The sequence below is a fragment of the Eschscholzia californica genome, unplaced genomic scaffold, assembly GCF_041429995.1.
Source record: "Eschscholzia californica isolate CP2 unplaced genomic scaffold, dmEscCali1.0.p SCAF_2, whole genome shotgun sequence".
Lineage (NCBI taxonomy): Eukaryota > Viridiplantae > Streptophyta > Magnoliopsida > Ranunculales > Papaveraceae > Eschscholzia > Eschscholzia californica.
The window spans coordinates 46,522,061-46,639,711 of NW_028238309.1; the positions used below are offsets into that span (position 1 = coordinate 46,522,061).

Genomic DNA, 117,651 nt, shown 5'->3' on the forward strand with positions numbered 1-117,651 from the left:
GTGTAATGACTATATATTTTGTCTTTGTAGGCAAATACCGTATATGGTGCCTTACGTGGATTAGAGGTATGTTTATGTACATAGACACACTCATATATATGTATAATAGTCAACATGCTATGGTTTTATATCCAATCAGGATTTAAGAAGGTTGATCTTGTTTGCTCAAATTTCGATTTAAAAGAAGTTTTGGGTTTTTTCTCTAATATGGTCTTGAACTCTTGATACTCAGCTAGTCAACTATGTAACATTTGATATGAAAGATTACAAACATTTAATTGGTTTAGTAGTTTGGATGATTAGTTTACTACTTCAACATGTAAGAAGTGAAGAATTGCTACCCAGTTGAATGACCAACAAATATAATAGGTAAGTTTATGCTTTGTAGTTTGTGCAGAATGAAGTTTTGGCAAATATTCACAACCCAAGTTATTTTTTGGTGGTGTCTATTTTAGTGTTGCCGTATTTGAGGTATGGTTTCTTCAGAAAATTAGGCCACTTCAAATAAATGACCAGTCTACTTAATGTTTTTTCTGTAATGCGGAAGTATCAGGATCTTAGGATGCAATGGTGAATAAATACAACATAACCACGAAGCAAATAAAGAATAATGACACGCAAGATTAATAGAGGTTCGGTGCAAGTCTTACGTCCTCTATGAGCCGCACTAACATCCATTATGAATATGAATTTTACAACTTTCCCGAGTTAACGTACAGAAAGTCTAATGCACTCCTCGATTACAAAGCCTCACTACAACTCTCTCACCCTCAAACTTACAAACTCTCTCTTGATCTCTATATATTTTTCTTATAGTTGTACAAAGGGAAAGTTAGAAGATGAGATGATAAATTCTGATCAATGAGGAAGGCTATTTATAGCACTCCATCTCCCAGATGAGATCAAGAGAATTTAATTGATTACCAATTTTTGTGCATCCACCTTACCTTCATAAATGCATGGCTGCATTTTTCTTCCTCAAAACAAGGAGCGGATGGTGATGCTTGCTTTCGTAAAAAACATGATTCTTTGAAATTCAAAGCCATAGGCTACATACTTATTGAATTTGAACAAACCCCTTCAATTTGACCCCACCAGTTAACAATCTCCCACTTACGGTCTAATAACACATGCGACCTGGAGTTGTAGAATATCAAATTTTCACTTTCGACTTGGTATGGTGCTACCACAACCTTCTTGATGCGGCTATCCGCCTCTCTCCACTGAAGCCTTGCTGAGCTCCAACCTTTCAATTTTGACCCCTCTGATTAACATGTCTGCTGGATTCTTTGAACCAATAATTTTTTCTAGTAGTAGCTCACCATCTTCCAGAAGTGATCAAATGAAAGGGTAGCGAATACCTATATGCTTTGTCCTTGCATATACACTGAGTTCTTGACAAGATGAATAACACTCTGACTATCACTGTATAAAATACTTTTTTCCCTCTGATGCTCCAACTTTGCTAATAAAACTTTCAACCATATCATTTCCTTTCTTGCTTCTGTCACTACTTTATACTCTGTTTCTGTTGTTGACAAAGTCACCAACTTCTGTAACCGTGAGTTCCAACCCACTGTAGTTGATCCCAAGGTATAAACATAGCCTGTCGTGCTTCGCCTTTTATCAAGGTCATGTGCGAAATCTGCATCTACATATCCACTCAAAACAAAAGTCATAGTTACAAAAGCTGGTGACTTTGTCAACACAGAAGCAGAGTATGTAGTAGTGACAAAAACAAGAAAGAAAATGATATGGTTGAAAGTTTTATTAGCAAAGTTGGAGCATCATAAGGAAAAAAGTATTTTGTACAATGATAGTCAGAGTGTTATTCATCTTGTCAAGGACTCAACCAATCATGCAAGGACAAAGCATATAGATGTTCATTCGATAGCTTCTGGACGATGGTGAGCTACTATTGGAAAAGATTCTTGGTTCAAAGAATCCAACAAACATGTTAAATAAGGAGTCACAATTGAAGAGTTGAAGCTCTGTAAGGCTTCAGTGGGTCTATCATACTGAGAGAGACGGATAACTGCATAAAAAAGGTTGTGTTAGCACCGATCCAAGTTGAAAGATAAAGGTGGATATTTTACAACTTTAAGTCACATAACCCCAAGTGGGAGATTGTTATATGGTGGGGTCATGTTGAAGGGATTTGAAGGCAAGACCTTTGAGTTTCAAGCAAGATCTTTTCACCCTTTACTGATGGAAGCAAGAAAGTCTTTGATTTCATATATTCCCTTGATTTGAGGAAGACAAATGAAACCATGCATTAATGAAGGTAAAGTGTACGGAAAAAATGGTGGCCAAACATTTTTTATTTATATTAATCTTACGGGTGAATGAAGGCTATAAATAGCCATGCTCATTCACAATGCTTAATCTTCCCATTCTGAAGTTCTCCTCTGTATAGGTGAGAGAGAAAGAAAAAGTATGAGATCAAGAGAGTTCTGTAAGTTTGAGGGTAATAGAGTTGTAGTGAAATTTTTTAACCGGGGAGTGCACTAGACTTTGTGTACAGTAAGTCGGGAAAGTTGTAACTTCATATTCATAGTGACTAGCTTGGTGCTGGTCAAAGAAGTTTTGGGGTTTCTCTCTAATATGGTCTTGATACTCAACTAGGCAAATATGTACTGTTTGATATGAAAGATTACAGATATTTAATTGGTTTAGTAGTTTGGAAGATTATAATCTACTACTTCAAATGGATAAGAACATTGCTAACCAGTTGAATGACCAACAAATAGAATAGGTAAGTTTATGCCTGGTACGCAATGAATTTTTGGCAAATATTCATGACACAAATTATTTTTTGGTGGTGCCTATTTTGGTGTTGCCATACTTGAGGGTATGATCTTGGGCCTTCCTTGCCCTCAAGTGGTCGTGCGCTTCTCTCACCCCTAAAGCTAGCTCAAGAAATGTTGCTTTCCCTCACACTTACAAAGTGGCCACCACCTCCTCCACAACCTATGTGGGACTAACTGTAACAATATTGTCTATGTTATAGTCTAAATAAGTTTTGCAAAAAGGACTGAATGTTTGTAACTTTTGAAGTGGTTGCAAATTTTCGCACTTCTTTTGTCAATGGGCCAAGTACAAACTGGTTTATATAATCACACCTGGATAGACGACAACAAATCAAAATTTAAACAGAAATTTGCCCTGAATATTTGGAAAACTTAGTACGCCAAGTGGAGTCAGAGTGCTTATGGCATTTGAAAAATTTAAATGCACCGAAAGACCATCTTGTTGGAGAAAATAGATGTGATAAAAATTTCTTGTAGGAAGCATGTTATTGGACTTTCATGTCTATTCGTACTTTCATGCTCTAACTATGTGCATTGTCCGCTCACATTGAATTTATATAAAATAGATATTATCACTGTCTTACACTTGGTATACCTTTCTTATGTGGGTTGAACTATGTTCAATTTTCACTGAAATCTGCAGACCCCTTTTCACTATATACTTTTGTATCTCTTGTAGACATTCAGCCAATTATGTGCTTTTAACTATGGAACTAAAACTGTCCAAGTGTACAAGGCACCATGGTATATTGAGGATGAGCCAAGATTTCAATTTCGCGGGCTTCTGCTTGGTACGGAAGAATTATATTAAGAATAATTATAATTTTGTTCTCTCTCTCGTTTTCCTTACTAGTGATTATGGAGTTTAAATACTCTAACATTCGTATGCAGATACCTCGCGTCACTATCTACCAGTTAAAGTGATTAAGCAAGTAATTGAGTCAATGTCTTATGCTAAACTTGTAAGAACTTGTCTTTATCCATTTTATGTTCTTCCTTTTCGCTAACAGTATCTGGACAGATGATACCTCTTAATCTTCCCATCCATTTATTTCTCTAATTTTTGTTCATTCCCTTCTAATATTGACAATTTCATTCAGTAGAATGTTCTTCATTGGCACATCATAGACGAGCAGTCATTTCCTTTGGAAGTACCATCATATCCAAATTTGTGGAGGGGTTCATATACGAAGTGGGAGCGTTACACAGTTGAGGATGCTTACGACGTGGTTGAGTAAGATATATGGCGTATTTTTCCATTGCGATATGAGAGTTTCTCTATATAATTGTTTGATATCACGTTCTAGTACAGTTGAGCTTTGTCCTATTATTGGTTGCATTTTGCTGAAAACCTATAAATTTTCTAATAGTGTTAAAAATGAGAGGGTCCGTTATTGTGGAAACTAAAGCATTTCTCTATATGATTCTAACTCCAGTATCTATAGAAATCAACTTGTCCCAAAATTGGAAGCTTTTAATTGATAGTTTGCAACGTTATCAGTTTGCAGATATTGGCATGTGTTAGATTTGTAGTGAAATAAGGCAATCAGACATTTCTTAATGTAAGCATTTTATTCATATAGCAGCTATAAGATATTTCATAATGAGGTGTACACACAATACAATTTTACGGTTTCCCTCTAAATTATACACACTTCTGACATGAAATTCTTTCATGTGAGCAATTTAAGCATAAAGAACATGAACTGTTGTTTTTCAATCTTCCGTCAAAATTTTGTGGCTCCATACTGAAATGCCTACCAGAGGGTCTCTATTTTAACTGTACTGTTTTTTCCTGCATCTAATATACTTCTTTGGTCTTTTGAAAAAATCGTATTGCGATGCTATTGTTGGCTGAAACCGGGTCTGTATCGATTGTGTCCAATTGAACTTCTTCCTGAAATGTATCTAGATAGATATCAATGTGATAGGATCTATAATTTCTCTTCTCCGCCATTTTCTGTTACTTTGTTTTCATGCTAATAGTTGGTTTTCTGCTTCATGTCTCCTCAATGAAATCTCACATTGTGAAGCTTCGCCAAAATGAGAGGTATGTTTCCATCTATTCCTATCTGTAAAATTGTCGAAGTGAACTTTTTTTTCTAATTATGTTCTCTTTCTTACCTTGGTTTGGAAAACAATGTTTCTTGAGTATTGTAATGTTCCAATTGAAGAATCAGAGTAACATAAATAGATCAGTAAACTCATACTGATCTTGATTGGGTTTGAATAATTATCGTGTTGCATTTCATTCTTGATACTTTTTGTTCACTTATTGCAGGCATCAATGTAATGGCAGAAATAGATGTTCCAGGTCATGCTGAATCATGGTAAACATTTTTGTTGATCTCTTCTAATTCTTTTAAATGATTAACTTTTGGTAGGAAAATTTTATTTATTTTATGTACTTTTGCAGGGGGATTGGGTATCCTGAACTTTGGCCTTCTGAGGCCTGTAGGGAACCTCTTGATGTGTCAAAGAACTTCACTTTTGATGTGATTTCAGGCATTTTGACAGGTAATTCCGCAAAACCTTATTGTACATAAATTCAGTTGAACTTTAAGACTGAAGGATTGATTATCTTAGGACAATTTGGTCCATTTTCTTTTATTCAATCTTTCTGTGTTTGCCATGTGGTTGTATAAGGTTAAGCTGACAAGGCCCTTTTGATGTTAATAAAAGGTTTCTGTCTAATAGTATTCTTGATAAACATTAATACCATGCTTTTTGGATTTTGCAGATATGAGGAAAATTTTTCCATTTGATCTTTTTCACCTAGGAGGCGATGAGGTTAATACTGGTTAGTTAAATTACTTAATTCATCTGTATGCTTTTCTTTTTCTACAGCGAGATTTATATGTCCTATATATAGTATAAGGTCATAAAGCAGTAGGTTTATATGCCAATCTTAGTACATGAGATAATTAGTTATTTTCCTTTTCAAGCATGTTGATTTTTCAATTATCAGAACTCTGCCAGAATCGTAACTGGTATTTTCACTTTTTAGGCTTATGATTGTAAAAGCTGTACCTTCTTTTTCGCAGATTGCTGGGTCTCAAATCCCCAAGTGAATCAATGGTATGTAGTTGCCTTTTCACATAAGTCTTCTAGTTATCACATTTTCACGCCATTTTCGTCATCTTTTTAACCCAAATACATATATGTATATATAATTATATATATCCTTAAAGTATATGAGAAATTACTAAATAATGTTGAAAATTTTATGAGGTTTATGTTTTAGCAGATGTGATCATCAACTGAAAAAGTCATTTTGTTAATAAGAAGAATCAGTTGACTTAAACATATTTAGAGTGATCAATAAGAGCCATTTCTTTTGGATGACTTGATTACTTATCTTCCTTTTATCTCAATAAATGAACTGGGTTTTGACGAAAAAGAGAAAATCCTGTCAAAGCCTTCTGTTCACCTAGTAATGGTGTATTTGCGTCTACCAACATTCTTTTTCGTCGAGTACTCGAGTTAATGACCAGCCTCAATTTCGAAAACTGTGAACTTTGGTGTTGTCCTTAAGACATAAGTATGGGACTCGGACTCACATTTAATTCAGAGGCATAGCTTTCCTTACCAGTATTTTGTAAATGCAAATTATCTGGAGTTCCGCATATCCTAGTATAGGCTTTCATGTCCCTGATAACTATCACAGTGAACAAGTCAAAAACACATTCTATGTGAATGCGATATGCCACTGACAAATGTGTGGACTAATTCCAGGCTTGAAGAACGCAACATGACTGGGAAAGATGCATATCAGTATTTCGTTCTGAAAGCTCAAGAGCTAGCAGTTGGAAACGGTTGGATCCCTGTCAACTGGTACGTGCCTTTAGTGTTACTAACACATATCTTTAATTTAGGATTTTAGTCTTTGCTCTTTAATTGTTTCTGACATATTTTCAGAATCAATTCGTTTTAACTTATATAAAGAAGATCAATTGATCTTACTCCTTCGTTAGCCCTGAGACATGAAAAATCCACCATATATGTAACCAGCAGTATTTCTGAAAAAAATGTCTAATATTTATAATATAATCGGGCAATTGTTCGTTTTTGACATATCTCAGGGAAGAAACATTCAACTCATTCGAGGGAGACCTTAACCCACAAACAGTAGTACACAACTGGTGATTTCCTCTACTTCTGTTAATCATTACACTCCGGTACCATTTCACTGCTATAGGTCCCGTAATATATCAGCATACTATCTATGCTGCAGGTTGGGACCAGGAGTTTGTCCACGGGCAGTTGCAAAAGGTTTCAGATGTATTTATAGCAACCAAGGTGTATGGTACCTTGATCATATAGATGTCCCTTGGGAGAATTTCTATACGACCGACCCTGCAGAAGGAATAAATGGTGTTGAAGAGCAAAAGCTTGTGCTTGGTGGTGAAGTTTGCATGTGGGGTGAGAGAATCGATACCTCAGATGTCCTACAAACTATTTGGCCTCGTGCTGCAGCTGCAGCAGGTATGTGATCAAAGCGAATAATAACCCCTTGTGTCCATTCAAAAGGTTTATCTATATTACCCTCTGAATTGCTAACTGGTACCGATAATCCATTTTAAGATTTTCACCTGACCTTGAATCTTGTGGGAAATAGTGAAATAACTATGTATCCAGTTCTGTTAAGTATCAATTCCTTTTCAATCTCTTATAGTTCTTTTTTATTCTGGTTCGCGTTCTTTTCATATTGATGGCTTTTTTGCTTCGGTTTATTTTCGTTTTTCTGTTATGTTCAACAAATCCTAAACGGTCTAACTCGTTTCATCCACATTCCAAATTCTCTTTTACTTGTAGAGCGATTGTGGAGCAGGAGAGACATGACTTCTGCGAAAAATACAAACTTAACAGTACTGCCAAGGTTGGAATACTTCAGATGCTTGTTGAACCGACGAGGAGTGGCAGCAGCTCCTGTGAAGAATCCGTACGCCCGAATGCCTCCAATCGGTCCTGGATCATGCTATGAACAATAAATTTAGAGTTCCTCGCAATGTGAGTTTGTAATTTACACGCTTTCCTTCATGTTTAATAAGTTATTTTTACCTCTGTTTGCCCCTCCGTCAATAATGTGTGTTTGTCATACTCGTCAATAATATGTTTTATAATTTATTGTTTGATCATATCCCATATTTGCCTCATTATTAGGTCATTCCGATTCCTTTTGGAATCAGTTTGTGTTTACTACATAAATACGACAAAATGAGATAAAATTCTCTAGTGTTAAACCTAACAACAAATTGTCATATATCTAGGCTAGCTACACTTATGTCGGCGAATAAATTGTGATCTTTGTGGTAGGACAAAACAACATCGCCTAGGTTCATAATTGCTAGCACCGTCAACTTGTAAACTCAAGTGTAGGTAGCGAAATAGTGAACTTGATAACACCCATGTCGATCTACGAAGCTTGAGTTGTGTAAAACTAAAACATGAAAAGAAAGTAATTAAGCTAACACAAAGTTGATACGATAAAGAAATCATTCCTGAACACTTTTAACAGACATATCGGAGAAGCCTTTGGAATGTTGCGGAGACGTTACATAGGCTAAGGGACATGTATAAATAGTCTCTTCGTATCCTCTAAATCAATCTCAACCTGATTATAATCCGAGTATCAGTCTAGGAAACAATGGAATTATTGTCCGACGAGTCTCTCTAAAATCCGATCTCTTAAAGGTGAAGGGGATTGATGAATCCTAGTCACTGAATTAAGTCTCTATAGTCGATACAAACTCTCCTTACCCGTAACTTTCCTACTCGGGACTAAGTCAGTATCTTCACATTCACTAAAGCGATTTCAGATTATTTTTTTTGTATTACGTCGGTCAGGCTCACCCAGCAAATATCAAAAACGAGGTAAATGATGTCAATCTAAAGTAGTTTGAGAACCCTGCTGTCACTATATCAAGTAGATTTGGCTTTTTCTTCTAAATGGATTTTTTGAGTGCAAATGCCATGATTGATTCTTTTCAGTCTGTTATAATCCCATATTTGTTCTCTGAGGACTTTTAAGAAGTTACATTCTTCTGATTCATTCAATGATTTGTGATAAGATAATAACAAAAATGCTTGTTTTTAACCTAAATATGCCTATTTCAACTCACTAGGTGAAGGTTTCTAAGTCAAGTTTCAAAAACTCTTCAAACAAAAAAAGTTTCAAAAACTCTATTGATGATGGCTGTAGTATAGTCTCATTGATTAGAAATAACTCAAAGCTAAACTTCCACATGTCATTATCTAATACAGGACTCGAATCTAAGAATGAATTAAGCGCTAAAAGATTAATATTGGTAGGCAAATAGATGAAATAGCAGAGAAATATAGGGGGGAAATGAAGGAGAAAAAAGAAGGACGACACAAGAAGAGTTGAAGAGCAAATTTAAAGAAATACATTGAAAAAATGGATTAGTATTTAGTGTACTTTGTTGCTTTGGATAAGGCAAAACCCTTAAAGTAATAACTCATACATCATTCATAAGAATCGTTTATTGAATTTTTTTTGATATTCAGAGGAATCAAATCCATTAATCATCTACAAAATGTAGGAATATACAACTAATTGGAAGCGAAAGAGAATCAATATGATTATGTTAATTGTTGATCATGCAAATGGGAATGTCATCTTATACGTGTGATTACCTACATTAATTTTTTATGAGTGAACATGTAATAGATATAGTAGTGTGATAATATATGACTACAATTGTTGCATAGCTTTATCAATAAATACCTGACATTGTAATAGTTTAAATAGGGGTTATCATTAAATATAATTTGGTTGAATACAAGTACTTCTATGAAATAATGGTAAAAAAAAGTGAGATGATTTCAAACATTCAAGTAAAGGGCTCATGCAACAATAAACCTTTCTTACAAGTCTTATGTCATGTTGAGATATTGAACTTCAACAAATAAAAACGTTGAGATATTGAAGTAAACTAACTTTTATTTGGATCCAAGGGTAAAAACTATTATAAATGATTCATGTTAGAGCAAAACCCATAATGACTTTGTGATAAGTACAACTTAAGATCCACTGCAGCTAGCTTATTCAATGCATTATTTGAATAAGCAAGTACAACGGTCTAATGCATTCGGCTAGTATCGTATATTATTTTGTTTATCTTTTAATTATTCTGACTTTTGTGAATAAAATTATTTATCGCATTATGTACGAATATATATAACCCGTGCCTCGTGCACAAACACTTCAATTGAGCACCTTCCGCGTGTAAATACAAGTATGCCGGTGATAAAATAGTTAAAATACATAAGAAAAAAATGAGATAATATTGTCAAAGAAAACGAAAGAAAATAAATTGATTATTTGTTCAATACTTGATTCACAATCGAAGGAAGAACATGAGATAATATATGCATTAATTTTTCTACGAACATGTCAGATTTAAAAATGTTGGTGAACCCTACATTGAACTCCATGAACCCATCCTTTTGTGATTTTTTTTGTTTTATTTTGTTAAATGAACTCCATGTTTTTCAGGAACAAAATCTATTCGTGTGACTTCAATAGTTCCAAATGTTTGCAAGGTCTTTAACAATGTCAAGCTTAAATTTTGTAAATTATATATATATATATATATATATATTTTGTTGAACTAAAATATATATATATATATATATATATATATATTTTATTTAATTTCAGAATAGATCCATTCAAAACATGCTTTTCTTGTGAGCCATTAGTTAAACAATAAAGTTGACCCAGGAAAAACCGACTCAGTTAAGAAATTGGAACTCTTACAAAAATATAACACTGTACTTGAAATGTACTATCCAAATTTGATTCACAAAATGATGGGTGCAATGAAATGAAACCAAGACATCATAGTTGAGACTTACAAAGAACCAGTGAAAAGAAAAACACCATTATATTACTGGCAATTGATTTGAAATATCTCATATTAATACGATTTGTAAGACCGAACGTGTTATTAACAAATGTGTTTGTATAGACAAATCAGAAAGACGTCATGTCCACATATACAACACTAACTGTTTTAGCATAAAAAATCACAAAGCCATAATAAAAATTAGTGAAGTTTACACTTTACACAAGCGGCGATCCCTTTTAATCGAAGAGAGAGTTTTGACATCAAAGATTCTAACTTGCAAAATAAGCAATAAGCATCAACAAACACCCTATACCCATTAAAAGTAAGCAGGAGTGAATGATACTTTGATGAGCATAAATCACTTAATCATCAAAGAGATTTGTATGTAATTGGGACAAAAATTGTTATAGCTCCTGAATCACTATTCCAAGAACTGAGACAAATAACAACTTAGATATTGCTTCTGAATCTGTTACTGCTGGCGGAAAATTTGTTTTCTCACAGAGTCACTAATCGATGAAGAGTTGAAAAACTGTTGTCAAGTATATTGGAGTTTTATATTTGATGAGATTAGTGAAGTTTAATGACAACTGTATGGTGAATGGATTAGTATTAATTAGTGTGTTGCTTTGGATAAGGCAAACATCATATTTAAGAAGCATTTACTGAAATTTTTTAAACTCAAATCCGTCAATCATCTAAAAAGTTTAGGAATTCAACCTAATTGGCAGTTTCCAATCCTTGAATTACCAGTACTCTAACTCAATCTATGGCAGAATGTTTGAATTGGGTAGCAGCAAAACAGAATCATTATGCATGATTATGTTAATGGTTGATCATGCAAATATAAAGTTCTTCGTCATCGTATATGTGTGACTATCGACATTAAATTTTTATGAGTGAACGTGTATAGGAAGGAGCATGATAATATATATATATATATATTTATATATATATAATTTGTTGCATAGCTTTGTCAATAAATACATCGCGTTGTACTTTTTTCATTCCAAGTTTCTATTATTTGAATTAGAAAATACACCTCGTGTAATAAAACTATATTAATTCTCTTGTTCTAAACTAATAGTTTTAATACATGAGTCATCCTGATTGTGAATAAATATCTTTGGGTTGAATACTCTTATTTCTATGAAATAATGGTAATAAAAAGTGAGACGATTGCAAACTGAGTAAAAGACTCATGCAATAATAGTCATTCTTCTCAGTTTTGTATCATGTTGAGATATTGAAGTAAACTAAATTTTTTTGTGGAGACCAAGGGAGGCTCAGTTATGCTTCCGAGTCAAAGCCAAGGTTCGAATGAGATGCAGAGCTGAGTTATGTTTCAGAATCAAAATCAAAGTTCAAATAAAATCCATTGTTGAGTTATGTTTCCGCGTAAAAACCAAGGAAGCTGCCCCAATAGTTTCTTCTTCCTACATTCACCAAAGACACGAAGTTGCCCCAATAGTTTCTTCTTCGTACATTCACCAAAGACATTCTTTAGGTAATGGTAGACGTAGTATTCGTCTTTCAATTCCCACTTTCCGTAGTCTCGTTGAATTGTACTTATACTAATATGTCTATTAAATGCTACCCTTCATAGTATTTAAATCGACATGCTCTTAAAATTAATGCCTTAATGGTTATATTATCCTACGTTCTTCCTTCATTTGTCAATTAAGTATGAAACATATAATCTATTTATTATCTTTCATTTTTTTTGACGATATTATCTCATCATTTTCTTAAGTTTTATGTATTTTTTCTATTTATTACCTGCATACTTGTATTTAGTCACATAAAGCGTTCAATTGAAGTGTTTGTACACGAGGCACATGTTATATAAAGTCGATAATAATGTGATAAATGAGTTCATTCACAAAAATTAGAATAATCTAGAAATGAACAAAATAATATACAAATGGAGAAATAACTCATTCGAATTAAGTTGAAGCTGAGGTAAAAAAAGAGTATGTCAATGTTTTTAAAAGAATGAAAAACATTTTTCGTCTTGATGTTGAAATTTCTAAACAATCACGAGTTCAATTCTATCCATTTTAATTCACAGTAGTTAAATCACAGTTACCTTTGTCTCATAAGCGGCAGAATTGTGAGCATTTGGACTCATATTTAGACTTTAAACTTTGGGACTTCAATTGGAAGACGTAAGTCAATAATGTGACTCGTTCTTCATTTCTTTGCAATCTTTGGGCCTAGTAACCATATATCCTTCTGGAAAACCTGCTTACCTTGGACCAACCGATTCTATATTTACATAATTATGATTTACAAGTTGCAGCTGAGAATATTTTATACTCATTTCTTTGATCAACCAAGTTCTAATTAAACCCTACATCTTGAATAACAAGATTCCTCCTCCTTAGCTAGAAGATCGCATAAAGGCCTAGACACCTTACGAAAGTCCTAGATAAACTTCCTGTGGAATCCTACATGTCCTAGAAATGACCGAATCTCCTTAACACTTTTGCGAATAGACAAGTGAGAAATCAAATTAATTTTAGCACGGTCAACTTCAAGGTTTAGAAGATACAACATGACCCAAGAACTTTAGCATTGAAATATAAGGAGAAAATAAAAAAAAAATGGAAAAGAAAAAAGAGGATGACACGGGAAGAATTGAAGAACAAATTTAAAGAAAAACATAGAAAAAAAAATTAAAAGAACCAATTCCCTTCTACTCTGTCTCTCTCTCTCTTATAAGGAATTAATTAAAGCAAAAAAGTCATTAATCTACTGTTCCAAGAACTGAGCTATAACAACCTAGATATAGCTACTGAATCTGTTATTGGTCACCCAAAATTTGTTTGCAAACAGAGTTACTTATTGGTGAAGAATTCAAAAATTGTTGTCAAGTATAATAGAGTTCTATTTAGTGAAGTTAAATGAGAACACGATGGTGAATGGATTATTATTTAGTGTACTTTGTTGTTTTCGACAAGGCAAAAGTACTTACATCATTCTTAAGAATCGTTTATTGAATTTTTTTTATATTCAAAGGAGCCAAAGCCATTAATCATCTAGAAAATGTAAGAAGGAATTCAACTAATTGGAAGCAAAAGAGAATCAGTATGATTATGTTAATTGTTGATCACGCAAATGGGAAGGTCATCGTATATGTATGGTTATCGACATTAATTTTTTTATGAGTGAACATGTAATAGATAGTTGCATGATAACATATATATGACTATAATTGTTGATTAGCTTTGTCAATAAATACCTTACATTGTAAAAAAAATCATCGATTTCCTATTATTTTGTTGAATAATTGGTGTAATAAAACTATATTAATTATCTTGTTCTCGACTAATAGTTTGAAATAAAGGTTATCCTTAAATATAATTTGGTTCAATACAAGTAATTCTATGAAATAATGGTAATAAAAGGTGAGATGATTTCAAACATTCAAGTAAAGGTCTCATGCACTTTCTTACAGTCTTATGTCATGTTGAGATATTGAAGTAAACTAACTTTTTTTTGGGATCCTGATAGTATAGAGCATAAGGAGAAGACAGTGTACACAAGGTGTAAACATTTAAGAAAATCCAAAGATGGAATGTGGGTGCCTAATTATATTAGAAGGTGCCTAGAAAGAATAACTTACAAGGTTGTTAGGAGTTAGTTAGAGAATAATTTGTTACTCTAACTAACTTTCTTTCTCTCACTAAAACTCTATAAATAGAGCTTGATACTTGTGTTTCAGTTAATCGATTTCAATCAATAAAATCGTTTTTTACTTTCTCTCTCTATCTCTCTCTGATTATCATCATTGTCTTCATCACTTGATCTTCAACATCATGGTAGCAGAGCCATTATCACCGTTTCTACTAATCTCAACATGGTGGCAGAGCCATTGAAACGATATATTCATCTTCAAACATAAAGAAATCTAAGTTCTAATTTCAATTTCCATCTTTTCTGTCAATACATATTTGATGGAATCTTCAAACTCTTCTTCTTCTAATTTGAATTCGAGCACAAATGTGTCAATTTCAAACATATCTAGCTTTATATCTGAAAAGTTACATGGATCAAATTATTTACTGTGGAAAGATCAATTCGAAACTATCATTTTAAGTACTGATCTTATAGGCTATACAGATGGATCTATTACATCTCCAAGCAAATACACTACTGAAAATGGTTTAGAGGTTCTAAATCCATCATTTATTAACTGGAGAAAGACAGATAGCTTCACGTTAAAGCTTGTATGAAGGCTACATTTACTAAAACTATATCATCTGATGTATTAGGACTTGATTCAACCAGAGAAATTTAGAAATTTCTTGAAATGATGTACATAAAGGAGTATGAAGCAAAGATTGCTTCACTAAGAGAACAACTTCAAAATGTTAAGAAATGAGATCTTTCTGTAAGCAATTATCTGAGAAAAAACAAGAATATAGCTGATTCACTGATTGTTGTAAATGACAAAGTGTCTGAATATGAGCTATGTCGATTAGCTCTAAAAGGATTGGGAAAAGAATATAAGCGATTTGTTATTGCTACACATCAGAGAGAATCGAAATTATCATTTCCTGAATTGAGAACTCAAATTATCCATCATGAACAATGGTTAAGTACTCAAGAGAATGAAGAGATAAATGAATCTGCTTACTTAATAAGAAGAACGCAATTCAGACAACAAGCAGAAAACAAATCAAATGAATCAAAATCGCTCTAGGAGTTTACAACCTCAACAACAAAGATACTATACAAATCAAGAACAACATAGCATTTCAAATAGCAATTACAACAACAATCAAAATAGCAATCATAATAGCAGTCAAAAAGCAAATACCAGCAATCAAAAGAACTTTCAATCAGGAGAAAGAGCAACTGATTTTGATTTTTCCAGCATTCCTTGTGGAATATGCAGAAAATGGGGGCATGCTGTCTCAAAGTGTAGGTACATGTATGCTCCTGATGATTCTCATAAACTCTATAGTAACAATAATACAAATAATCATAATAGCACAGTTAAGAATTCCTATAGCAAAGAAGGACCAAATTTTGATGGTCTTCATTTATATGAAAAAGGAGAAACTTCAAATATGAATAAAGAGGACAAATTAAGTGATGAGGAGGCTTATGATGCTCAATTTGGCTTCGTCCAAGACACTAATGAGTATGAAGAGGCATTAATGGTCTCAGTTATTGAACCAAAGGAATCATCTTCACAAACATGGCTAGTTGATACTGGTGCAACAAGCCATATGACTTATGATGCCAATGTTATTCAAAATGAGAGAACTTACTCAGACTCCAACTCGGTTACGGTTGGAAGTGGAAATTGTATTTCTATCTCAAGCCCAGTTGACACCAAACTAACTATTGATCTTCATATCTTTGACCTCAAAAATGTGTTAGGTGTTCCTAATATCAAGAGAAACTTACTTTCTATTTCAATATTCACAAGAGATAACGAGTGTTTGGTGCAGTCTCTCCATGGGGCTATAAGGTCATGGACATTTGGTCTGATCAGATATTCAATGAAGGACCTATGATAAATGACTTATATCCTATAGATTTTCAAATTCAGAAGCCACATGAAGCTCATGTTGGGTTTTACCGTCTACTAATGTTGTTAGCGGAATCTCAGACATCATATATCTAACATTAGTATCCCCAGGATCACATGCATAAGCTAATAGTGATAACTAAGTAAAACTAGTTCGATGATTACCTTAATCGCTAGTTTTTCCCTCGAACCTTTCCAATCGCTTTTGAGAAGACCAAGAACTCCAATCGTAGCACCTCTACTTGGGACACCGAGTAATCAACTTGATCTCCCACCTTGTTGTTAGCTAGAACACCAATGGTAGTTGGATGAAGAACTCTTTCTTCTTTGACTAGATAGATAGTTGGGAATTAGCTCACTTTCTCTTCTCTACTTGATGTGGTAGAGTAAGAAAGCTAAGAGAGAAATTCCACACCTTATTCTCTGCCCTAAGAGTCTTTATATAGAACCCTAATAAGAGTGCACCTCTAATTTGGTTTCCTAAAAGACCCTTTAGAATAAGATTAAGGAAATTGCCGAAAATAGCAACTAGTTGATATTTTCTCAATTCCTTGAGGAGGTGACGTCCAAACCCAGCCAAAATTGGCAAATTTGATGTTCCTTATTAGAGGAACCGACCCTCCGAAAATCAGTCCAATCCGAGCCCAAAAAGTCCCTTTTTAGCTCTAGGCCCAAAACCCTTTTTTGGGCCTTTTGTACTATCTTTGCCTAAACTTTCTTTAGGTCTATGAGACATGTTTATGTGACACTCCAATAATTATTATCTCATCCCTCTAGTCATATCTTCCGATCAAAATGACACTCTTTGACACATGCTCAAGGCATGTGAGACGTCTGGGCGAGTGCAGATCATGGCGTACATGAATGATCCTATTGCTGAAGCATAAGGAATATTTTTCATGTGTGCTAGCTCATCATGACTCTTAGGACAGTAATTATTGCTAAGCACAATGTCATGTGACATGGGAAGGAATCCTCTTTTAGAGTTTTTCATTTCGAACCTTTGAAGAATCTTATCTATATAAGTTTCTTGACTGAGTCCGATCATTCTCCTCGATCCATCTCTATAGATCTTGATTCCCAATATGTATTTTGCCTCCCCTAGGTCCTTCACGGAAAAACATTTCCGAAGCCAGTCTTTGACTGATTACAACATTGGAATGTCGTCTCCCCTAGGACCAAGAAAACTAAGTTGCTCCCACTAACCTTATTATAAACACAAGACTCTTCTGCATTCTTAAGGAAACCAAACCCTTTGATTGCCTCGTCGAATCGAAGATTCCAACTCCTGCTTGCTTGCTTAAGTCCATAAATGGATCTCTTAAGCTTGCAAACTTTTCCAGCATTATTAGAATCTACAAAACCTTCAGGTTGTGTCATGTACACATCCTCTTCCAGATTTCCGTTCAGGAAGGCGGGTTTGACATCTATTTGCCAAATCTCATAATCATAATGAGCTGCAATTGCTAGAATAATCCAAATGGATTCAAGCATTACGACAGGGGAAAAGGTTTCATTATAGTCTATACCATGAATCTGTTTGTATCCTTTTGCCACGAGTCTAGCTTTGAAATGCTAACGTTTCCATCCGTGACAGTTTTCACTTTGAAACCCCATTTGCATCCGATTGGTTTTGCTCCATCGGGCAAATCGATCAAGTCCCATACTTGATTTTCTGACATGGAATCCATTTCCGATCTCATGGCCTTTAGCCATTTTCGGAGTCGGGGTTCGTCATAGCTTGATTGTGGGTACTCGGCTCATTATCTTCTAACAGTAGGACATTTGTTTTCTGAGATAATTCCTTGAGCCTTTGAGACCTACGAGGGGCTTGAGCAGCTTTTGGAGTGTTCTCAACTACTTGAGATGTCTTCTGCGAATTAGGTTCAATTTGTGCCGGAGGTTCCACGAGTTTTCTGACACGACCTCATTATCCTTTTCCATATTTTGTGGATAGATCGGAGCCGCTAAACCTTTTGATATCTCCATATCTTCGTTTATTTGTTGCTCATATCGAATTTCGTCGATATCTACATTTCTCCCACTTGTCTTCTTGGAAATAAATTCCTTTTCAAGGAAGACACCATCACGAGCAACAAACACTTTGTTGTCTGATTCGTGATAGAAGTAGTAACCCCTTGTTTCTTTTGGATAACCCACGAAGAGACATTTGTCTGATTTGGGTGCGAGTTTATCTCCTTGTAAACACTTTACATAAACTTCACATCCCCAGACTTTGAGAAAAGACAACTTTGGAACCTTTCCAAACCATAACTCATATGGCGTCTTTTCTACAGCTTTTGACGGAGCTCGGTTAAGTGTGAAAGCAGTCGTTTCCAGAGCATATTCCCAGAACGTATTTGGAAGATTGGCTAAACTCATCATAGATCGAACCATGTCTGACAAGATGCAATTTCTCCTTTCAGAAACACCATTCATCTGGGGTGTTCCAGGCGGAGTGAGTTGAAATATTATTCCACAACTCCTAAGATGAGCATCAAATTCTTGACTCAAATATTCACCACCTCGATTGGATCGGATGGTTTTATTTCTTGTCAAGTTGATTCTCTACTTCGTTCTGAAATTGTTTGAACATTTCAAACGATTCAGATTTATGCGTCATCAAGTATATGTAACCATAACGAGTGAAGTCATCCGTGAACGTGATGAAGTAGCTAAGATTACCTCTCGCCGGAGTACTCATTGATCCACACACATCCGTATGTATGAGTTGTAGTGGTTCTTTGGCTCGATCTCCCTTTCCTTTAAAAGAAGATCTCGTCATTTTACCCATTAAACATGATTCGCACGTGTCGTATGATTCCAAGTCATATGATCCTAGAAGTCCATGCTTATGATGCTTCTCCATGTGTTTCAAATTAATGTGACCCAAACGACAATGCCAAAGGTAACTTGGATTTGAATCATCTGATCGTAGCTTCTTGGTTTCTATGTTAAAGACTTTGTTCTCAATATTCGTCATATAGAGACCGTTGTATAACATAGCACTGGTATAAAACATTTCACCTTTATATAAAGAACAACGTTGGTTTTTTTATTAATAGGTGATATCCCTTTTTGTCCAATACTGAGACAGAGATAATGTTTCTAGAAAGAGAAGGTACATAATAACAATTATGAAGTTCTAAAACTAGACCAGTTTCTAAAGGTAGACTATAGGTCCCTACAGCTTTCGTAGCAACTTTTGCTCTATTCGCTACTCGTAGTACCCGCTCCCCTTTGGACAAATATCTGACTCCCTTAAGCTCCTGCACATCCGAGATGATATGAGCGCCACATCCGGCATCAAATACCCATGAGGAGGAATCATCTATATTTGTTAAGTTAACTTCGATAACATAGATACCTTGGTTGGAATCGTGAATTCCTTCCTTCTTCCCTTTGTTCTTCTGAATCAGTTGAAGTTCTTGCTTTGATTCAGACATTCCAATGCCTTTCTGGATTGCCTTGGAAGTCCCGTACTTCCTCAACCGTGACTTGTTTTAGGACATGTCCCTTAACCGTTAGATGATTGTGTGCGCATCCATTTTCCTAAATCTCTTTTGAAGATTAGGTTCCATGGTGGCCAACATAAGGCAAGTTACTAAAACAGATTTCATCCGGATACTCTTGGCCTGCTTTTGTTCGTCAACCTTTGAGGTCACAGTTACCCTTGGAATAGGGGTATCTAGTACGCTTTCTTTGCTCGTAGATCCGAGAACACTTTTGTTCCTCCGTTAAGTTGAATGTTCTGTTAGGTCAGGTTAAACCCTATAGGTTGAATCTGCTTCCAGCTCTGGTTCTCATGCTCCTCGCTCCTCGCTCCTTGCTTCTTGCTCCTGCTCTTGCTTATTGCTCCTGTTCGTCTGTTCCCTAGGGGAAAAACGTGCAAAGGGTTTGAAAACCGTCCGACGCTCAAGCCAGTCAGGGTAAACTTTGCAGTAAAAGAATGAATATTGATCGATCCTTTTGGGGCGAGTTATGGGAACTCAGAGTTAATTTTGATCTTTTAGGGTTTAGAGATCGTGTCTTTTGAAGGACGATTTGGGGTCTTTTATAGGCTTAAGAGGCGGCGATGATTGCCTTGGAGGGAAGTTTTCCCTTTGTGTTTATCTCGTATCCAGGATAGATGAAAGTTCCTAAGTTTAAGGATCTTTCGTAAATATCCTGCCGATGTGATAGATCATTGGGGAGAAGTTTCCTCCCTTGGACGCGTGAAGTCCAAACTTGCTTAAACACCTTTTTTTTTATGAAGAGAACTTGCTTAAACACTTAGAGATCTGTAACCGACTGAGATCTCTGTGAAGATTCTGGGATTAAGTCGGTAGGTTGCTTGGTGCGCTTTGCCTTCCCAGTTCTGGGCGTAAGGCATCGACCGAACCTACGTGGACCCCCCCATTCCTTTTAGAAACCCCAGGGTTGATCCTTTCATGCCAAGGGCGTTACAGGGCTGGGTTCCTCTAGCCGACCTCCCAGTTAGGGGAGTACGTGACGGATCGTCGAGGGTTCAGCTACTGCTACCTTAAGCCGGGTTGACCCAGTGGACTTCAGGTCTGATCTTGACTTTTCAGACGTTAGTCAATGTCTGGACATTTTATGCATCATCACTAACCAATAGAGCTTCTGAGAATTCCAAAAAAACGTTAAAAAGACAAACACGGGGTTACCTTCAAATTTTACTAAGGGAAGTTTTATAGGGACCCCATTCTTGTTAAAGGAGTCCCTTCTTGTGAATTTGGTACGAGTCCACCAAATTCAAAAGAGAAGATTTGGTACGCACCGAATTTACAAGAGATCATTCGGTACAAGTCTACCCCAGTATTTCATTTTTGTGAATTCGGTAAACTTGTACCGAATCGTGAATTCTATGTACTTGTACCGAATCACAAGAGGGACCCTTTAACAAGAATTGGGGCCCTATAAAATTTCAGAGAATGGGACAATGCCCGACCACAATCCCCGCTGCCACATACCGTGGGCGGGATTATGAGGGGTATTCCATGAGGGCAATAAAACTTCCCTTTTAGTAATACATCTGGTCCACGTAAAACTTTAAGGTTGTGTTTGATATCACTTATTTCCATGGAAATAAAAAGATATTCATGGAAATAAGTATTTCGACCGTTTTATACGAAGTACAATTTCATGGTTTTAATTCCCTAAAGAATCTATTTCCACGAAATAATCTACTTTTAATTCCTTGCTCCCCCTAGAAATTAGTTTCCGTGGAAAGTCAAAAATCAAAATAAAAATATTTTAATATATTCATATACTTGAAACCTAATATTTATCTCTATATATATGTTCAAAATGACAATTTTACCCATAAAGTTTAGCAAAATACACTTTTATGGAAAAATGACATTTTTGTCATTCTTATTAAATAACATGTTTACCAAGTTGTCAAAGTGACATTTTGCCTTTATGTAACCAAAATTACATTTTTACCCTTTTATAATATAAAATTGACAATGTACGTTTATGTTGTCAGAATGACATTTTTATCCTCTTATATCAAAATGACATTTTTACCCTTATGTGGTTTGAATGACATTCTTAACTTTATTTTGTAAAATGCTATGCCTACACTTTCATATTGAAATGATAATTTTACTCATTTATATTAGTAAAATCTCCATTTTTCCATACGTTGTCAAATTTACATTTTAATCTTGTTCTATTAATAGCGTGACATTCTTACTCTTAAGTTAACATAGTGACACAAGGCTAAATAAGTTTATAACATATTGACAAAGACATAATGTTGACAACATATGGGTAAAAATATAATTTGGACAGCATAAGAATGAAAATGTAATTTTGACAACATAAGGGTAAAAATGACATTTTGACTACACAAAGATTAAATAAATTTTTTTAATTTAAATGTTATATGCGTAAAAGTCAGTTATCAACCAAATAACATATTTCATAATTTCATGAAATAATAAATGATTATCAAAAGAAAGAACTTTTATTTCAACTTTTATTTCCACGGAATAAATTCCGTGGAAGATTTTCCATGGAACTCTTTTATTTCCATGGTATTATTTATCCGATATCAAACACAACCTAAACTTTTTTGCTTTCCACTCTATCTGTTCTGATTGGATAACCTTCTTTCTTCTTCATCCACTTTTTAATGCTTCAATCTTGTCCTGTTTCGATCACTAGCATCAATAAATTTTCATTTCCAACTCTAAGGTCATACCCATTTCTTCAATTCCAAAACCCTTTTTTAGAGAGAAAAAGATTTAAAGTTTAATCATCAGTTACATGGACTGCTTTTTGCTCAATCAACCCTTGTTTCATCATAAATTCATCACTTCCACAAGGTACTCTGTAATCTCTCTCTCCCCCTTCCTATTTATATATATATATATATATATATATAGCAAATTTGGGATTAATTCTTGTACTTTTCTTAGTAATTGATGGGTTTGATTTCAGTTTCAGCTATAATGGTTACTTTGGTGCTACTCAGAATCTGGTATCCATTAGTTCAAGTTCTGGGTGCAGAGCAATTGGGACTAATGGGAACATGTTTGATGAAAGTCCTGTGAGAGAAAATCAAAATGAATCTCTTGTGGTTTCATTTAAAGAATCAAATTTAGTACCTTTTGAGACTCTAAATGCAGAGATTACTCAAGAAACTGATGATTTCTTTGTTAGTGAAGCAGAGGGTGATCCTGATTGTCCATCAGATGGCTTCTCTTCCATTGAGCACGCACTAACTGCTTTACGCCAAGGAAAGGTTAGAACTTTAGAATTTTATGCATAACTAAAGGATTCTGTAATTAGGGTAAGTGAGTTTGATCAACTTCATACATTTCAGTCAAGCCATGGACATTTTTCTGGTCTAGTTTGTGATTGAGTTGATGATGAAATTAATGAATTTGCATATGACTTTTGATCAATTTTATCTTGAGTTTTGACCCATTTGTTCATTTTTTGTGTATTTTAGTTTGTGATAGCTGTAGATGATGAAAATGATGAAGTTGAAGGAGATCTTATCATGGTAGCAGCTCTAGCAAATCCTCAGTCAATGGCATTTATGATTAAACATGGATCAGGAATTATATCTGTAGGCATGAAACATGAAGACCTTGAGAGGCTAGAGCTACCTCTAATGTCACCTTTCAGCAAAGATGAGGATTCATCTGCCCCGAGTTATACAATCACAGTGGTAAGCAAGCAAATAGGATATTTGATGTCGATGAATTCCTTAGAATCAGCTGGCAATATATTTTTCTTGTACTGGAGATAAAATAGTTAGAATTTGGACAAGTTTGCGGCTCATCAAACTCTGTTGGGTGTATTTTATGTTTTTCGACATCCAACTCAAAACTGATTGACAATTTCTAGACAGGCCCTAAATCTTATTATTGGTCACGACACATCCCTTTTGTCCATGTGGGATTATTCTAACATGGCCCCACACGTGTGGCATTCTTTGAGCCTGATACGTGTCCTTTGTTCGTTTAGTTATTTGTAGTAAGTGTGACCATTGGACTTAGCTTTGATACCATATTATGTTTGCCCACGTCCAACTCCAAACTGATTGGTAATAGTGGAGAGGCCATAGACATTATATTGTTGGTTATGAAACTTCCTTTTGTCCATGCTGGATTGTTCTCATTGTTTACTTTCTCAGGACGCCAAAGTTGGTGTATCTACGGGCGTTTCAGCCCTGGACAGGACGAAAACTGTACTTGCCCTTTCTTCTCCTAGTTCTAGGGCTGAAGATTTCCGAAAGCCAGGACATGTATTTCCACTAAAGTACAGAGATGGTGGGGTTTTAAGTAGAGCAGGTCATACCGAAGCTTCGGTTGATTTAGTTGGTCTGGCTGGGTTTCATCCTGTATCTGTTCTCTCTGCCATTATTGATGCTGAAGATGGTTCAATAGCTCGTTTGCCATATTTAAGAAAATTGGCCTCGGAACATGACTTACCAATCATATCTATCACTGACCTAATTCGGTACGTTTAGAGTTGCAAAGTTGAGCTATTAATTTATCATTGTTATTTCTCTAAATCAATCATTAACTAAAATACTTGTATCAGTTCTAAAAGCACTGAATGTCAAATTGAATCTTCCTCTATCCCATTGTATCTTCGTACTATTATGAAACTGAAAAAGAAGAGATTTGGCTGACTTATACTTCTATCTTATACATTTGCAGTTATAGAAGAAAGAGGGAAAAGTTGGTAGTCAGAACTGGTGTTTCACGTTTGCCGACAAAATGGGGTATTTTCGAGGCTTACTCTTATCGATCAAAGTTGGATGGAACAGAACATGTAGCGATTGTTAAGGTAAATTTCCATTTTCAGTACATTTCATTAGACAACTTAAATGTAACTATTAGAACTCCTGTTCTTGGATTCTCTGAATTTTCTCAGTGCACAAGCACTCTTATTTATCTGTATGATTATATATATATAGGACTTGGGTATATATTTCCGTAATCTTCTTTCAGGGGAGTATTGGAGATGGACAAGATACTCTCGTTAGGGTTCATTCAGAGTGTTTAACTGGGGATATATTTGGGTCGGCTCGGTGCGATTGCGGTACCCAGTTAGCAATGGCAATGCAAATTATTGAGCAGGCTGGTCGAGGAGTCGTAGTTTATCTTCGTGGACATGAAGGAAGAGGAATTGGTTTAGGACATAAACTACAAGCCTATAATTTGCAAGATCAAGGGCATGACACTGTTGAAGCTAACCTAGAACTTGGGTTCGCAGCTGATGCTCGTGAATACGGTATCGGAGCTCAGGTTAGAGTCACTGCTACCATTTAATTGCATCTTTCCCCATCAAAATACTTCAAACTCGACCGGAAACCAGATATTTTCCTTCTGCTGAAAATCCACTTCGTATTTGGAATTTGAAGAAAAACAGAGTCTGAAATATATTACTTGTTTTTGTTGCTAACAGATTCTAAGGGACATTGGGGTTCGGACGATGCGTTTGATGACCAATAATCCTGCCAAATTCATCGGTCTGAAGGGCTATGGTTTGGCAGTTGTGGGACGGGTTCCTGTTATGTCGCCGATAACCGAAGAAAACAAGAGGTACTTGGAAACTAAGCGAACCAAGATGGGCCATGTTTATGGATCTGATTTACCTGGATCATTAGGTGATTTCTTTGGCCCCGAGGTGAACAGTCAAAATTATATGATGTAAGGAAAATCAGGTATAAACTATATACATATCAACTCCATAAAGTGATACAGTACTTGAAATTTCGAAAGACTGTAATTACATATTTATTTCAATCATTTTGTACTTAAAACAAAATTTATATCACTTATGTAATGGTCGAACTATAGTGTAACTTGTAATTTTTGTATGTAATAAAGTTGAGTTTATTGTGATACGTAAAATTCGATATAAGTTTAGAAACTATATTTTCTGTCGTTTTTGAAGTTCAAATTGTCATACTCATTTCTATAGTAGTTGATTCTGTTTGCCCTTTTTTTGGTAGTGCAAGGAAAATCACTAGCACAAAATCATATCTTTTGAAGTGCATAAGCTTCTATATCGATGAAATTTAGTCAAAACCTTCCTTTAAACTTTTGATTTGGCGAAAAATGATCGCTCAATTTTGTTTAGTCTTCCACTGGTTAGGTATTTTCGTAATTTGCAACAACTTGCAATAGGTTTCTCACCGCTTTGTAACAACTTGCAATATCTTTGTAGCAACGTGCAGGAGGGTTGCAAAATTTTTTAGATTTTTAACTCAAACATAATATAAATTTGAGTTATTTCTTTTTTTGGCCCTCTAGTTTGACCAACTTCTTTTCTGGTTTCCTGTTTTCCGTAAATTTAAAATGGGTTATTTCCCAAATAACCCCCAACTTTGAGACCAGCTTCCTGCATAGCCCCCTATTTTACAAAAATATCCAGATGTCCCCCTTTTTGAGTTGTCGTTATAACTGAGTTAACTAGTCATCACCTCTCTCTCCTCCACCTCATCGCCTCTCTTTGCCACCGCATCTTCTCGCCACCTCATCGCCTTCACCGGCGAAAGTCATCGACCGGTGATCTTCGAACATAAAAAAAAACTTTTTTCTCTTTCTTCTTCTTTCTCTCTAATCTCTCTCTCTAACTGGTATATATTATTATTATTATAAAACCCCCACACCAGAACAAACTCCATCCCCATTAAAGAAGAAGAAAAAAAACATCCAAATCAAACAAAATCAACTACTCAAAAATCTCATTATAAAGAACCCAACACAAACTACACAACAATCTCTTTTTCCATTTCATCTTCCCTTTCTTCCTTCTCTATCATTAATTCCAATACAAATTGCGCACGAGAAAGCCGGAAATGCTTACAGAAAAGCTTCTAAGGTATCATGGGTACTCCACCATTAGCCATTATTTTGTGTTTTGTTTGATGGGTAAGTGAAATTTTGGAATCTGATTTTTTTTCGTATCTGATTAAAAAAACCTAACTGTTCTTAATATCTGTTCAATCTGCTTGAGACAATAGTTTAAGAAGTTTTGGAATCTGAATTGTTTTTCTTGCATTCTTGAAAGGAAAAAAACCATCGGCTCTAGTGAAGATCAGGATCCGATCGTGACAGTTTTTGGAGTCTTATCACCAACCAGATCTCATATTATATTACTTCCTGTAGCATCTCCCAGAAACGTCTAAACCCCATTCCTGGAAGCATCTTCATAGTTATCAACCTCATGTTCACGGGAAATGTGATCCTCCAGCTTTAATTCCTCTTCTAATGAATGAGATTTTGATGGAGATTGTGTTATGAAAATAGTATTAAAAACAGAATTGTAAAAGAAAATTTTCAATGAGCAATAAACAGTAAATTAAATAAGTGACTTATCTTTTTGCAGAGCTGAAATCAAGTATTAATCGAACCAACCAGAAAGAATGAACCTGCAATAAACCGTAGTAGAATAAAGGTGGAACAGAGGCACAAGTTTAACTCGCTTTCTTGAAGACTTTAAACGCCCCTGCTACCGTAGAATTAGGTATTGCTTTGCAGTATGTGAACGTAGTCCCCTAGGATTCAACTATTCCTTATCAAAATTGAAGAAGCAAACTTCAATTTTGATCTCCTGATCTTGACAGAATTTCAAAACAGAGAGAAGTAAACAGAGAACTGAGAGAGAGAGATGGAAGACGAAATATTTTTTGTGTTTTCCTTCTGGGAGTTTATCCCTATTTATAGAGTACGAAACCAGATCATAAGACCCTGGATTGTTTTGATCCAACGATGGAGAAAAAGAAGCCAGTAGAGGTCTGAGAAAATTAAGGAAGTGGACTCTTTCCACTAGCCAGTAGTGGAAAAAAAAGTCTGAGAAACTTAAAGCAGTGGACTCTTTCCACTAGCCAGTAGGGGAGGAAAAGGTCAGAGAAAAATTAGGGCATTTCTCTGGTAGACCGAGACCGAGACCGAGACCGAGACCGAGACCGAGACCTAGACCTAGACCGAGTCCGAGTCCGATTCCGGGTTCCGGGTCGGGTCGGTGACCCGACCCGCGAGGGTGTGAAAGGTATAAATATAAGTGTGCCTAAGGTAAGGGTGCCTCTAAAAAGTGATCAGTCTCTCCTCCAGAGAGCACTATTGTAACCCCAAGGGCCACACCCCTTTACACCCAACTTTATCCTTATAAACACAAGTTTGTTTTTCTCTTTGAGAGATGTGGGACTAAAGTAATCTGTGTTGTGAAAGTCTCTTTAGCTCAATAGAAGTAGTTATTAGATTTTATTCAAATCCTACTACTAACAATCCCCCACATGAATAAAATTAGAAGAGCTGATTAGAAGAGAAGAGTGCGAGGCTTTGTGTATCAGCGAAGGTGTCGTTATGACTTGAACCTTTGCTTTGTGATGGTTCGTTGGGACTACCAGTCGTTCAGTGAACATAATGTTCTTGAACTGAACTTCTGTTTTGTAGACTCGGTCAAAAAACCTCACACACAAGTCCTCTGATTTCTGTCAAGATCATTTGTTTGTGCTCGTTATCGGCCATGAGCATATCGTAGTATTCATGAGCGCTCTAGAGAATAGCCCAATTCTCATAGGAAGCGGCCCCACTTCCACACTCATATAGGTGAGTCCATCAAGGGTGTCCTGTTCCACCCCACTTGGCATACCCAAGCTATAGATCTCATCCCCCACATTGAACAGGTACACTCGCTTTGTCATAGGGATGGGTAGGAGATTTCTCCCTTGAGTGTTTACAAGCTCTCATCTACAACTTAGTTGTCCCATTGAACCAAGGTCATGGGATCTCCAATTTCAAGGTTGGGTATCCGTCATAGATGATTTACTCTGATATGGGCTTTAGCCCCATCCCCCTCGACGTTAAATTTACAACATCTCTTGATAATCCTTTCGTCAAAGGATCTGCCAAGTTTTCCTTAGATCTCACAAAATCTATGGAAATTACTCCATTAGCCAATAGTTGCTTAATCGAGTTATGCCTACGACGAATATGTCTAGACTTTCCGTTGTAGATGTTGTTTTTAGCTTTAGCAATTGCAGGCGTGGAGTCACAGTGAATCAGAATTGAAGGCATTGGTTTAGGCCAAATTGGAATATCATCCAACAAGCTTCGTATCCATTCAGCTTCTTCAGCGGCTTTATCAAGTGCGATGAATTCTGATTCCATAGTTGACCTTGCTATGCAGGTTTGCTTGGATGATTTCCAATCAACTGCAGCTCCTGCTAATGTAAAAACAAACCCACTCGTGGATTTGGATTCTTCATAGTCTGAAATCCAGTTTGCATCTGTGTATCCTTCTAGAACCGCAGGATACCGTGAGTAATGTAAACTGTGTGATAATGTGTATTTAAGGTATCTTAGTACCTTAATTAGTGCATCCCAGTGGGTCTGTCTGATGTGACACGAAAATGTCACATTTGGAGAGCCTAACTTAGACTAATTAGTCATTTTCGAGTGTTATCAATAATATTTTATGTGTTTTTCTTGTTTAAGTACCATATTTGGAGCTAAACATGGAATTCGGAATAAAGGGGGCGAATTATCACTATCATTTCATGTGCCCAAAATGAGAGAAAAATACTTCAAGCAAATCATATGAGAAGAGGAGTCAAAGACGAGCCCAACGGTGAAAACGAAAGTCAATTCCGAGTTCAGACGGGGAAGTTGTGAAAGAAAGAAGTCGAGGTTCGGTCTTAAAACAAGGATTTTATGAAGGCACCCTCCTTTGGTTATAATTCTAGAAGGCACCCTCTTGATTCCAAGTGAAATCTAAAACCCAAGCTCAAAGAAGATGAAAGAAGGAAGAGATTTTAGAGGCTACAACTTAGGGATCTGGAAGCTTGGGGCAAGAGGTAAGAGAGAAAAAGGGGCTAAAGGTGTTCTAGGGTTCTTGAGTTTGAAAGTTTGAAGAGAGGGAAAGAGAGAGGAGGTGCCGGCCAAGCTAGGCCGGCCAACACTAAGGACGGCCAAAGCTTAGCCGGCTCGGGCAGGAACAAGCACGGGAGCAGCTGCGAACCAGCACCACTCGGACGGCCATGGAAGCTGCTCGGGACAGCTTCATCAGCAACTCCGGACGCGACAAGCAGCAGCTGTGGACGCGACCAGCAGCTGCTGGTGACGCGACCAGCAGCTGCTGGTGACGCGACCAGCAGCACGGACGGACGGCAGCAAGGGATGCAAGCTCGGACGCGACCTGCTGCTCGGAACAGCAGCCCGAGCTGCTCCAAGGACGCAGCTGTTGCACACTCGGGCCTTCAAGGCATAGCTCGGTTGGCTTGGAAACGTGCTCGGGTTGCTCGGACATCGCATGGAAGGGGTCGACAGTGTGCACATGGCCGGATCTAGGGTTGGCCGGAACTAGGGTTTCTTTGACCGGATTTTTCGAGGGTTTCCGACAACTTTCTTGATTCGAAACCATAGGGCTTTTACTCCCCATGTCTTGATCTATCTTCCCATGTAGTTTGATTTGATTTTGGGTAAGAAATCTTTAGAGAGAGAAAGCTTGATGAAGCTTTAATGGAGTTTGTGTTCTAAATGGAGAAGATGATGGTGGTCGCTATGGGGAAATCTGATTTTTGCTCGGGGACACCCAAAGTGCACTATTAAAGGGAAATCCAGAAAAACGCTACGGGGAGATCGACTACACTTAGAGACTCATTTTTCTCGACGAACCTAGCCTCGAGCCACATCGAAAAAGGGGGATTTCTCATCATCTTCTTTTCATTTATTACTTATTCACCATGTTAGCTAACTTTAGTGTGTCGATTATATGAGATGAAATGTGATGAATTTGTGATTATGTTTAATATGATTTGATGTTTTGATTATGAATTGATGTTCATTTGATTCGATTATCGTTTTGATCGTATTTTCATGTGTCTTGTCAAGCACTTCGCATAGTTAATAGACGAAACGAAGTATTCGATATCGATCGTAGTCTAAGTCATAATTTCATGTGTCTTGTCATGCACTTCACATAGTTAGGCGACTAGACGACACTTTCGATGACTCGGGATTAACCGATTTAGACGTTTGTTTGACTAAGTATGATCTCCGGATATACGTAGTACTTAGAGACATCTACTTTAGGAGTCGAACATCGATTGTACTTCGACACATTAAATCGGACTACACATAGTCGTAGGTTTATCATTATGGATTCCCGGACTTCGACATCTCTCTCGCTTATATGTTGCCCGAATCGAGTCTTACCGTCTCCCGACTCTTGTTCCTCCGAACTCTTGTCTCGAATCTCTCTCGCCTGTTTACTTTTATCGTTTAATTAGTTTATTTGTTTTCTTTATTGCTTATTCAATCATAACCCCCTCATTTATCCTTGTCTCTCTCTTTTTTAGTCTAAGTTAGCTTTTAATATCTAGACCGAGGGATAAGACCCTTCGATATCCAAACTACCTTCCTATCCTTGGATCGCTCCCGGCTTTGCCGGATTACTACTTGATACCTCCGCTTGGGTGTGCAACCTTTTCGGGTGCATCAAGTTTTTGGCGCCGCTGCCGGAGATAGGTTTAGTAGTTTGGATAACGTTAGTTGTTTTGTTCATTAGTTTAGTGTTATTTGCTTCTCAGACGTCTTTATTTTATTTTGTACTTTCTTAATTTCATTTTTTTTAGGTACCGTTTTATAGAAAAGAGCCAAAAGTGACATAAAGGCGAAGGAAAAGGAAGGAATCGAGAAGCTTAAGAAGAAAGGCGAACGAAACGAGAGGAGCACTCGATAGTATCACATTCTATCTCATCCTTTTTACTTGTGTGTGATTGTTTAGTCTATAAGTGTTTGTTCCTTTTTTTTTGCGATTGTGTGTCAGTATCCTTGAACATTGTGAGATCATGGCAAGTTGGTCATTTGATGAGAATGACCTTATGCGAACCCTTTCCAACACTAGTCGACCATCTACAAGTCATGAGGACTACTCAAATTTATATAGGAATGGTCCGACTAGTGATAGGAATAGGCGAGTTGAGCCTGACCGACCTAGGATGACCATGGGTGAATATCGACGGATGTATGGAGTCGGTCAGACTCGTCATGAACATGGTTTTAGGGATTTTGAGCATGAGGGTAATCAACCCCGTAAGAGTCTTCGAGACAATCGACAAGAATTTGGGATGACCACACCTTCATGTATGAATTTGTCATTTGATGAGGACCGTAGTTCTATTAGTATTGATCGACCACGTCGAAGTCTTCGTGACTATCGACAAGCATATATGAACGGTTCACTTAGTGATGACAATTCCCGACTCGATGATTCCACTCAAAGAGTCGAGTCTAGGTATCTACATGAAGGTAGTGAAGAAAGGACCATGGAGACCATTAGGCCGGTTTGTGCTATTTGTGCGAGCTTAGACCATTTGACCGAGTATTGTCCCATGATTCGTGTTCCGCGAGAGTCTTCGTCTAGTTATACTCATGTGCCTTATTACGAGGAGATGTCTGAAGACACTCTTCAAGCAATTTTAGAGTACCAAACTAGATTTAATCGAGATATAACGGAGATCACGGAACGGCTTCTCAAAATTGTTGATAGACTTGAGTCAGAGCCTATCGTCGACGAGGAAGGCGTTTGCGCACCCCAAACTCAAGAAGAGACTATGAATGATGGTGAGGGTAATACACCTAACTCTAGTCTTAAGTTAAATGTCGAAGAAGCTCCTGATAGACCCTTTGAACATGAATTGACCGATAACCCTTATTGCTCATTCCCTCGACCATTGTTATCTCACCATGATTCGACTACATTAGATTTTGATGTTGAGGATGATAGCTCTACGAGCAAACTTGGGAATCACACAATATTGAACTTTCCAATCTTTAGCACTTGTGATTATTTGGATGGGTTATGTAAAATGGAAGGTGTTATGCCTAACTTTGAGGCTCCCGATGCCTTTAAGGATGTCGATAACATAGTAGTTGAAGAGATATCGGATAGCTTGTTGGATTATTTACCTAAGGAAATTACAGACCTTGACTTGGTCCCCGAGCCTATTGTCTTACCTTTAGAGTCTAGTTCGACCTTCCACATGATCTCAGACTCGGTTGTTGACCCCTTCTGGGACACTTCAGACGTCTTCCCTAGCATGTCTAGGGACTTAGTGGATGTTTTATCCACTAAGCTTGAGTTTGACTTCTTGCCTTCGACTGACCTCCACTCACTTCACAATTATGTCGATCCTTTTGACGACTTCTTAGTCGTCGTCCCTAGCAGTCATGCTTACTTAGCGGACCGTGCATCCACTAAGTTTGGGGATGGTCTCTTTTCGGTTATCGTCTCACGTGCACTTCGTTGGTTTAATATTTTTGTGAGACTTTTACCATTTGTATATAACTTTCTTTGGGTTGACCCCCAAATCTTCCGGCTTTTAATATATGATCGTTAGCCGATTAAGGTGGCCTTTGATGTTTGTGGGTAGCATCTCTGGAAACCCTCCGCGAGACATAACTCGTGCTCTTGTGTGAAAACAAGAGAATCAAAGGCTAATTGCATAGCTCAATGCAATCGTGTATACCCGCGTTAGTGGTAGACTTTATATGGTCATGTCTTTATGTGTTTCATTCTCATTATGTTTTGGATATTTTAGGAGCATCTCTTATATGTTTTACTTCTAAGGCGTGGTTTGTTCCAAGTTTGGGGATGGCGCGAGCTTAACATCAACTTGGAACCTCTTTATACATGAGCCTTGGTAGTATCATCTTTTATCTCCTTCGGTTATGGTAATATCTCTCCACTCTTCTCTTTAAATTGATGTGCCTCTTTATCATTTGGTGAGTGTATGCTTAGAACATTGAGGACAATGTTAGTTTTAAGTTTGGGGATGCGGGATATGACCATAACCAATGCATGACCATGGGTTTCAAAGACAAAAGGGTTCAAATTAGCCAAAATTTGAAAATTTTTGAACATTTTGAGTAGATTTGCATGTGATTATAGTGATAGTTTTAAGAATGTTGATGCATATGTATCCAGTTGATGGGTTTTGTGATTGCTAATGGTCTTTGCATGGAAGTCGAGTCTTTGAGTGTTTGTGTTATACTATGGGAGTAACATCTTAGTGAAGAAGAAACATCTCTAAGAGACCTAGAGTAGTCATTAGTGGAGACTTAACCCATGTGAGAGCTCAAAGCCTAAATTGTCCTTCGAGTGTACTCTTCCGCGCTAACTCCGAGTAGAATGAAGAGCTACTCAACCTCGTAACTATCAAAAGAGCTCATTTGATCTCGTGTGCTCAACTTTCTTAGCCACTGGGAGTGACATTAGGATAGCGAATGAACTTTGCCCTTGTAGTCCATGAAACCCAATAAAAGTGTCAACTAGAGGGAGACGGATACTTCATTACCATCATCATCTTATATCCCGAGAATGAAGACATGAGAAGAAAGAAAGAAGAATGTCAAAGCAAGTATGAAATGGAAAAAGTTGATTGCAAGAATATAGTATTGTGTGAGTTATGTTTGTTTTATGTGATGTTCATTTATTTCAAAAAAAAAAAAAGAATGAAAAAAAAAGAAAAAGAAAGAAAGAAAGAAGCAATAAGAATAATAGTGGTTCATGTTATGTTTGAGCATGTTAGCTCTTTTGTGTGAGTAATGTGATTGTATATATGTGTTTGTGTTCATGTTCATGAATAAGTATTCGAAGCAAGAAACAAATGTGGAAGTGCTTGAGAAGTTCTATAATGAAGTAGTCGACATTCTCGGGAATCCACCATCATCATCCATTTCTAGTATCCGCTAACCTTTAGAAGGCATCTTTAGAGGGTAGAATGGGTGAGAAGGGCGAGTGAGCTTCCCAACTCTATATAGTGGCTAATTCCTTTTCGAAGATCATTCGTTCCAAAATGTTGTCCTCACCCCTTTTTACGTGTTGAGTCCATGTTAGTGATCACACTCACACATACGAGCGAACCATTCTTGAGTGATTTCATATTTGGAGTGTATGTCCGTGAGGCCGAAGTCGAGGCGAAATAGACTAAACTAGGAATCAAGGCGTTGTGACTTCGAAACATAGATGTTGTTCATTATGGTATGACACTAGCACTTTAGGGTAAGATCATTAGTGAAGGGGCCTTTAGCTTTTACAAGAACTTATTTACTTGATTCATTATATGTTGACATGCTTAAACCCTTTACTTTATCAATCATGCTTATCTATGATTTGGATTTTGAACCCTGCTCAGTCTGCTTACTGCGTAAGCAATGTCTGGTCTGGTGCAGTTCATTATGTACATAAGACTTCCTATCACCCTAGAGTACTCTAGTTGGGATACTGCCTCACCCTTGTTCTTCTTTAAGACTAAGGAATGGTCAAAGGGTACTCTTGCAGGTGAGGAGTCAAATTGATTAAACTTCCTTAGTACAGACTCGATATAGTGTGTTTGACTCAAGATAATCCCTTCAGGTTTTCTTATTACTTTTATCCCTAGAATTACATCTGCTTGTCCTAGGTCTTTCATTTCAAAGTTTTTAATCAGAAGTTCCTTAGTTTGGTTTATTATCTCTAAGGAAGTGCCTAGGATTAACATGTCATCTACGTATAGACATATAATCACATAAACCCATTTACACATTTAGTGTACACACATTTATCTGACTCATTAATCTTGAACCCATTCTCTAATACTATTTGATCAAATTTTTCATGCACTTGTTTCGGTGCTTGTTTAAGACCATATAGGGATTTAATGAGTTTGCAGACTTTGTTCTCTAGCCCCTTGACCACAAACCCCTCTGGTTGGTCCATGTAGATCTCTTCTTCTAATTCACCATTTAGAAAGATCGTTTTTACATCCATTTGATGTATCTCTAGGTTGTAGATTGTTGCGATTGCTATTAGAATTCTAATCGAAGTGATCCTTGTGACAGGAGAATAAGTGTCAAAAAAAGTCACGTCCTTCTTTCTGTCTGAACCCTTTGGCTACTAACCAAGCTTTGTACTTTTCTACTGTGCCATCTGGTTTTCGTTTCCTCTTAAAGATCCATTTACATCCTATGGTTTTAGAACCTGGAGGTAAATCAACGAGTTTCCAAGTGTTGTTTTGTATTATGGAGTCCATCTCACTTACTACCGCTTCTTTCCAGAATGGTGCATCTGGAGAAGTCATTGCCTGACTGTATGCTTGATGTATTATGCCGTGATTCCTACAAAATTGAGTGAAGAGATCTCCTACGTATTCTCCCCCTCTATCTGATCTAAGGATTTTTATCTTTTTATTTAGTTGATTTTCTACTTCTAGTTTGTAGGTTTTAAAACTTTCTAAGGCTTCATCTTTGCTATTTAGAAGGTAGATGTTACAAAATCTAGAGTGATCGTCAATAAAAGTTATGTAGAAGCGTTTGCCTCCTCTCGAAGGAGTTGCTTTTAGGTCTCCTAGATCAGAGTGAACTAATTCTAGCGGTTCATTAGTTGTTCTTTCTACGGTTTTAAATGGTTTCTTTTTAAGTTTTGTCTCTACACATATTTCACATTTGTCTTCTTTTTCTTGTTTAGTTGTAGGAATGTATCCTTGTTTCATAAGTCGTTCTAAAGTGGAGACACTAAGGTGTCCTAACCTACCATGCCAAACATCTGAAGTACTAGTAGGATTATGCACAATCGAGTAAGCAGAAGAAAATATTTTATTTAATTCAGAATCAGAAACACCATTTAACTTAAATAGGCTCTCAGTACAATACCCTTTCCCCACATAGACCCCCCCTTTGGACAGAATGACCTCGTCACTTTCAATCACAATCTTAAACCTTTTCTTGTTTAGTACCGAAACAAAAATTAAGTTTTTCCTAATTTCAGGAACGTGAAGTGATGGGCCTAAAAAGTTTCCTAAATAGGTCTACACCCGCAAGTGCACGGGTGTCAAGTTGTAAAATTCCGGTAAGACCGGTTCGTTCCTCAGAGACTAAGTCAAATTTCAATTCTAATCTTAAAACTATTAGGTCTTCAAAAGGTGGTTTGATTGATAATATTTTTTTTTTTCAAATAATAAAAAGATAAACAATAATTAAAATTTTAAATAATACTAAAGTTGATATTCAGATAAAGGGAACCTAGGGTTTTCGAATCCGTCCTTCTAATAATTCTAACGATGATTCATTATGATTTAATTAGAAAATTCTTTATATAACTCAGACTTTTGGTCCATGAATGGTCTAAAAATCCGGATGATTTTATCATGAAAAACAAGAAAAAATTATTAACAAATCATATCGATAAAATTATTTATGAAGAAGTTCATCTAAAACCCTAGATAAAAGATTAGTTAATCATGATGAAAGATTTAAAGGTTAACTATATAAAATATGGGAGAAAAATAGAAAAAATTGAATTTCTTACTGATTTTCCAGCCAAACAGAGCCTTAGGGAAGTGATTTCCTTCTGATTTTCCACTGTTCTGCCAAACGCACCCTCTGGAAAAACGATTTTCTCGTCTTCCCGGAAATATTTTCCCTGTGAGAAAATTATTTTCTCACCTGTTTTCTCACCTTCTCCAATTCTCTTTCTCTCTCTAAGCTTTATGTTTCTTTTCTCTTAATCTCTTTAACTCTCTGTTAATCTCTCTCTCTCTCTCACTAAAAGAGATACACAAACAGTATGAAAGAATTAAAATCGATTTCTATTTCATTTTCAGCCGAATATTTCTGTCTTTCTCTCTCTACAATATCTCTCTGTCTCACTCTCTCTAACTTTCTCTCTTCCTCTGTAATCTCTCTCTCTGTAATCTTTTCTCTCACTGAAACAAATTACAAAACCCAAGAAGAAGAATAAAGCTCGAGTGATTTTCAGCTCCAAAACCCGAATCGATGAAGATGATAAGAATGGATGATGATCTCGGTTTTTCTTTTTTTTTTTCTCTTTTTCTGGCCGTGAGGAGATATATAACTCCAACTCCCTGTTTCTTCTTGTTATAAGCCGTGATGATCCTCTTCTCTCTCTAACTTCTATTTCCAGCTGAATGTTACCATCTCCTCTCATTCTTTTCTTCCTTTCCCATATCTTTCCTTTTTGATTCTCCTTCTCTGCTTAAAAAATATCTCGGTTTCTATATAGAGAAGAGAACAAGTCTCTCTCTCTGAATTCTCTTCTATCCAAATCTTCTCCTTCCATAATCTGCCTTCTCTCGGTTAAAATCTTTCCTTTTCTCTCTCTAAGTGAAATCAGAGAAGAAAAGAAAGTTTAGTTTCCAAAATTCGTGGAAACTAACCCATGTGGTTGCTGGAGAGAGGAGTCGATAACGTGCACCGCGGCCATGCTAGAGAGATTTCAACACGAAGCAATAACCATGGGATCTAGGAGATCGTTCACCAACCGTCGGATCTTATGGACGCGCTAGGATGTACTGTAATATAATGCTTCGGGGTACATGGAATTGTTGGCTCCTCGATATCCCTACGTACAACCTTATGTAACCGAAAATTGCCCGAGTATCTTTGCAACCGTCTGATTTGATTTTCTTCTTGCGCGCCACGTGTTGCAACATCTGTGCTGACCTTTGGTCAACGTCTTTGGACCCAAACTTTGACTCACTCTATCTTTCTCGTCGGGACTCCGATTCAACCTCTGTTTTCGCCAGTTGGTTTGTCTTGGATTCTTCTTTCACATGAGCACTAATAGTGACCAGAATACCCTTGTCATTAAAATGACCAAAATGCCCCTCAAGTATGTCTTCATCACGATCGATGTTTTCGCATCGAACTCCGTAAATGAGACCTGAGGAAGAAAATCAAACAAATAATCAGAGTAACCGCTCGAACTGGACTAACTAACCCGAGTTAAGAGATTCAAATGATCTCATCAAACATCCCCAAACTTAGATTTTGCTAGTCCTCGAGCAAAACAGAATAATAAAACCAAGCCCAGTTCACCACTTTCGTAGTGAATCACGATTGCACTTAGCACGTGCAACAAGCCGTTAAACCTCTAGGGTTTGCAGTGAATATACCCACAAAATTCAAAAATTTCAAAAATGCAGAAGGGTCTAAATATGATATGGACTAAAAATGTTTATCCGGTAAATTTTCGGAAGTTAATAGAAATGAAATCCAAGCCAACCAAACCATACAAAAGCTTAAATTCCTTTCACTAGTAATCAAGACCCAAAGTGCACATGACCAGCCAATATGAGTATCATTTCGGTTCAGAACAGACAAGACCTTGATTACCTTCTCAATACATTTCGCCTCGACTGTTGCCTCACGGTCATACACTCAAAAATTTAAGTCACTCAGAAATGTTTCACTCAATGTGCGAGTATGAGCATGAAGAAAAACTCAACACATTACAAAAGACGGACTAAATTTTTGTAAACGACTGATCTCATAGAAAGGAAACAACCACTAATACGGAATGGGGAAGTTAACCAACTCTTCTCACCTGATCAACTATCTAACAATGCTTCCTAGAGGTCAATAGACTATAATGATGATGTGACTAGAACTCTTGAGAACTCGACGTCTTCAAATCTTCAAGAATTACTTCAAGGGATAAACACTAAAACAAAACTACACAAACACTTTTTTCTTTTTTCTATTTCTTTTTCTTCTTTTTTTTTTTTTTTGGTAATGTAACTCAAAATACACATCTTACTTTCTCAACAATTTCCTTGGGTATAATTTTCTCCTCTTTGCTTCATGTTTTATTCTCAGGGTTCTAAATGATGGATGAGATCTATTTTCCTCTAGTTGACATTGCTTTCAAGTTTCTCAGACTACAAGAGAAGGGTTTACTTCCTGATGACATCCCTAGTGGTTGTAAAATTTGAACTCAGGAGATCAAATGAGTTCTAATGAATATTGCGAGGCTGAGTAGCTCTTCACTCTACTCGGAATTAGCTCAGAAGAGATCACTCAAAACAACAAGAAAGGCTCAGAATCTCACATAGGTTAAGTCTCCACTAATGATTAATCAGGTTTTCTCGGAAAAGTCTACTCGTCATCTATCTAACACTCACATAGCTAGTGCACAGACAACCTCAAGACTCGAAATTCGTGGAAGAACTTTCAGCAAAAGCATAGTACGACCAACTAGACTCTATAAATATTAACAAGCAAAAACAACTAGACTCACATTTTCAATCCAAAAATTTAAAATTTTGAAAAATTTTGAACCCTTTTCAATTTTTGAAATAAGGACTTAGCAAAAAATTCATTCCCCTATCCCCAAACTTAAACCGAACATTGTCCTCAATGTTCTGAAGACTATGCAAAAATAATAGGATGTAAGGAAAGATGTTACCAGATTCGGAAGTGCTATGCATGGGTTGCCTCCCAGAAAGCGCTAAGTTTAACGTCTTCAGCCAGACGAAACTGATCAAAACGGATCAGTCTGGATAGAAACATCCTCTGTATCGTTCAACATCTCTAAAAATAGTTTTAACGTTGTCCATTCACTTTGAACACACTACCATTTTTGTCTTCAATGTCGACCGCACCATAAGGATAAACAAACTTGACCGTGAAAGGTCCTGACCATCTAGAACGGAGTTTCCCAGGAAATAAATGCAAACGTGTGTTATATAATAAAACTTTCTGACCCGGTGAAAATGTTTTTCTTAAAATATTTTTATCATGAAACATTTTCATTTTATGCTTATACAACCTAGCACTTTCATATGCATCATTTCTCAACTCCTCCAACTCACTGAGTTGCAACTTTCTCTCTCTACCCGCCTTGTCAAGCGAAAAATTCAATTGCTTGATAGCCCAATATGCTCTATGCTCTAACTCAACAGGTAGGTGACATGCTCTGCCATACACTAGTCTATATGGAGACATTCCAATAGTGGTCTTAAACGTTGTACGGTAAGCCCATAGTGCATCGGTTAGTCGTAAAGACCAATCCTTCCTATTGGTGTTAACCGTTTTCTCTAGAATGCGTTTAATCTCCCTATTCGACACCTCGACTTGACCACTAGTCTGTGGATGATATGGGGTAGACACTTTATGGGTAATACCATATTTTTTCATTAAAAGCTCAAACTGCCTATTACAAAAGTGTGTTCCCCCGTCACTAATGATTGCCCGCGGTGTACCAAAACGTGAAAATATGTTTTCCTTTAAGAAAGTGATCACAACTTTGTGATCATTCGTTTTGGAAGCAACCGCCTCTATCCACTTTGACACATAGTCAACTGCAACTAGGATGTACAGATTTCCAAATGAATTTGGGAAGGGACCCATGAAATCGATGCCCCACACATCGAAGACCTCAACTACCAAAATAGGATTAAGGGGCATCATGTTCCTACGTGAAATGCTTCCCAACTTCTGGCATCGTTCACACGCCAGACAATATGCATGGGTGTCCTTAAAGATAGACGGCCAGTAAAAACCACATTGTAGAATTTTCGCGACCGTCTTCTTACCACTAAAATGCCCTCCACGTGCATGATCATGACAAAAGGAAATGATTTTGGACTGTTCACTATCAGGAATACACCTCCTAATGATCTGATCGGGACAATACTTGAACAAGTATGGATCGTCCCAGAAGAACTGTTTTACCTCGGATAGAAATTTATCACAATCTTGCTTTGTCCAGTGTTTGGGCATTTGACCAGTAGCAAGATAGTTCACTATATCAGCAAACCAAGGTAATTGGGAGATACTAAAAAGTTGCTCATCAGGAAAGCTCTCTCTCATGGGTAACTTGTCTTCTACAGACTCGACTACAAGTCTAGACAAGTGGTCTGCTACTAGATTCTCGGAACCCTTTTTGTCCCGAATCTCTATGTCAAATTCCTGTAGCAGTAGTATCCATCTAATCAGCCTAGGTTTTGCATCCTTTTTAGAAAGGAGATATTTTAATGCAGCATGATCAGAGAATATGATGACCTTAGATCCCACAAGATATGATCTAAACTTCTCTAGGGCATACACTACAGCTAACAACTCTTTTTCAGTGGTAGAGTAGTTTAGTTGTGCATCGTTCAACGTCTTACTAGCATAGTATATAACGTGAAGAAGTTTATTCTCACGTTGACCTAACACGACTCCAATGGCATAATCAGATGCATCGCACATGATCTCAAATGGAGTACTCCAGTTGGGAGGTTGGACAATAGGGGCGGAAGTAAGCATAAGTTTGAGTTTCTCAAAGGCTTCTAAACAAGGCTCATCGAAGACAAATTTGTTCTCTTTTGCCAAAAGATTACAAAGAGGTCTAGATATCTTGCTGAAATCTTTAATAAACCGTCGATAAAATCCAGCATGTCCTAAAAACGATCGAATATCTTTGACCGTTTTAGGGACTGGAAGGCTTTTTATCAACTCTACTTTAGCCTTATCTACTTCAATGCCTTTTTCAGAGATGACATTCCCTAAAACTATTCCTGAGCGAACCATAAAGTGACATTTTTCCCAATTGAGAACTAGGTTCTTTTCTTTGCATCGAACCAACACGAGTATGAGGTGATGCAGACACTGATCGAATGATGAACCAAAGACTGAAAAATCATCCATAAAGACCTCGAGAAACCTCTCTACCATATCTGAAAATATGCTCATCATACATCGTTGAAATGTAGCGGGTGTATTACACAACCCAAAAGGCATCCGACGATAAGCATAAGTTCCAAATGGACAAGTGAAAGTGGTTTCTCTTGGTCCTCAGGGGTTATCGGAATCTGATTATAGCCAGAATAGCCATCTAAGAAACAATAGTAGCTATGCCCAGCTAGTCTTTCTAGCATCTGATCAATGAAAGGAAGAGGAAAATGGTTTTTCCTCGCGACCGTGTTCAGTCTCCTGTAATCAACACAAACACGCCAACCAGTGGTCATCCTGGTGGGTATTAATTCATTTGACTCGTTCTTGACTACAGTAATGTCTGATTTCTTGGGTACAGTTTGAACAGGGCTGACCCAAATACTATCTGAAATAGGGTATATGATACCCGCACCTAACAATTTCAGGACTTCAGCTCTAACAACCTCCTTCATGTGAGGGTTAAGTCTACGTTGCATTTCCCTTGACGGTTTAGCATCTTCCTCTAGGTAGATATGGTGCATGCAAACAGAAGGACTTATACCCTTTAAATCAGCTATTGACCACCCTAAAGCCTCTTTGTGGTTTCTAAGGACATCTAGCAATCTACTTTCCTGTTCTTTTTCTAACTCAGAAGCAATAATGACAGGTAAAGTTTCAGATGGGTCTAGAAACGAATACTTTAAGTTCTCACGCAAGGGTTTCAATTCTAAGGAAGGTGGTTTCTTTGTGGATGGAGGCAACTCTGGGATAGAAGGACCACTGGACTCACTGGTGGATGATAGTTGATTCGTCTCTACAGTTGGCGAGTCAATTGGCTCGGACTCAATGAGGGGTTCAGCTTTTGCTTTCCACTTATTAGTATCCAATAATGGGGTAGAATCCAACAAAGCATTCACCTCATTGATACTTCCCTCCTCATCAAAGTCTAAGCCAAAATGAGCCAACAATGTTTCTAAAGGATCCTCGGATAAAGTCTCAGGTAAAGAATCCTGAACGAACATATCTATTAGGTTCATCTCATTAAACTCATTAACATCATCAGGGAAAAGTCCAGCCTTAAAGATGTTCATCTCTACAGTCATGTTTCCAAAAGATAATTTTAAAAGTCCACTCCTACAGTATATGACAGCATCATATGTAGCTAAGAATGGTCGTCCTAGAATGACGGGAATTTGGTTTTGGGTATCACTAACTGGTTCAGTATCTAAGATGATGAAATCTACTGGAAAGATGAATTCACCAACTTTTATCAAAACATCTTCCACTATCCCACGTGGTCGCCTAACAGACCGATCTGCCAACTGGAGAACTATAGAAGCGGGTTTTATTTCTCCTAACCCTAACTGTAAGTAAACAGAGTAAGGAAGTAGGTTAACACTGGCACCTTGATCTAACAATGCTCGTTCGATCTCATGTTCCCCTATGGTGCATGGTAAGGTAGGGCTTCCTGGGTCTTTATACTTAGTTGGAAGGGTTTGCTGGAGAATAGAGCTGACTTGATTAGTCAAGAAGACTTTCTTATGCACATTCATCTTACGCTTCATAGTACATAGGTCTTTAAGGAACTTAGCGTAAGCTGGGATTTGTTTAATAGCATCTAATAATGGAATGTTAATACTAACCTGTTTGAACATTTCCATTATCTCCTCAAACTGAGTCTTCTTCTTTAGTTCTACCAAACGCTGAGGATATGGGGCTCTAGGAACATACGACTCAGGCACAATGGGTGGGTCTTCAGACTCATGAGCCTTCTCAGGCTCTTTACTAGGGACACTAGTTGGTAAGGTGGGTTGTTCAGAGTTTAGTTCACTATCTTCGGGAACTCCTACCTTATTGTCAATTACCCTACCACTTCTAAGGGTGGTTATTGCATTGGCCTGGTCCATCGACGGTTTACCCTTCGGGTTTGGCTCTAGTTGACTAGGAAACATACCCTGATCTCTTTGCCTAAGGGCTTCTACCTCGGTTTTTAGACTAGAAATTTCCTTGGAGGTTTGTTGCATAAATTTAAGCATGGTTTCCTCTAAAGATCCCTGAGGAGTATTTTGGGTATTAGGCTGACCCTGATTTTGAGCATAAGGATTCCTAGGAGCATTAAACCCAGGAGGGTTCATGGAGCTACTAACCCGACCCTAATTTTGACCCTTGGACCAAGCAAAATTGGGGTGATTTCTCCAACCCGGATTATAAGTGTTCGAATAAGGATCATATTTCTGACGGTAATCTTGCCTAGAGTTTAGGTAAAGAGCATTAGCTTGCTCTTTTTCGTCAGAAACAAAGAATAGGGTACACTTATTCTCTGTATGAGATGGGTCTCCACAGACGGAGCATGGATAAGAGATGGATTCATTTCCAACACTCATGGCCTGAGTGGGATCCTCCCTAACTGCTTTAGGCTGACCAAGCTCTAGGGCTTCTATCCTTCTCGTCATGGCGGCAAGTTTAAGTTCGGAGTCATTCAACTCTATAAATGCCGCCTTTATTCGGAGTAGGGTTTGCCCTAGTAGGAGGTCCTCTAGAAGTTTCCCATTGATGGGATTTCTCAGCTAAATCTTCTAGAAACGTCATGCAGTCATCGACGGATTTATAAGTAAATCCGCCACCACAGAATGACTCTACCATGGATGTAGTGGGATAGTCTAGTCCGTCATAGAGAATTTGGACTAGTCTGCTCTTTTCATAACCATGGTGTGGACACTGTAGTTCCAGTTCTTTAAGTCTCTCAAGATATTTGTAGAGAGATTCTCCTTCTTGTTGCACAAAATTAATTGCCTTAAAGAGGTGGTTTTGTGCTTGGGAAAGAATTTCAGAAGGAATAAACTAGTTAATTCTTCCCATGTGGTGATGGAATGAGGTTGTAAGGCATACAACCAAGATTTTGCTTTCTCTCTCAAAGAGAAAGGGAACAACCTAAGCCTCACTATTTCATCAGACATATTGGGGAATCTTATAGTCCCACAGATTTCTTTAAAATCCCTAACATGGTGGTAAGGATTCTCGTTCTCAACTCCACGAAAGAGTGGGAGCATTTGGATAATGCTCGGCTTTAACTCAAAGTGAGTCGTGGAGTGGGGTAACTGTATGCATGATGGTTGACATGTTCTAGTAGGGTTCATATAATTCCTGAGTGTCATAGGTGGATTTCCATCCCTGGCTTGGTTTAGATTTTCACCCATAGTGTCACTCAAAGAGAGATTGGCTAGAAGATTACTTAGATGAGTTTCTCTACTAATGAAACGACCTCTCTTATCACGATATCTATCGGGCATAAACTAGAGCCCAATGACCAAGGATATTCTCAAAATTTCGTTTTTTTTTTTTAATTTGAAAACCGAGGAATCACTACGAAGACCCTAGAGGAAAGCAAACACAATCAGTCTGACTCCACCAAGCAACCTAAACAGAATCTAGACAGACAAGTTGGTCAGATTCACCCTAAAAATCTAGACAGCTCCTACTTCGTTACAAAGCTTGAACTATAATTGTTATGAGGGTTACTCCGTCAAAGTAATATGGTCAAACAATTCTTGGTGACGACCAACGATGAACGTTGTGATAGCCGTCCAACCTTCGGTAGCGTTGCCTCTTCTCGGGGTGACCTTTTAAAAAATTGATTGACACTTTTCTTTGAGGAATGCCCAGATAAAAATTAAGTCCCTGAATTGTTTCAAAGATCCTATGAGCTCGAAACCTTAGGGGCTGATGTCTAATTCAGATTTTAGATTTTAGGTGAAGTTTGGGATCGTGAATGTTGTTACCTATTTGGGCAAGAGAACGGTGATGAAATCCATCTCCTATCTTTCAATTAGGTTATTGCCCTTACTAGAATGCTTACACTAAGCAATTCGATCAAAACAATTAGGCACACGAAACACGCAAATACCCACTGACAGGGGCTTCGTGGGTGATTAAAGAAATTACCCCCCGTTCAGGACGGGCGATGACCCTTGCAGACGACCCGGGCCACTCTCCCCTTGAGTGTTCCAACCCGAGGCTTCGTTTTGGTTTTCGGTTACAATATATAAAGCCCTCCAATTTAGGGTCAAAACTTTAATACCAAAAATAAAAACTAGAAAGTCTAAAAGTCTCTCTCTCACCAAAAATAAAAAAAATACTAAAAATAAAATGTAAATTTTCCTTCTTGAGCTCCTCTCCTTGTTGCGCCTTTTCCTTCGCTCCTTAGCGTTCTACACACCAAAAATGGAAAAGCACGTCAAAGTGTCCAAAAATAAAAACTTACCAAAAATAGAAATAAAATTAGATTCAATTCAAACTAAGTCCCCGGGAGCGGCGCCAAAAACTTGATGGGCCTAAAAAGTTTCCTAAATAGGTCTACACCCGCAAGTGCACGGGTGTCAAGTTGTAAAATTCCGGTAAGACCGGTTCGTTCCTCATAGACTAAGTCAAATTTCAATTCTAATCTTAAAACTATTAGGTCTTCAAAAGGTGGTTTGATTGATAATATTTTTTTTTTTTCAAATAATAAAAAGATAAACAATAATTAAAATTTTAAATAATACTAAAGTTGATATTCAGATAAAGGGAACCTAGGGTTTTCGAATCCGTCCTTCTAATAATTCTAACGATGATTCATTATGATTTAATTAGCAAATTCTTTATATAACTCAGATTTTTGGTCCATGAATGATTTAAAAATCCGGAAGATTTTATCATGAAAAACAAGAAAAAATTATTAACAAATCATATCGATAAAATTATTTATGAAGAAGTTCATCTAAAACCCAAGATAAAAGATTAGTTAATCATGATGAAAGATTTAAAGGTTAACTATATAAAATAGGGTTAATTCCGTTTTGACCCCTAATTTGTGACCAACTCGCCGTTTTGGCCCCTATAAGTGTCCGGGAGTTCGTTTTGGCCCCAAAAATACTTTTTGGTCAATTATTACATCATCAAGTTCTGACCATATATTTTATATTCCCCATCTACCCTCTCACCAAATTAAAATCAAATATGGGTCAAATCAACTAACCTAGTTATTATTACCCTATTTCATTCCCCAAGACTCTTTCTCTCTCTCCCATTAATTTCTACTTCTTTCTGTCTCTCCATTTCTTATCTCATCCACCATTGAAGAAGCTTTTTTCTCTTTATATTTCTCTCTCTCTCTCTACAGTTCAATGCCCATTATCACCATTAGTATGTAAAGAATCAAAATGTTTGATGTAGAAGAGCTTCTTAGAACCATTGATTCAGATATGAACTACAGTTTTTGCAACAGTAGAGAAGAAGATAAGAAGGATGCGAATTCAAGACAACTTGGGTATGGTGTGGATGAGGGTCAGGGTGGAGATTTATCATATAAAATGCAGAATCCTGATGCAAAATTACTTGGAAGCTTGAATCATATGGAAGGACTAGATTACAACTTCGATGAGATGGGGGTTTCCTGATCTGGGATTTTAAGAAGAGGTTTCTTCTTTTGGGTTTTGAGCAAAGGAGGGGTTCTCATTACTTATTCACTACTAAATCTCCTCACCACTTCCTATTTTCTGCTATTAACTTTGGAGATCCACACAACTTTGTAAAGAACATAAAGATGGAAGTACAAATTCTCCTCACCATCATTGGGTCCAGACATTGACTGCTACTATTGGTAAAATTTGTATTTTCTTAGAGCAACATTGCTATTGTGGATGAAATTTGGGGGCTGGGCTAATGAAAACTATTGTTATTGAAAATTGGAGAGATGAAGGGTAGTGGTGAGGTTATGATGAGAGATTGAGAACACGTGCATTTGAAATTGATGTTCTCCAAAGTTATATGTTGATTCTTTTGAATTTGCCAAGACTGTACCTGTGAAAAGAATATATATACCCACCATGAATTATCCATCAAGCAATCGGGGCCAGGACTAATGATAATTTAGTGGACACTGAACTGTAGAGAGAGAGAAATATAAAGAGAAATAAGCTTCTTCAATGGTGGATCAGATAGAGAGAAATGGAGAGAGAGAAAGAAGTATAAATTAATGGGAGAGAGAAAGAGTCTTGGGGAATGAAATAAGGTAATAATAACTAGGTTAGTTGATTTGACCCGTACTTGATTTTAATTTGGTGAGAGGGGTAGATTGGGAATACAGAATATATGGTCAAAACTTGATGATGTAATAACTGATCAAAAAGTATTTTTGGGGCCAAAACGAACTCCCGGACACTTATGGGGGCCAAAACGGTGAGTTGGTCACAAATTGGGGGCCAAAACGGAATTAACCCTATAAAATATGGAAGAAAAATAGAAAAAATTGAATTTCTTACTGATTTTCCAGCCAAACAGAGCCTTAGGGAAGTGATTTCCTTCTGACTTTCCACTGTTCTGCCAAACGCACCCTCTGGAAAAACGATTTTCTCGTCTTCCCGGAAATATTTTCCCTGTGAGAAAATTATTTTCTCACCTTCTCCAATTCTCTTTCTCTCTCTAAGCTTTCTGTTTCTTTTCTCTTAATCTCTTTAACTCTCTGTTAATCTCTCTCTCTCACTAAAAGAGATACACAAACAGTATGAAAGAATTAAAATCGATTTCTATTTCATTTTCAGCCGAATATTCTGTCTTTCTCTCTCTACAATATCTCTCTGTCTCTCTCTCTCTAACTTTCTCTCTTCCTCTGTAATCTCTCTCTATCTCTCTGTAATCTTTTCTCTCACTGAAACAAATTACAAAACCCAAGAAGAAGAATAAAGCTCGAGTGATTTTCAGCTCCAAAACCCGAATCGATGAAGATGATAAGAATAAATGATGATCTCGGTTTTTCTTTTTTTTTTCTCTTTTTCTGGCCGTGAGGAGATATATAACTCCAACTCCCTGTTTCTTCTTGTTATAAGCCGTGATGATCCTCTTCTCTCTCTAACTTCTATTTCCAGCTGAATGTTACCATCTCCTCTCATTATTTCCTTCCTTTCCCATATCTTTCCTTTTTGATTCTCCTTCTCTGCTTAAAAAATATCTCGGTTTCTATATAGAGAAGAGAACAAGTCTCTCTCTCTGAATTCTCTTCTATCCAAATCTTCTCCTTCCATAATCTGCCTTCTCTCGGTTAAAATCTTTCCTTTTCTCTCTCTAAGTGAAATCAGAGAAGAAAAGAAAGTTTAGTTTCCAAAATTCGTGGAAACTAACCCATGTGGTTGCTGGAGAGAGGAGTCGATAACGTGCACCGCGGCCATGCTAGAGATATTTCAACGCGAAGCAATAACCATGGGATCTAGGAGATCGTTCACCAACCGTCGGATCTTATGGACGCGCTAAGCTGCACTGTAACATAATGCTTCGGGGTACATGGAATTGTTGGCTCCTCGATATCCCTAAGTATAACCTTGTGTAACCGAAAATAGCCCGAGTATCTTTGCAACCGTCTGATTTGATTTTCTTCTTACGCGCCACGTGTTGCAACATCTGTGCTGACCTTTGGTCAACGTATTTGGACCCAAACTTTGACTCACTCTATCTTTCTCGTCGGGACTCCGATTCAACCTCTGTTTTCGCCAGTGGGTTTGTCTTGGATTCTTCTTTCACATGAGCACTAATAGTGACCAGAATACCCTTGTCATTAAAATGACCAAAATGTCCCTCAAGTATGTCTTCATCACGATGTTTTCGCATCGAACTCCGTAAATGAGACCTGAGGAAGAAAATCAAATAAATAATCAGAGTAACCGCTCGAACTGGACTAACTAACCCGAGTTAAGAGATTCAAACGAGACATGTTTCATGTCTCATCATGAAGCACATCATTCAGAGTCATGGTTTTTCCAGAAGTCATATTTAGAACAATCTTCCATTTTCCTACAATTATGGACGAAGAGTTGTTACCCATATACAGTTGTTCTCCTGTTTTTACTGGGTTATATGAAGAAAATTGTGACCTTTCTGAACCTATGTGTTTGGTGGCTCCTGTATCGAACCAACAATCTTTAGTGTTCGTCACTAAGTTGGTTTCAGTTACCATTGCACAAAAGTTCTCTGTTTCGACCACGTGAGCAAGATTGGGTCTGGGATGTTTAGTCGGGGGGTTAGGGTTAGGGTTTGCTTTCCTGTGTTTGTAGTCCTTGGCTAGGTGACCAGACTTACCACATACATAAAAAGGTTTAGAATTACCTTGGTTAGGCTTAGAACCAGCCCTTTTGAATTTAGAATTACCTTTCTTCCGCTGGTTAGAAGGTTTGTAATTGGTAAGTTTTTTCTTCTTTACCTCTTCCACGATGTGAGCTTTAGATACAAGTGAAGCAGCCACCTCATTTTTCTCCTGTTTCAGATGTTCTTCTTCAACCCTGATTTGAAGAATCAAGTATTGCATGTCAATGTCCTTCCTTTTGTGTCTGAGTTTCTTCTTGTACTCATTCCAACTGGGTGGTAGCTTTTCAATAACTGCAGCAACCTGGAAAGCCTCATCTATAACCATTCCCTCAGTTTTGATTTCATTTAGAATGAGCCTTAGTTCCTGAAATTGGCTTACTACAAATTTTTCATCTTCCATTTTGTAATCCAGAAATCGTCTTACTACGAACATCTTAATACCTGCATCTTCAGATATATATTTCTCTTATAGAGAGTCCTATAATTCTTTGGCAGTCTTAGTATGGCAGTAAATATCATATAAGATGTTATCTAAGCAGTTCAGAATATAGTTTCTGCATAGATAGTCAGCCTTATTCCAGGCCTCTACTGCTCCTGATCTACCAGGTTCATTTTCCCCCACAACAGTGGTAGCTGGTTCGGTTAAAACATAGTTTATATTCAAAGTGGTTAGAAAAAATAACATTTTTTGTTGCCATCTTTTGAAATTTTGACCATCGAATTTCTCTGGTTTTTCATTGCTCATCTTAAATTCCATTTTCAGTAAAACAGTAAATTGTTTTGGTCGATTTTAAAAAGGGAATGGTTTAAAGTCTTCAGATTGTTATGAAAATAGTATTAAAAACAGAATTGTAAAAGAAAAATTTCAATGAGCAATAAATAGTAAATTAAATAAGTGACTTATCTTTTTGCAGAGCTGAAATCAAGTATTAATTGAACCAACCAGAAAGAATGAACCTGCAATAAACCGTAGTAGAATAAAGGTGGAACAGAGGCACAAGTTTAACTCGCTTTCCTGAAGACTTTAAACGCCCCTGCTACCGTAGAATTAGGTATTGCTTTGCAGTATGTGAACGTAGTCCCCTAGGATTCAACTATTCCTTATCAAAATTAAAGAAGCAAACTTCAATTTTGATCTCTTGATCTTGACAGAATTTCGAAACAGAGAGAAGTAAACAGAGAACTGAGAGAGAGAGATGGAAGACGAAATATTTTTTGTGTGTTTTCCTTCTGGGAGTTTATCCCTATTTATAGAGTACGAAACCAGATCATAAGACCCTGGGTTGTTTTGATCCAACGATGGAGAAAAAGTAGCCAGTAGAGGTCTGAGAAAATTAAGGAAGTGGACTCTTTCCACTAGCCAGTAGTGGAAGAAAAAGTCTGAGAAACTTAAGGCAATGGACTCTTTCCACTAGCCAGTAGGGGAGGAAAAGGTCAGAGAAAAATTAGGGCATTTCTCTGGTAGACCAAGACCGAGACCTAGACCGAGTCCGGGTCCGGGTTCCGGGTCGGGTCGGGTCGGTGGCCCGACCAGCGAGGGTGTGAAAGGTATAAATATAAGTGTGCCTAAGGTAAGGGTGCCTCTAAAAAGTGATGGGTCTCTCCTCCGGAGAGCACTATTGTAACCCCAAGGGTCACACCCCTTTACACCCAACTTTATCCTTATAAACACAAGTTTGTTTTTCTCTTTGAGAGATGTGGGACTAAAGTAATTTGTGTTGTGAAAGTCTCTTTAGCTCAATAGAAGTAGTTATTAGATTTTATTCAAATCCTACTACTAACAGATTGATTTATACTTAGAGACTGTGTTTATATCAGTTACCGGATCTTGGAGACTTCATTGTTTAATGAGAAATCGAACTTGTATTTGCTGATTAGTCCTGACAATTGGAGAACATGTAAGTTAGAATTTAAAAGGTCCAATCTTTTCCTTTTACTTGCTGAAATTAAGTTTCTAATTAGGTTAAAATTTATGAATTTTAAACCCTTACTTTCTTTCTTCTTGTTTGATTTAGAGAGAGAGAGAGAGAGAAAATAAAATATATATATTTTAGAGAGGGAAAGAGGAGCGATAAATCTTTTTATTTAATGTTTGAAGGTCGTCGGTCGGAAAAATTTTCGGCAGGCGACCTTCGCCGGTGAAGATGGTGAGGTGGCGTGAAGATGAGGTGCTAGAGAGAGGTGATGAGATGGAGGAGAGAGAGGTGATGACTGATTAACGGAGTTATAACGGTAACTGAAAAAGGGTGCCATCTGAGTATTTTTGATAAAGTAGGGGGCTAGGCAGGAAACCGGTCATAAAGTTGGGGGCTATTTGGGAAATAACTCATTTAAAATTGATCTTTTTTGTTACTCCGTCAGTCATATTTGATGGAGTAAAAGAAAAAAAATTGTTGATCATCGCCGGCAGGTGGTTGACCGACCATCCGCCAACGACAATTTTCCGAAGAAGAAAGTGATCAAAGACAAAGAAATTACTCCTTTCGTCCCATTTTGTTGGGTCTTATTAGGGGTGAGCAACGGTCGATTTTTTTCGGTTTTGGCTCGAGCCGAAGCCGAACCTATAAGTGGCGGTTTGACTAAATCGTCGGTCGAAGTCGAGCCGATCATTCGACTGGCCGACATGATTCGACTCGATTTGGTTCGGCTCGGTTGAGTTCGATTGATCGGTTTAACTGAGCACAATTTAGAGAAAACTGTAAACTAATGTTATTCATTTCATTGCATATACCGAAAATAAAAATTAAGAATCCATCGTGCTTTTCAACCATTACATATGCCGAAAATAAAAAATAAAAATTAATCGTACTTTCGACCATTACAAAAAAAAGTAGAAGTGCGAATACAAAATCTATAATTTTAAGTTACTAACTAAGAATAGGTTGTGGTAAATAGAAAATCACTGAAAACTTACCTTTAAAACCTTTCAATCAAGTTGAATAGGTGGTTGATGAAGCCGACAACAACAACTGGATAGGAGGACGGATAGTAGTATGGAAGACTTGATTAGGGGTTTTCTAAATTTTTCCTTTTTAGTTTAACACTTTCTAACTTTACAAAATTATTAATTCATTTTTCCTTAGGGTTTGGTCGGTTCGGTTTGAGTGGTTTATAGAAACACAAGTCGAGGCCAAACCATACCGATTTTGTTATCGATTTTTCGATCGAACCGAGTCGAACGTTGATCGGTTTGGCCCAAAAACCAATCGGTGCGGTTCGACTTGGTTTGGTTCGGTTTTTGCTCGCCCCTAGGTCTTAATCCTTTAAAGGAAGTCTCAAAATGTTTGTCCACTTACTTTAAATAAGACTCATTTATTACTAATTTTATCGTCATTTCTCAATCTAACCTTACTTTTAATAAGTTGGATCTCTTAAAAGGTCAAACAAATTGGGATGGAAGGAGTACTAATTTTGAATAGAAGGGTAAAAAAGAAAAGAGATGTCTAAGAAATATGAAAAAGGGGTGATATTGGAAGCTAAGTCAACCCTAGGGGCCATTTTGGTGAGTTGGTCATCTTTAGGGGCGAAAATGGAATTAACCCTACATCTTAAACTATATATTCTTCGTTGTACTCATCCCCAAACCCTAAACCCAGCAAATCCGCGGCATCACGCCTCTACCGAAGGTATGTCAAAACCTAAGTTCACAAATCTTCATAAACTGTATTATATCAAAATTGCATTTGGATTAGCTTAAAGTTTTAGTCGATCTAACGAACCCTTTTCTTACCATTAGGGTTTAAACAGGTAAAGTAGAGCTTCTTTAGCATACAATGGCTCCTCCTTCCAAAGGTACTACTTTCCTCATCATTAATATCTGACACTCTAGATGTAGTTAAATCTTATCTGTTGCATTTTTAGGTTTATATTTCACTAAACTTTCAGATTGTTCTTTTCAGTTCTTCATATATGTTTGCCCTTTTCTAGATTTATTGGTGTTTTTTTTTTTTGTAAATCATTTTGATGGTTGAAAGTTTCTGATTTGGTTGTGGTTTGTCTGAAATGATTCTGTAGAAAACTTTTGTAAGTCCTTGTAGTATTTAATTTTCATTAGAAACATTATCTAACAAGCTTTGAGAAGAAAGATTAGCATTGCTGGTTTTGCTGCTTGTAACGAAACCCTTCGTTCCATCTTCTCAAGTATTTTACAATTTCTTTGTGTTAATTTCATTTGGGAAGAGAGAACAATGGGATTTGTGAGATATAAATCGATCATGTCAATGTTAAATGTAGGTTTAATGGGTAATATCCCTTGAACTAATGTATCTTCATAGTTCAGAGAACCATCGGCAATACCTCAATATTATATAGTCTTCTGTTGTTCATCTTATATGGGTTTTTTCGTGGGGTTTGGTTAGCACTTGATATTCAGAGAACCATCGGCAATACCTCAATATTATATAGTCTTCTGTTGTTCATCTTATATGGGTTTGTTTGTGGGGTTTGGTTAGCACTTGATACATATTTGAACATTTCGATGAAACCCTAGTAGGCAATTCCGAAGAAAATTTCTTCTTTTAATTATTTCCCTTCCACATACATTTATCCATGATAGAAATCTTCCCCATCACTTTCTTTCCCATATGTATGAATATTTAATTTATTTAGTTTACCATGGTTTTCGTCGTTTTCGTAATTGGATTTTTGAACTTTCCAGTCTTTGTTTATATTATGATTACATAGCGGAATTCATTATCCAATTTGTCGGCTTTTCCTGCCAGTCCAAATTTGAACTGTTCTTCTTATGTTACTCAGTTGCAACAAAGAAAGCTGATCCTAAGGCACAGGCCTTGAAAGCTGCCAAGGCAGTTAAATCAGGTGCCTCAACACTGAAAAAGAAGGCAAAGAAGATCAGGACATCAGTCACGTTCCATCGCCCAAAGACACTTAAGACTGAAAGAAACCCCAAGTACCCTCGAATCAGTGCACCTCCGAGGAACAAGCTCGACCACTATCAGATCCTAAAATACCCACTCACAACTGAATCTGCAATGAAGAAGATTGAGGACAACAACACTCTGGTTTTCATTGTCGATATTCGTGCAGACAAGAAGAAGATCAAAGCTGCTGTGAAGAAGATGTACGATATTCAAACGAAGAAAGTTAATACCTTGATCAGGTTAACCTCTATCCTTCTATTTTACGTTTTGGTGATTTACGATGTTCACTTGGCAAAATTTTATAAATTTATATCTTGAAAAAAGGCATGAGTTTGATCTTTGTGCACTTGTATCTGTTTTGTGAATTTCAGGCCTGACGGAACCAAGAAAGCTTATGTTAGATTGACTCCAGATTTCGATGCATTGGATGTGGCCAACAAGATTGGTATAATCTAAGTTTAACTTATTCTTCTGTGGATTATCAGTTAAGCAAGCCTGAAGCAGAAATACCGAACTTGCTTTTTTTTCGTTTAGTGAATTGTCTAGAAATTTTGGTGAAGGCATTTGCAGAAATGGTCTTTTTAGTTTATATCTGGTTTTGCAGTACATGAACTGCTAATGAAATCGATTAACTTTTGCTTTGATCTTGTAAGTTTTTCATTCTACTTTTTGGTGCTAGATATATGGTTGAAGACCCTGCTTATTCGAAAAATAATTGATGGTAATTTTATGAGACAACTTATAATTCAAAATGGGCCACTAAGACGAGATGGTCATGGGGATGAGAGAGATAACTAAATACCTAATACTTATATTTTGTAGGAGAGAGAGATAACTAAATAACCTAACACTATATCTGGCCGTTGGTATTCAAAGAGCAAATATGAGCAATTGGTCACAAATATGCCCCAATACTAACCAAACCCCACGAAAAAACTAAACTGAAAACATTTTATGGTAAGCTGTTTTTTTTTTCTTTTTCTGATGAGAAGGTAAGATGGGTTTGTAGATGTAAGATGATTTCTTTTACAGTGGTTCCTAAGAAAATCAGATATAAAGTCAAATCATTTTTCTTTCAAAATTCTGTTAAAAAATGGCAGTATTGATAGACAATTTTTAAAGAAGAAAGACTAAAGGAAAAACTTCAAAAGAACCACAACACCTACAATCTTCATTGTTAAATGCATTTATAGGTCGAAATCTTCACAGTTAAAAACATCTACTGATTGAAATTTTAGAAATTTTGTAGACAGTCAAGAAAACGAAAACTTTTCATTTTCCTCAAGTAGCATCATAAATGATTTACCTTACATCCAGAACTGTTACGAGTATAATGGTTTTTGGTAGTTGGGTACATCATGAATGTCTACCTTTTCCATTATTGAAGTCTCTTGAATATCCAACTACTCCATTACTCAAATGTCAACATCCCCATTGATGTAACAAAAATGAATTTCTTAAGTGATGTTTTAAGTTTTGGTGGTATTTGTGATGGATAGTTGTAGATTATTGTTGGGGTAGTTGGGCATTTAGAGGGTAGGGTTTGGAGATGAATAGGACAAAAACTATCTTTTAATTCTATATCATTTTCGATCCAATCCTTAAAAGGATTTCATTTGAGACCCTAAGGTAATATGTAAATACCAAAAATTTACTTAAAAGAGGAGCAAAATTGAATTCTTTTTTTTGCACTATACACAACCCACCATTGCTCTTTAAATACCAGGGGCCTTATATCTTATAATTCTTACAACAACTGTTCTTTGATCCTGATATTTAATTGGAATCTATTATTAGCAACAATTGAGTTTGACCCTGACATTAAAACAGATCTAGTTTAGACAATGTGAGATATTCATGGACTTAATATTATTATAGTCTGATTGATTCTTCAGCCTCCAATGACAGTCTCAGATCATAGCAAGAACAGCCTAACATCCATCACCAGCAACCAGAGTTTCTTCCTTAGTTGGCTTCTCTCTCTATCTCTAAAGTCAACTTCATTCACTTATTTCTCTCTTGACTCTCTTTTGTCACATTCTTCAATTATTCTATTTCACTTCCTAAACAGAACACACAGTTCAATTATCTTTTCATCCAATTTCACTTCAAATTTCTGTCACTTGCTTGAATAAAGAGATGGGTATTCTAAATTTGTTCTGATCAATGTGAATGAAGAGATGGGTAGTTCTAATTTCTTCAATTTCATCTCTCTTTCATGCTTCTTCTCCTTCTTCTTCTTGGATAGATCTGTTTCCTCTGCTTTTGTTCCTGTTGATAATTTTTTGTTTGATTGTGGAGGAACTAAAACTTCAAAACTTGAAGATGGTCGAATATTCGAACCAGATTCAAAGAATTTCAATCTGGGTTTATCACCAAATTCCGACATTGTTGTTTCTGATACTACTGTAAATCTAGAACATTCAAGTCTGTACAAAACTGCTAGGGTTTTTAAAGTTACTTCAATTTATACCATCAAAACTAGACAGATCGGTCGACATTGGTTAAGGTTGCATTTCTATCCTGTTAATGATCCCCATTATGACCTAAAATCCTCTGTTTTCTCTGTTATTGCTAATGGAATTATACTCTTTCATGAATTCTCATTTTCAAAGTCATCCAAGAATCAAACTCATTTTACCAAAGAATTTGTGATCAATGTGGGTAGTTCAAGCTCGAATTCATTAGTCTTAACATTTTCTCCATCCGAAAAATCGATAGCATTCATCAATGGGATAGAGGTTATATCTGTACCGAATAAACTATTTACGTCTTCTATTACCCCTATTCCTTTAGCTCATCAGATTAAGATCTCAAATCATACAGCATTTGAGACGATTTATCGAGTTAACATGGGAGGGCCTCCATTAACGGCGAAGAATGATACACTATGGAGAACTTGGGTATCTGACCAACAATTCCTGGTTCATCCTGCTTCTGCCCGAAATATCTCTGTAAACCCTAGTTTGATCAAGTACCCAACTGGAACATCTGTTGAAGTTGCTCCGAATTCGGTTTATTCAACAGCTCAAGAAATGGCGGAAGCGAATGTAAGTGATCAAAGGTTTAACATTTCATGGGTATTTGAAGTTGATCATGGATTTTCATACTTCATTAGACTGCATTTCTGTGATTTTATAAGTCAATCTCTTAGAAACCTGGTCTTCAATGTTTATATCGACAACCACCCTGCTATAAATTCCTTAGATTTATCTACTAGAACAAACGAGTTATCTGCAGCTTATTATATCGATTTTGTAAGCAAAGTTTCGAGACATTCAGATAAGATACTAGTTCAAGTAGGACCTCCCACTATGAGAAATCACCCACCTAATGCTATCTTGAATGGGTTAGAAATCATGAAAATAAGCAATACTAAGAACAGTTTGGATCCAGCTTTTCTTACAGATCATACTAGTATAAAGACTCACAAGAAGAATAAAGTGGTGATGATACTGGTTATTGTGTGTTCTATAGTGGGATCTGCAATTTTGATGCTAATTATAGCTGTTTCCTATTTATATTTCCAACGCCCGAAGAAGCAAAACCCCGATCACTCGATCTGGTTATCGCTCCCGACCCACGCAGGCAATTCAGAGAGCAAGGTTTCGGTTAGAAGTTATTCGTCAATATCGCCTTCTTTTGGTTTAGGCCGTGTTCTTTCATTTTCAGAGATACGTGAAGCTACAAAAAACTTTGACGAAAATCTTGTTCTCGGAGTTGGAGGATTTGGAAAGGTTTATAAAGGAGTTTTAGAAAATGGGGTTATAGTTGCTATAAAACGTGGAAACTCCCGATCTCAACAAGGACTCGTTGAGTTTAGAACAGAAATTGCTATGCTCTCACAACTTCGACATCGACACTTAGTTTCACTAATAGGATACTGTGAAGAACTTAATGAAATGATCCTTGTTTATGAGTTCATGGCTAAGGGACCTCTCCGAAATCACCTATACGGGTCGGATCTTCCATCACTTTCATGGAAACAAAGACTTGAAATCTGCATTGGAGCGGCAAAAGGTTTACACTATCTTCACACCGGTGCATCAGATAGTATTATTCATCGAGATGTTAAAACAACTAATATCCTACTTGATGAGAACTTCACGGCAAAAGTTGCAGATTTCGGGTTATCGAAGTTAGGTCCTACATTGGATCAAACCCACGTAAGTACTGCCGTGAAAGGAAGCTTCGGATATCTAGACCCAGAATACTATCGTCGACAACAATTAACTGAGAAATCCGATGTTTATTCGTTTGGGGTGGTGCTATTGGAGGTTTTGTGTGCTCGGCCGGCGATAAATCCATCTCTCCCAAGAGAACAAAAGAACATAGCAGAATGGGCAATGCATTGGCAAAAGAAGGGACAACTCGAGAAGCTAATTGATCCTCATCTCATTGGACTAGTAAATCTTGATTCTCTCAGAAAATTTGGTGAAACAGCAAAGAAATGTTTAGCTGAATATGGAACTGACAGACCAACAATGGGTGATGTTCTATGGAACTTAGAATATGCTCTTCAGCTCCAAGAGGCTTCAACATTATCAGTTGCAGAAAGTAACAGTGAAAACCATATCCCTGATTTACCAGATTCTATTCCTCGGATGGAGTCTGTCGATCGTGATAGTGAAGAAATGTCGGTGAACTAGACTGAATCACCAAAAGTACAGTTCTCTGATAAATTATGGATAAAACTGGCTACATCTGTGGGAATGAAGAATGATGTAGAGACCTCGACGATCTAGGCTGGGTAGAGAGAGAGAGATGGGGTGACAGGAATCAAACTGCAGACCAGTACTGATGAGCTATGTCGAGTGACTTTCGATAAATGGACTAGCCAACTGCAGGTGACCTATTATCTTTCCAAGTAATTGTAATTATACCCTTGTGCTCATTTACATAGTATAACTGTATCTTTTGCGATATCAAAATATTTGTTTAGAAGAGATTTTGTATTTGTCAAAGTTCTTCCTTATTCAAACAAGAGGTAAAACAAAATGTTCCCACAGGATAAAAACCTATATGAATAGATAATCTGTCATAAAAGAATCAGTCACAAATACAATATTCGATACAGAATACTGCACTAAATATGTTCCTGGTACGAGGGTGTAAGAAGAGTGTAAAAATAAAGTACCCCCAAATATGGAAGTGTATATGGTTTTAAGAATAAGGTGAGTAGAACACACAATTTAATGGTCTTTGCACAAGTACAACAACTTCAAGCATTCTGGAGTCGCATTATAATAGTAGAGGGATGTCTAATTTCACAGCGTGTGCTAGTCGAGAATAGTCCCACATAGCGGAAACTTAGTGTGTAAACTAAATACTCGTAATAATTGGTTTTGAGTTGGAAGAACAAGAAGTCAGGAACTTAGTACCTATATCTGCAGTAGAAGCTCTAATTCTTCTTCTTCTCATGGCGTTTGCCTAGCTTAGATCGTCGTTGCTTGAATAAATGTAGGTAAAGCTTCAACCACAAAAATGGATAGCATACAACCACAACCTGGAAAATAAAACCGTCCAAATCCCTTAGCAAGACGAAAAGAAACAAACACATACACCCTTTTTCCTACCTTTTTTCATTTTCAACTCTGAGAAGTAGCTCAACTTGTCCGGCAAAGGGGTTTACTATACTCCCCACGAGTCAGCTCATCAGTACGATTCTTCTCAAGGCTACTAAGGTATAAACCCAGCCATTTACACTTTGAGACCTAGTAAATTATTTGAGGTACATCGGTATAAACGGAATGCATTTTTTACGTACCACGACAAAAGAATAGTAACTGAAGGGGAATCCACTAAAGAAATCAGCATAGAGGTTGTTCTTCTTTATAAATGGAAGTGCTTGGCACATTAGCCACACTACATAAAAAAAAAATCAGATGTCAACACACACAATATCAACTATTGGGGACAAGAAAAGACAAGCGAATCAGATTTACTGGGAACAGCGAAGAAGATGAATTTGGGTTGTGTGGGACTTACTTTCTCCAACTGCCATACCAAGAGGATACAATACGATGAATGCAGTATACCTAGGAGACAAAGAAATGGATTCGTTTTGCTTAAAAGTCAAATTCAAGTTCATGTAAAAGCACAAATTGTTCATTGTCCTGAAAACATGAGAATTTCTCGACTAACCTGAGATAGGTAACCCAAAAAGGACAAATTCCTGCACAAGTCAGAGCATATTGCGAGTATCTGATTACCTACGTTAGCATAAAGGATTCGAATGGGAAATTTCAGTGACTCGCCATGAATATTAAGACACGAACATACTGAAATTTTTTACTACAACCCAGACAGTTTACTAAGAGAGTATAAAAAATAAACCTCGCTTAGACTCCACGCGAAAAATGTTATAAAAACAGATGGAAGCTCCTGAACCTTCATTTTAAGAAGAAAAAAAAAACTACATCATGAAGTTAAAGTAACAAACAATAAGATAAGTATTTGCATCCATCAGAGGGTTTTACTGAAACTTTGAGTACTACAATAGAGATAGATGGTTTTGAACCTCGACGATGTTTCGGAGGATTGCTAATAAGAAATGAGTTCTTCCTCCCCATTGCATTAAAGGAAGTAGTATTCCACTTGGAACAATGCCTGATATTTAAAAGAAAACAATGACTCAAGTGTAAAAAAGAAGTGCACATTTTTGTAATTAAGGTAATATAAAACTCACCAATGGCCCCATGTAGAACTTCCAAGAAGGAGATTGTTTGTAGAAAACCTTCAAGATGGAAACAAAATTGTCACAAGTAAACAAAATTGCAACTTCCATTCACATTTTTCACAAGTGTTATAATCAGATCACTATCCCTTTAATGAGGCTCAATGTAACAAACTTATGCTAAACTTAAGATAATAATGTATAAAATTAATAAAACAGTATTTACTTTGAAAAATTATAATATTTATATATAGCTTACAATAATATATAAAATTAATATACACAATTTTACTTACAGATAAGATCACCAGAAGAGGCATATGCTCCATTAAAAGACTTGGTGGAAACAAAATTGCTACAAATTCTAGAGAGAGAAACAGCCCTGCCAAACAAACAAGGAGAGAAGGTTGAGAGAGAGAGAGAAAGGTAGAGTGAGAGAGTGTGTGAAACCTACCATCCAAAGGCTTGAAGAGAATTATAAGCTAACAGATACAATTTTGATACTCCTCCCATTTTTTTTTTCTTCTTTCTCTACTTTATTGGAGCATTTCTCCTCTTTATCCCCAAGCCAACGCCTCTGAGAATAAAGCACGTGATGTCACGTGACTTTATAGAATGCTATGTATGCCTACTTTTTGGGACGGAGGGGGATCTATCTATATTTATTTTTTGGTTGAGATAAGGGATCTATCTATATGAGGACTGAATTTGTAAGGGGAGGAGGAGGAGGAGGTGAAACTTATTACTAATTTTTATGGACCCGGAAATGTTAAGGAGCCACTCATTTTGGAGCTCTTCAAAAAAAAAAAAAAAATCTTTTGTGCAAACACCCCCATACTCCATAACCGTCACCGGGACTACCGCGTACCACAACCATCTTTCTCCTGCTTTCTCTCACAGTTTTTATTCAAGATACTGATACGGTAAGCTCTTCGTACACTCTCTTGTACACTCCCTCTAATAAGACAAGGGGTGTTTTAGTTTTTTCACAGTGTGAAAAGATTAAAATATTCTTTGTCTTATTCGCCGCCTAAACAAAAGAGTCTACGAGGATGGTCATATATCATTTTTCTTCTATCCCTTTCTTTCTCTCTATCTCTCCCTCTATATATCTTGTTCATCCCTCCACCTGCCTCTCTTATTAATCCCTCTTGTGAGGGTTTCAGTCTCTGAAACCATAAACCAAGGGGTTTCTTTCCCTCATCGGAGATGGATCTTGGCGAGGGGGGTAATGAGATAGATGGTGGTGGGGGCAGTGGTGGTGTCCAATTGTTGTGGTCATGAAGAGTATGGACAAGGGAGGGGAGATAGAGAGGGGTAAAAAAATAATAGGGTTCTTTTCCAATAGACCCCCTAAAGTGTTATCAACTTTCCGCGTGGTCTCATAAGTTAAATAAGAATTCTGAGGTGGCCCCTTTCTGTGTGTTTTCATGCATGTTTCTTTTTGTCTTTGCTTCCCTTGCGTATTTATGTTTTATCAATATCTTTTCACTTTTCATCTATATCATCACCAACTTTTTCTTTTCTTTCTGTGTGAAATGTTTTTTAATCTAAAATGTACGAACAATTATATATTTTTCCTCCCTCTCTCTTATCTTTTCCTTGCTCTCTTGTTTCTTTTCTTTCTCTATTTAAAAAACTCAGATCCGAGTCTGCTTGTGAAGAATAATGATCTTCTAAAAAAGGTCCGATGTTTGACGAAATAATGTTTCTAAATTATAGTGATAAAAATGTCGAATATGAAATTTAGACAGAGAACAGTTATAACGCTATAGGAAGACAAGTAACCTTCTCAAAGAAGAAAAAAATGTCTAACTAAGAAAGCTGGAAACATTTTTAATCTTTATGACATTGATGCACAAGGGTTCGAGATATCCCCAAATGTACTTCATGTAATGAGCATTGGATTCGTCGCCTTTGTTGTCATTCACCGTATAATTGGCAAGTTATCCTTAAGATATCAATCAAAATTTAGAAAACAGTTAAGACTCCTTTGTGTTACTTTGAATCGAAGGTGCCTTACATGTTTAATGAACATACTTCTTCACCAACATACATGGGTCTATTTCTATTGTTAAGAACAAAAAAATTATTTTTTTTTATAGAGAGGAAAGGGAAGGAGAATAGAGAAAGGAGAAGAGAAAAACAATTACGTTTTTTAAACTTTAGAAATTAAAAAAAAATCTTGAGACTTCTAATAGTGAAGGTCTTCATACAGAGAAATAAAGAAAGAAAGAGAAATTCTACGAAGAGAAAGGACAGAAGTCCAAATTTGGCTTTTCAGTTAGTGTCATCCCGATTTCTTAACTTAGGGGCCACACACCAAAGTGGTTAAACTTTAGGGGCTAATCCGGATTCCGGAGTTGTCCTCTTTGGTTCTTTATTCCTTCCCCGCAACGCTTTCTTCCGTCCCCAAAGCATCTGTCATTTTTAATTATACCCACCTTCTCTACCCTCTACCCAACCACCATTTTACTTGGGGGTTTTGACTTTGAAGAACAAAAGAGAACGGTGAAGAAGAAAACGAGCTTCATCAATGGCGGCTTCCATCTCCAACACTCACGCCTCTTACTTACGCCGTTCTCTTACAACTTCATCGACCAAACTATCTCTATCTTCCTTTCAAGTTAAGTTCCTCACTTCAAATTCTACCTTTAGAAACCCTAAATGTTGCATTTCAGCTTCTTCTTCAATGAATGCTACGAAATCTCCGATTGAAGCTCCAGTTGCTCCACAAGTTTCCTTCTTAGATCGTAAAGAATCTGGAATTCTTCATTTCGTTAAGTATCATGGTCTTGGAAATGATTTCATCCTGGTAATACATCAATCATCAATGTTTAATAGTTCAAATTTTCTATAAGAATTTTTAATTTTTAGTGTTTTCTTCGTGGAAATGTGTTTTTTAGGTTGATAATAGAGATTCTTCGGAGCCTAGGGTTACGCCGGAACAAGCAGTGAAGCTTTGTGATCGAAATTTCGGTATTGGAGCTGATGGTGTGATATTTGCAATGCCAGGAATTAATGGAACTGATTACACTATGAGGATATTCAATTCTGATGGAAGCGAACCTGAGGTGATTTAATTTTCTAAAACAAAGTTCAAACATTTTAAAGTCTTTTTTTATGCTTTAAACTGAATTTTGAGTTCATATGGTTAAATATTGATTGGAGTTTTTCATTCAACAAGGCTTTTATGGTGGATAAACTGAAATTAACGTTTATAATTCTTATTAGCTTAACTTAATTGATCTAACTGTATTCTTTTTATTGTCAAAATTGCTCATTGAGCTGATGTATTTTCTTTTTTCTAGATGTGTGGTAATGGTGTAAGATGCTTTGCCCGGTTCATTACAGAGCTTGATGATTTACAGGGAAAGCAAAGGTATTTCATTTTTTTGTTGTTAGTTTGTCATGCCTCTGTTTAAGTTGGTGCTAGTAATGCTAGTTTATGTTGTTGTGTGGATTGGATTGTTGTTTCGCTGACCCACTTTCTTATTCAGTAATTTTGGTGCATAATTATGTCTTAGTTATTTCTAAGGCGACTTTTGGTGTCACCTTTTACGTGCACTTCGGGCAAAGCTTTTGCAATCATTTTTCGAACCCTTTTTGTTAGCTTTGGCTATATTTTTCAGTACAAATTCATGTATACATTTTCAATAATGCTATCGCGTAAGCTTTTAACAACTCTTATGAAGGCATTTGCGGGGTGCTATAATTTTGGCTATCTGGTTTTTCCTTTTTGATGCTTGGTGCTACTACACTTTTGGTAAAATCTTGGTGCTTCACTTTCATCAACATTTTAAGCATCAGTTCGGAAAGTTCTGTGCGGTTTTTTCCAGTGATGCTTGTCAAATAAACGACAAAAATTACTCAATGTATTACAAAAGTGCTGCTTATAGCAAAGCGGTTGGGGCAGGAATGCAGGATCAGCTACCCATAACATTCGAGTCCCACGAGCTAAGCCGAGTTACTGACAAAGATGTAGCAGGATTTTTATCTTGTAAAGATTCACCTGCAACTAGGATGTTAGCAATGTCGAAGTTTTTCTTAGGTGTAATGTCTTAGTAGTCTTCTGTGCGTTTGTTTTCTTTTTTCATTCTTTGTCAATTAAACTATTCGTCTACTTTCCAAATAAAACATTCAGGTGACGAAATTAATGACTCTTTTTGTATATGTTGCAGTTTTACTGTACATACTGGTGCGGGGTTAATTGTTCCTGAAATTCTTGATGGTGGAAAGGTATGTTCTTTTAATTTTGCAGTCATAGTTCAGAGAAGATATCTATTTGAGAGAGAATTTACTCCTGGACTATATCAGCTTTTAGCATTTTGTTTCACAATTCAACTTTTATTTTGGAGTAATATCCTTGTCATGTGTATGCTATATTGCTATGTGCACGAGTGTCTGGATGCCTTCAATTTGATCCACTTGACTAGTAGCTTTAATTTTGTTATATAACTCATCCCATGTTCCCAGTAGCTGTGTCGTTACTAAACTGTAAAAACTTTGGAGTTCAGTGAAACGGATCACCTAGTTAATCTACTGCAGAAACTAAATTCACATGGCAAACCAAAAAAAATCCTCCATAACTAATTTCCCTTTTCTGTGTTTTGGTTGTGGAATCTCAAGTTCCCAGGACTTACAATGTCGTCTCTTATTTCATGATCCTTTTTGTGCTGAATTACAGGATTGACTTCCAATTGCCCAATAACAATTCTAAGATTATCCTTGATGTCCTGACTGAAAATGGAGCTGATTTTAAGTGCCACAAACAAATAGGTCTTAACCGTAATTTCACCACATCATTTCTTATGGTCACTATGTTTTCAGGTTAGAGTTGATATGGGTCAACCAACACTTAAAGCAGCTGATGTACCTACCAGATTAGCTGCAAACAAGGATCAAGCTGTTGTGAAGACAGAACTTGAAATTGATGGAGAAACATGGAATGTGACCTGTGTTAGCATGGGAAATCCTCATTGCGTTACTTTCTCTACAAACAAATGCAAGGTACATAGATATTTCGAAAGAAGAGCCAACTTGTCTCATCCTTTATTGTTTTGTAATTCGTGTCAAACTTCATTCATGGTAATCCTATGTCATATGGTTGCGGATGTCTGCTATTCGTCTTCCTTTTGGGTCTTGCATTCTTATTCTTGTCCTTCCAAAATGGAGTGCTTATGGAATATCTCCATGTGCATTCCACTGGAGAGTACTGCTTAAACATTTAATATCTGTACTTTTGAATAGAAGACAACAAAAAAGAGTTGTTCTCATTTTCTTTAGTCCTAGCTGCATTTTTCTACTTTTCTACATATGATTTCTGTGGGATAAGCATCCATGATTTGTTTGCACCTAAATGAAGATTAACTTTTATCTATTTTTAGACGTACTCCTTTAGATTTACTTAATTATTTATGAGCTCACGGCATCTCACACTAGTCTTTCAACAGAACTTGCAGGTTGATGACTTGAATTTGTCCGAAATTGGTCCAAAGTTTGAGCACCATGAAGTATTTCCTGCTCGAACAAATACAGGTCAGCTATCTCATTTACTTGCAACATTAATTTGTTCTGGTGTTAGAGAAAGCTTTACCTTTAGTGAAGAGGGGAGGTAGGGGAATGGAAGCTTCGGCCTTAATTGAAGGCTTTCAGAATGACTATTGCATATGATGAACTATAACCTAGACCTTTCAGCGATTTGACACCTCTATAGCCCTACCAATCTTTCAGGCATTTCTCTTTATCAGATAGCGTAGGTAAAAGCTTGTCGATAGGTTGGGAATAGATCAAGATCATCGTAAGTGTTGAAAGAAGAGCATTTTGCTTTTGGTACTATCCTCCTACTGCAATGCTACATATGAGGGTTACCTAATTATTTGTGCGCCACATATAACTATTTGGAAATGATACGTTGTTGCCTGCATTCTGAATCTATCTATCTGTATGCATGATTTCAATTGATATAGGCCGTATTTTTGACTCGAGTCTTTTTCCTCGTGCTTAAACTTTGCAGAGTTTGTTCAAGTATTCTCTTGTTCACACTTGAAAATGCGTGTCTGGGAGCGGGGTGCAGGTCAGTTGCTCAGCTTTCTAAACGTTTTTGCACTGGGTTTTTGCTTTATCGTGTTGTTCCTCTTTCTATATGAATTCAGTAAACTGGAGTTTGATCCTACCTCGTAAAAATATGGACGAGTATTTGACCCATCTCACCTAAATGTACCTCCAGTTTTAACTTCTAAATGTGAATTAATATGCACTCCACATACAACAAATGTGTAGTGTTCATATCTGAAGGATCCAGGTGTGGATCCTGTGAAGGTCATTTTGTTTGGTCTTGCGAGGTACAATATTGGGCCATATTAGTGTTTCGATCTGAAAAAATTTCTACCAATGTAGGGGCAACGCTGGCATGTGGTACCGGAGCTTGTGCAGTGGTGGTTGCTGCAGTTCTCGAGGATCTTTCTGAAAGGGTAAGGATTCCTTAAGTTTTGAGGACTTTCAACATCATCCGCTCATGTTTTTTTGCTTTTAACTATTTTCCTTATTGAACACCATGTTTGTTTATGTTAATTGCGTGTCAAACAGATCTGCACAGTTGATCTTCCTGGGGGACCATTGGAGATCGAATGGAGAGAAGAAGACAATCACGTTTACATGACAGGTCCTGCTGAGGTAGTGTTTTATGGGTCTGTCGCACTTTAGTTCTCGATATGAATTCTGTTTTTTCATAAATTATTCTTCTTGGTGTGAAACGTTGTCAGAATTTTGTAGACTTAACAACTAATTCGTAATAGAGTATGGAACTATGGTCTTATGAAATATATGTTGTATCTTGTTTTAGCTACTACATCCTCATTTCTAGTATGTTTTTTCTAACCAGAAGCAAATAACAGAAATGAACAAGCGAAGTTAATAAAAGGAAAAAATAAACGAAAAAATTAGAATGAAACAAAATATTAGGAATTAAAAAACTGAAGGAACTATGTTTTCAGCCACAAGACCTAGTTTAGTTTGTCTATAATAATGCGTTGGTCAAGGCCCAATCTTGGGAATCAGAGCCGAAGTTTGGTTAGCTGAATTCCTAGGCCCGACTAGTCGTGACGTAATCACTAGTCGGCAATAGACCAACTAGAGTAATAGAAAAGAACAACTCGTTTTGAAAAACGAGCCACAAAGTTAATATTTATATCCACAGAGAAGATATCTGTGTTATAATATTTCATCGAATGCTTATGAGCTTTCGTCTATTTATAGTTAACCTAGCATAAGATATGTCGACTCCCGTCTACTTTCCCTGCTGCTGATAGCTTCGTTCTTGTCACTTGTACCGCCTGCTTGCTTTAGTAGTTTTCCACTATGTGAGTTCAGGACCAGGAAAACCACAACTGTCACAGGAGTATCTCTATTTTTAATAAAGTGCACTTTAAGTTCGATTCGTTCTTCTTTTCTTTTTCCAAAACTTTAGGTGCATGCATCCTTTCATCTTTTAGCTTACCCAATCATATAAACTTGTTGAAACGATTGGCTCCCTCTTTCTAGTAAGTAGATTGAGTGATCTTATTAGTTTACAGCAATAATTGTAACGGTTTCATTGGGCCAGTAGAGATTATGGTCAGTGATAAATTCTCTGCCATTGAATTTTATCATTATTTTCGTAAGATTCATCAGTAAACGATTGGATGATTCCATTCTTTTCACTAAAAATGTGTTCTTATTTGTTGTTGCAAACCCATATTCAACTTCTTAAAAGTAGTGTAGCATGTGCATTCAACTGAGTATATATTCTTTCCTTTAGTAGTCTGAATAATTACTTGAAATAAAGATGTGAATTCTTGTAGGTTATATAAACTAGGAGGAAGTTACTTTTACGAATTATTCTTGTTAATCGTATTAGAAATTAACATCTAATTTAGAGATTAGACGTGGAAACAGTAAGTCAAACAGAACAAAACTCTTTTAAGAGTAGAAAGATGATGCTATATACCTACACAAAACATTATAGATTAGGAACCCTTTTGGTGGTAAAAGTATAACTTCTTAATGAAGAAACCTTTTCATGCTCATTTGTTGTAACAACATCTGGATAGATCATTTCAGTGTAGTGCTAGTAAGCTACTGCGAGGAAGGTAGTCTGTTCTTTTTCATTTAGGTCTGACCGTTTGAATGGTTTGCAATGGCTGACTCAGATTGATTTTAGAAAGTTTGTTTTTCGTGACTCGGTGATGTGTGACTCGTCTAAATAGGTGACTTTGGCTGATTTTAGTCCATTTGAGTAGGGTGTAAAACATGTGTGTCCTCTTCTCTAAAATGTCTGACTTCAATAAAAGGATTTAACCCTAATAATAGCAGGATTTAGTGGATTTAGGGTGTTGTTTGCCAGCATTATTGGTTTTATTTGTTGGTGTAATATTAGTGGAAGCTTTCCCATGCTTCTTGGGCATGGAAAATCAACCTTTAAAGAAACTTATCATTTCTGATTTTCTCTTGGCACTGGTTATGAAATCTTTCTATTAATAGCTACCCTCTATTAGGTGATATATGCTTATATTCCACCTAAAACAAAAAGTTTGAGAACCCCAATCAGGTTGGGTATTAATGGGATTTTTATATCCAGAAGTTATAGTGGGTGACAAAAAGTATAGGAACTAGTATAGATGAAAAAGTAGGCACGTATTATGGAGTTTTGATGTTGATATCCACCATTTCCGTAGTGTTACTAGTCCAAATATTCTATCCATCCCTCTATTTGGTCTCTCCGCATGCGGCGACGTGTCACTTGAGCATATTTTTTCTTCATTTGCTCTATGCTCAAGTTGTATGTCGCCACATCAGGCGGAAGGTTGGGGGAGGGACCAAACAGAGGGATGAAGCAGAAGAGGGCTTGGGGAGGGACTAAATTGACGGACGAGTACAATTTTTTGCAGTCCTTTTCTCCCACAAATGACGGGTTATAAAACTCGGTTGAGGTTATAAGGGCTGACTTTTGTTTGTTTTTTTATCAAATGGGCTAACCTTTGTTGGATATAGAACTCTTACAAGAAATTGGTATATACAACAAACACTATAGTTTTATAAGGTCACCGCTTTGGGGAAAGTAGAAAAATTTCCGGGGAAGACGGTGCAAAACTAAAAAAACGCAAACCAAACGCCCCTCAGAAGTCGCCGACCGGATGTTGCTGACTTCATCATCTTTTCTCTCTCCCTTTTTCTCTCTCTCTCCGTCTCTCTCCGTATCTCTCTCTCTCTCTCTCTGTCTCTCTGTCTCTCTCTCTGTCTCTCTGTCTCTGTCTCTGTCTCTCTCTCTCTCTCTCTCTTTCCTCCTTTGTCTCTCTCTAAATCAACAATTTCCTATTTCTAGTATCGATTGAATAACAAATCAGAAGCAACCAAATTATTAATGAATTATAACCACCTAGAATGTTAATCATTAAAATACTGTGTACGCCCTAGTTCCTCAAAGTATTATCATTATTGGAATGAGGTTGATTTAGGTTTCCTTTTGAGTGATTACAAACACCAAAATTGGAGCTTTTTGTAGAAAATTTTATACCCAAGTTGTGCATTTGGGTACAATGGTTTAAGTATAACCCTAATTGATACTAGAAGTAATTTAAATTAGTGATAAATGATAAAATCCAAGTTTGTTTTAGTATGTCGAAATCTTAAGGTTGTACGAATTGATATCATTAATGTATCCTCCCTTCGTCACCAGACGAAGGTTCCGGCGAAGGGACCATTCCCTTCGCCGGAATTTAGAGAGAGTGAAAAGAGGGAAGAAAGAAAGATAGGTAGAAGAGAGAGAGAGAGGGAGAGAGAGAGAGAGACAGAAAGGGATGGAGAGAGAGAGAGAGAGAGAAAGGATCGTCGGCATTAATGGTAGAAGTCGTTGGAATCCAGTGGAGGTAGCCGGAGTTCTAGTTGAGGTAGAGGAGAAGAAAAAAATAACAAATTGAAAGGGTGATGTTTGGAGGAAACAAAAAAAGTTTGTTTCCACTCAAAACTTATTGCCCCGGAAACTTTGCTGATTTCCCCAAAACACCGACCTTTTATAATGATAAAGCTCACAACGGTTTGGCTAGTTGGTTGTGCATTTAATCCAAAAATAAAGAAGTCACGAATTCAATTCACGGTGAAAATGGAATGTATATTTTCATTGACTTGTGTTAAGGGGTATTAATAGATTGACCTTAACCAGACGACTGATGTGGACTACTCAAATTAACCAAGCCTCAGAGAGGGAAAATGTCTGACCACTCGATACTATTAAACCGGCCACATCTACTATGAATTGTTGGAAATAAATGGGGGTACAAATTTTTCTAAAAAACAAATCGTGGGTTGTCTAATTTTTTGAGATTAAAACTTTAAACTTCTTCATCTTTTCTCATCACGATTACCAATTCTGACCACCATCATTTTTTTCTTCTTTCTCTCCCACTCCCTCTTCCTCTGTTTGTTTCAACGAAGGAATTCTTTTGGGAGAATGTATAGAGAGATCGAGAGAGGTGGAGGAGGAAAAAGAGAGAGAGAGGTGGGAGGAGATGGAGGAAGGAGGGAAAAGAGAGAGAAATGAAAGATAGGGAGCAGAAGAGAGAAAGAGATAGGTGGAGGAGAAATAAATGACGTTGATGCAAAGAAGTGGCAGTGGTGGTCGGAGAAGAAGAAACAAAGAGCAGGCTACTAGTTGTAGGGTGCTACTATTTTGGTTTTTCCAGACAACCTAGAAGAGGGTGGTTTTGATCATGGACAAAGGGCAGAGGCAGAGTCAGAACTTAATTAACGGACATACTGAATTGAAAGTTTGAACTGATAACAAAAATAATTTCATTTTTTAATAGTAAAGACTACCTCCTTTCATATAATATACTATATCAAATTATAACCGAAAGATTAATAAGTAGAGTCTCGAACCACCATCCAATACTCAGAGTATTGAAGGTTGATACACTTATGTATAATCTTCTTATCTATTACTCTCTCAGTTCCAAAATGAATGACCTATTTTGAAAACCCAATTTATTAAGGGGGCATCATTAATTGTTGTTTGACTTTCAAAAATAACATGATTTTTTTCAATTGTATTCTCATTAACTTTTTTAATTTACAATGAAAAAGTTGAACTTACCTTTAAATAAAGTTGTCATTAAATTTATAGTAGTGGGTATTATTGAAAATAGCGAAAAGTTCATTTCTTTATTTTTAGAAATAGGACTCAAAGATGGGACAACCCAAAATAGAAATTAGGTCATTCATTTTGGGACAGAGGGAGTACAAAAATTATGTATATAAGATTCGTAGTTATGACTATTAAGATTTGCAGTATAAATTTGTAACAAAAAAAAGAATCGTAGTATAGAAAAAGGGAAAATAGTTGTTAGGTCAATAAATTATACATAATAACTAAAACAAGTAATATTTTCTATTAACAAGAAGTTGTCAAAATATTATGTGTAATGGTAGTATAAGTTTAAAATAATATGGATAATTATATAGATCAGATCATTTTCTAATTTTTTAGTACCTAAAATACCCTTATATATTAAAAGTCATATTTTCTCAAAATTAGGGGTTTTTCTTGTTCTTCTCGATGCTTCTTCTTCTCCTTCCTTCCTTCTTCTTGTGAGTTTGTGATAGCCATCATCATCTTCGACAGTTCTTCGCGATCATCTTCTTCGTGCAAACTGATGCATCAACAGTGATGATGAAGCAAACTTATTCACATCTATCGATATTTTGGTCTTATGCGCAAACTGATTCAGATCTATTGATGAAGCAAACTTAGCTACAGATCTAGATTTCCAGCTCAAGCCTGGAAGAACAAAACTACAAAATATGGCAATTGGAAGATTAGGTGGTAAACTTGTAGTTGACAATGGGAAATATAGGTTATTTTCTGCAACAAAGAGGATAAAAGAAAGGGTGGTTGTGTTGGGATCAAGTCCCTGATCTAAAGCTATTACATGAAAATGGCATTAACGATGGCATTAAGGGTGACCATTATATGGACCAAGACAGTGTGTGTTAGATATCTATGATCCAAACAAGGGGTTGGTAGAAATCCATTCCCTACCAATTTTATCAATAAGATGAAGAGACCTAGCTAATAAAATCTTTGAAGGCATGGGATGTGTGATGGATGTAATTTAAGAGATTCGTTTGATGAACATGCCCAAAAATTGTTTGATGAATTGTCTCATAAAGATCCTCTTTCTTGGACTGCTTACTTTGTACAAATGGACGATTTGGTGAAATGGTTAAATTGAATCAACCAACTTAACACTCGATAAATATACTCTTCCATGGTAGTTAATTTTAAAACATCCACAATGATTGTAAACTGTTTTGTGGTCAGACTCTAAGAAGTGAGAGTGCTAGCATTGACAAAACGACTCATTAGTGTTACAACCACAACAGCCATTACAACTGAAATTAGCAAGAATAAGCTAATCTTGTTTCCTGCCAGGACTGGATTATGTGTAAAGGATGCGGAGGTTCTATAAGTTTAGGCATTGAAAGCAAAACCCTTTAAATTATGATGATTTTTTATCTTCATCTTTGGTCTTGTATTTATGCATTGAGAAAATATGCAAGTGTTATGTGGTTTTGTTTTTGATAAATTATTTTATATGATGAATGATGAAATCAATTCCAAACTCAAGATTTCGTAGACACATACTCTTAATTTATATTCTCGATTTGCAAAATCGAGTTTGCAAGATATGCAACTCAAGACTATATATATTCTGCAAAGCTTGCAAATCATGTTTGAAAGTCTTTCATATCTTAACAAAAAAAAAAGTTTTCCATAGATAAGGACACTGCTTCTATATATTGCGCACAATTACAACTGGGCGGAGCATACTACTGGCTCCACCTCTGACGAAGGGCTAGCGAGGGTGCTAAAGGCCACCTGGAGTTCCACCTTTCTCTCCAATTCCCCTCCACCACAATCTATAATCAGGAATTTTTTATCGACATGATTTGGCCTAGCTATAAACTGGTCCCCCAGTCTTGGTATTGGCCACTAGAATGGTCGACTAAAATCAATTGTTCTTGAAAAAGGTCGAATGATGAGTAATTTCCTCTCTTCTTACCGTAGCGGGGTTCTTTAATGGCAACTAGTTTAAGAAAGAAATTATAGTTGGCCGACTATGAGAGTTCAGGGATAATTATTAGTGTAGAGAATATATAGTGGTGAGAGTTGAAAAAAAAGAAAAACAAAGAAATTCTAACTTCAAAAAAAATTTCCTTTCCGCCATGGCCATTTTTTATTAGGTTATCAAGAATTGACAGGCTGGGTTTGACAGAATGAGGACTTTTTGTTATGAAAGACAGACTTCCATTTCAAGCTGTCAACTAGCTTATCAGTAGTTACTTTCTCTAATCACACGAATTGACAACCACTAAAAGTAAACCCCACCTATTAATTACTAACAGAATACTAGTTTAAATTAACAACACCCACTAAATTATCAAGGTGGACGATCCAATATTAAAATGAAGGAATATACGTCAAATTTGTAACTTTATGGCACACGACTTTTCTATTTTTATTTTTATGTAGAAAGGTTATATAGTATCCTTGCACAATTTAGTTTAGGTTCATAGCTTACCTTGAAACCAAGGTTGCTGAAATCAGGGCACATGTACCATAAATATGAAGAAAAAAGGTTTTTTTGACGGTCAATGTATGGGCAACCAATTATTTTATATAGACTACTATTTTATATATCTAACTAGAAAAATTAGAAATTCTATAAGAACAACAATTTTTAGGAGAGGAAAATTATAAGGCCCAAAATTCGGGTCAAAATAGCAAATGAAGCCCAACCCGGAATAATAATGCAAAAAAAACCCAAAATTTGAAATTACAAAACATTTATGAAAATTTCTGAACAAAACACAATTTGCTCTCAACAATTTTGTATTTGCTCTCAACAATTTTGTAAATGTATGAACAAATTTGTTTTTGTTCACACATAATTATATATGTTGTCACAGTTTCAAAAGTGTTGTAATAGTTTCAAAAGTGTTGCCAACAGTTTAAAAATTGGGTTTTTTTTATATTATTATTGCCGAGTGGGTTTTTTTTCGTATTTGGGCCCAAATCTTGGGCTTTTCTTACATAGGAAAGTTATGTAAGAAAAGCCCAAGATTTGGGCCCAAATACGAAAAAAACCCACTCGGGAATAATAATGTAAAAAAAACCCAATTTTTAAACTGTTGGCAACACTTTTGAAACTATTACAACACTTTTGAAACTATTACAACACTTTTGAAACTGTGACAACATATATCATTATGTGTGAACAAAAACAAATTGGTTCATACATTTACAAAATTGTTGAGAGCAAATTGTGTTTTGTTCAGAAATTTTCATAAATGTTTTGTAATTTCAAATTTTGGGTTTTTTTTGCATTATTATTCCGGGTTGGGCTTCATTTGCTATTTTGGCCCGAATTTTGGGCCTTATAATTTTCCTCTTTTTTAGGAGGACATCACTCTATTATTTTTCACTTCTGTCCTCTAAAAGTTATATCTTTTATTTTTAAGTCTCCCCTCTTTTCTTTCATAAACCCAAACCTTATTCTTCTTCTACTTCTCCTTCTTCATTACCAATGAAATTTGTAGAGAGAGAAATTTTAGAGACATTGTTGATCATGGCACGAAGAAAATCAAAAGAAACTATTAAAGAATCTTCCCTAAATATGAATTGTTGAACAAAACCAATCCTATTTAATCCACGATAGATCTGGTCTTTTTCATGAATTCTAGACTCCCTTAGAATCAAAAAATAAAATCTAGAAAGTTGATTTTTGGTACCAAAACAACAAGCAAATTTTTGCTCATGAAATCTACCTATATTTTCGTGGCAAACTACAAGAAATCTGCCTATATTTTCGTGAAAACCCCTAAAAAAAGTAGTAAATTTTCGTGTGTTTTTCACGAAATTTGGTAGTCATCTCTTTTACTTTGATTTTTGCTCATGAAATCGTTTTTGATTCTTCCAAACTACAAAATTGAAAATACTAAATAAAATAATAGTAAAAGTTTTGGTTTTACCTCGTCAATATCATCAATTCCTGCTGTAGAAATGACTACAAAAACTTTTTTGAGTGGAGATTGAGGAATTTTATATTCCTCATCCATCTAGAGTTTGATAAATAAGATAGTGAAGTGGTAGAAATTGTAGTTTATTTGTAGTAGTTGTAAAAGAGTAAGAATGAGACTATTTGTAGTTTATTTGATAACAAGAAGAAGAAGATGAATGACAATTAGGTTTCTATTTTTAACTATTGTATTACTTAATGGTCTCCAGATTAATTATTTTTTTAATATTTAAGGGCTTATAGAGTTGTCCCCTTCTTAAATCAAAGTCAATTAAGTCTAGCATAGTTGACGTGCACCGGACCCGAAAATAGTTGTCCGTATAAGATAATCGGTAGTCCATATATTGGCCACTTTTTTTATTAAACAGTCCAATAAAAATAAGGAAAATAATTGTCCATATAAGATAATCGGTTCAAAGTTCAATACGTATAAAAAGTTGGAATAAGATAATAATAGAAAAAATTAATGTGTAATGGAAAAGTGAATTTATTGAAAGAAATCTAGTGTCCAAAATGAAGCTGAGTGTAAAGATTGAATCGATTGAGATGGCATAAGTTTATGTGGGTTTAAAGCATCTTCAATAACACAATCAAGAAAAACTCTAAAAATCTTAGTTGAAGAACTTTAGTAGCAAATAAAAACATTTTAAAGTTTTTGCGCCTTTAGCAGAGACTTCTAAAATCGTTTTATTTAATATACATGTTAAATTTCCAGATCCTAATCAAATTCCACTGTGTTAGAGGCATGTGTTGCTATCCTAATCAACATTTTATAATCTCCATGTTAGTCCTTATCTATTAAAGATATAATATGGTTTAGTAGGAAAGATAAGCACTCTGCCTAATAAATTTGAGATCATACATTGTTTAATCATAAATATCTATCTTACAGATAGATGATACAAACTTAGGATTTAAATACTTTTTCTACAATAATTTCAACAAAAAACATATCGATACGCTCTTGGCTACTATATTACATGATGAAGAAAGAAAATTCAAGGAGACTAACAACAAACAAGTTAGATATTAGCTATATGGAGCCATATTACATGATGATGAAGATGAGATGTAGATGCATAAATTCAACGGGAGTGCTATGTGCACAAAGGATTTTAACAAAATCATTGATTTCGTGACTCACTTTCACTACAAGATAAAGTTTTCAAAATTTGACTACGATCTGGACCGTTCGTTGAGTGACTCGGGAAGTCAATTTGTACTTATTAGCATTTCCCTAAACTAAAAACGGTTCGAATAATTAAGATTCTCCTCTAATCATCTTAGTTGAAAATAAAATGGTGGGAACTACCCATTTTGATATTTTCTTCATCAATCTTCCATAGTGAATCAGAACAATAGTCCCATAAGGTAGAAGCCATTGGAGGACAAGAAAACTTGTAATCTTCTTCCATATTGTGATGGTCATCAAAATTTGTCAAACTGTTTACTTCTTCAGGCGATGCAATTTCCTTCCATATTTGATCCATGGAGTACTCTACTTCTTCTTCTTCGCTTATCTCCCCTATTGCAGCTAAATCACTACAACTTCCTTTCCCAAGCAAACTACTTCTTCCTTCATCTCCCTTAGTATTTTTTTGGGTCTTAGTGGGGGACTCCACCATGTTAGTAATTGTCGAACACCCGGGTGAATACATCTCTGGAGTGGGCACAGTTCTTGTTTTCATCTCTTGAGCCATCTTCCTCATATGTGTCCTCCAATAGTTCTTTATCTCGTTATCTGTTCGCCCAGGTAGCTTTTTTGCAATCTTTGACCATCTACAACCAATTTTGAATGTCAAAATGGTAATATAATATGAGCTAAGAACATTTATTTATATAATGGGTTATGGTTAATTTGGGTTATCAGATAATAGGTTTGAGCTCAAAGATTAAAGTTTGATCTTTAATGATTCAAGATCCCAAAGATATGGTTGAATATTTCCATACTCAAGTAAAGTATATCACATAATGATTTACTATTAGGATTCATGAGTCAAATATCACACAGTTTGAAATCTAAATTATTAAACGTCATAATTCCATATAGTTCCAGAGAGCTTCTGGTATTATATGGTGTGTTCAAGCTTGGTAAGTGTCGAGACATTTAACTGGTTCCCCTCTCTCTACGTGTGTATATGTTGAAACGAAAAGAAATGGAATTATGTTAAAATTAATCAAACCTATTCCCCCAACGAGAATGGAGTTCAACGATGAGACGTTCTTCATGAGGAGACATCCTACCACGTTTAAGATCTGGGTGTAAATAATTAACAAAACGTAACCTGCAACTTTTCCCTGATCGATTCAAACCTAACAAAAAACATAAAATAAAAAAAAACGAGAGAAAATATATGTTAGTACATAAAGAACTCAGCTGATTCTCTCTTGTTCTTTCTTCCTTTCTTCATTCTTTTCCCGATCCAGATTAAAAAATCTAATTATAACCTAGTTAGCTAGATACGTATAGTTATTAAGTAGACGTACTAGAGTGAAGTAGTAGTAGTATAAGAGAGTAGATTTTTGAACATTCCTCGCCAAACCCCTCGAACCTGATACTTTAGCTATAAAATCCCATCTTCGATCTCCGAATAATCCAACTGAGTATACCAGTTGAAGATCTTCTTGTTCTGTCCATGGTCCTTTCCTTACCAGACTACTCTCTTCCTTTGCCACCATCCTTGATTTCTTCTTAAATTTTAGAGACAGGAAGTGGAGAGAAGAAGTATATTAGGTAGCTAGGCTAGACAAGCTAGCTTTGTTTGATTGCCAAAGTGTGTCTACTACAGACATATTTATATGATGATCTACGATTTGCACATTACTTTACTTTTATTGGCTTTATATATTCTTAATTAAAAATTACATATTATTAGATAACCAAACTAGGCCTTGCCAGCTCACCTTCCGTACCTAGCCGGCCCATGGGCCTATTTGGTTAACTGCCGTCAAACAAAACATTTTTTTTGAGTAAAATCAGAATTCCAATAACAAGTGAAATCGATCCACAACATGACATGATCAAACAAAACATTATGGAACGTCAAATATAGTTTTTCTTTGTAGCAAGTAAATATAGCTATTTTTGTTGCAAAAGTAAATATAGTTGGAATAGTGATTTTAAAATGTCGATTATGGTTAAATGTTATTTTAAGTGGTCAATTAATAAGTTGCGGAAAATCAAGTTGTCTTATTCTCCTTTTAGGGTTCTGTATATATACAAATAAAACTACCAAAATAAAAGGATTTTATCTTGATCCGGAATAACAAGAAAATATATACGTACAACTATTTTCCTAAAATCTAAGATATTTCTGAACACATTCCTAAATACAATATTTTCTTGATATTCTGAATAATACATTCCTAAATACAATATTACCAAATATTCTCAATACTCCCATAAGTTGGAGCATGGAGGTCAGGAATACCCAACTTGCGAAGAAGAAAATCGTACTGACGAGTCCCCAATGCCTTAGTGAAAATGTTAGCGAGCTGGACAGAACAAAAGATGGAGCAATAGTACCAGCAAGTAGTTCATTGCGAACTGTGTGACAATCAACTTCAATGTGTTTCGTCATCCTCTCGTGAAAACCCGGATTTTAAGATAAATGTAAAGTCGCTTGACTATCACAATGAAGAGATATAGGTTGTGGGTGTGACACGCCAAGGTCTGATAAAATGGTTTTTAACCACTTCAATTCACAAGTGGTCATTGCCATTGACTGATATTCTGTTTCAGTAGAAGAGCGAGACACCGTGTGTTGTTTCTTCTTTTTCCACGAAATGGGTGAATCACCAAGAAAAATCACCCAACCAGTAAGAGACCTTCAGGTGAGTGGGCAACCACCCCAATCTGCATCACACCATCCATGTAGTTGCAAATCACACTTGCTCTGCAAATGGATACCTTGACCTGGAGTACCTTTGAGATTACGAACAACCCGTAATGTCGCGTCCCAATGATCCACTCGAGGTTGTTGCATAAACTGAGATAAGATATGCACACTATATGATAAATCAGGTCGAGTAAAACACAAATAAATCAACCGACCCACCAACCGACGATAGGGTTCTGGATCATCAAGCTCTTGATTGGTAGATTTGGTCAATTGATGATTTTGTTTCAACGGGACAACAGTTGGTCGAGCTCCGAGCAACCCGACTTTAGAAATAATGTCAAGCGTATATTTGCATTGACATAACACAAATCCATCTGGACCACGAGAAACTTCTACCCAAAAAATATTTCAGAGTGCCCAAATCTTTCATGTGAAAGCAATTACTGAGATAATCTTTGAATTTCTGAATATCGTCAGAGTGATTGCATGAGATAATAAGATCATCAACATACACTAAAACGTTAAGAAAAACGGAGCCACGTCGTAGTGTAAATAAGGAATAATCAGAATATGATTGACACAATCCGTATTTCTTCAAAGCAGTAGATAATTTAGCAAACCAACATATGGTGCTTGTTTCAGCCCGTAAAGAGACTTTTTGAGTTTACTAACTTTCGTCCCACTCTCCCCCTGAAACCCAGGCGAGAAACGCATTATGTACATCCATTTGATGCACTTCCCAATTCCTTGCAACTGCAACATCAAGAAATACCCTCACAGTAACCATTTTAGCCACAAGAATGAATGTTTCCATGTAATCAATCCCTTCAATTTGGTGATTCCCAAGGATTACTAGCCTGGCTTTCAATCGCTCAATAGTTCCGTCGGAGTTATATTTCACCTTGTAGACCCACTTACACCCTAGAACTTTCTTTCCCTCAGGTAATTCTTTGATTTCCCAAGTCTTATTGGAAACCAAAGCATCAATTTCATGACGCATGCATCCCGCCACCGGCTGTCTTTGACAGCCACAGAATAATGAGTAGGTTCCCGTTCCACTGTCATAGCTGCGAGAAAATGTCTATGTTGTACAAAAAATTTATCGCAATTCACATAATGAGTTATAGGATAAGGACTACCTGAAGGATGTCGTGGTACGAGTGAAGTGGAGGCAGATGGACTCAATTTCCGGGTTGCATTAGTTACACAATCATGCAGTCTAACTGAAGGTTCTCTTCGTCGTTTACCCCTGCCCAACTCTTCTTCATCATCTCTTAGATTCAAATCCGTTGGCGCGTCTCTTGGACCAGCTGACTCCATTAAATATGCCTCTGCTTCGGTGCCCCCTTAATATCGGAACCTCTTCTAAATCAACATCGACGAGTTCAACTGTTGATACTTCACTTGCTTCTGGACTAGATGTGTCAGCAAAAGGAAAAGTTCCTTCAGAAAACACCACATCTCTGGAGACAAAGAAATCATTTTTGTCCAAATCATATAGACACCAACCTTGTTTTTCATAAGGATATCCTGTAAAAGCACACCGTCTACTTCTACTAGCAAATTTATCTCCTCTCCTCACATGTGCATAACATAACGAATATTCTCAAGTGGTCATATGTGGGTTCCTTACCGTATAATATATTATAAGGTGTTTTCCCGTTCAATACTAAAGATGGAGTCTGATTTATCAAATAACCTGCAGTTAATATGCCTTCCCCCAAAAATCAATGGTAAGTGACTCTTGAAACCTCAGAGCTCTAGCCACATTTAAAATATGTTAATGTTTCCTCTCGACTCTCCCATTTTGTTGAGGTGTTCCAACACAGGATGTCTGAAATACAATTCCTTCATCTAGAAAGTATTGACGTAGACATGTAAATTCCGTTCCAGTATCACTTCGGAAAATTTTTACACGTTTCTCAAATTGTCGTTCAACCATTGAAAAAAACATTTTCAATATTTGCGGTGCTTCTTTCTTGTCGACAAGTAAGTAAATCCAAACAGCACGAGAGAAATCATCCACTATTGTTAAAAAATATGATGCACATAAGTTGAGGTTGTCTTATAAGGACCCCACAAATCGCAATGAATCAGCTCAAAAATATTAGAAGTTTTATTCTCACTAATACAAAATTTATCTCTACTTTGTTTTGCTATTTGACGAACATCACAATTCTGCAGTAAGTTATTATTACTACTACTTTGTTGAAAGACAAGTTCAGGAACTAAATTTGTCACTTGAAGTGCTGGATGACCCAAACGTTTGTGCCAAACATCAATAGGTCCGTTTTATTTATCTTCAAAACCTGTGCTTCCCGTGGTATGCCCCGAAAATAATAGAGTCCATTGTGTCTTTCACCCGCACCAATCAACATCCTCGAAGTGAGGTCCTGTATAACACACAATTTTTAGTGAACCCGACAAAATAATCATAGTCGTCGGTTAACTGTGAAACAAACATTAAATTGCAATTCAAAAATGGCATATATAAGACATTTTCCATGACGAAGTTTTCGTCAAGAATGATAGTTCCTTTCCTGGCCATAGTTACACTTCTGTCCAGCAATTCCACGGCACATGAGTTGATCTCTCTCACATCACGAAGATCACCAAAGGTTCCTGTCATGTGATTAGAAGCACCTGTGTCTATATTCCAACAAACTGACTTACCTGTCATCTTCTCGGTTGTAGCAAGTTTTGCTCCGTCTAACATTCCAAGAACTTGCTGCCATTGTTCGGCAGAAAAACCTGGTGGTATTACTGAGTCATTTATCTTAGTTATTGTTTTATTTTCGGTAGAGGCAGTCTGAACAACGTTAGCACGATGACCACCTTGATAACTTCGACCCCCGCGGGTACTCGATTCACTCCTTCCTCGTTCGTTTCTTTTGCCATTGAAGCGAGGTCAATCACCCCCTCATTCTGGATATCCATTTAAGGCGAAACAACTCTTCGATTCATGTCCAACCATCTTGCAATATGAACATACCAAGTTGGATTTCTCGCGTCCATCTGACAGTGTTTTGATAGTAAGGGCCATGATATCTTCTCGTTCATCCTTTCCTCGAGAGACCGTTTTGACTCGCTCTTCCTGAATCAAAGTTAAGTATACTTTGTTCAGATTAGGAAGTGGGTCTTGAGCTAAGATGTTAGATCTAACTGTGCCATACACATTATCTTCTAACCCCATAAGAAACGAATGCACTTTTTCTTCTTCCTGTTTCTTCTCTTAAATTGACCTGATATCACAAGTACACCTTCCACACTTGCACGTCAGCAGTTGTTCATTATTTCCGAGTGCATCTCAAATTTTCTTGAGTCGACCATAGTAGTCTACAATAGTCATACCTCTTTGCTTACAATCAACAAGTTCAGATTTCAATTGTTGAATTCGTGGTCCATTAGTGATAGAAAACCGATCTCGAATATCATTCCAAAGAACTTGTGCTACTTCCACGTGTGAGATTGTAGATCGCAGCGTCGGTTCAATAGTATTACGAATCCAAGAAACCAACAATGAATTAATAGTCCACCAATCTTCATAGTCACCCGATTTTTCGTCTGGTTTCACTATCGTTCCGTCAATGAACCCAAACTTCTTTCGAGCTCTTAAAGTCGTTCTGAATGAACGAGCCCAACCATCATAATTTTCTCCTCTAAGTTGAACTTGAGTGATCAACAAACCTGGATTATAAAGAGAAGTGATATCATATGGTGATATCGTCTTCCTCATCTCACTGATAGGGTTATTCCCACTGTCAGCCATCCTTGAATTCTCAAACGACTATGACTCTAATACCATAATAAGTTGCGGAAAATCAAGTTGTCGTATTCTCCTTTTAGGGTTCTGTATATATATTTATACAAAAAACTACCAAAAATAAATGGATCTTATGTTGATCCGGAATAACAAGAAAATATATACGTACAACTATTTTCTTAAAATCTAAGATATTTCTTAACACATTCCTAAATACAATATTTTCCTGATATTCTGAATAATACATTCCTAAATACAATATTACCAAATATTCTCAATATTAATGAATGTGTATGGGTCCCCGTGGGAGCTTTGAGAGAAATAAAGTACACTTCAGACCCAAAATCGTTTGTTCTTTAGCATACGATATGCTATAAGCCTATAATCTATTTGTGGGACAAACCGAAAGACAAATCCAGCCGTTTGTTGCGTTTTCTCTCAAAACATGGCCTTTAGATTCATTACCTACCCCCAAAAGAATAAAATTTGTTCACCCACTCAATGCAAGAAAGTAAACAAAGTGGTGAATTTGAACCGTCTACGCAGTCATGTATCTTTACGTTGAAATGAATGAAACCCACTAATTAGGAGAAATTAATTTATTATAATGATAAATCTGACCGTCCTTTTTTGGTCTAATTGGTCAGATTGAATCTCTACCACTATATCATAAATGGTTTTTGGAAATTAAATCATACTTTATTATAATTTTTAATCTCTCATAAATCTCGACCGTTACATGCCATTAAGTAGGTGAAATTATTTGTCTCTATTCTTTTGCCCTTTCCATTCCCCTCTAAACGGTTGATTTTCGGGAAGTACATTACCTCCCATTAAAACTTTACAGGAGAGATAAGAGAATGGGAACGGACAAGACAATAATTTAATGTAATAGATAACGGTTTCACATAATTAACCCCTTCAGGTTTCTCCATTTCTGACCTCCTCCAAGTTTCTCCATATAAACAATTCTCACTGAAAAAAGCATTAGAACTCCTTTCTTCTATGGTCCTATATCCGATTCAAGAACATCTCATCATTCGGTGGTTTGATCAGAACACATACTCGGGTTATGCTTGTATGGGTGTTAATGTAGCAATCCATGTTCATACTTGTTATGGTTGTTAATGGGCCAACCAATGTTGTATCCTCTCTCACTCTGCTGCATTTGTGTAAACCCATCTTGAAGTTCCTCAAATTAGTTCATGAGAATTCTAAGTGTTCATCTATTCCAATAAATTTTAGAGTTTTAGGGTTATTTGGTGTTAAGGCAGCTGGTAGTCAGATTGCTTAAATGGCCAGTTGGCTACAATCAACCTCTGCCTCAACTCTGTGGGTTCTGGATTTTGTGCACCCCTATCACCTTATGGAACAATGAAACAATAATTTCAAGACCCTGAGGTTGAGTATATTAACTACCCTAGCATCTCCAAGGAGGGGTGAAATTAATGGGATGAAGCCATGTTCGATTTTTTCCCCTAAAAAATTGATGAACTAATTCATCTCTAGCTATTATCATCTCTTCTCCAAAAAAATCAGTGCACCCATTCATCTTCTGCCGTTTTCATTTTCTTGATGGTGCTTCGTTTATTGTGGTAGAACTTTGGCTTCCTTGGCCTTAATAGCCGATCTAAATGATTGAAAACTTGATATAGTGTTCGACATTATAGTAGTGTTAGTATCAATTTAGATATTAGTAATTTTGTATCAATTTCTTGGTGAAGTTTTGAATACAAAATCTGTTATGACAAAAATTCTCATAATAATTTATGTCTATTTCATTCCATGTTAATGTCTCCGTTGTTACCATAAATTGATCTATGGTTTTCAAATTTGTATTTTATTTCAGTCATTCGTACACAGGTTGTTATTTCATTATTTATTGTACATATATGCATATATATATGTAGGTATATATATATATATATATATATATATATATATATATATATATATATATCTTTTACTTATTTTGTTCTAACTTCGTTTGATATAGTGCAGACTTCAGTTGTGGGAAACAGTAGTTAATTCAAATGGATTACCTTTTCTAGGGTTGCCATTAGAGAAATACATGTGTGTAGAAATCAATTGTTTTTTTTATTATTTAAATTTTTCAACATTTCTTAATTAATTACCATAATTTAAATCTTTTCCAACGAGATTATTTTCTTAAGACAGTTGTTGTTAATTTTGTGTGGTAATATCTTTTCGTGATTAGCTCAAATTATTTTATATGGATTTCTGAGTAACGCCAAATTCCTATGTAATCTAGCCTTTTGCTATCAATGTCACGTTATCAATTTTTGGGTGATTAATATTTGATATAATTAGTTCAAGAGAGATTGTTACTTTCTTGATAACGAATTTTTGCTTATCTTAACTGATAATTTTTTATTACTCCATCGCTTTATTCATGTAAACTGTTATTGTTTCTCTCTAGCTCTTCTGTTAATTTATATTGTCCTTAAATTTTCAGATTTTTTTCACTTTCTTGCTCATCTTGTAATTATTGTTATTTAGTTTAATTATTTTTTCTAAATCAATAAAATTGCCTACATCCCTCGCGCTGCAAGATTACAAAGTTTTTCGTGCTCTACGGGCACGGGTTATAGGTAATACTATATAATGTGTATGGGTCGACTTGTTATACTGATATCCACAGCCAAGGAAGATCACTTGTTGTACTGATATATCCTCCAATTTAGTCCAAAATTTCTTCTTATATATTAGCACATTTGTTGGGCCATATAACTAACTCTTTCCAATCAATTTGATTATCATTTTGAAAGGTTTCAGATTGTTCATTAAGTTTGATTATCATTTCGTGTGGTTATTATAATTTTCACACTTGTTTATTTATTCTAACCGCTTCATAATCAATTTGGTTCTTTTCGTGAAAATCTGTTTTTCTAGTTTGGTTTTTACAAGAGACTTCATAATCAATGCGCTAATGTGTATATATTCATCGTTTTGGCAGGGTTTTTAAAGTTTTGCGCAATGATGAATCCACATCGATTAGAGATTTTGCTTGAACTCTCATTGCGTATGAAATCTATCATCACCTAGTACCTACTTGTTATCTCTATTTCGTAAGTAGTTGAAATGCATTTAGGGAGCTGAACCGTTAGTTTAGTTTATGATATTGTACTCAGATAAACAACTATCGACATCTTGTGAAACATATTGACATTATAAAGTAGTTTACTAGTTAATTCATCATCTTTTCTATATATTTTCATCTTGTGTAGCTTAAGTTCTATATTGTGTTTGGGTTGAATGTTTAAAGGTTTTGTGTGGTTGGGTTGAATGTTTATGACTTTGAAACAGGGAAATGTACAGCAAGTAAAAGCAGCAAAATAGTGCTGCTGGTTTTCAGATTTTGCTGCAGGTTTTTTTTTTTTAAAAACAACATTTGCAACGGCTCAAAGCCGTTACAACTATTTATTTGTAACGGCTGGTCCTCCCTCACGGCCGTTACAAATTGACTCCCGCCAACAATTCCCGCGCACTCAGTTATAACGGTTTAAAAGAGCACAGCCGTTACAATAAAACTAGTTGTAACGGCTTCTGCTCGTTACATTTTTTATTGCCACGGCACTTATTGTAACGGCCTAGGCATAAATAGTAACGGCCCCAGGCCGTTACAACTACAATTTTTGTAACGGTTTTTCTCTTGTTGTAACGGCTTAAAGCCGTTACAACTAGTCCGTATTTTTGTAGTGTACCCTGGTATTTGTATAAAATACAAAATGAAATAGGTATTTTTAACGTAAAAGACCTACATGCGATTTCTTTTCTATTACTCCCTCCATCTCAAATTAAGAGTCTGGTATTCTTTTCGGGTTCGTCCCTATTTAAAAGCCTCACTTCTTCCAGTTATACCCATATACTGGTGTTGAAAATACTAAAATGCAACACATTTCTATATAAAACATCTCACTTTCTAGGGGTGTTCACTGGTTCTGTATCCGGTATTTTGGTGTCATATGTTACCAAACCACTCATGGTTTGGTTAGTGATTTTTCAAACCGTTACCAAACCGGTCAGGGTTTGGTTCGGTTACTAACCAAACCATCATAAGCGGTTTGGATACTACTGGATACCAACCATCCATAAAACGCAATTTATTCTCCATGAAAATCGGCGAATCGAGTTACTTTCTTCTTATATTGACGTATAAAATCAAGACAACACTCCTGAAAAACCTGGAGAAACAATCAAACTAACATAATGCATCAAAAAAACATTTGAAAAATGAAAGACATGTGCAAGTCCCCCGCCGATATTTTATATAGTAGCTAGTAACATTGATGATACATGAATTTTTTTAATCTAATACTGGCTAGTAACATTATATTGTGGTAGTGTTGTTGTTTTGTATGGGTAGTAGTTATTCTTATTTATAGCAACTTGATGAAAGATATGTATTTGTATGAAATTATAGAGATATGATAGATGTACTTTAGAAAATATTATGTAAATATATAATTATATATATTAATTGAACTTGACTGGTTTGGTTTAGTTTTAATGGTTCCTAAAAAGTGCATCCACTTACCGAACCAAACCGGATGGTTTTTGGAATCTACAACCGTACTAAACCACTCGTTGTTTGGTTTGGTTTGAAAACCGACTAGACCGGTTTGGATTGGTTTGATTGGTTCGGTCTATTTTTGCACACCCCTATCACTTTCTATAATGGATGAAAGTCAATTGTCAATAGTTTCTCCCTTATGGTAAGTGAAGTGAGAGAAATAATACCCTACCATAATTCTTTGAATTCCAATAAAAATATTTAAAATAAATATAGATAAAAATAGAAAAACAAACATTATTAGATTTTCAAAATAACTCTTAATTTGGAGCAGAATGAGCATTGTTGTTATTATTGTTAGTTAGACGAGTGTCCCAAGTCTAAACTAAAGGCACACGTTCATCTTAAACAATAATTTGTATTCGTTGGGCTTGGGTGACAAAAACAGAGACGATTTGTGAAATCACCGAGTCCTGGACCATGATAACAGGGGCAGCCCAGACCCAAAGCAACCAAAGCGGCTGGTTTGGGTCCCAACCTCATTAAGGGCCTATTCCTAAGAATTCTATCGGTTGTGACCCTTATAATACATAAAATGAAACTAGGAAATTGACAAGAGTCGTGATGTAGTACGGCGATTAAGTACTTTGTACACGCAACAGAGGTTGAAAGTTCGAATCCCCCAAAATAACTTATAAATATTTTATTTCAGTTTTGTACATACACATTAAGGGCCCCTATTCTTAACTTGGCTTTGGGCCCAGATATGCTCGGGGCACCCCTGCGTGGTAACTTATATTAGTTTATATAAACTTTAATCAATTTATAGAATTCTAGTACTTAAACAACCCAAAGTAAAACTTCAATAATTTTATCGGGTTAGCTATGAAACTAAACCTCTAAATAGCATACCCAAACTACTTCTTAATATTATAACCATGCATACTTTATCATTTTATAATTAGTCATTATTAAAATATAATATTACTGCCATTAACACATTTTACGATGGTGGGTGATTTGGGGAAATAAGAAAAGTTTTCGGAGAATAAAATATCAAAGGGTGGAAAATTAAAAATGTTTCTCCAAACACACCCTCTCTTTTATGTGGTCGGTATTGTCGTCGGCCAGCTAACTCGCTGACGTTCTCATCTTCTATCTCCCTCCCATTCTTTTCTCTATCTCTGGTCTTTTTTCCCTCTCCTCTTTTTTTTTTCTGTGTCCTCTCTCTATATCTACAACGAAGAGGAAGAACCCCTTTCGCCGATTTTATGGTTTCCAAACGAAACCGATCTAGTTTCCAAACGAAATCGATCTGGTTTCATCTAGAAACTAAACAAATCAAATATGATTTCGCCTGGAAATCAGAGCTCTGACAAAGGGGCTCCTCCCCTTTGTTGGAGCATATGTGAGAGGAGAAGAGAGGAAGATGGACACAGAAAGAAGAGAGAGAGAAGATGAGAGAGGAAAAAGTCTTGTTGGAGATGAAGGAGGTGCCGCCAGAATTAGTGGTGGTTGTCGCCGGAGTTTACGGTGGTAGTAGAAGAGGGAAGAAGAAGCTGAAAATTATAAGGCCATGTTTGGCTCGCGGTAATGGCGTGGGAATGAAATGTGATTACCGGGAATCACATTCCAGATCATTGTTTGGCTTGCGGGAATGGTGTGGGTCCTGGAATGTGATTCCCACAAAAAGGGGTAATAGCAAACCTAGGGGTAGGTGGGTTTGTGATTCTCATTCCCCCTGAATAACATATATTAATATTTATTGATAAATATATCCTTAACAAAATATTGAATTACCTATAGTCATTTCGTCTTCCTATCCGATACTTGGGTTTGCCTCTCATTTCGTCTCGTCTCACCTATAGTCACTGTATTCCGTTGATTGATAAAATCAAGGGACGAATCCAATCTTGGAAGAGTCGCTTTTTATCGTTCGCGGGGCGAGTTCTCCTCGTAAAGGTGGTTTTGAATAGTATGTTACTATATTGGGTAACAGTGTTCGTTATTCTCAAGAGAGTAATAAATGACATCAACTCCATCTTTAGCAAGTTTCTGTGGTCTGGTGTGGATATGGGGTGTAAGAGAGCTCCCATTGGCTGGGAAAGTCTCTTTTACCCCACTGGCGAAGGGGGACTTGGTTTTCGTAATATCGAAACGTTGTTCGAGGCGTCAAATCTTCGTCATATATGGGACCTGGTTAGTGGTAAGACGACTTTGTGGGCTGAGTGGGTGAGAAATAATCTCATCAAAGATCAGCACTTCTGGACTTTATCAGCTTCGAGTATAAGTTCTTGGTGTTGGCGCCGGATTCTAGCCAGCAGGCCGACGGCTCAGCGACTCATTTGCACTTCTCTGGGGGATGGTCATGATACTAAGTTCTGGACTGATTTATGGCATCCTCGTGGTCTTCTTTATGATGCATTTGAGGAGACACATAGATACAATTCTCATCTTCACTTAAATGCACGGGTTTCTCAGTTTATTGGGCAATCATGATGGGTTTTTCCTACTCATATAGCAGCTATGTTGGGGACTATCGAGGTTGAGGCTAGAGAGGTGGTGGTAGATAGTACTCTCAGAGATGAGGTGATCTGGATGCCCAGCCAGAATGGAGAGTGTACTCTCAAAGAGACGTACGAAGCAATTCGACCCAGAGGAACTCGGTTGAGCTGGACTTCTTTAGTATGGTCACCGGGTGGTATACCCAAACATTGCGTCATCACGTTGCTTGCCTTTCGAAGACGCCTCAAAACCAGATCTCTTCTGGCTAGTTGGGGTATGGTTATAGACACTACATGTGTTTTCTGTGGGATAGATGAAGAAACGGATTTCCACCTATTCTTTGGTTGTTCGGCTACGAAGAATATATGGGAATCGCTATTACTCAAGATGGGATTTCAGAGGGTATGTGATGTCGATTGGGAAGAGGAGTTACAGTGGTGTCTGAATCACTTTGGAGGGGATTCTATTGCTGCCCGGGTAGGTCGTCTGCTTTTAAATGCCTATGGCTATCATATTTGGAAGTAGCGGAATAACAGGGTATTTAGAAGTAATGTCATGTCACCGGGACTGATTGTCCACACTATTTGTGATGAAGTGCGGATCAAGCTGAATACCGTTACCAAACGGTTTGAAGATACCGAGGAGAATCGGAGGACCATCGATCGCTGGAATCTTACTATCTCTCTGCAAAAGCCGGTCTATACTTCATGTACATGGACTCGGCCGATGGCAGGGAGATATATGATTAATACCGATGGTGCTCTTAACGAGGTGGATGCAGGGTATGGAGTCATTATTCGAGATTCAGAGGGGATTGTTGTTAGAGCAGCCACTGGACAGGTTGATGGGCAGACTATCTTTATACATGAGCTGCAGGGTGTTGAGTTGGGGTTGGAGTTAACACTTAGTGTTGGGCTGCAGGAAGTTCAACTTGGTCTTGATTCGATGAATATCAAGTTACTTCTTGCAAAACCACATCAGAAATTACCATGGAGGGCGAGGCGTTTATGGAAGAGAGTTCAGAGGCTACGGAGCCAATTTCGGAGTTTTCGGGTATTTCATGTCTATAGAGAAGCCAATCAGGCTGCAGATTTCTTGTCGAAGATGAAGCTCGGACCGGGGGTGACTCACTTGAATATTAGTCAACTTCCGGCGGAATTAGTCAATATCGTTAATGCGGACTCTAGAGGGACAGTGAGAATGAGGAAAGGGTGGGGCTAATGAAATGATGTAATTTTGATTTCTTTGTTGTTTTTTTTTTTATTTTCTATTTCATTGTACTCGGTTCGGGCTTCTCCCGCTTATCATTATCAAAAAAAAAATATTGAATTACCAATTTTTATTTTTTTGTAGGATCTGGTATTAATAAGTACTATTTATGTTTACGAACAAAATTTAATTTTAGACAAATTTCTATTTAGGTTTACGAACAAAATTTTATTTTAGATAAATTTTTATTTGGACATTTATTTATTATCTTTAAATTCTAACCCTTTGATGTATCGTGTTATTATTTTATATCTACAAATTTGAAAAAATAATGTTAATTTTAATATATAACAAAGTTGATGTGTATATTTTATGCAAAAAAAAAAATTGATATTTATTTTATGTAGTTTAAGAAAGGGTAAAAGTGAACTTTTACAAATATTTACATTCCTATTCCTATACGAACCAAACACCTAATTAGGAATACGTCAGGAATCAAATTCCCATTCCTGGTCAACCCAAACATCAAACTACAGTAATCTGATTCCCAGGGATCACGTTTCGGAATATGTGATTCCTGGGAATACATTTCATTCTCGCGCGCCAAACATGGCCTAAGAGTTTAAGGCTTTAAGTGTTTGGAGGAAAAATATTCCAAATTCTTTTTATTTCTATGCAAAACTTTGTATCCCAAATATTTTCTTTATTTCTCCAAATCACCCACCTTTATGATTTGATGGTGGGGGTCATATAGATCATAAACGTACGAACTATTTTTCACAATAAAAGAAAATTTTATTGACAATTATTCGTGAAGATGATTCTTTTAATATATGATCAAATTCTTTGAGTACGATTTGGCGGACATATCTAAATATAGATATGAGAAGATGCAAATTACACCAATCAAGCAGAGATGGCGGTTGATGAACATATATTCATCTTTATTTTATACAATCGCAACATTTGCTAAAACTAAAGTATTTTCATAATAATTAAACTCCATTTGCAACTCCAACTCAAGAGTTGTAGTATTTAGCTAAGGAGGGTGTCAACTGAGAATCTAGACAAAAAAATTTAATCTTAGATTCATCGCCCACTTTACTTCCATGATGAATCTTGCTTAACTAAAGTACACTAATGAAAAAAGTATGAATATATTCAAAATCACTGTCTCTATCAGTCTATCACAGCTATTCAGAAAATTGTCAACTTGCCTGTATAATTTAGAAACATGTAAACTTAAATCAGTTTGGTTAGGTAAAAAGCTGAAAATTTTAATTCTAACTCCACTATGAATAGATATGTCTTCTTTAGATTTGATTTCAATCAGAATTAGCTTGACTAAATGTTGTACATAACAATAACACTAAACCCACCTATGTTTGGTGTAAATGTAATATACTTAACTTTCTATTTTCGGAACCATGATCAGTATTATCGTATCTAAAAGAAAAATCAGAAAATAACGAAGTTGTAAGAAGAAAAATGATCTATTTTGCATGATTTAAAACAACAGAGTTTCGCTAATTAAATGTTTTATTAGGGGAAGATTTATAGTTTGTTTTCATATAATTTTAAGCATGGTATAAGAATTGAAAATTTTTCGATTTCATTTTATATTATATCATGCATAATATAGTAATAAATATTTTATACTCAAGAAATGATAAAGCAAAGAATCTAATTAAATATTACGAAGATACGAATATGAACATTTACTTTTGCTCTGTTAATCGGGTGGTCCAGATTAAAAAGCACCGGAATATCGGACCACTTCTTCATAACCATATTATATTTGTGGTAATATTAATATCTTAGCTCTATGCATGTCAAGTTCTTTTTCTTTGACATTGATACATCAAAGATGTGATAAGCTCAATAACTGGCCACTTAGACTGAAACAAGACATGGCCTAAAGCCCAACTGCATTATTTATTCCTAATAATTCTAAATCAAATGACCAAAAATTCTACCTTCTTTGGTGTTTCAAACCTGGGACCTCTAGGGCTTTCTGGAGTTTATGCCAACACCTTGGAACCACTTGGGCTACCAACTGTTGACGTTAAATAGCCATCGTGTTAATTTATTTTATTTCATTATAACTCTTATAGTCAAATAATTTAGTGACTGTATATATAGCAACTAATATATTAAGCTCACCGAAATCGTGTCTCTTTACTCGCTACAAATTCCATCTCTTTTTCGCAAATCTCAATTGTTAACTATTTAAAAATAAGTCTTTCTCCGTCTATATATCTCTCTTCCTTTTTTTGTGTCTCTTTTTCTTGCAGGCCCTTCTCCCCCCTGTAAATTTCAGAATAATATATTTCTTTCTTTGTATCAAATGTATTTCTCTAAACTCTAATTTCGGATTATGTGAAAAATCGGGGATCTGATTTTGAATAAAAATCTATATAAACAAGTAAGTTTTATTTGAATGTTAACCCCATAATAGAGCAACACCACTAATTGAGTTTGGATTCATCAAAGATTTCATATAAATTTATGTAGGCAAAATATCAGAAATTATTGTTTATTATTTCGCATGTAATTTTTTTTACCTTGCATTTGTACTAAATAAAGTTTCTACTGGCCCCTAAATTGTTAGCCACGGCCCTTGGGCAACATACCCCACGACCCCAAAGTGGAAATCTATTCTACCCCGTACTTTGTAAACCATTAAAGTTTGTGAATGTGTGTTAGCGGCACCACCCCGTACTTTGTAAACCATTAAAGTTTGTGAATGTGTGTTAGCGGCACCACCCCGTACTTTGTAAACCATTAAAGTTTGTGAATGTGTGTTAGCGGCACCACTGAATTTTCTCTTTATCCGTTTATTACTCTTTATTTTTTATTTATATTTCGCTTACTAGCCTTCTTGTTTTCATTGAAAACATCTATTTTTATTAGCCAGAATTTATGTAAGCTCGAGTATATGTCATTTTCTTACTAACTATCAAGAAACAAAAAGGAAAAAAGTTATATGTTTCAATAATGTAATTAAAAACAACTATTAACGAGTATTGTTATTTTAATCTTTTGTGTAGTTTTCTAATAAAATTATGATATTACCGGGAGCCACTTATGGATCGACTTGAAGATCATATAAAAAAAAAATAGTGAATCTATCAGATTCAAAGGTATGTAATAGAGTTCTTGCAAAGAAACATATGAGAGGAAGCGTATCTCTTTTATACTTATAATTAACATTCAGATTTAATCCCTATTCATCACGATTTCTATAATAGTAAGTGTGACACATCTCAATTGAGCTTATCTTTCCTTTATGGCTAAATTGAGTGTCTCTAATTCAAGTCATTTTCTCATACGAAAAAAAAAATTAATAGTTACACAAGTCACAGATACATTTAATAGAAAAAAAAATAGTTGAGAGAGAAAGACTTTCTAATGGTCTTAAAACTAAATTTGATAACTGTGATACTTAAGAATCTCAAAACATCTTAAAACTAGATGCTTCTATATCATTTTAAGATCTCAATTGAATTTACATTGGAGAAGTTCAAAAACAAAAAGAAACTCCAAGTGCTAGGTGGAATTAACTTAAAATTTTAAGATTGAGTCTTACATGGGAGGTGCTCTTAATATTTGTAGGGAGAATGTTTCTACGGGAACTAAATTTGTAGAGAAATTAACAATTGTCCCACATAACATATTTAACAAGGATTAGCTCTTTTTTTTATGAGATAACAACAATCAGCTCTTAGGATGTCTGCAATGAAAGTTTTGTATACGGCTTTCCACAACCAACTTCTTTTTATACTTCATGTGTAAAGGAGACAGTTAGAATAAGTCTTGGGAGCCCGTCAATTGGGACTCCCATATGAACCGTTTACTTTGTTTTGACAAAAAGACAAAACCTAATTCTAGAGAGAGAAAGTGAATTGGGTTTTGTCTTTTTGTTTAAAAGAGTTACACGGTTTCTTAAGGAGTCCCAATAGACGGGCTCCCTAGGCGTACTGGAGACAGTTATAAATGCAATGGCACTATCTCATCAAAAAATAATGCAATGGCACTAATGGAACTTCTTGGCACGTACAAATCACAAAAGATGTGATTCCCTTACGCATCAAACCGCAACTTCTAGAAATTAGGGCTTCTCTGTCAAATGCACATGTAAAATTCCAACATTGCCCCCGGAGCCAGAATACTCTCTGAAGGATTTATCCGTTCGGTCTGAAGGAATGGTATCCTTCCGAAGGAGTGTCCTTCGACCAAGGTTGCAATGCGTACAATTTGGCGAATAGGATCTTAATGACCTTACTCGGAAGATCATTAGTCCGGTCCAATTAGGGGTTGTAATGCTTAGCTAGAAGCCAACTACGATCGTCGAATCAAGGAGTTGATTCGCGGCTAACATAGACCGGATCCTACAAGGGTTACACATCAGAGTAATGATTTGAACGGAGAGAATTGACTAGAAGGAGAATGGCAAATAAGTGGATTGGATCCATTATTGGTTAGTCCAGATTGATTCGGAGAAGTCCGAAGAGATACATACATGTCCGGTCCCAAAAGGGAGGCCCGGAAAGGCTTTAGGTAGGCCGGCCATGTGATGGTCGACCTAGGCAATAGGGCCGGCCATGTGATGGCCGGTTAGGCCCTAAGTGGGCCGGTCAAGGAAGCCCATAAAGGGCTATGTTGGCCGGCCACTTCAAGTGACCCAAAGGAGGGTATTTTGGGTGTTGCCTTATAATTAGGTTTAGGAATCCTAGTTTGAGGCTAATACCTCTTCTAGGGATTTCTATATATACCTAATTATACAACCTAAAGTGATAGAAAAAAGAGACAATTCTCAGCCAAGTTTGTGAGCTTCTCTGAGAACCTGAAAGAGTTTCAGAATATACATCTCAGTGAGAGAGAGAGAGAGAAAAAGAGTTTTCTCAAGTAACTAGTCAAGAAGAAGGAGTTCTTCATCTCAACCTTCAAGAAGGTCCTAGCTGACTGAAAGAAGGGAGTTCAAGTCATTACTCGGTGTCTCAAGTAGAGGAGCTACACTTGGAGCTCTTATCTTCCGAATACTGGTCGGGATTTAGTTCGTGGGAAAGCGATTAAGAGGTAATCATCTTTCCATTCTAGTTCATTGGTATGTTCATGTATAGATCCTGGAAACTAGTGTTAAACATAGAGATGTTTGAGATTCCGCTACCAACACTAGACAATTAGGTGTATGAGATACCCTAGAGTAATTCCCTTCAGTGGCATCACGAGCCGTTTGCATGAACTATCTTTGACTAGACGAATTAGATTCATACTTGAACAACTAGATACTAGTGTTTATGATGTTTGAATGGAGATTCAAGCATAGTTTGATGAGATCAAATTAGGGTTTTGAATGAGATTCTTGACCTAGAAACACTAAAAACATAGTTTTATGAAAAGAGCTTTCATAAACAAGCTTTAGGTTTTAAGAATTTTGTTAAAAATCATCAAAACCATGAAGATTGGTTGATGAATTTGTCAAAAACAGTACCTAACAGCAGCTGGAACAAGGAAAAACAGAAAAGAATTGAGTTGGAACGGTTGGATTTCCAAAAAGTTTGGAAACCCAGTTGGCCGGACCGGACAGGACGCATCCAGGACGCGTCCGGGCCAGACCAGCACGTCTCGGACAGACAGTCCGAGACAGAGTGGGACACGGACTGGGATTCCCAGTCCGTGAAGGACCGGGAATCCTAGTCCGAGCAGGACTAGGAGTCCGAGACTCTCGGGTCTCGGACATCCCAGAGCGTCTTGGACGCGTCTGGGATATCCCAGTCCAACACGGACTAGGAGTCCGAGACTCTTGGGTCTCGGACGTCCCAGCGCGTGGAAGACGCGTCTGGGATATCCCAGTCCGAGATGAAATAGGAAGTCCGAGACAGGGGCGTCTCGGACATCCCTGACGCGGCTTGGACGCGCTCGAGGGAACCTATTAAGTCTCGGTCTAGGATCGAGACACTGGACAGCAGTCCGGACGCATTCCGAATGCGTCTGGAGCGACCAGACGCATCTAAGATGCGACTGGAAGCTACCAGACGCGACTGGGATGCGACCGCAACATCCAGAAGCGTCTAGGACGCGTCCAGAAGGCATCCCAAGTAGGATGGCCTTGCCGTCTGTGCACAGAAGCGTCCGGGACGTGACTGTGGAGCACGAGTGCATCTCGGACCGAACATCCGAGATGGCACATGTGTTGTCCCAGGCCAAGACACGTACGGGACGCGTCTGGATGTTCCAACACCTCTCGGACTGAGCATCCGAGAGGAATGAAAGGTGACCCGATGGTCTGGACGCGTCTAGGACGCGACCAGGATGCATCCTAGACATCTCACCCAAGATGTCTATGGTCTGTCCTAGGACAGAAGCGTCTAGCTAGGCTAGGACGCGTCTGCCCGAGAGACTGAGCACGACAGGAAGGTGCTGTCTCATGGTCCGGACCTTGACCAGGTTAAGTCAAGGGTTGACCAGAGACCAGTCAAGGGACTTTGACTAGGGTTGACTTAGGTCTTTTTGAGTGTGACTCAAGGGCTTTTAGGCCTCGACCTGAAAGGGAGTTTTTCAGACTTTTTCTCCCGGTTCCGAGCATAGTTTTTTCCGACATAAACCCGGGTTAGAGAAGAGCCCGAACGGAGTTTTTCCTTACATTGATTTAGGAAACAATTAAGGAAGAAACATAATGTGCTTCTAGTTTAAGTATTGTGAATACGAAACTTTAGAGCCCATTTGACATAGAGATGTCACATATTTCCACAAATAGCTATACGAGACATAGCAAAACCTAGAAACGGATCTAGGATACATACTTTGTTTATTATGATTGTCATATTATTGTATGTATGGATGTATGTGATTGCGTAGAATAGTATACCTTTAGATAAGATTATCGTTTCTTGTTCTAAGCGCAAGAAGTTGTGCCCGAATAATACTTAGAGTATAGGGTCTTAGAATCTATTGACGAACTGAATGATGAGATCATGGTTCAAGTGGGAGTAGTCAATAGAGGTTCTTGGATATGAATCCAAACGAACCATAGGCGAACAAGAAATAAACTTAAAAGATGAGATCTTTTAAGGGGTATTACTAAGATTTAACAAATCATTACGCAAACCCACATAAACTTTTACGTAATAAATCATGAATGGTTATGCAAGAGTTCACAGTAACGCAACTTGATAAATTACGTAATAAGTCCCAAAAAGAATTTTGAGTAAAGCCTACCCAGATTAAGACACCTGTTGAGCCCTTGTTCATCGATGGTCGGTCATGCCAAAGCAGGGTGCCATCTTTTACCTCGGGACAATACGGGTAGATCTATGAAGAGGTCTACATATCTAAATGGTTATTCTCAACGAGTCAGCAAAAGGGTTTTGAATTTCGGGGCTAAAGGACGATTTAATGTTTAAATCGTTAACCAAGAGTCATAGGAGTATGATCAGTAAGGAGTTACTCACCCAGGACGACGGATTAAGGGCAGTGCCAAAGTACGCTTAATTTCGAAGAAATGGGATCTTGGAATTATATTATTCTAAGGGGACGACAAATATAGAATAATATAGACAAATTGAAAAATTGCCAGGATAACAAGTTTAATCACTTTCGCATTTCTTACATGTAGTTTAATTATGACAAAGAACATCTTCAACCTCTATACCATACTTGAGAAATTGAACGATACCAACTTCGTTCAATGGGAGAGGAACCTGAGAAAGGTTCTAGGAGAAAGTGCAGAAGTATCGGACACTCCGATCCCCGTGCTTTCAGAAACCTCTTCTGATGAAGAGCGTAAGCAAGTAGACGATATTTGAAGGAAGTCAGCGCCAGTAACCTGTTTAATGCTACTGGCCATGGAAAGAAAATATATAGATATGGTCATTGACATGGAAGCATACACCATCATTCGACGACTAAGAGAAGTGTTTGGAACACAATGTCGAATGGAGAGATTTAGAATCACAATGGTGACACTGGGAATGCGACTAGAGAAAGGGATCTGTTCGTTACCATGTTTTGGAGATGATTGATCACTTCAAAGACATGGAATGGATGGGGTCTCCTATGCCAGTCGAGATGGCGGTTGACATCATCCTGAATTCATTAGATGAAAGGTTTCAGGATGTAGTAACAAACTTTGAAGATAAGTTTGACCGAGTTTCCTTCGAAAATCTGCTAGCAATTCTGGAAGTTGCTGAAAGTAGGTTCAGCACACCTGAAACTCTAGAAGAAATTCTGAGTGTTCAGGAGACTGTAAATACGGGAACGGAAGACGTTAGGAGAAGGAAGCAATCTGGCAAGAGAATGGGCAAGAAAGCATCGAAACCCAGAACTATCCTTCCTAACAAGAGATGTCTTGTGTGCGGTAGTACATCTCATATTCGATTAAGAGATTGCCCGCGGTTTTTGGAAGAATTAAACGACGGAACTGGGAGTTCCGGTCAAGGTAAAAATTATTAAAAGTTATTCAATTAAATACTAATTCCTCAAGGTATGTGATACCTAAAAGACTCTTATCATTATGAATGACAGGAGCAAGGGGGAGCTGAGTATTTATTGAAGAAGAGATGAACCTGTCAAAAGTTAAGAAGGCAAGAGTTGCTGGAAAAGCTCAAGAAGGATCATAGACTCGATAGGCAATACTTTAAGGCAGTTTTAGTATTCTTTTTCTTTTTAGAACATTGACTCTGTAATGAGATTATGGGAGTGAATAAAATATGAGATATTTTATGATGTTCTTAAAAGAGCTTATTTAACTTTTAAGTAATTATACCGAATGATCCGACTTAGTCATTCTAATCTTGTCAAATAAGATTGAAAGAACATGAAACTAAAGTTGTTTGGTCACGTATCTCTCAACGATAGTCAATCATGGTTTAGACAAAGAAATTTGACAAGAATTCTCGTAAGAGTACAAGAGTTCAGTTAATCGTAGAAACTAATGTTAGACATAAAAGTCTACGATTAATGTGATTAGAATGGACTTAAGACTAGATTTTGGAAAAGTTTTGGAAACAAATCCTAAATCGAGTAGTGGGTCTAAGTGACTAAAGAATATGATGAGATCATAAGTTCAATAGTCATCGATCTTCCGAAAATACAAAAGTCTAATACGTATCTGCCAACCCACTAAAAACCTAGAAAAGCTATAGTGAATAATTGAGTCCATATGAATATGGATATTCTTTTAGAAGGAGTTCTAAAACTTGTCAATTATTCTAATGTCTAAAGCGTGTTAGACATAAGTTCTTCGAAAAGAAGAACAGGGTTTTCTCACAAATCATCGAAACACAATGAGATTGTTGCTCTCGATGGTGTCTTCATTAAAAGGAGGGTCCTTCAAAGAAGACAAGTGGGAGGAAAAATCGAATAGGATTCGATAAAGAGCAACAAAAGGAAGTAAGGAGTTACTTGCCTTAAAACGAAAGGGAGTAAGGAGTTACTCGCCTTACGAGACGAGGGATGTCGCCTTGAATGGTTCGAGGGACAATCGCCTAGAAACTTCTTAAGGAGTTAAGAAGGTTGCTCAAAAACCCCAATGAGTTTTGAGAAGATTCAAACGGACTATAGCAGAAAACACTCTGAAATTGGACCGGAAATCCAAAGAGATAAGAGTAAGAATGGTTAAATTCTTGTGCGACAAGAAGGTAAGTGGGAGTGAAACAAGCGAGTTTCATGTCCTATATGTAGGAGACATACACGAGAGGACAGAAGACGAGGGTAAATTAACCATGGGCATCAAAGTCTATGGAGATAGACCAAAGGATGATAAAGACTCGTTCAAAAGGAGTTTTGAAGAGGTCTGAATAAGAAGATCTCTTGGAGAGAAATTCTACCCAGCTCCCGTGATGAACATGGGAGAGACACTTATGTTTGAAAACATAAGAACGATCATGAGATGATTGTTGTTTACCCGTACATCTGAAAAGTACTCGGAGTACAAAAGATGTCGTCACCCATACAAGTCAGAAGATTGAAGAAAGACATAAAAGTAATCTTCCGAAAATAAAGATAATAATCTTTTAGGAAGGGCTAACAGGTGGAAAAGAGTTTTTCATGCTGGGAGTCGTTACTAACTCTACTAGATAAGAAAGTAAAATTAGAACTTGGGAAGTACTAATTTTAGTGGGAGAAACTGATATTATCATAATAGCTTACGAAGGGTTCGAAAGCAAGATAATAACAAAGCGAAGTGAAAAGGAAACTAAACTGTCACCTTAGAACGATCATGGAGATGCTCGAATCTAAGGAATTAGGATCAAGGAAGGAGTATCCTAAGAAGACTTGTAAAATTGAGAACGTGAAGGAGTTCACGCGGGTGCTCAAATTTTACAAACTCTTGTTATCTGAAATAAACTGGGTTTATTTCGTCATCTAAATTGTGATTTAGAATTTAGACGACAGTCCAAAAGGATGGAGTGTTCCAAGTAGGTTTATTGGATACGTGATCTAATAAAAGAAACCCTACTAAGTGAACATGGAAGCACACCATCTTACTATCCCTGGTCCAGGTCATTAAATTGGACAATAATGACTTAAGAAGACTAGCATGAGTGATTGACAAGATAGCGTTGCTTCTTGGGCTATGGAAATAGGAGTATTCAAAGGTCAACTTCATGGGTGTATAGTTGATACACTGGAAACCCGCCAAATGAGAGTACTTCAAGAGTTGAAGTTATAAGATGTCATAACTCTCACTTAAGCAAATTGGAGAGATTCCTCAAAACATGAGTAACTCTCACTTAAGCAAATTGGAGAGATTCCTCAAAACATGAGTACTCACTCAGTTTATGGAAGGAATGTCGAACTTTGGTACCGTCAAACGCCATCCGTAAAAAGTGGTTATAAAAGCGAGATACTGGGGGAGACAGGATAGACATGAAATTGAGTGGGAGTACAAGAATGGAATATGTTTTCCTGAGTAAAATCAGGATAAAGTATCTTCGGGTTACTTGATGAGAAACAACTGGAAAATGCATGGCCGTGCTCAAACGGATTAAGAGTCAATTGTTTGGATTGGAAGTTGTTCTCGGGATCAAGAGAGTCTGATGAATATGACATATCAGATGAGATACGAAAAAAACATGGGAATCGAGCATTGCACTTGTTCTAAGTACAAGTGGGAGACTGAAGGATTTATCCGTTCGGTCTGAAGGAATGGTATCCTTCCGAAAGAGTGTCCTTCGACCAAGGTTGCAATGCGTACAATTTGGCGAATAGGATCTTAATGACCTTACTCGGAAGATCATTAGTCTGGTCCAATTAGGGGTCGTAATGCTTAGCTAGAAGCCAACTACGATCGTCGAATCAAGGAGTTGATTCGCGGCTAACATAGACCGGATCCTACAAGGGTTACACATCAGAGTAATGATTTGAACGGAGAGAATTGACTAGAAGGAGAATGGCAAATAAGTGGATTGGATCCATTATTGGCAAGTCCAGATTGATTCGGAGAAGTCCGAAGAGATACATACATGTCCGGTCTCAAAAGGGAGGCCCGGAAAGGCTTTAGGTAGGCCGGCCATGTGATGGCCGACCTAGGCAATAGGGTCGGCCATGTGATGGCCGGTTAGGCCCTAAGTGGGCCGGCCAAGGAAGCCCATAAAGGGCTATGTTGGCCGGCCACTTCAAGTGACCCAAAGGAGGGTATTTTGGGTGTTGCCTTATAATTAGGTTTTAGAAATCCTAGTTTGAGTCTAATACCTCTTCTAGGGATTTCTATATATACCTAATTATACAACCTAAAGTGATAGAAAAAAGAGACAATTCTCAGCCAAGTTTGTGAGCTTCTCTGAGAACCTGAAAGAGTTTCAGAATATACATCTCATAGAGAGAGAGAGAGAAAAGGAGTTTTCTCAAGTAACTAGTCAAGAAGAAGGAGTTCTTCATCTCAACCTTCAAGAAGGTCGTAGCTGACTGAAAGAAGGGAGTTCAAGTCATGACTCGGTGTCTCAAGTAGAGGAGCTACACTTGGAGCTCTTATCTTCCGAATACTGGTCGGGATTTAGTTCGTGGGAAAGCGATTAAGAGGTAATCATCTTTCCATTCTAGTTCATTGGTATGTTCATGTATAGATCCTGGAAACTAGTGTTAAACATAGAGATGTTTGAGATTCCGCTACCAACACTAGACAATTAGGTGTATGAGATACCCTAGAGTAATTCCCTTCACTCTCGCCCATAACCTAACACTTTCAGCTTTCGACCCTCTTTTTAATGAGTTTTTGGATCAGACCCCTCGACTTGATGGGGATTGATTTGTAAGTGATGTAATGCTTTGTGAAACGATCTTATTCTGGTTGGGCTAATGAATGAAGTATCTACATTTCAAAAAAAAATCACAAAAGATAACTAATACAAATTTAATAACGTTACTGCTTAGGGACATACGAAATGGTTGTGGGTACAACCAATTGAGGGGGGACATAATGAAATTTCTGATATTCTATGAGAACAAAAATATCCAGGGGCCATTCAATTTGAAACTCCCTATTTTTTATCTTTATTTTCAGCTTCTCCACTTCACCAATACCACCACCACTGCTTTCCCCTTGTTTTTGTTTCTCTCTTACATTCTCTCATCAAGGTCGGTCTTGGGCCAAAACGGACAAAGTCTCGCTACGAACACCAGGGCCAAAGGACGTCACAGAAGAATAACTACAGATAAAAAAGTAAGGGTGCACGTTTAGTTATTTTCTTGAAACAAAAATTGTCAAAAGTAACTAGAAGTCTACTTAAGATCAGTTAGTAGAAGCCATGATAGCAAGACCAAATGACAGAGGTTCAATTCTAAGCTAAAACATATTTTTTTCTTAGAGTTGTACTTTTTGATCTTATTTTAGTTGGCATTACTTAGGTTGTGTTTGAATTGTATTGGTCTTATTTTAGTTGGCACTACTTAATTAGGTTGTGTTTGAATTATACTAGATAACATGAATTTAGTTCTTCATTCGAGCTTGTGCTTTCTCCTTCACCAGTTGCCCTGCCTGTTGGCAAGGTTCCTTGATAGATCATAGATTGCATAGCATTGGATGGCTTGTGCATGGCCCTTGGCCTGACCAGCATTGTAGTTCATGCTCGGTGATTAATCTATTCTCTTTATATTTTCATTCCTCTCTTTCTTTTTTTTTGTTTTCACGTACTTACGAAACAAACTTGGATCACATTTAGACAAAAGAATTTCTCGAGCAAAATCTGAGTCATGAAACTCCCCACTTTTGAGGGAAGTGGGTCACGTGCCTTTCATTTTTCTCTTCTTAAATAGCCTATCAAACACTAGGAAAACTAATATTTGAGAGAAAATAATTTTATTTTTCTGAGTGAAAGTGCCTATTAAACATAGGCCAGCGCTTTGGGGAAAGCTAAATAGTTTCCAGAGTGTGAAATTTTAAAAGGAATATGTAGAACTTTAGAAATTTTTCGGGTAAATAAAAAAAACACTCCACCTCACCTCACTCTCTCTCCACCTCACCTCTTTGTCTTCTCCGATCATAATAACTGTGCCATTAAAATTAACAACATCGAAGAAAAACTTAAATTTTACCTGAACGATCTCCTCGGTCATCGATACACAGCTAGGAGTGTGGTCTGTTGGAAGAATCCTAATTTGAGTCTGGGTCTCAATCCTCATTTGCTCAATAATCTTCCCACCTTTCCCTAATAAACTACCCATATTCCACCACGACCATTATTATTGTTAAAATGGTGATTATTGTTGTGGTGATGAAAACGTTTATTTCTAGGTTGATGTTGAGAACCATAATCTTGATCATAATAGTAAACCCTCTTCGACCTAGATCTATCCATTCTCTTTCCCTCACAGTATATCACTACTTTCTCAGTTTCTTTCTCTCTCTCTAAGTTGTTGAGGTCTCTATTTTAGAGAGAGAAAATCAAACCTTCAGTCCCGATTAACAAAACTTTAGGGTTTCTCTGAAATTGTACTGTCCACGGTATCAGTCCAAATCTCTTTCTTCGAAGGCAGCTAGAAATTTAGGGTTTGTTCAATGTTCTAATCCGTCATCAGTGGCGTGGCCGAGAATTTGGGGGCCTGGTGCGAAAAAAATATTTGGGGCCCTTTCTCCACTGATATCAAAACGTAAACTCTTTTCACACATTATACGCTTAGCAATTATCTCTTAAGAAACTAAGTTCGATAAGAAAAAAAGTTTAACTCCTTCCGTGAAGTTGAATACTTATTCTAAGTTGTGTATTTTTTCATCCCAAATACTTCTATGCAAAAACCATACACATTTGACAACACTCCTTCCACGAAAAGATAGAACAATAAGTATTCGACTTCATAAACATACAAACTAAACTAATATAGTTTATCACTTTATCCATAACTTAATACCATAACTAATAGTTGTTATTTTTTTGTGAAGAAAATAGTTGTTGTTAGAAACTGTTGGAGATAATAACGAGTTCATAAAATAAACAAAAAAGTGACTGTTGGGTGGATTGAACTTGAGACCTCTTTGTTAACACTCAAGAGGTTTACCAATTCAGCTACATCACCATCTTGTTTCATTGTGTACTGCTAAATTAATATAACTAATCGGAATTTAGGGGCCCCTATCTCTATAAGAAAATTATGTGGTTTGAGGGGGGGCCGGTGCGACGGCACCGATCGCACCCCCTCAAACACGCCCCTGTCCGTCATTCATAAACGATTTTGATTAGAATCGATTAGGTAAAGTGAGCTACTAGAAAGGTAAAACATCAATTTCGTGGAAACTTTTTAATGGCGAAATTTTTTGCTCTTCAAGCTAAAAGCTTGACGAGCTTGAGGAAGAAATTTAGGGCTTCGTTTCTCTCTCCTCCACATTTCAAATTATTTCCCCCTTTTTCGTTTCTCTCTTCAACAGACCGGAACTCCGGCGAAGGGAAACCCCTTCGCCGGAGTTTCTAGAGAGAGAGAGTGAGTGAAATTTTATTTTTTTTGTTATGGTCCCCGGCCGAAAAATTTTCCGGTCGGCGACCTAATCGGAGAAGATAGAGGTGAGGTGGAGAGAGAGAGAGCTGAGGTGGTGAAGTATTTTGCTTTCCCCCTAAATAAAATTGTCAAACAAAATTGACTAATTTTTTACCAAGTCTTCACACCCCGGAAACTATTTAGCTTTCCCCAAAGCGCTGGCCTAAATATAACTTGAGGTGTTGATTTTGAATTTCTTTTATAGTCTTAATATTTTTCAACCCAAACTTTTTCTATCTTATGCTAAACCACCGTCATACCTCCATTACCACCACACTTCTACCAACCACCTCCACCACTACTACAACTATACCTCCACTACCACAACCACCATTACTACACCTTCACCACTAACATCACCGCCACTATTACTACAACACCAGGATCATCTTCATACCACAACCAACATTATCACCTTCACACCACCAAAAAGAAAGAAAAATGTTGAAACTTTTTGCTATATTACTTCTTTTCAGAGAATCATGGCTTCTTAGTTTTTCATCTGCTAATTTTTTTACTTTTTAAAATAAAAATAAAACAAACCAAAATATTGACTCACCAATTCTATCGAGTATGTTGTTGAACTACTGCATAGTTATTAACACAAGTCATACTGATCATTCAAGTCATCCGAACCGTTTTCGAGTAACTCAATCTGATCATTCAAGTCATACTGCATAGTTATTAACACAAGTTTTATATTCAGATTTGATATTAGGTGTAAGAAAAACTTAGAAATTCTAATATACGGATATTTTTTTTTATTGTGGAACACATGTGAGTCACATTCTTAAAACTCGCTTCGGGTCTCTGAAATCTCAGAGTTGACCCTGTCTCTCACCCAATTTTTACGTGCTTAATTTTTTGCACTGTACTTGTTCATCATGATGAGATTAATATAAGAACGAATCGTTTGAAATTCATTATTTAAATTAACAATTTATAGATGATAGATCATATGACAATATAAATTTTGTGAGTAAGGTTTCTAATAGAAAAAAGGTTGCGACAAGATCATATGATTCTGAAATAAGACGGACCATGTATAATCCTATAATTCTTAAAGGGGAATTTGGCCAAAACTCCCTAAGAAATTATGACTTTGGTTAAAAAGGATTCATCAAAGTTTTTTAGGCTTCACCTCCCTGATGGCAATTATGTAATTTTCAATTTCAGTAAAAGACCAACCTAACCCTAGTCTAAGAAAATACCTTGCAAACACCTTGCACTGCCTTGCAAACACTTTGCACTGCCTTGCAAAGCCTTGCAAACACCTTGCAGAGCCTTGCAAACACCTTGCATGGTTTTTGCAAACACCTTTGATAGCCTTGCAAACAAATTGCAGAGCCTTGCGAACACCTTGCAGAGCCTTGCAAAAACTTTGCAGAGCCTTGCGAACACCTTGCATGACTTTTCCAAATACCTTGCACAACCTTGCGAACACCTTGCAGAGCCTTGCAAAGCTTTGCAAATACCTTGCGGAGCCTTGCAAACACCTTGCAGAGTCTTGCAAACACCTTGCAGAGTCTTGCAAACACCTTGCAATGCCATGCAAATGGTTTGCAAATTAGTTTTTGAATTGATTTAACATGAAATTTGTTACAAATTATATATTGTCTAATAGTATGTTGTATCGAAAAACTAGCTAAAACCCCTACAAATTCATAATAGTCATTTTATAAGCTCTAGCACCATCATTTTACATTTCTTCGAAAAACTTCCAAAGCTTTCATGAAATTCTCAATTTGAACATAAATACCAATCATGATTGTCTAAGAAAAAAATATTTCTCACAGGCATTTCATCTAACAACTTTATAGCTATTTCAACCAACCTAAGTCTTGTATAACCAAGCATTCCAAGCAACAACATCTCTTTCAAGCATTTTATCAAACACATTGCTTGCATCAACTATACTTTCACAACTTCCATATAAATCCAACAAATAAGTTTGAACACAAACATCAAAACTAACAAATTGTCATCCATCATTCATAACTCAATGAAAATAAAGCAATGAAGAAGTTGGATTATACCTAGAAACACTATCAAATTCTCCTTCCATTCAAAGTATATAAAACTTTCTCTCTCTAGAATTTAGAACCAAAAACTTAATCAAACCCCTTAAAAGCCTCTTCAAACAACAAGCAAATAGATTAAATCACCAAAACCTAAAAACATCAACCTATCTTATAGCCAAAATCGATTCAAACCCCAGAAATTCTAATCGGCGTCGACAATCCAACTCGGTTCGTTTATGAGAAAAACTCAAGTTCCTGATTTATTAGTTAGATTATTACTAGGCATTTCTAATTGAATGAAGGGTATTTTTGACTCTTAAAAAGTTGGTGCTTTTAAAAATGTCCTTCAAGCCTATTTTTATAACTTACTTGGGGCCTAGCTAGTTAAAAATATGGGTTGTCTTTTTAACAAAAAAATACAAGAAATTGGGCCTCCGGCCCAATTTCCTGAATTCTTAAATTCATAAGTGTTAATGTATTTTAACGGAGTCTGATAAACAAATCAAATAGTAGCAACTTCTGGTGATCAAATACTTGGGACACACATTGTCAAGTTGGGCCGAGGAAGTATCTGATGTGGGTCCGCATAACAGCCGTACATGAAGCCCAACCCAGAAGGGAAGCTCTAAAGGCGCCTCCATTTTGATAAGATCCTCCTTTCTACATGCACTCCCAACAAAAACAATCGTATGAAACACACCTGTGCCACAAAAAAGTGCGGGTGCATTTAGGTTCCCTTGCAAATTAACCTAGCTTTTGCTTCCATTATTCCCCCCCTCTTTCATCTTGAAATGTTTGAAGTATATTGAGGAGGAGCAGGGCCGAATTAATGGAACCAAATTCCGTAGGAGAAACCTAATACTTTTTCTCGGAATAGTTCCGAACTAAATTAAAGTAGACAAAATTTAATTGATCAAAGTCTTCATTATTTCTGTTGAGGTTGACTAAGAAATGATTAGTGTACGACTGATCGCCCATTATTTTGAGATTGACACATGTATCTCTATAAATGATATTAACACCCAGGGATTATATTAGTTTATTACATCGAAGAGGTGACTCGTAAGTTCGACCTGCTTTAAAGAAGAGGAGTTGGACTTAGAAGATGAATTGGGCACATTAGGGCATGTTGAAAAACATCATTAGGTTTGTAGAACCATGTGGTAACAACACTAATACTGTCAACGCCTCCCTAATTCAAGGTTTATGTTCCCCTAATTCTAGAAAATGTGCATAACTTGGCACTTACATTTACAGATAGTGTTAGCTGGGGCACATTTTTTTTTCTCTCTTCTTTTGTAATACTAAAATATGATTTAACTTAAAGCACATCTCATTTTTATTTTCTACAATATAGATACAACATATTAATAATTATTTTTACATCACAATTTATTTTGACCAAGTATGAGCAAATAGGTATACGTTTATATTCAATTATAGTATCTAGTAAAATGTTAGGATTTGGGGGTAAAATGTTGACATAAATTCCAGAAAGTCTTGGAGGTCCCGGGTTCGAGTATAAGAGAAGGTAGAATCTTTGATTATTTGAATGGACAGTCATCGAACTTACCACATCTTTGATGTATCAATGTCAAATGTAATTACTATCGTTGATTGTAGTCAATTTTCAAAAAACAAAAGATGTAATTTTGTATATTTACATTATATTTTTATCGACAACAAAATAAATTTATTCAAATGACAAAGGTGTTGTCTACATAAAGGAAATGTGCACATTGGCTTGTAACATAATGATGTACATCACTTTGAAATCTAAAGAGTCATGAACTTTGAAATCATTTTTGAATAATTTATTTTTCATGATTCAATTTTGAATAATTATCAAAATCGAACTAATCAGAAGACAAAAAGAGTCATGTAAGTCTAAAATACACTTTGGGGGGTGTTTTTCTTGATTCAATTTGGGTGAGTCAGTAGTAATAAAATGGAGTAAGATTTAAACAAATGTTTTGTTTTTTGTTAGTATTTGTTTTGTGAAATATCGTTTACTTTGCCTGCTCTTCCACACCGACACCTCTCTGACTTTTTGAATCTCACTCTCCCACCACCCACAACTAGGTTTTGATTTCCCCACCATCACTCTCTCTCTCTCTCTCTTGTTTCTCTCTCTAAAACTTGAAAATCAACGTTATTTCTCTTCGGTAAATGTATAACTTTTTCTTCCTCTCTCTATTCTAGTATTTATTTAAAAACTTCTTATTCTTGTATTCTTCTACTTACAATCTTTGTATCTTTCTTCCTCTTCTTCTCACCTTTTTCTGTACTACTCCTCTGTTTTATTTCCACACACAGAGAAATAGAGAGAGAAAGAGAGTTTCAACAACAACAATGGCGGTTGCTTCAAGAGGAAGAACAGATATTCAGAAATGGAGAGATAATAACACAAGAATTAGTCCTGAAAGAACTAAAGTTTGGATTGAACCAAAAAATGAACATCATAGAAGAGTTCCTGTTGTTTATTATCTCTCTAAAAATGGACATTTACAACATCCTCATTTTATAGAAGTTTCTCTCTCTTCAAATCATGATGGTCTCTATCTCAGAGGTAAAAAAGCATCAAACCTTCATAAATAATCTCTTCTAGGTTAAGAATCTCTTCTTTTTTTTTTGTTTTCTGAAACTTTTTACTTTTTGTTGATTTCTCATCAGATGTAATCAATCGATTGAACAATTTAAGAGGAAAAGGAATGGCAAGCAAGTATTCTTGGTCTTCTAAACGGTACATTTCCCCTTCTATAACAGCTTCAGAGTTTAACCTAATTAATTCTTCCTCTTTTTTATCTTCTGACTCGTTTGATTTTGATTCAGGAGCTATAAAAATGGATTTGTATGGCAAGATTTATCAGAGGAAGATTTCATTTATCCAGCTCACGGTCATGAATACGTTCTCAAAGGTTCAGAGTTACTTGAAACGAGCTTGAGTTTCAGATCTCCGGAGAAGGTACCGGAAACTCATAAATCCGGTGAAAATAGTGAGTTTCCGGTTGCTCTACAGAGGAGAAATCAGTCTTGGAGTTCAATAGATCTTCATGAGTATAAGGTTTATAAGACTGAATCAACCGGTGAATACGCCGGAAAAGGTTCAGATGCAGCGACACAAACAGAAGAAAAACGACGACGACAACGAAGATTAATCAGAGAAGACGAAGATGATGAAGAAGAAGAAGAAGAAGAAGAGAAACCACCTCCATTTGCGACAGAACTAACCAGAGAAGAGATTTCACCACCACCTTCATCTTCCAGTTCTGAAACCCTAGAATCTTTGATTAAAGCAGATAATAATCGTATTTCTTCAACTACAAATCATAATAATATCATCATCAATGAATCAGATATTCGAAATCTAACGGCTGATAATCAATCAAGTGGAAGAGTAAAAGCTTCTGTTGTTTTAAAACTACTAATTTCTTGTGGATCATTTGCCGATAAAGAATGTGAAGTCACATCTACATCGAAAAGATATCAAGGGCTTTCACTAACTTCGCACTACAGAACTAGATTACAACAGGAAGTACTGAATCATGTTGGTTCCGTTGGAAACCCTAGTAGTAGGAGCTTAATGGAGACAAAGAAAGATAATGAATTTTCAGCTTTTAAAAGGTCAACTTCTAGCAATGGTGATAGGTAAGGGCTTCTCCCCTACTTTTTTAGGGTCCATTAGATTCGTTTCACTCATCTAACAATTGCTTTACTATTTTCAAGACATGAAGATATGCATCTTCCAAAGATATGAATAGTAAATGGTATCTTTTGTTAAACAAAAGTGATGGTATGCCCCTTAAGTATCATATTGGGGTACGCTTTCTCTCACTATATCATGCCCGACCAAGTATCGGGATTCGGCCAGGATATTTGACAGACAGACTATCACCGTTGTTTGTTAAATAACGTCTGAAAAGATTTTGCCATGGTATATCATTGTGATACTGTTCATGATAAACCTCTTCTAACCGAAATTACACATAAAAAATGTCGCATACATTTTTTAGGAATTCATACTTGTTATTTATCAAACAATATTTTTGATATGTACTTTGATTATTAAAATAAAGTACCTTGTTGATTTAGTTTCTATTTGTTCTTATTTTTTTTAGAAGCACAAAGCTTGAATTTGAGAAGAAAGATGTTGAAAGTATTAGAGACGAACGTGTTCAATCAAGAAAACCGAAGATGACATCTAAGAAAGAGGGTGAAAACAGCATCTTGAGAGAAGCAACACTACACGGAAGCAAGCGACTTAGCAATGACCGAGCTCGTTAGAGAAATGATCAATACTTTCTTTATTTACTTCTAGTAAATTGCAAATATAGAAGTTTGTAAGGTAGAATTAAGATGGTAAAAAATCGAGAAAACCAAAAGAGTAAAAAATGAGAAAGTGGATGATGATGGCTTTGGAGTTGACAAAGTCCTAAACTTGGGAGTCTTGGAGATAATTAACTAATAAGTTTTTGTCTTGGACCCAAAATCTAATTTTGTTTTCAGATGTTTGTTTGGATTTGTAAGCTAAACTTTTTTTTTTTGTTGAAGGTTGTAAGCTTAACTTTGACTTGTTAACTTGGAAATCTAATTTTATCTCATAGTTCAATTTCTTTTTTATTAATGATCTTGTCTTGGATCCAAATATCTAACTTGTTTAAACTTTTTTGTTTAACTTAAGCTATTTTTAATCTCCATTGAGAGATCACTACTAAAAACTTAGTGTAGCACGGGGATATTCTACAAAACCATCTCTAATGTGAGACTTTAATGAAACTCATTGATGATATAGAGGTAATTATTTAAGAAGTTCTTAGTAGATTAATTGAAACTCAATGATGATATGGAGGTAATTATTATTAAGAAGTTCTCAGTAGATTTTAAGTGTCAATTTTAAGGAAGGATATCTACTTTCATGACTATTGTTAGCGACATGTGTTAGAGCATCTCCAATGCAACACTCAACAAAAATTCAATTAATCCAATGTGTCAAGTATGAGTTGAGTTTCTCTTTCCTAGGTTGCACTATTGAGATACTCAATTCAAAATTCATCTCCAATGCAACACTAAAAAGAACTCAACATTTACTTTAGATTTACTTTTGGTTCTTATTTTAATATATAAAATGTTGATGTGGACCAATTGTGATACAACAATAAATATTGAGATACTCAAAAGAAAACTCAATTGTTGAGTTTTCTTTTGAGTATCTCAATATTTATTGTTGTCACATCATATTGAGACTCTAGTTGAATGTTGCATTGGAGAGTGTTTTTTGTCAAAAACTCAAGTAGTCATATGTGTCAAATTGAGTTTTGTAAGTTGAGTGTTGCATTGGAGATGCTCTTAATTTACAAAGCTACATCTAGAAATTTCAATTAAGACTTCACACAACTTTTATGAGGGTTTGAATACAAGATTTCTAAGTAGGATTCCTACAAAGAGTAAGAAAATAGGTATCTTTACTTTGTTTGGCTACTTAAAATCCTAGGTTTCTTAAATATTAAGGATTCTCAAGTCCGGAATTTATATTGGAACAAAATAGGCTCGCATCGGGAAGAATTGGTTCCTGCAAGTGGGTTTCACTTATCTGACAATTACTTCAATGTATTGATGTGTTAGAATAGTCCGACATTGGGGAATGAGAACTCGTAAAAAAATATCAAGTCATCTCAATTCATTGTCAATTAGTTTTGAGAGTATGGATAATGATGTTAATTTTGAACCGTTTTTCCTCTTTTTGCTCCCGGGTGGCGCGATTCTGAAAGGCAAATCGGAACCTCCTCTTTTGACGTTTAGGCAGTTACTCCTCGGCCAATTAGCAGTTATCCCCTCGATTTTAGCGGTTTTAGGCAGTTTCTAAGCACGTTCCCAACTCTGGCGAGCGGTTTCCACCATTAAAATAGGCAGTCTTCGGTTTTTGTTCTCTTCAGGAGATTTAATTCACGAGATTTAGTCTCACTTGTCGTCTTTTAACCCTTATTTCCTTCTCTTTTCTCAACATTTACCATGGAAGAATCAAACACCCAGTTCCTCCAACAACTCCAGGCACTCACAACTCCAGAAGAAACCCCGGCGATGGTGGAACTGGTAGAAAGCACAAACTCTGATCTCGACATCATCAAAACAGGGGTGGTATGGATCCAAAGCACTAAGAAAGTGAAAATTGGACAGGCGATGATGAGATTGGCCAGAGTTATTCATGGTCCTAATAAGTTCGTGATTACAGAGGTCAAGGAGAATGTTTTCATTATCCGATTTATCACAGCAACTGAATTAGATTTAGCCTTGGAAAGCTCTCCATGGGTGATCCAGGAGGAACTTATGATCTTACAACCCTGCAAGAGTGATTGTGCTCCAGGGGACTTAAAGTTCGACACGACGTGGTTCTGGACTCAGTTCCATGGGATACCTTTGGGGCTACTTAACCAGGAAACGGTGAACAGGTGTGCGGCGGCGCTCGGCAACTACAGACCAACCACACAAGAGGATGCTGCAAAATGGAGTCTCTTCGGCAGGGCTAAAATTGAATTCTCTCTTAACAAATCTTTGCCTCAAAGAGTTTACCTAAAGATCTCTAACACCAAGTTAGTGGCCATAGAGATCCGGGTGGAGAAACTCCCCCGTTTCTGTCAATCATGTGGCTACTTAGGTCATACAATTAAGTTTTGCCCCACAATGCTCACTTTTGGAGATCTATTGAAACAGAGGCTTTCGGTTGAACAAACTCAATTGGTTATGAAAGCCATGGAACCAAAATATAAAGATACTTTTAAGGTTCCACTCAATGTGAGAACTGTAGGGAGAGAATTAGGTTCTCTCGGGTTCGAGAGACTCTCTCTTGAATCCATCGAGAACATCGAGACAGAAATTAACAAGGAGGGTCTTAATCAGGCGGGGCCTCTCCCAACTATTCGGACTAATTTCGGTGAACTTTTGTCTAGCTTGTCACAGGTAAAACGCAGCAAAGTGCAGACAATAGCAGGCGTAACTTCAGTCAATGTAGGGGGAGAATACTCAAACACCAATGACTCCACTCAACAAATCACTCATTATGCGGTGCTGGCAGATCCACAAATTCAACCTATAACACTCCAAGGCCAACAGGATGAACGTACAAAGAAACATTATAAACGAACAGCTAGACAGATGTCAACAGAAGCAGAGGAACGGGTACCGACAACCCAAATGCCGGGGACATTATGAATCTCTTTGCGTGGAATTGTCGGGGTCTAGGGAACGCCCCGACAAAAGAGACTCTCTCTCAGTTCCTAGGAGCGATTAAACCACAGCTAGTTTTTCTCTCCGAAACTAGAATTTCTAATTATGTTGTTCTCCCTTGTTTTTCTAAGTTTAATTTAGGTAATTATGTTGTAGTGCCCTCCACTGGTCGAAGTGGGGGTCTGTTACTTCACTGGTCAGACGATTTAGTAGTTAATGTTAATTCGTTCTCGGTTAATTATATTCATGTCTCGGTTAACTCGCACTATGATTTGGATCCCTGGGACGTTTTTTGCATCTATGGACTGTAGGGATTTACACCCTTCTACTAGTGTTTATAGCGGAAATAAGACATCTAATGTCTACACTAGTATTCCCAGGATCACATGCAAAACTAGTAATTAATCTAATGGAGATAGTAGATTACCTTAATCGCTTTTCCCTCGAACTAGTTGAATTGATTGAAGAAGACCAAGAGCTTCAAGTGTAGCTCCTCTACTTGGGACACGAGCAATCAATTTGATCTCCCACCTTGTTGTATAGCTAGCACACCAATGGTGGTTGGATAGAAGAACACCTTCTTCTTTGACTAGATTGATAGTAATGGGAATTAGCTCACTT

General features: G+C 36.7%; 9 protein-coding genes, 1 long non-coding RNA gene and 1 pseudogene across 12 annotated transcripts in view; 7 read left to right on the forward strand and 4 right to left on the reverse strand.

The window, feature by feature from the left end:
• HEXO1 (beta-hexosaminidase 1) overlaps positions 1 to 7,948 on the forward strand; it is an 8,853-nt gene extending 905 nt beyond the window's left edge. The window contains exons 3-15 of the mRNA XM_086660068.1: positions 31 to 66; positions 3,490 to 3,601; positions 3,702 to 3,772; positions 3,914 to 4,044; positions 4,844 to 4,860; positions 5,092 to 5,140; positions 5,227 to 5,327; positions 5,551 to 5,610; positions 5,855 to 5,888; positions 6,546 to 6,644; positions 6,893 to 6,952; positions 7,045 to 7,295; positions 7,626 to 7,948. Of these exons, the coding sequence (XP_086516194.1) occupies positions 31 to 66; positions 3,490 to 3,601; positions 3,702 to 3,772; positions 3,914 to 4,044; positions 4,844 to 4,860; positions 5,092 to 5,140; positions 5,227 to 5,327; positions 5,551 to 5,610; positions 5,855 to 5,888; positions 6,546 to 6,644; positions 6,893 to 6,952; positions 7,045 to 7,295; positions 7,626 to 7,801 (1,197 nt within the window). The 3' untranslated portion in view covers positions 7,802 to 7,948. The remainder of the gene's footprint in view (positions 1 to 30; positions 67 to 3,489; positions 3,602 to 3,701; positions 3,773 to 3,913; positions 4,045 to 4,843; positions 4,861 to 5,091; positions 5,141 to 5,226; positions 5,328 to 5,550; positions 5,611 to 5,854; positions 5,889 to 6,545; positions 6,645 to 6,892; positions 6,953 to 7,044; positions 7,296 to 7,625) is intronic.
• Positions 7,949 to 22,237: 14,289 nt separating this feature from the next.
• Positions 22,238 to 25,612, forward strand: RIBA3 (monofunctional riboflavin biosynthesis protein RIBA 3). Of its 2 annotated transcripts, none has more exons than XM_086660069.1 (7): positions 22,238 to 22,564; positions 22,680 to 22,983; positions 23,194 to 23,415; positions 23,884 to 24,209; positions 24,413 to 24,542; positions 24,707 to 25,003; positions 25,164 to 25,612. In XM_086660069.1, exons 1-7 carry the CDS (start codon positions 22,506 to 22,508, stop codon positions 25,410 to 25,412), a joined length of 1,587 nt encoding a protein of 528 aa, XP_086516195.1. In that variant the 5' UTR covers positions 22,238 to 22,505; the 3' UTR covers positions 25,413 to 25,612. The 2 variants fall into 2 exon arrangements, with proteins under 2 accessions (XP_086516195.1, XP_086516196.1); XM_086660070.1 differs by having other exon boundaries at positions 22,310 to 22,564; positions 22,686 to 22,983.
• A 4,282-nt stretch (positions 25,613 to 29,894) lies between these two features.
• Positions 29,895 to 34,182, forward strand: LOC147558412 (uncharacterized). The gene is made up of 2 exons (XR_015234374.1): positions 29,895 to 31,239; positions 32,661 to 34,182. It is a non-coding gene; the product is annotated as an uncharacterized LOC147558412 (long non-coding RNA).
• Positions 34,183 to 49,928: 15,746 nt separating this feature from the next.
• Positions 49,929 to 50,696, reverse strand: LOC147558413 (uncharacterized). Its single transcript, XM_086659015.1, has one exon. It carries the CDS (start codon positions 50,694 to 50,696, stop codon positions 49,929 to 49,931), a length of 768 nt encoding a protein of 255 aa, XP_086515141.1.
• A 3,141-nt stretch (positions 50,697 to 53,837) lies between these two features.
• LOC147558414 (large ribosomal subunit protein uL23-like) lies at positions 53,838 to 55,820 on the forward strand. Its single transcript, XM_086660073.1, has 4 exons — positions 53,838 to 53,922; positions 54,033 to 54,088; positions 55,052 to 55,415; positions 55,548 to 55,820. The coding sequence occupies exons 2-4, from the start codon at positions 54,070 to 54,072 to the stop codon at positions 55,630 to 55,632; spliced, it is 468 nt and encodes a 155-aa protein (XP_086516199.1). The 5' UTR covers positions 53,838 to 53,922; positions 54,033 to 54,069; the 3' UTR covers positions 55,633 to 55,820.
• Positions 55,821 to 57,356: 1,536 nt separating this feature from the next.
• LOC147558415 (receptor-like protein kinase THESEUS 1 pseudogene) lies at positions 57,357 to 60,184 on the forward strand (annotated as a pseudogene). The gene has a single exon (XR_015234375.1). The product of XR_015234375.1 is annotated as a receptor-like protein kinase THESEUS 1 pseudogene (transcript).
• Positions 60,185 to 106,239, reverse strand: LOC147558416 (Protein-tyrosine phosphatase-like, PTPLA). The gene is made up of 10 exons (XM_086660075.1): positions 106,150 to 106,239; positions 62,307 to 62,508; positions 62,149 to 62,234; positions 61,865 to 61,912; positions 61,697 to 61,785; positions 61,513 to 61,566; positions 61,321 to 61,388; positions 61,165 to 61,214; positions 60,944 to 61,041; positions 60,185 to 60,682 (listed from the first exon to the last, which is right to left on the reverse strand). Exons 2-10 carry the CDS (start codon positions 62,363 to 62,365, stop codon positions 60,578 to 60,580), a joined length of 657 nt encoding a protein of 218 aa, XP_086516201.1. The 5' UTR covers positions 62,366 to 62,508; positions 106,150 to 106,239; the 3' UTR covers positions 60,185 to 60,577.
• LOC147558417 (diaminopimelate epimerase, chloroplastic-like) lies at positions 64,236 to 68,674 on the forward strand. The gene is made up of 9 exons (XM_086660074.1): positions 64,236 to 64,667; positions 64,759 to 64,926; positions 65,164 to 65,234; positions 66,034 to 66,091; positions 66,683 to 66,862; positions 67,306 to 67,390; positions 67,869 to 67,928; positions 68,252 to 68,325; positions 68,441 to 68,674. Exons 1-9 carry the CDS (start codon positions 64,389 to 64,391, stop codon positions 68,555 to 68,557), a joined length of 1,092 nt encoding a protein of 363 aa, XP_086516200.1. The 5' UTR covers positions 64,236 to 64,388; the 3' UTR covers positions 68,558 to 68,674.
• LOC147558418 (transcription factor MYB59-like) lies at positions 77,781 to 79,736 on the reverse strand. Its single transcript, XM_086660071.1, has 3 exons — positions 79,518 to 79,736; positions 79,149 to 79,278; positions 77,781 to 78,744 (listed from the first exon to the last, which is right to left on the reverse strand). The coding sequence occupies exons 1-3, from the start codon at positions 79,642 to 79,644 to the stop codon at positions 78,249 to 78,251; spliced, it is 753 nt and encodes a 250-aa protein (XP_086516197.1). The 5' UTR covers positions 79,645 to 79,736; the 3' UTR covers positions 77,781 to 78,248.
• Positions 84,115 to 84,576, reverse strand: LOC147558419 (uncharacterized). The gene has a single exon (XM_086659016.1). The coding sequence runs from the start codon at positions 84,574 to 84,576 to the stop codon at positions 84,115 to 84,117; it is 462 nt and encodes a 153-aa protein (XP_086515142.1).
• A 5,559-nt stretch (positions 106,240 to 111,798) lies between the features above and the next one.
• LOC147558420 (protein SOSEKI 5-like) lies at positions 111,799 to 114,433 on the forward strand. Its single transcript, XM_086660072.1, has 5 exons — positions 111,799 to 111,980; positions 112,126 to 112,378; positions 112,483 to 112,552; positions 112,642 to 113,457; positions 113,928 to 114,433. The coding sequence occupies exons 2-5, from the start codon at positions 112,162 to 112,164 to the stop codon at positions 114,091 to 114,093; spliced, it is 1,269 nt and encodes a 422-aa protein (XP_086516198.1). The 5' UTR covers positions 111,799 to 111,980; positions 112,126 to 112,161; the 3' UTR covers positions 114,094 to 114,433.
• Positions 114,434 to 117,651: the final 3,218 nt, after the last annotated feature.

What these genes read in the sequence shown, in the direction of transcription:
- RIBA3 (XM_086660069.1), top strand. Translation starts at nt 22,506, where the DNA reads ATGGACTGCTTTTTGCTCAATCAACCCTTGTTTCATCATAAATTCATC. An exon ending in AAATTCATCACTTCCACAAG is followed by an intron (nt 22,565 to 22,679) that starts GTACTCTGTAAT and finishes GTTTGATTTCAG; the next exon opens with TTTCAGCTATAATGGTTACT. An exon ending in CGAGTTATACAATCACAGTG is followed by an intron (nt 23,416 to 23,883) that starts GTAAGCAAGCAA and finishes TTACTTTCTCAG; the next exon opens with GACGCCAAAGTTGGTGTATC.
- LOC147558413 (XM_086659015.1), bottom strand. Translation starts at nt 50,696, where the DNA reads ATGGAAGATGAAAAATTTGTAGTAAGCCAATTTCAGGAACTAAGGCTC.
- LOC147558414 (XM_086660073.1), top strand. An exon ending in AAAGTTAATACCTTGATCAG is followed by an intron (nt 55,416 to 55,547) that starts GTTAACCTCTAT and finishes TGTGAATTTCAG; the next exon opens with GCCTGACGGAACCAAGAAAG.
- LOC147558416 (XM_086660075.1), bottom strand. Translation starts at nt 62,365, where the DNA reads ATGGGAGGAGTATCAAAATTGTATCTGTTAGCTTATAATTCTCTTCAA. An exon ending in CTCTTCTGGTGATCTTATCT is followed by an intron (nt 61,913 to 62,148) that starts GTAAGTAAAATT and finishes TCCATCTTGAAG; the next exon opens with GTTTTCTACAAACAATCTCC. An exon ending in AGTTCTACATGGGGCCATTG is followed by an intron (nt 61,786 to 61,864) that starts GTGAGTTTTATA and finishes TTTAAATATCAG; the next exon opens with GCATTGTTCCAAGTGGAATA.
- LOC147558417 (XM_086660074.1), top strand. Translation starts at nt 64,389, where the DNA reads ATGGCGGCTTCCATCTCCAACACTCACGCCTCTTACTTACGCCGTTCT. An exon ending in CTGATGGAAGCGAACCTGAG is followed by an intron (nt 64,927 to 65,163) that starts GTGATTTAATTT and finishes TCTTTTTTCTAG; the next exon opens with ATGTGTGGTAATGGTGTAAG. An exon ending in GATTTACAGGGAAAGCAAAG is followed by an intron (nt 65,235 to 66,033) that starts GTATTTCATTTT and finishes TATATGTTGCAG; the next exon opens with TTTTACTGTACATACTGGTG.
- LOC147558418 (XM_086660071.1), bottom strand. Translation starts at nt 79,644, where the DNA reads ATGGTGGCAAAGGAAGAGAGTAGTCTGGTAAGGAAAGGACCATGGACA. An exon ending in TTTTATAGCTAAAGTATCAG is followed by an intron (nt 79,279 to 79,517) that starts GTTCGAGGGGTT and finishes GTTTTTTGTTAG; the next exon opens with GTTTGAATCGATCAGGGAAA. An exon ending in CATTCTCGTTGGGGGAATAG is followed by an intron (nt 78,745 to 79,148) that starts GTTTGATTAATT and finishes AATTGGTTGTAG; the next exon opens with ATGGTCAAAGATTGCAAAAA.
- LOC147558419 (XM_086659016.1), bottom strand. Translation starts at nt 84,576, where the DNA reads ATGGCTGACAGTGGGAATAACCCTATCAGTGAGATGAGGAAGACGATA.
- LOC147558420 (XM_086660072.1), top strand. Translation starts at nt 112,162, where the DNA reads ATGGCGGTTGCTTCAAGAGGAAGAACAGATATTCAGAAATGGAGAGAT. An exon ending in TGATGGTCTCTATCTCAGAG is followed by an intron (nt 112,379 to 112,482) that starts GTAAAAAAGCAT and finishes ATTTCTCATCAG; the next exon opens with ATGTAATCAATCGATTGAAC. An exon ending in TATTCTTGGTCTTCTAAACG is followed by an intron (nt 112,553 to 112,641) that starts GTACATTTCCCC and finishes ATTTTGATTCAG; the next exon opens with GAGCTATAAAAATGGATTTG.